Source organism: Delphinapterus leucas, chromosome 18 (genome assembly GCF_059928025.1).
Source record: "Delphinapterus leucas isolate spDelLeu-1000000601 "Yukka" chromosome 18, BTC_Dleu_Yukka2, whole genome shotgun sequence".
In the NCBI taxonomy this organism is placed as follows: domain Eukaryota; kingdom Metazoa; phylum Chordata; class Mammalia; order Artiodactyla; family Monodontidae; genus Delphinapterus; species Delphinapterus leucas.
Genome location: NC_143146.1, coordinates 74,269,429 through 74,413,262, shown reverse-complemented (window position 1 = coordinate 74,413,262; position 143,834 = coordinate 74,269,429). Strand labels below are relative to the sequence as shown.

General features: G+C 45.5%; 2 protein-coding genes, 1 long non-coding RNA gene, 2 other non-coding genes and 1 pseudogene across 7 annotated transcripts; 5 read left to right on the top strand and 1 right to left on the bottom strand.

Moving 5' to 3' along the window:
* Nucleotides 1-26,644: 26,644 nt before the first annotated feature.
* Nucleotides 26,645-31,986, top strand: RPL21 (ribosomal protein L21). 2 transcript variants are annotated; one of them, XM_022574535.3, is made up of 6 exons: nucleotides 26,645-26,702; nucleotides 29,283-29,361; nucleotides 29,674-29,735; nucleotides 30,539-30,651; nucleotides 31,400-31,550; nucleotides 31,661-31,986. In XM_022574535.3, the coding sequence occupies exons 2-6, from the start codon at nucleotides 29,295-29,297 to the stop codon at nucleotides 31,748-31,750; spliced, it is 483 nt and encodes a 160-aa protein (XP_022430243.1). In that variant the 5' UTR covers nucleotides 26,645-26,702; nucleotides 29,283-29,294; the 3' UTR covers nucleotides 31,751-31,986. The 2 variants fall into 2 exon arrangements, with proteins under 2 accessions (XP_022430243.1, XP_030618326.1); XM_030762466.2 differs by lacking the exon at nucleotides 26,645-26,702 and adding an exon at nucleotides 26,709-26,757.
* Nucleotides 30,362-30,432, top strand: LOC115803198 (small nucleolar RNA SNORD102). The gene has a single exon (XR_004023864.1). It is a non-coding gene; the product is annotated as a small nucleolar RNA SNORD102 (small nucleolar RNA).
* LOC115803203 (small nucleolar RNA SNORA27) lies at nucleotides 30,696-30,822 on the top strand. The gene has a single exon (XR_004023869.1). It is a non-coding gene; the product is annotated as a small nucleolar RNA SNORA27 (small nucleolar RNA).
* Nucleotides 31,987-43,828: 11,842 nt separating the features above from the next.
* RASL11A (RAS like family 11 member A) lies at nucleotides 43,829-46,331 on the top strand. The gene is made up of 4 exons (XM_022574414.3): nucleotides 43,829-44,070; nucleotides 44,439-44,495; nucleotides 44,594-44,673; nucleotides 45,609-46,331. The coding sequence occupies exons 1-4, from the start codon at nucleotides 43,947-43,949 to the stop codon at nucleotides 46,074-46,076; spliced, it is 729 nt and encodes a 242-aa protein (XP_022430122.1). The 5' UTR covers nucleotides 43,829-43,946; the 3' UTR covers nucleotides 46,077-46,331.
* An 11,103-nt stretch (nucleotides 46,332-57,434) lies between these two features.
* On the bottom strand, nucleotides 57,435-118,475 carry LOC149746883 (uncharacterized). 2 transcript variants are annotated; one of them, XR_016388749.1, is made up of 3 exons: nucleotides 104,251-118,475; nucleotides 71,064-71,206; nucleotides 57,435-65,670 (listed from the first exon to the last, which is right to left on the bottom strand). It is a non-coding gene; the product is annotated as an uncharacterized LOC149746883 (long non-coding RNA). The 2 variants fall into 2 exon arrangements; XR_016388750.1 differs by having other exon boundaries at nucleotides 57,435-57,797.
* LOC111175062 (large ribosomal subunit protein uL24 pseudogene) lies at nucleotides 81,565-82,160 on the top strand (annotated as a pseudogene).
* Nucleotides 118,476-143,834: the final 25,359 nt, after the last annotated feature.

The window sequence follows — 143,834 nt, the reverse complement described above, 5'->3', positions numbered from 1 at the left end:
GAAAGGGGGGCGGGGGGAAAGGGCCTGCCTTTACCCTTTAAAAATATTTGTCAGTAGTTGTATCCAACACTTCCATTAACATTCCATTGGTCAGAACTTGGTCTCAGAGTCCCATCAAGTTATGAGGGAGCCTAGGAAACAGTCTTTACTCTGCGTGGTCACGTATCCAGCCAATAACTGGGGGTGTGAGCACAAGCAAAGGAGAGAATGGACACTGGGAGGAAAACAGCCCGGCAGATAACAGGCTGGCTCAGAGCAGGAAACAGAATGATAATATTTAAGAGGAATGAGGTCAACCCCCCAACTTTATGTATTTGCTTCCTTATTTGTTAGGGCACAGTTGTCAGTGGTTTGCTTCATTGTGTTTTATGTTTTAATCCTAAGAATTATGAAAAGGATTACGGTCTCAGCCCTCCTGGAAATGCTTACCAGAAGAATATCCAATCCATTCCGACCTCAGCGCTTAGCGAGGAAAAGCGCCTAGGAAGGATTGCGAAGAAAAGCCACCAGACGACTAACCGCTCTGAATAAGACCTAGGACGGACCTTTAAGGAAGGAGCGTGAGCCAGCCAGGGAAAGAAACGGCTAGAGGGTGACTAAATAATGATCTCCTGCTACCCAATGGACTCTGCCCCAGAGGAGAGGGGAGAGGAGGAGGAGGCAGAGGAGGGCCAGCTGTTCATCTCCGCTGAGACTGGAGAGAAGGGAAGAAGCAGAAGTGATTTAGGGTGACCTGTAAGGAGAAATGTGCTGACCGGGCGGGCGGCTGTTAACACACCGCAGGTGGAGATTATACGCGGACCTCTCCGAACTCTGAGATATTTGCGTATGCTCCTCCCCGAAGGCGGGGTTGGGGGCAGGAGGGGCGGGGCACAGGTTGAGGGTGGGTGAACCACTTGAACATCAATGGTACCCTCTCCCGTGCCTCGGTTTCCCTCATGGAATAACTCTGTTCCGGAGTTCAGAAAAGGGATACTGTGTTGATCTGAAAGATAAGTTCTGGTTTTGCATGTGTATAAAAACCAATAACTACACAATGTCAGTATCTTGCAGATTAGATCCTACAAGGGGAGAGGAATGGATTTTCCATGTTTTAAGATATCATTTTAAGAATTATAGTAGTAATACAATGGCTTTCCAGTCAAGATGGTACAGCAAGGTGTATTTCATCCTCTGTGAAAACAGTAAGCAATGCCAAACGAAATATACACAGAGGAAACTTCTTTAAAAAAAGATAGAACATGGCTCAGAAATAAGACAATTACTCATGAGGACAAGAAAGAGAAAAGAAACGGTAAGAGCCGAGTGGGACCTGGGCTGTGGGTCTCAAAACAAGCAGTGGTGGCTGAGAATCTGACTCCTATGGTGATGAGGACAGAAAGTCCCACCTGAGATTAAAGACCAAAGCCATGGTCACTGCTGAAGCCAGGCTCTGGGGTACAAAACCCCCTTCCCCCCTTTCCCTTTCCCTTCTCTAGATCCCACTCTGCAGGGGGGAAGGGGTTTCCCTCCGAGCTCTCCTAAGCTCTGTAAAAGGCGGCCACCCTGTGAGGTGAGGTCACCACGGATCTGCAGGTCTCTCTGCTTCTCTCCCGTTCCCTATTTCTGTTCAAGTTTGCCATTGCTCTCACATCTTCATTCTGTCCTACAACTATAATTAAGTCTTTTGTGCTCTGTATAGAGGTTCAGTGCAAAAACAAGTGATGCGACTGAACCCACAGAAAAGTATAGTGTCATGACACCTGCGTCACGATGAAAGACTTTTCTAAATTCTCTGTATAGCTCAAAATCACGTTTTAATTAGCTTCCTGTTCAGATCATGACTAGCTTGTACAGCATTTGTTTTGTCTTCCCCAGTTTCTAGTTTCCTTTTGTGTGTATGTGTGTGTGCGTGTTCATATGTAGTTATTGAAATATCTTCACTTTGTCATTAAGTATTTCCAGGTTCCTAAATATTCAATGTGTGTAATGAAATCTATTTTCTTCCTAAAGACATCTTCTTGGAGGGCTTTTACTTCCTGTTCTAATCTGAACTGACAGCTCTCCAGGCCTGTTACACACATGACCCCCTGTGGTTCCTGGGCTTCTGGGCTTCACACCTCCCTCTTTCGTGGATTCCTTCTCCCTTTGGGAGGAGCACATCCCTTGATTAATTTTTCCAGATAGGGAATATGGAGAGATAAACTTTGTGAGTGCTTAACATTTTAATTTTATCCTCACATTTGCTTGTCTGATTGGATGTAGTTTTAAGTTTGGGGGTCATTGCTCCCCTATGTTTTAGCAAACAATGTCACTTTAGATATTCCTGATTCTAATGTATTCCTTATTTCCTATGAGGGACTTCTTTTCTTTCCTCACTGCAAAATTTAGCGGTTTTCTTTTTAAACTTGGCATTCTGGACCTTAATCAAAATACGTCTGTGTGTGTGTGTGTGTGTGTGTGTGTGTGTGTGTGTGTGTATTTAATTCCTTGTCTTTGGTACTAGTCAACTTTTTCCACCTGAACACTTAAGGTTTTTTTCAGTTCAGGGAAATTATTTTTAGTTATTTCTTTAAACACTTTCTTTTCATTCACTGTTCTCTCCTTCCAAAACTCCTATTAGATAGATATCGAATCCTCTATGTTTCTTAACTTTCCCTCATTTTTGCTCCATATTTTGGAATATCTCTCTGTCCGTATCTTCTGGATCACTGTTTGATCTTTTACTTCGCTCAGACCTTCTACTTTTGAGTTTTCACTTTAGCAATCATGTTTTTAATTTTTGAGAATTTTGAATTTTCTCAGGGCTCTTTTTTCATGGTCATCTGTTCCTATTCTTCTTTTCGATGGATAAATAGTCTATCTTTTGGAGTTTAGATTAGAAAGGTTTTTTTTTAAGTTTTGTTTCTTCTCTCCCACTCTCTGAAACGATGTGTTCTACTTGTTCAAATTGGTCTTTCACAGCATTAGTTGCTTTTAAACCTCTTACGATCTTTGATTGGCATGGCTTGGCTTAGGAATGATGGGACACACTGATTTTTACAGGCAACTTACATGCGTTTCCTTTGCAAATAGCTATAGACCCATTTACCTGAAAGGTCTCTCCCCCGCCCCGCTCTCACCCTCCATCCCCACCAGAACCAGGGGCTGGCTAAGAAGTCTTTGTAAAGGGGTCCGTCCCCTTCACAGGCAGGCTCAGAATTGTGAGAACCAACAGGAATCCCCTCTGATAGTGGAGACCTTTACCTGGGGCTCCGTATGGGGGTCCCAAGTCTTAGCCCCCACTCTGCCTCAGTCTGCTGCCCCCACCCCTTCACGTGGGATCTCTGCAGACACAGCTTTTACACTGTCGGAGTCAGGACTCCCAGGGCTGCAGCCCCAGCAAGTGGTGCTTCTCCAGATATTTCATGGAAGGGAGGGACTAACTGTCTGAGCCAGTCTACAGATGGCCCTTCAAGTCATCCCTCCTTCTCTCCCAACTTGCTGACTCCAAGTCCTGGAATTGCTCCAGGGCTCTGCCAGGAAAGACAGCCACTACTTCCATGGTGGTCTGGAGTTATCATTTTGTTCTGCTGTGATCCACTGTCTATCCACTTTCTGTCTTCTATGAATCTTCTAAAATGTCTTGGCCGAGGATGGTGCTTTCTTGTTCTCAAGGCCCCCACGTCTTTCCACTGTTTTCCTACATCCTTTCCCATTTCCCTGGGATCTACTCGGGTCTGGGCTTACAAGTGGGAAGAAGACAGACATGGTCCCTTTTCTCGTGGGGTTTATGATCTTGAGTAGCTGAACGACAACTCATGGCATTAGCACAGTGTTACAGGAGGGATTCCCTGACCAGGTGAGAAAAGGCCTGCAAAGGAAAGGGTGTTTAAGCTGAGATCTGAAGGATGATCAGGTTTTCTGTCGGCACAGGAGGAGGGGTGTGGCCAGAACAGAAAGGAAGGAGGAACCGCACTCTAGCCTGAAGGAACAGCATGTGAAAATGTGTAATCCCTGTAGGCGAGGGTGGTCAGCACCTAAGGGATCTATCTATACGTGTCCTTATGCCTCATGGGACAGGATGGGCCCAAACAAGCTGCCTCTGAGAGCTGCCTGCCTGTCCTAAGATGGTTCCTTTCCTGTGTTTTTCTTTCAAAGGACAAAGGGCATCAGGGTCTATAAAGGGCTTCTGCTGGAAATGCTTATGCATATTATCTCCCTAATTCTCTCAGTAACCCAGTGAGATAGGCATTATCAATACCAGTTTAGAAGTAAGGAAATTTTGGGTCTGAGAGGTTAAGTAACTTGTCCAAGGCTAGTAAGTGGTAATGCTGGGATTTTAATCAGTTGAGGAATCTCTAAAGTATGATTTTCTACAGCAGGTACCAATGTCTTTTTTCCCCCCAAGTTTTAAAACTGTAGTAAAATACACGACATACAATTTAACATCTTAACCATTTTTAAGTGTACAGGTCAGTGGCATTAAGTACATTCATATTCTTGTGCAACTGTTTCCTCCATCCTTCTCCAGAACTCTTTTCATCTTGCAGAACTGAAACTCTGTACCCATTAAATACTAATTCCGCATTTCCTCCCCCTAACCCATGGCAACCGCCATTCTACTTTCTGTCTCTGTGAGTTTGACTACCCTAGGTACCTCATCTCATTGGAATCATGCAGTATTTGTCTTTTTGTGACTGACTCATTTCACTTAGCATAAAGTCCTCAACGTTCATAGGTGCCAATATCTTAATACCCTGTACCTCCTGATAATCTCCAGAAGGAAGAATGTGCCCCAACTCGAGCGGAAAGCGGGAGGAATTAGGTTGTGATAAAACTCAACCTCATTAAGGAGACTGTTGAAACAGTGGTGTATCAGCAGAGGACACTAGAATTTTCAAAATCACAAATCCTGCCCTCGCTAGCATATAAGATCTCTGACTCCATTGTATATTAAATAGTCAGAAAGTGCATCCTGTCCTGGCAGTCTAACTTTAATCGGTTTGATCCAGAAAGCTTCCTGCCCAGTGGCATGACTCCTAAATTCTATTCTTGAGAAAGGACCGCTCCCTTAACATTGGAGCATCATCGAATTATTCATTCGTTTATCTGGTGTGTGCTATGTCACGTTCCAGTATGGTGGCTGGTTTCCATTTGCATCTCTGACCCAATCTCCACCTTCTCCACTCTGCCTGTGTCCCACGAGCTGACCTGTAGGATTGGCTTTCAGTTGGACTTGGGTAATTGGAGGCACCAGCAGGAGATTGGAGACCGGTTGGCAAATTTATTACCCTGGCTTTCTCTCAGCAGGGTTGCTGTGGGTTGGCTGCTCGAAAGGCAACACTTTCGGGCACCTAGTATGCACCTAATTATCTGGGAAATGCTTACCCTATGCACTTTCTCTATCAGCAAAAAAAAAATTAAAAGTAGTTTGCCTTCATGTGCCAAGGATAGCACTATATCTTAACTGTCCTGCCTTAGAGCTAAATCAAATCCTGCTATCGTAATATAATCCGGAGGGAGCTTGCTTGTCTCGCTATTCTATGGGACATGGCGCTGGTCCTTTACACTGATGGCATTATTCTAATTTGATTTGGGGAGCAGGAGGTGGCAGGCGCCTCAGGTGCGTTGGTAACACGTGGACTTCAAGAAGTTGGGAGATAACCCCCTGGGAAGTTCAGGGCTGTGACATCACTGATGGTTCCAGGGGCCCAGTGGTCTGGGGCATGTTGGGGTGTCTCCTGCTACACGGGAGAGATAGCTGCTGCATCTCGCCCCATGTACCACATAGGAGACACAACATGTAGTGAGTTTAGAGGCAAACTAAACCATATTTTTCTGTGTGCCGCTCTGACCTAATTACTGGGTATCTGACAAGGCTACTGGTTTTGAGTGGGCACAGGGTATGAAAGGGGTTCAGAAACAAATCCAGGCTGCGTTATAAGCAGTCTGAGCAGCAGACCCAGTGGCATGGAAGGACCTGAGGCAGACAGAGATGCTATCGGGGGCTCCTGGCAAGCCCAATAGGACCCAAGTAAAGTCAACTGCTGATAACTAGTTTTTCAGTTGAAAAGCAGCTCCTGGACTGTTGCAGAGCCCCATAGTGACTGAACATTTGACCCTGGGTCACAAAGGACTATGTGATTTAAGCTGCCCATCACGCCCGGGACATGCCCAGCAGCATCGTTGTAAAGTGTGAATGATACATAGAGACCAAGCTCTGCAGGTCTGGAAACCACAGATCAGTCAGTCCAGGCTCCACGGTACCTCTTCCTACTGCCTGACTGCCTCTCAACACATGCCGATGGCCTGATGGCAAGTTCCCTGCAGCCACATACAGAGGAGGAAAAGCAGGGCTGGATTTATTAATGGATGCACATGGTAGGGTGGAACCAGACAGCAGGGATGAGCCCTGAGCAGGGATGGCCTGAAAGTAGGGAGGGAGAGGCGGTCCCGCCGGTGGGCGGAACTCCAGGCATTCCTTCTGGTTTATTCTGTATGGAAGGGAAGGAGGTCTGAGGAATGCCATCCATCCAATTCATGGCCGGTGGTAACATGTTCACCACGTTGATTGCGGACTTGGAAAAAATAAATTGTCTGTTTAGTGACAGGAGAGCTTGGGGAGAGACGTGTGGCTGGACTTTTTGGAATGTGCACAGAACGTACACAGGCTGTCAGAATACAATTCCACAGACTGGGAGGCTTAAACAACAACCATTTATCTTCCCACAGTTGTGGAGGCTCAAAGTCCGAGATCAAGGTGCCATCAGGACTGGTTTCTGGTGAGGCCTCTCTTCCTGGTCTATAGAAGGTGGCCTTCTCTCCGTCCTCACCTGGCCTCTCCTCTGAGCATGCATAGAGGGCTTTTTGATGTCTCTTGGTCTTTTTTTCCCTTTGTTCCTCATTTCTGTTTATTAAAATTTTTTTCCAGCTTTACTAAGCTATAATGAACATATAATCGTCCTCTTCTTCTAAGGGCAACAGTCCTATTGGATTAGTGCTCCACCCGTATGACCTCCTTTAACTTTAATTATCTCCTTAAGGCCCTGTCTCCAAATACAGACACACGGGGGTTAGGGTTTCAACACATGGATTTAGGAGGTACAACACAGCCCAGAGCGATAATCAGGTGGTCAAGGTGATGCACCCTGTGGATGTGTGTAAGTCTCTTCCTCGCCACCCACGTGCCTGCTCCATGGGCCCATGAGCAAAGGACACATGAGGCGGGGGTGGAAGCTGTGCACAGGCCAGTAGCATACTCTCTCTCACCAGCACTGGTCTGGCTCCTGGCAAGGCTGAATGTCCAATCTGCCGGCAGGTGATCAACACTGAGACCCTAAAATGGCACCGCTCCTCAAGGGGACCAGCTGGAGACCCCTTCCATTATGGAGGGGTCAGAACCAGCCTCAGAGAGACAGATCTTTGCTCCCATCAGGGATTTTCCTTCCCTGCCCCCAGGACTTCTGCCAGCACCAACATTCCTGAACTTAGAGAATGTCTTTTCTATCACCATGGTGTTGCAACTCAGCATCTCCTCCCCAAAGAAGGTGCATTTTCAGAGGCTGTCATTTGCCAGTGGGAGCTTGGCCATGGAATTCACTGGCTTTATCACATGCTTCATTCCCTAGAAAGAGATTGCTTAACAGAGGGGCCTGCTGAAGACAGATATGGTGACGGCTGGAAGGCAAGACCCTGCAAGGTGGGTACCTGCCTAGTGGATGCAGTCAGTTCCCCAAACCAGCAGCCAGCATTTGGTGCCACTGCCCCCATAACCAGACTGCAGTGGTGTGGGAACCAAGGTGGGGGGATAGGAGTGGCCCTTCTCACTATGACACCAGATAACCACCAAAAGAAGACCTGCTTCCTGTCTGACTTCGGGCTTGTGGCCTCGGAAGGATATTTCTGCAGGGAACACATAGTTCCATTCAATTGGAAGTTGAAACAGAGTCTGACCCTCAGCTATTTGGGGCTCCTCATGCATGATAACTTTTAAGATCTACTCTCTTAGCAACTTTCAAATATACATACAGTGTTATTAACTATAGTCACTGTGATGTACAGTACATCCCAGGATTGACTGATTGATTGTGGCCCCACCGTGCAGCATACAGGATCTTAGTTCCCCAACCAGGGATCAGAACCCGTGCCCCCTGCAGTGGAAGCGTGGCGTCTTAGCCACTGGACCGCCAGGGAAGTCCCAGGATTTATCTATTCTAGACCTGGAAGTTTGCACCTTTTGACCACCTTCACCCACCCCCACACTCATTTTCAGGTTAAAGTGGGAACAGAATCGTAAAGACCTGTCCCCAGCCTCCTGATCCAAGATGTAGCAGAATAGCATGCAGGATGGAAGGCAATTCCGACTCCCCAGAGCTTCTCAAACTTTAGTACTGTTACATGTCATCTGGCGACTTTGTTAAACTGCAGAGTGATTCAGCAGGTCTGGGTGGGGTTAAGGATTCTGAATGATAACAACGGTCCAGGTGACGTCGTCCTTGGGTCTCACTTTGAAGTCATACAAGGCTGTAGCTCTGTGGTTCACAACCTGTTACAGTTTAGGCTCATCCGGGGGCTTTTAAGAAATACTAATGTCTACTCCCCTCTCCTAGAGATTCTGATTCAGTTCACCTGGGGCTTGGGTATCTTTTTTTTTAAAGTCTGCCACATGATGCTAATAGTTCCTTAGAGGAATGTTTTTAGGACCAAGTGACACAGTTGATTATTTCCAATTCATTAATGATGCATTTTGAAACAACCTTTCATTCAATCATCCATTCATTTATTCAACCTCCAACTCTATGACTGAATGTTCCATTTTAGAGACATTATGTCTATGACTTCATTTTTCAAATAATTTTTAGCATTTTCTAGAAACACCTACATTCTTTATGCTGGATTTTCATTGGGTGACTGCATAATGACATTAAACTCTGAATAGCATCCTTCCCACAGATTTCATCCTGAGCTGTTCCTTTTGGAACTGGACAATAGCAAAGGAGAACAAAATTAAAAAGCTTAGACAGCGAAGAAAAAAAATCTATCTTCAGTTTATATTTTATTAGAGGTGACTTGCCAATCTGATGATAGGTTAAAATTATCCAGAATAAAAAAAGAGTGAGTAGTTCTACAAAAATCTTCTTTGTTAATTTTTAAGCACTTCCCTAAGGAGTTATGCATATAACTAAAATTCGAGGTGACTTCACCCAGAGAGGTAGACTTTGCATCTATTCAATGCATGCAGGAAAGAAGGTAGAAATACCGTTTCAATCTTGCTATGAATGTCCTTATGGATGGCTCCTTGTGAGCGTGTGCAGAAGCGGTTGTAGGATACCTACTAGTAGAATTGCTGAGTTATAGGGAATGTGAACATTCAACTAGCAAGGTATTAATTATCAAATTGTGTCCAAGCGGTTGTGTATATTTATCATCCCACCAGCAGTGTGTAAGAGTTTCTACTGATCTTTGAGACTTGTGATTATAAGACTTAGTTTTAGCCAGTTCAGTGGGGTTTATGTGGTAGGTCATTATAGTCTCTTTTCGCATTTCCTTAATCACTAACAAGTGGAGCAACTTTTTGTATGTTTACTCACCATTTGTGTTTCTGCTTCCTGTGAAATGTGTTTTCATGTGTTTGGACCGTATTCCCATCGGCTGTTCTTTTCTGTCCGTTTTGTACGATTAATCTGAATACTACTTTCTTCTTCAACTCTGTGTGTCTGCAAATACATTCTCCCAGCTTGTAGATTGTTTCTGCACTTTCTTGCTGGCCTGCTGATGAACAGAAGTTCTTAATTTTAACACAGATTAACATAGTCAACCTTTCCAATTAGAGCTTCCTGTGTCTCGTTGAAGCACTTCTTTCTTACACAGAGGTTAAGAAAAGATAGTCTCCTGTGTCTAAGTGCTTCAAGGTCTTACCTTTCACGTTTACGTGTTGAATCCTTCTGGAATTACATTTCATAAGCCCACTCTTATGGGCTGATTCACATGTAGAAATGAGGCCCACAAATTCCCCCCAGAAAAAAATTGCCTGGTGTCTGCTCTGTGGCTTATGAAATCCTCCCCTTACACACGAGTCCGTCACTTCCTTGCAGGTCGGGATCAGGAAAAACCTGGGGAGCCTTACAGTCATAATTACTTCAGCCCAACCAGGTAGAGTGAATTAGTTCCTTAGTTCCCAATCCTAATTGATCTGATAATGGCAGTAAACGTAAAATGAAATTATAACGCTAAATACCGAGCAACACCCCCCCCGCCCCCCACCAAAGTGTACTTTTATGCCTCCGTACCCTGCATTTTGATAACCATTAAAAGGACTTTCTGTAAAAAGAAGAACACTAGTTACTCCTATATAAGTAAATTAGCCAAATAACACAAAATGACCAATTAAAGATACGGAATTTAAAAGCAACAGCCAACTCTGCAGTCAAATCCATACCTCAGCGGCAGGAACTTGACCAAGGAGGGATGCCAGAGGCCAGCACTGCTGACACATTGCTCTGTTTCCAACATGGTGGAGCACTTCAGAGGGCAGTCAGGAGAAAAGTCAAGCACTCTGCACTCCGAGATAAACCAAACATTACAGGGTCATCCTAACTGGTTCAGATCTTCCTCCAAGATACGAAAATATTGAAAATCCTATAAACCTGGATTTCCAAACAAAAGCAGTTTAAAGCCTGATTTTGTTCTGTTGATGTCTGAGAATATCTTTGGTCTTTATAATCTCATGAGGGAGTTGTCTATAGCCACCATTAACAGACTAATGTAAACTTGGGAACCTTGATAACTCTGTGGTTTATTTGGTTACATACCTGTCCAGTTCTCTGTTTGAGGAGTGAATCCCTCAGAAGTTTGACTTCCTTGTTCTTTTTGCAAGCACTTCCCTTTTAAGAACCTTCTGACTCTGAGTCCCCCTTTGCCTTGTTCAGTTGGATTCTTCGTTTGCATTTTGGTCCCCTTTCTCATTTGGTAGTCCAAGCTTTCAACAGGATAAGGTTTCTTTGTTCACGGCTCACCCACACATCTCTCGTTTTGACTGGGAGCGTTTCCACTGACGGTTTACACAGATCCTCCTGGATACTGTTCAGAAACAGGCTCTTGGTTTCCTCTGGAAGCAGCAATTCATGGGCATGTCTTCTCAGAAACATACAAGAGGAAACCTAACCACACTTGTAATGGTACCTCTTGGGTTTGTTCCGGGTCCATCCTAAGCAAAACCTACCGCTTAGAATTAATGACTTATTTTAGCAATTTCTATCCTAAGGCTTCCTTATCAGGGAGAAAAAACAAAACAAAACCCGCTCAGTATTCCCAACCTTATAAACCCCTTGCCATAACAGAAGAGCTTGGGCACACGTAAGCCAACAGTTTTCTCCCATTGGCTTTTCATTTTAGGAAGAGTTTACATGTTTTCTCGGGATGGCTGTGGCCAAATGGCAGTATTTGTAGCTCACTTGGGATGGACCTTCATGGGTTCCACATTCTCACCCTGTCCTGGGATCCTAGGACAGAAGGTTAATGCCAAGGCCCTGAGGTAAACACAGTTTTGAATGCGTATAGATGGAAACCATCAGAAGCATCCCAAAAGGAAATGGCTTTCGGGTCAAAGCCAGGAAAACGCTCGCCTTCTGAAATTTTAAGGTTCACGGGTCCTGGGTTGGGATCACGGCAACTTTTTATCCTCTTCTGAGGCTCCCAACCCAGAATTCAAGCTCTAAAGACACGGAGAATGTGCCTTGACAACAGGCGGACTCCACGCAGACGCCACCCCATGTCAACCCTCCTCCCCGTTTCCATCCAACGTGGCAGCCAGAGCTGAAGCGGAGCCCAGGACACAAGCAGCAGAGAGGAAGGAACGTCTCAGCACTCTCCGTCGGACTCAGCAGGACACACCACGGGTCGCAGAGAGTCCGAGCGAGCTGGCGGTGGCTGGGTCCGGACGGAATTTCAGCATCGTGCGGTGCGCGCTCAGCGTAGGCACAGCACTCTGATCTCAGCCGCCAGCCTCCGGGGCTGGGCTGATCTGGGTGCTCTGTGTCTGAGGCATATCGAAACACCGTGGACAACTGAAAAGCCCATCCTGATTCTCCCTTACCAAATGCCCGAGGCAGGTGAGGCGTGAGTTACGTTTGCAGGATGTCAGACAGGGGTCTTCAAAAGAGTCCAGGTAAAAGGACAGATTGATTCTTTTCTGGATCTTCTCCCAGGTCACATAAAAGTTCACCATCCCAGGGCCCGTGTCCAGTGCTGAACTTTGGAATCTGTGAAGACCTTCACCAAGTATCCCAGTGCCAGGTTTTCCTGGATTTACTTATTCCAGGAAAACTGAAAACCTTCTAGGCAGATGAAAAGCCTTTTGTCAGTCTGCACGCCCGAAGAGTGAAGGCACCTGAGGCAGAATTTGCGTCCATACCTCAAAGGTGACCCCCACACAGGGGGCCGGTCAGTGCCTTCCAACTCAGAGGACTCCCAGCCAAACCTGCAGGGATCTGGGCTGGACGCCACTCTTTTATTGGAACCAGTAATATCACACCCACCTCACCCACTCTCTCCTTTGGGCAGAAATCAGTGAAAACAGCAGAGTAGAGAACTTTGAAACTTCATCCCTCAGCAACAGCAACGAAGAAGCTGGGAAAAATTGCCACAATGAACTTCTTCAGCACTCTAGAATCTAATTCTTAACACTTACAACAACAAGGGGAAAGCTTAACGAAGAAAAAAGCTGAATTTTGGTAAGAGAGCCCTGTGGCATTTTAACGTGCCTTGTCACCACCCTGACTCCCCAACACAGCTACACACTTGAGGACAGAAGCCCACTTTCCTGGTGCAGGTTACTGGTACCAGAGAAACCAATACTGACCTTACTCTCAAAGAACTGTAGTTCTGCATTTTGACCTGTATGGTAGCTCCCTGAAAGATCTGTTTAAGGGCTTGCCCGGAGCTTCCCCAGGGTTAAGGCATCTTCCTGGGTGACATTTGCCAAAAACATTTAAAGACAAATGTGTTAGCTGCTGCCACGTGCAACAAAGGATAACAATTAGGTCAAGCAATAGAAAAACCAACATTCCTGGGAAAAAAGAGGCTTGAGAAGGGCACACTTCAGGGAATCAAGGCTTTGAAAAGTTTCCATGTATTCCAGGGCTCTGGAAGGCCACATGGAGGCCTGGTCTCGACACGTGCTCAGAAAAGACCTGAGAAGGCTCAAAACTCTCAGCTCCGGCTGAGCTACAGGCTCCTTGTGAGCAGGAAGTACATGGCCTGGGTAGCCACTGAAGGAGCACCCGACACAGAGCCAATCTGAAAAGACCGAAAAGATTCTTTAGTGCCTTGTTTTTGGTTTTTCTGGTCCCAGGCATTTAAGGAAATCTCTGCCAAACCACTATCTGACCACTAGTGGAAAAGGGACTTCAGTGGCCACACATTACAAAGAATATGCTTTAAAAATTAGTTCAGAAAAGTCATTTAAAAAACAAGCAAAAAAAAAAAAAAAAAAAACAAGCAACATTTATATATAGAATAGATAAACAACAAGGTCCTACTGTACAGCACAGAGAACTATATTCAATATCCTGTGATAAACCATAATGGAAAGAATATGAAAAAGAATGTGTATGTATATATATATGTATAGCTGAATCACTTTGCTGTACAGCAGAAATTAACACAACATTGTAAATCAACTATACTTCAACAAAAAATATTGATAAAAATAAAATAAAAAACAAGCAACAACAAATCATGGGGAGGGGGGGAAAAGCAATTCCCAGAGTTGCCACATTACAGTATTAAAAAAGTCACATTTTCAACAAAAAATTACAAGGTGTGCAAAAAAAGAAGAAAGTATGGCCCATTTACAGGAAAAAAAAATTAACCGTCCTTGAGGAAGCCTAGACATTGGACTCTGGACATTGGACACTGAGTCAGAAAAAGCTTTAAATCAGCTATCTTAAATATGTTCAAAAGGCTAAAGAAAACCATTGAAAAACAACTAAGGGAAACTAGGAGGATGATGTCTCACCAAATTGAGAATATCAATAAAGAGACAGAAATCACAAAAAAAGGAATCAATTTAAAATTCTGGAGTGGAAAAGTACAATCACTAAAATGAAAAACCAGCCTTCAGCAGTCAGAGGAAAGAAGCTGTGAATATGAGATTATCCAGTTTCAGGAGGAGAAGGAAAAAAAAATGGAAAAAATAAACAGAGCCTAACAGGTCTGTGGGACATGATCCAAAACACCAACTTACACTTAACAGAAGCCCCAGAGAAAAGGGCAGAAAGAATGTTTGAAGAAATAATGGCCAAGACAGCCCAAATTTGGTGAAAGACACGAATCTACACACCCAAGCTCAGTGAACTCCAAGTAATATAAACTCAAAGAGATTCACACTAAAACACGTATAATCAACCTGGCAAAAGCCTAAGACAAAGAGAGAACCTTGAAAGCAGCAAGAGAAAACACAACTCATCCTGTACAAATGATTCCCAGTAAAACGAACAAGTGATTTCTCATGAGAAATGATGGAGGCCAGAGGCAGTGGATTACATTTAAAAGGCAGGCAGACCTCGTTTTATTGCTCTTCACTTTATTGTGCTTGGCAGATATTGCATTTTTTTTACAAATTGAAAGTTCATGGCAACCTCCTGTTGAGCAAGTCTATTGGCGCCATTTTCCAACAGCATTCGCTCCTTTCATGTCTCTGTGTCACATTTTGGTAATTCTCACAATATTTCAAGCTTTTTCATTATTAATATATTTGTTATGGTTATCTGTGATCAGGGATCTTTGATGTACTATTGCAAAAAGATTATGACTTGCTGAAGCCTCAGATCGTGGTTAGCATTTTTTAGCAATAAAGTTTTTTTTTTAATTAAGGCATATACATTGTTTTTTAGACATAATGCTATTGCATACTTAATAGACTACAGTATAGTATAAACATAAGTTTATATGCACTGGGAAAACAAAAAATTCCTATAACTCACTTTATTGTGATATTACCTTTACTGCAGTGGTCTGGAACTGAACCCGCAATATCTCTGAGATATGCCTGCATGGAAAGAGAAAAACTATCAACCAAGAATTCTATATCTGGCAAAACCATCCTTCAAAAATGAAGTAGAAATTAAGACACTCCCAGAAAAACAAAAACTGAGGGAACTTGTCAGTAATAGAGCAGCCCTAAAAGAAATACTAAAGTGAATCCTTCAGGCTGAAGTGAAAGGACAATATATGGTAACTTGAAGCCTTACAAAGAAGTAAAGAAGAGCAGTAAAGGCAACTACATAGAAAAACACAAAAGCCAGCATTATTGTATTTTTGGTTTGTAACTCCTTGTTTTTTTTCTACATTATTTAAAAGACAAATGCATAAACAACAACTAAATATCTATGTGAATTAGCACACAATGTAGAACGATGTAATTTGTGACAATAACAACATAAAACGGGGTACATAACAACATATATGGAATTACATAGGAGCAAACTTTTGGACACAATTGAAAGTAACTTGGTGTAAATGCAAACTAGATTGTTATAAATAACAATGTTAATTGTAATACACAGGAGAAGCACTAGGAAAATAACTAAAACAAATGAGTAAAAGAAATAAGAGAATCAAAACAGTATAATAAAAAAAGTTAAAACACAAAAGGAGGTGGGAATGAAGCATTGAGGAACAAAAATTATATAAGATGTATAGAAAGCAAATGGCAAAATGACCAAAGTCCTTCCTTATCAATAATTACATTAAATGAAAATGTATTAAACTCTCTGATGAGAAGGTAGAGATTGCCATAATAGATTTTAAAACATGATCCAACTATAAACTGTCTACAAGGGACTCACTTTAGATCCAAAGGCATAAATGGGCTGAAAGTGAAAAGATGGGAAAAAATTCCATGTAAATAGTAAACAAAAGACAGCTGGGTAGCTATACTAATATAAGACAAACTAGACTTTTAGAAAATAAATTGCTACAAGAGACAAAGAAACATACTCTATATTGATAAAAGGGTCGATCCATCAAGAAGCTGTAACAATTATTTCTAATAAATGAGTTCCCAGTAAAAGAACTCCAAATATAAAACCTAATAAAAGACCTAATAAAATAGCTCCAAAGTATATGAAGCACCTAATAAAAGAGCTCCAAAATACATGAAGCTAAAATGGATGAAATTAAATGGAGAAATAAACAGTGCTACAATAACAGCTGGAGATTTTAATTTTGAGGAGCTACCAAACTGTTTTCCAAAGTGGATTCACTATTTTAGATTATCATCAGCAATGTATTTCTCCACATTTTTCCACATCCTTGTCAACACTTGTTAATATCTGACTTTTTAATTATAGCCACTACAGTAGGTATAAAGCAGTATCACATTGTGGTTTTTATTTGCACTTCCTTAGTTACTATTAAGCATCTTTTTATGTGCTTATTGGCCATTTGTATATCTTCTTTTTAGAAATGTCTATTCAAACCCTTTGCCCATTTGAAATAAATTGGGTCTTTTTATTATTGAGTTGTTACAGTTTTATATTCTAGATATGAGTCCCTTATTGAATATATGAGTTGCAAATATTTCTCCCATCCTTAGGTTTTTTCACATTCTGGAAAGTGTTTTTTGAAATGCAAATTTTTAATTTTGAAAAGTCTAATTCATTATATTTTGTTTTACCTCTGTGCTTTTGGTGTTGTATCTAGGAAATCATTGCCAAAACCAGGGTCACGAAGACCTTGTTTTGTTCTAAAGTTTACAGTTTTAGCTCTTACATTTAGGTCTGTGATCCATTGTGAGTTAACTTTTGCGTATGGTATGAGGTTGAGATATAAATTCATTTTTTTGCATATGTGGATGTTCAACTATCCCAGAACCATTTTTGAAGACTCCTTCTTCTCCATTGTGTTTTCTTGGTAGTTTTGCCAAAAATCAATTGACCATAAATGTAAGGGTTTATTTGGGGCTTCTTAATTCTATTCTATTCATCTATAGTTTATCCTTTTGCCAGTATCACACTGTCTTGATTACTGTAGCTTTGCTTCAAATTTTCAAATGGGGAAGTGTAGGTCCTCAGACTTTATTCTTCTTTTTCAAGATCACTGTGTCTATTCTGAGTCCTTTGCATTTCCATGAGAATTTTAGCTTGTCAATTTCTATCCTCCAAAAAAAGGCCAGCAAATATTTTAATAGGGTTTGCACTGAATACGTAAACCAAATATTTTTTGCCTTTTAAACAATATTAAGTCTTTCTTAATCTAAGAACATAGGATGTTTTTCCATATATTTAGGTCTTCTTTAATTACTTTCAACAATACTTTGTAAATTTAAATTTTTTAGTCTTGCACTTAAGTAGATTTATTCCAAAATATGTTAACTAGACTTATTGTGGTGATCATTTTGCAATATATACAAATATCACCTGAAACTAATATAATGTTATATGGCAATTATACCTCAATTAAAAAAATTTGTACCTTAAATTTTCCTGAAGTACTGCTCTCATTGCATCCCATAAATTTTGGTATATTTCCTTTTCATTCATCTCAAAGTATTTTCTTTTTTAAAAAAACATATTTATTTATTTATTTGGCTGCACCGGGTCTTAGTTGCAGCATGTGGGATCGTTGTTGCAGCATGTAGGATCTTTTAGTTGCAGCATGCAGGATCTAGTTCCCTGACCAGGGATCGAACCCCAGCCCTCTGCATTGGGAGCGTGGAGTCTTAACCACTGGACCACCAGAGAAATCCCTCAAAGTATTTTCTAATTTCTATTATGATTTCTTCTTTGATCCATTGGTAACTTACAGCATATCATTTAATTTTCACACATTTGTGATTTCCAAATTTTTCCCTTATGTTTCCATTGTGGTTTGAGAACATACTTTATATGATTTCAATTATTTTGAATTTTTTGAGAGTTGTTTTATGGCCTACTATATGTTCTATCCTGGAGAATGTTCCATGTGCACTTGAGATGTCTATTCTGCTATTGGTGTTTGAATATTCTATAGATGTCAGTCAGGTCTAGCTGGCTGATATAGTCTTGCTAATTTTCTGTCTGATTGTGCTATCCATTATTGAGATGGGGTATTGAAGTCTCTACCTTTTAGTTCTGAATTTTATATTTCTACCTTCAGTGACCTTCTGTTTAATCTTAACACTAACCTCAGGGTAATCTTTTATAAAAGTTAGATGTCACTCCTCTTCAAAATTCTCTAATGCCTTCCCACCTACCTCACTCAGAGTTCAAACCAAAGTACATACAACGCCTAGAGGTCCCCCACTACCTCTCACCACATTCCATGCCATCTCCCCTCCTCTTTGGTCCAGCCCATTGCCAACACCCCACCTCCAGCATTGCTTAAGCATGTCGGACACTGACATCCACAGATACTTTGTCCACAGGATCTTTGTACTTGCTGCTCTCTTTGCTTGAAACGCTCTTCTCTCAGGCATCTGCATGGCTTCCTTCGTCACTTTCTTCAGCTCTTTGCTCCTTCTCAGTGAGGTCTTCTCTGATCACCCTATTTTAAATAGTAATGTCTCACCATTCCCATTTCCTGCTTTTTTTTTCCTCCATAGCACTTGTCTACATCTGTCATAGTGTGTATATCATAACATAATCATGTAAATGGTATATTATTTATGATCTGTCTTTCACCACTAGAATGTAAACTTCAAGAGCACAGGGATTTTTGTCTGTTTTATTCCTCTGTATCTCCAGCGTTAGATCAGTGCCTGTCACATAATAGGTGCTCAGTGAATGCATGCTCCATGAATGAATGAATGCCCTGAGTACTACTGAGGAAACCAGTCAGCTGGGCAGCAGACTAAGTTGGATTCATTATCAATCTCAAGTGGACCCTAAACCCCAATTCATTCTGTTACTATAAGACTCTGCAACTGTGAACGAGTTTTCTTAAAACTCCATTAATACTATTAAAATCCAATTGCGCCATCATGTTGCTTCCATCCATTTCCATCTTTTCCATCTCTATTTCCAAATATTTTTTGAGCATTTACTACTTGCTAAGCACTGGATACGAAGTAGTATGCCTATAGTGACTGAGTCCTTACCTTTATGACGCTTACATTTAAATTTTCTGAAATCCATTGTGCCAAAGAAATCAGACCACTAACCCCAGAAATTCCTTACCCAGTTTACCTTCCAGTTTCAAATATCTTCTCCTAGATCAACTAAAATTAAATAGAATTCTAGCAAATTATTTAAATTGAGCCTTACCAATTTCATGCATGTAAATCAGCTTTCAAATACTACAGAAACCAACTTTTAAGTATCACAGATTCGTGAAAACTAGTTTGAAGAAAATAATTGGCAATGGAATTGTATTTAAACAATGTGAAAGCTTTGTGAAAATGAGCAGCATTAAAACAATGTCTGACGAAGATTATTCACGTAACACTTTTTGCTTCAGCTACAAGTCCCGGTGCTAAAACTTTTCAAAAGCATTTTGTATCAGTTACTTTGCAGAAGTATATTGATGTCATTGTGGTTCATTATAATGGTTAAAGTTATTATCATTTTTCCAAAAAAAGTCTATTTCAAAAATTCCTGGCATCTATGAAACTGTAGCCAGAGTAATTTTTCTAATGGCTAAAAAGGTTTTAGTCTTTTGTCAGCAAGTACTGTAGTCAAAATATTTCAACCACAGATTCTTCTTCATTCCATCAGAGTACAGCCAAGTACCTGAATGACAGCAGAAGGTAGAGACAGGACACTGTGCTAGTCAGCAGAAAATTCTGAATCTAATCAGAGGACAGAGGCCTAATTGCTCACCTATTTCATTTGACAGCCAGAAAGACTATTTTGAGAAAACGTCTGTGGATTTCTTTTTAAAGTGTCTCCAAGAGAAATTTTAACAAGCACAATCAAGTGTGAGTTCCATACCTATCTGATTTTCCCACAAATCTGACCTAACAAGCAGTTTCACTGGAAATATAAGGACGTGAGAGAATAACAGTGAAGCAAAATTAGTCTAATTACAGGATAAATTAAAAATCCAAGAACTTGAACTTCCATGGTGGCGCAGTGGTTAAGAATTCACCTGCCAATGCAGGGGACATGGGTTTGATCTCTGGTCCGGGGAGATCCCACGTGCCGCAGAGCAACTAAGCCCATGAATCACAACTACTGAGCCTGCGCTCTAGAGCCCACGAGCCACAACCACTGAGCCCACGAGCCACAACCACTGAGCCCACGCACCACAACTACTGAAGCCTGCGCACCTAAAGCCCATGTTCCGCAACAAGAGAAGCCACTGCAATGAGAAGCCCACGCACCGCAACGAAGAGTAGCCCCCGCTCGCTGCAACTAGAGAAAGCCCACATGGAGCAACAAAGACCCAATGCAGCCAAAAATAAATAAATAAATAAATTTATTTTTTAAAAATCCAAGAACCTCAGTTCAAGACAATTCAGCAGTTGCCATTGCAATTTTGATAGGAATTGCATTGAATCTATAGATTGCTTTAAATAGTATGGACATTTTATCAGTATTTATTTCATTCCAATCCATGAGCACAGAATATCTTTCCACTTATTTGTGTCTTCAATTTCTTTCCTTAATGTCTTACAGTTTTCAGTGTACAGGTTTTCACTTCCTTGTTTAAATTTATTCCTAAGTATTTTATTCTTTTTGATGTAATTATAAATGGGACTGTTTCCTTAATTTCTCTTTTGGATAGTTGTTACTGTATAGAAATGTAACAGATTTTTATATACTGATTTTGTATCCTGCAACTTTACTGAATTCATTTATTAGTTCCAACAGTTTTTTTGATGGATCTTTAGGGTTTTTTTTGTGCACACACACACACAGATGCACACGCACACACATATATATGTAAATATACGTATGTAGTGCAATATTACTCAGCCATAAAAAAGAAAGAGATCTTACCATCTGTGACAACATGGATGGACCTTCAGGGCATTAAGGTAAGTGAAACAAGTCAGACAGAGAAAGACAAATACTGTCTGATCTCTCTTATACATGGAATCTTAAAAAAAAAAAAAAAAAAAAAAAAAGGACCAAGGTCTTAGATACAGAGACAGACTGGTGGTTGCCAGAAGCAGGGGGAGGGGTGAAGGGTGGGAGAAATGGGTGAAGGGAGTCAAAGTGTAAAATTTTTTAAATAAATAAATAATAAGTAAAACAAATTTAAGGATAACTTAATCCACTGTGCTGATTCATTTACACTTAGCCCATCAAAATGTATTTTGTTGTAAAATAGATAGCTACTGGGAAGCAGCCTCATAGCACAGGGAGATCAGCTCGGTGCTTTGTGTCTACCTAGAGGGGTGGGATAGAGAGGGTGGGAGGGAGATGCAAGAGGGAGGGGATATGGGGATATATGTATATGTATAGCTGATTCACTTTGTTATAAAGCAGAAAGTAACACACCATTGTAAAGCAATTATACTCTAATAAAGATGTTAAAAAAAATAAAATGTATTTTGTAAGACTGTCTATTATCCAAGAAATCTTTTGAGCCTTTTTAAGACAAGTCTTTTGTCTTTGAACCAGTGAGTTCTAATTTTCCATATGAATGATGCTTGGACCTTGAAAGATAGACGATCAGTTGATTTTCAACTTAGATTCTTGAAATTTTAAGTGAAATGAAAACTTGATATTCTGTTTATTGACGGGGCACTGAATAAGGTCATTAAAAAAAAAAATTTCCCAACTCAGGTCCAGATAGTCATGTAATCAATCAAACGGTTAACAAAAGACGTGAAATTTGTCTGTCACACATTTCCAAGTTGTGCCTTACTGTCTAAACATAACTAGGTCTCCATAAATCACTGCAATGTCTTTCCCAACTCTCACTTCAATACTTTTTCTGTCTGAATACTCCTGATATTTGATTAGGTTCTTCCTCATGTTGCTCTGGCCTTAAAGTCTAGGGCAGTTGAAGATGTTTTAGAAGCTGGAGCAAGAAACAGGATTTGAGAACAGAAAAATCTGGATGCAGATAATGAGGATCTGAGTTATGGGGTTGAGATTCAGTTTGAATGTCTAATCACATGGTCACAAGCTTGTTTATGCCTGTTTTCATGTAGAGAATCAAGTTCTGGAAGGGTACAATCTTTGTCTTACTTGATTTAAAAAAAAGTTTATCTTCACTTTTTTCTGCTTCTCAAGATCTCAAATGAAAATTTTCATTGAAAAAAGATTATTTTGTGTAATTATTCTTCACCATATGTTTTTCAATTATTCATAGTATTTCTGCCTCATTACTTTGGCTATCATTACAGTGACATTTTCCTGGAGACAAAATTCTCATTATATACTTTCTGGGTTTTTTTTTTCTACAACAATTTAATTTCTGAACTCACCCAAACTTCAGCTATTTTTGCTTAGGATTGAGTCTACATGCCAAGGGTCTAATGTATTTTTTTTCTTTTTTTAACATCTTTATTGGAGTATAATTGCTTTACAATGGTGTGTTACTTTCTGCTTTATAACAAAGTGAATCAGCTATACATATACATATATCACCATATCCCCTCCCTCTTGCGTCTCCCTCCCACCCTCTCTATCTCACCCCTCTAGGTAGACACAAAGCACCGAGCTGATCTCCCTGTGCTATGCGGCTGCTTCCCATTAGCTATCTATTTTACATTTGGTAGTGTATATATGTCCATGCCACTCTCTCACTTCGTCCCAGCTTACCCTTCCCACTCCCCGTGTCCTCAAATACATTCTCTACGTCTGCATCTTTATTCCTGTCCTGCCCCTAGGTTCTTCATAACCATTTTTTTTTTAGATTCCGTATATATGTGTTAACATACGGTATTTGTTTTTCTCTTTCTGATTTACTTCACTCTGTATGACAGACTCTAGGGCCATCCACCTCACTACAAATAACTCAATTTCGTTTCTTTTTATGGCTGAGTAATATTCCATTGTATATATGTGCCACATCTTCTCATCCATTCATCTGTCGATGGACACTTAGGTTGCTTCCATGACCTGGCTATTGTAAATAGAGCTGCAATGAACATTGTGGTACATGACTCTTTTTGAATTATGGTTTTCTCAGGGTATAGGCCCAGGAGTGGGATTGCTGGGTCGTATGGTAGTTCTATTTGTAGTTTTTTAAGGAACCTCCATACTGTTCTCCATAGTGGCTGTATCAATTTGCCTTCCCACCAACTGTGCAAGAGGGTTCCCTTTTCTCCACACCCTCTCCAGCATTTATTGTTTGTAGATTTTTTGATGATGGCCATTCTGACTGGTGTGAGGTGATACCTCATTGTAGTTTTGATTTTCATTTCTCTAATGATTAGCAATGTTGAGCATTCTTTCATGTGTTTGTTGGCAATCTGTATATCTTCTGTGGACAAATGTCTTTAGGTCTTCTGCCCATTTTGGGATTGGGTTGTTTATTTTTTGCATATTGAGCTGCATGAGCTGCTTGTAAATTTTGGAGATTAATCCTTTGCCAGTTGCTTCATTTGCAAATATTTTCTCCCATTCTGAGGGTTGTCTTTTTGTCTTGTTTTCATTATATATTTTCTACACTAGAAAATCCTAACTGGTTCTTATTTGAAATTGTCCTTCTGCCAATACACCAAGACAAAGGGCAAATCCGATGGAGTTGACTGATACTCAGAGTTTCCAACTAGAGCCTCACACATAAGAGGACAGATCCATGTTTCCTCCTAGCTTAGAAAATTTGCCCCGCTGGAGTTAAAATGCCAATGTCTCCTGAAAACCAAAATAAAACAAAACGTATACTTTGTTAATCTGCTTCTACAGAGAAAAATACAAAAGTGGAAATAGAGATGTGAACTTACTTTAATGACCGAAAGTTATGGGTTTCTCTTAGTAGTTTACTCAAGCCTGGTGCAAAATCATAAATCGGCTTCATTTTAATGTCACATTCCTGTGCATTTGTTGACCTTATTTTCTAAGGCTATTGGATGGCTTTCGTTTCTCTGAGCTTTTAAAGTTGTTATCCATCTGTACGCCTTTACATATGCAAAAATACTTTCTGCCTAAAATACCCTTACTACTTGTTCTCTGGTCAAAGTGTGACTCCTTCATCAAGTTCAACCTCCTCTGTGAAGCTTCGTTTTTCATCCAGGGATTCTTCTCTCCCATGCCCTCCTCTAATCTAGGCGCAGTGGGTCATCCACAGAACACCCACACTGCTCAACTCCGTGTCGTCTGCTTTTCCACTTACAGTAGTCTAGCATCTTCTTCCACCAAGCCCTCTGTGGAGTCCTTGAGGGCAAGGAGCATGTTTTATTCATTTTTATAGTCTCATTATGCACTTCAGTACCTTATTTAATCTAGATGCTTATAAATATTGAATGAATTTTGAGTTTTCCTACTTTCTACATTTAATTTACTTCACATTTCTTTAAGTTTCAATCCTTTTCTTATTCTTTTTTATATTAATGATCTCAAACTGGAGGTAAATTGACCTTTAGACACTTAGGAAACCACTTTGGTTTTCAGATCTGTATGATAGAACTAATGACACAAACCTACTTTAAAAGCCCGTAATAAAAATAAATGCCTTACTCTCTTCAGAGGAAAATGGTAAATAAATAAAAATAGAGGTTCACTTTGGAAAACCATTTGGCAATTTTCTATGAAGTTAGAGATACCTTATGATCAAGCAATGCTCTAGGTATCACCCAGAAGAACAGAAAACATATTCACAAAAATATTTATGGCAGCTTTTTTCATAGTAGCATAAAACTGAGAGGAAAAAAACAAATTTCCATCAAGACGAGAATGTATAAATTGTGGTAAATTCATATAGTAGAATACTACTTATCAATAAAAAATAAAAACTACTGGTACAAGCAACAACATGATTGAATCTTAAAAACACTAAGCTGAAAAAAAAAGAGCCAGACAAAAAGTGTACATACTGTACAGTACCATTTATATGAAATTTAAGAATAGGCGAAACTAATCTATGGTTATAGAAATCAGAATGTTGGATTGTTCTAGTTGGGGAGGGGATCAGCTGGGACAAAGCACGGGGAATTGTTAATGGGAATGGCAATATTCTGGATCTTGATTGGGGATATTGGTTCCAAGGCTATATATTTACCTTAGTCAAAAATCATCCAAATGGGATTTCCCTGGTGGCACAGTGGTTAAGAATCCTCCTGCCAATGCAGGGGATACTGGTTCAAGCCTGGTCCAGGAAGATCCCACATGCCACGGAGCAACCAAGCCTGTGCGCCATGACTACTGAGCCTGCACTGCAGAGCCCATGAGCCACAACTACTGAGCCCGTGTGCTGCAACTACTGAAGCCCGCATGCCTACAGCCTGTGCTCTGCAACAAGAGAAGCTGCCGCAATGAAAAGCCCAAGCACAACAACGAAGAGTAGTCCCCACTCGCCGCAGCTACAGAAAACCCGTGTGCAGCGATGAAGACTCAACACAGGCAAAAATAAATTAATTAATTTAAAAAAATGTACAATATTGTGTCACTAATTGAAACTGTAGCATACTGATGTTAAGATGTTCACAATAGGGTAAACTGGGTGCCAAGTATATGGGAATTCTCTGTACCATTTTTCTAAAAAAATTTTTTGCTAAATCTAAGACTACCCTTTAAAAACTATTAATATTTATTAATACTGATTCAAAATATTTAGAAAATATTTATTAAAAAGTATAGTGATGAATAAACAATCACCTCCCATGTATTCAATAACCAGCTTAAAATTAGTCAAAATAGTTAAAGCCTCCTGTATACCCCTTTCTTTACAGTCCCCTTCCTACCAGACAAGACCACTTTTCTAAATTTGATTTTCATCCCCTTGTATTTCTTGACTACTTTCACTACATATGCATATATGCCTAAGCAATATATAGTATTGTTTTGCATGTTTCAAAATTGTACGTGTATAAATTGTCCTATTATGTTCCACATGTCCCTCTTTTTGTTTCATCACATTTGCGGGCTCAGTCTTGACTTACTGGCATATAATATTCCACCGTATGAACACCCCATAACGGGTTTATGCTCTTATTGGTGGACATTTCCAACTTTTTGCTTCTATTCCTAGTGCTGTTGTGGATATCCTTGTCTACATAGCAAAGTTCCCATAAGATAAGCAGTTAGGAGCGTAATGCTGGAATTTGGTATTTGCATATTTTCGTTTTCACTAGATTTTGCCAAATTGCTTCGCAAAGTGGTTGTAACAGGGGTACGTACCTACCAGCAAATGCGAAGAGTTTAGACGCATTGAGGGGAAAAACGTTTGAAAGACATATAAACCGTACAACATGCTTTCTTCACCATAATTTTGCTTTTGTGTCCACGTAACCATTCCCACAAACTGCAGTTCGGAGCACAGAAAAGAGCTCAGACAACATAAGACCAGACGGCTCCAACGCCCGAGGACGCAGGCACACGCCCATTTCGCGCGTGGTGTCTGACGCAAGGGCTGACGTCATCACGCTCGCGACGTCTGCGCCTGTTTGACGCCCTTGAAGGCCCCTTTCCGGGCTGTCTGGCAAGATCCAAGTGTCAGCTTGTGTCGGTCGGTTACCTCTTTTTCGCAAGAAAGGAAAATATCCTCACAGGTTCTTCTGGTTCTCAGAGACGACACCCTTACCCAGGAAAGAGTGGCTGTCGGCCGGCGTTTTCTCAGGCAGCGCCGCGGGCAGCCCGTAGGCCCTTGTAAGGCGCGCGCGCGGCACCGCCTCCTTCTTTTCGGCCGGAACCGCCATCTTTCAGGTACAGTACGCGCGTGGCTCCCGGAGCTTCTTGTCCCTCCCCCTGTTCCTCAGGCGTGAGTCCCAGCCCTGTGGCCGCTGAGGCCGTGCCTTGGAGCCCTAGGGAGATCATCTAGCCAGCCTGGGGCCCGCTGGCCTGGGCGGTGGAGCTGTGTCCGTCCACACTCGGCGCGGCGGGCGCGGGGCCGGGGACCAGGCTGCGATGCCGTGGGTTTGCGGGGGGACAGGCTCTGGAAAAACGAGGCCGAGGCACCGGGGTGAGGCGATTCTGGTCCATCGGGAAAGGAATTCGTCCTTCCCGCGCCCCCACGGCTTCAGCCCGCCTCTCCTGGGCTTTCTCGGGTCGGCTCTGGCGCCGCGTGGCCGCTTGCTTTTCCAACGCCTTCAGTGTGGCATCGTAACCCCTGTTGTAGGACCTAAACTGTAATGCCCTGGGGTAGGGGCTTCGGGGCAGTAGGAGCGGGTTGAGAACCAGGCGCCGGTTTTAATCTCTCTTGAGACCAGGGTGTGTGTGTGAGAAAGTCGGGGGTCGTGGTCGGAGAACTGCAGAGGTGCCCCTGAGTCGCCCTGGGTGAAGAAGCCCAGCCCATTCGTCGTTGACGTGGGAGATTTCCGGTTCTCTTAATTCTGGCCCGGGACCGCAATTGGAAAAAGGGAAAATACTTTGTTTGCCACGGTTATTGTTTTGTTCATGCCAGGGCAGCAAGTGTTAAGCGAAGGGATTCCTGAATTAGGCGTTTAGGGGGAAAGTTAACTGAATAACCTCTTAAGTCTTAGTTTTGCATCTGTGTCTAGTTTGTAGCAGCCAGCTACCAGAGTTGAGGAAACAGCGGGTTGCGCCCCTGTAATGGGTCCCATTTTTGGTAGTATTATAGACTTTAAATCGTCATTGCTTGGGACGTTACGTATTTTTAAAAACTCACTCGATTATATGTGTATTGGGTCCTGATGGATTTCGAACTTGGAAAAATGGGTCTAGTGGAAGGAGCGTGGGCTCTGGAGTCAGAAAGGACTTCCAGGGCTTCCCTGGTGGTGCAGTGGTTAAGAATCCGCTTACCAGTGCAGGCGACACGGGTTGGAGCTCTGGTCCGGGAAGATCCCACAGGCCGCAGAGCAAGCAGACCCGTGCACCACAACTACTGAGCCTGCCCTCTAGAGCCTACGAGCCACAACTACTGAGCCCGTGTGCCACAACTGCTGAGCCTGTGCTCTAGAACCCACGAGCCGCAACTACTGAAGCCCGCGCACCTAGAGCCCGTGCTCTGCAATGAGAAAAGCCCCCACTCGCTGCAATTAGAGAGAGCCGGTGCACGACAACGAAGACCCAACATGGCCAAAAATTTTTTAAATAAATTTATTAAAAAAGAAAAACGAAAGGACTTATATTACTGATTCTGTCACTTTGTGTCTCCGTGAAGTGAGTTGACCTGCAGAGCATATCTCCTTGTTTATGAACTTAAGGGGAGTTTACATGAACTTAATGCAAATGTAGCCATGAGAATTAAAACAGTACTCGTACTTGATAGATTCTTCTCACCATTTAAAGTGAAGTGTGCATTCGTTGTAACAGTGATTTGGCTTTGATGGGCTATTCGGTCTCCTTGCCACACAGGTTATATGAAAAAGGTACTTAGGAGTCACTTTTCTTTACGGTTAAGATGTAATAAATTGAGAGGTTGACTTACATTAGAACGTTGTCGACAACCTAAGCTGGTCTTTGGTGTATTTTGCCTTGTGGTAGGAGTAGTCAGCAATGGTAGTTCTGCCCTTGGATGATCTGAGGCAATTAAAACCATTATTTTGACCTTTTGGGAAACAAAGTGAAAGCTTCAACTCAGTAGCCTATAGGTGAGTTCTTAGGCAGTGATAAAGTACTGTTTACTAGTAAGCGCTTTGCATGTGCTAGGAATTGCTCAATGTTTTGTAGACATTACCTTAGTTGATTATAAAAGTATTAAGACTTTTACATATGAGGATCAGGGTTTAAATGTTGGTCTCGCCGCAGGTAAGTGGCAAAACCTATGTCAAAATCAGGTCAGTGATTATAAAGCCTTCTACCTCACATTTTCTGGTAAACAACTGAGTAATTAGATATATGAAGTAAGTTAGAGATTTTTGACAGTTAATAGGTGCGGTATTAGAGAAATCCGTAGGTTGATAAGAAAAGGGGTTTAATCCATTATGTATACATGCAAGACTGAGTTTTGTCGTGCTTTGCAACAATAAACTGCCTTCTAGTTGGTAATTCCAGTGTTCTTGGCAGTCTCAGCTGGGTTCTACAGATGTAGTGTGGCAGAAGTCCTGTTGTGTTGTTACATTCTAATAGGGAAAATACTGGTTTGGGTTCTAAAATCCAGTTCTGCTTCTTAGGAGTTTTAGGCAGTTTGGGCAGAAATCTTGGTAAAATTACTGTTTCTTACCATTATAAGATCTATTGATTCGTGAACCAGCTTTTTAGATAGTTGCCTAATTCTCGTGTTGCTACTGAACTTAGTGCATTTGTAATTACACATTTTTTGGTTAAAGGGGCAAATGTCAATTTTGCAGTTGTATTTGACTCTTTGATACTTTCTGGTTTCAGTAATTCGCCAAAATGACCAACACAAAGGGAAAGAGGAGGGGCACCCGCTACATGTTCTCTAGGCCTTTTAGAAAACATGGTGAGTAACTCCACCCTCCTTGGGAGCAGGCGTGGCATACATTTGTGTTTTATTACCTGTGTGTTGTCGTTCATATAAGGTGTTCTTAATAAATGGTATTAATTAATCAGCATCTACCTAACTTATTTGTAATAAATAAAAAGCATGAATTTTATATAGTGGTTCTTAAATTGTCGACTAGCAAGATTTTAAAGTACACGTAACTGCCAAAAAGTAGTGTGTGTTGAAAGCTAGTAAGCTTATATATTTCTCTTACTCTTGACTTTTTAATCTTGATATTGACTGTATTGGCGTTTTTTGGTTTTTTTGCAGGAGTTGTTCCTTTGGCCACATACATGCGAATCTACAAGAAAGGCGATATTGTAGATATCAAGGTAAATTATAAAATTGGGGAAATAACTACAGAGTAACATTAGAAGTTAGAAAAGTTGTGTTTAATATTAAAATCTGAATAGGGTGTATTGCATCTTTTTATCTTCCTAATCGGGGGAAAATCCATTTCCTGAAAAAGCTCGTGAGAGTATAGAGTAGCTATTTTATGTTACATTTTTATTTTTGTAATAAATTTATTTTTTTTTGGCTGCATTGGGTCTTTGTTGTCAAGTCTTCATTGCAGTGCGCGGGCTTCTTATTGCAGTGGCTTCTCTTGTTGCAGAGCTTGGGCTCTAGGTGGGCAGGCTTCAGTAGTTGTGGCTCACGGGCTCTAGAGTGTAGGCTCAGTAGTTGTGGCGCACGGGCTTAGTTGCTCTGTGGCATGTGGGATCTTCCTGGACCCGGGCTCGAACCCGTGTCCCCTGCATTGGCAGGCGGGTTCGTAACCACTGCACCGCCAGGGAAGTCCCTAGAATGGCTATTTTAATTTTACTTTAATAAACAAGAGTTTTAAAAGTGCTATCCTTGAGTCTAAGAATTTTCTCATTACTTGTTTTTAACAGCTAGTGGAAAAATTAAGGGGGGGAGATCCTGTGGATTTGTATTTAAACGTGTCCTGGCACTCTAGAGCTTAATGATGATTGTCTTTTTGATTGCTAAAAGCAACGTGAAAATGACATTTCACCGGCTCTGAAAGCTCTTGAGTTGCCATCTAAAGGAAAAAAAATCTTGGAATATCTTAGTTACTTTGGATTTAAATGGAGGGGGAAATTGCTGGCATAACATTTATCTCCTTTCTTAACAGGGAATGGGCACTGTTCAAAAAGGAATGCCCCACAAATGTTACCATGGCAAAACTGGGAGAGTCTACAATGTTACCCAGCATGCTGTTGGCATCATTGTAAACAAACAAGTTAAGTAAGTAATGTCATAGTTCTTTGAGCCTGCTTAGTATTCCCTCACACCCCCCTTTCACTTTGCCAGTTGGACTTATGTCTTTATTGGTCATTCAAGTGGGGCAAAGGAAATACCCTTTTAAAACTCAAGCAAACTGGGTGTTTGTCTTGTAACCTGTCAGAGGAAACAAATTGTAATAAACTTACTGGAAAGTCTTTTGAGGTTTGTTAGCTAAGCCGTTCTGGTTTTCACAGTGTAAAAAGTTTAATAAGTTGTAAATTTTATTAGTGGTCTGGTTTTGCTAAAATTATTTGGTATTTTAGAGTCTGTCACCTCATCAGAAGAGAGCTTAAAAGTGGGGGTGTTTGGGCTTCCCTGGTGGCGCAGTGGTTGGGAGTCCACCTGCCGATGCAGGGGGCGTGGGTTCATGCCCCGGTCCGGGAGGATCCCACGTGCCGCGGAGCGGCTGGGCCCGTGGGCCGTGGCCGCTGGGCTTGCGCGTCCGGAGCCTGTGCTCCTCAGCGGGAGAGGCCGCAGCGGTGAGAGGCCCGCGTACCGCAAAAAACAAACAAAAAAGTGGGGATGTTTGCCTCAAAGCCCTATTCAGTAAGGTTTAATAAATGATGATAAATTTGCCATCACCTTGTTGATTTATCCTATCTGTGGGTAAAAAAATATTCACGGTTTAATTAATAAATGAAACTGTCGAAAGAATTCTCTGAATTTTAGCTGTGTTTTTGATGCACTTAAGAGTTTCTTCTCTCTCCAGGGGCAAGATTCTTGCCAAGAGAATTAATGTGCGTATCGAACATATTAAGCACTCTAAGAGCCGGGACAGCTTCCTGAAGCGGGTGAAGGAGAATGACCAGAAAAAGAAGGAAGCCAAAGAGAAAGGGACTTGGGTTCAACTGAAGCGCCAGGTGAGTGCTTGGCAGCGTTTCTTGGTATTACGTACATTATTAGTTCTGGGAGCACTTTGAAATTGAGTTGCAGTATTTTTAATAATTTGTCCCTCACCTTTTTTTAATAGCCTGCTCCACCCAGAGAAGCACACTTCGTGAGAACCAATGGAAAGGAGCCTGAACTGTTGGAGCCCATTCCCTATGAATTCATGGCATGATGGGTGTAAAGAAAATAAAAGACCTGGACTGTGTAAATGTTTCTCTTAATTGAGTAGAAGTGTGCGACCCCCTTCCCCAAACAAATATTTAAAGCACATTTTAATTGTGTCCGAATTCAGTGGGTGACATTTTTTTACTTTTCAAATTTAGTGGTTTTTATTCCTGAAAGATATGAGGTAGTTTGTTGTGCTATACTCCATTGGTTAATAAACTGCTAGATATTACTTATAAAATATTTGTCCTAGTTTGAAAATAGTCTCAATTCCTATGAACAAAGGATTTTAAATGAATGAAAGTTATCTGTTATAATTAAGCTCAGGAAAAGTTGATGCTCATAATTGCATCATAAATTAAGTAGCTGTGTTTTGAGGATCAAGAACTTACCTTTGAAGCCTACTATTTAAATATACATGGTTTAAAGCCCCTTCCTGGTCCTTTGTGAGTTACACGTTAGTTCTGAGTTGTTCAGACCTTTCGTGCAGCAGGGCTCAGAAAAGTGTTAAAAACTGGAATACCTTTTTTATTTAAACTGGGTAAGTATTTATATAGCATCGAATATGTTATGTGGCATTCTAAGCACTTTACATAATGTACTCGTAAAAAACTTGGAATAAGTTTTGTTTTGCTCATTTTATATGAAGCTGAGGCACAAGTAACTTGCCTGAGGTTACAGGTGCATGGTGTTGGGCAAAGACTCAAACCCAGGCAATCTGGCTGCATAATCGGATTTTAGTCATCAGTTCTATATTGCTTCATATTAATAGGAATATTTTAAAGCTACTTTGTCTAGTTGGAACACCATTTTAGGTTTTGTTACTTCCTGGATATTTTTAATAGGATGTGGTAAACATCCAGTAGGGAATTGATCACATCTCATCGCCCTGCCTTCAGTATTCTGTGATAATACCTGTAGCAAGCTTATTTAAAATGAAAACCTTGGGCTTCCCTGGTGGCGCAGTGGTTACGAATCCGCCTACCAATGCAGGGGACACGGGTTCGAGCCCTGGTCCAGGAAGATCCCACATGCCACGGAGCAGCTAAGCCTGTGCGCCACAACTACTGAGCCTGCGTGCCGCAACTACTGAAGCCCACACAGTTAGAGTCTGTGCTCCGCAACAAGAGAAGCCACTGCAGTGAGAAGCCAGCACACTGCAATGAAGAGTAGCCCCCACTCACCGCAACTAGAGAAAGCCCGTGCGCAGCAAGAAAGACCCAACACAGCCATGAATAAATTAATTAATTTTTTAAAAAATGAAAACCTTGACTACTCACTCGGTATTCTGTCCCCACTATTAGACTTGAGGACAAGAACCTGTTTATAATTTTAGTAAACGCTGTGAATAGGTTGAAACCCAGTGTTAGTGGCCTTCAGTTTCATCTAGTGAAGTGTGATGGTAATAGGGCTTGGAATCCAGCAAACCCTGGCTTTGGACCTTGGATTCCTAACCTAACTCAGTAAATGGTGGTTATTAATTGCCCTCAAAAGATTCACATCTAGTGGTAGAGGGTCATGTTTAAACATGACTCTGTTGGTCAAAAGAAATTGTTTACCGGCACCACCACAGAAAACAAGGAAAACCTTATATATTGCATCAGTTGGCATCTGTGTTCTGTGTTTTTCCATCTTAAGTTACCACTTATGCACTAGGTTGAAGTCACTTTGCATATTTAAAAATTCTATTTCATGAGTATCTTTCATAGCCGTTTCTTCATTCCTGCCCCTTTAGGCACATTTTGATTTCTCCTGTAAACTATTAAAGCAGCTTCAAGGCATCATGTTTATTGAGCCTCCTGCTTTATTGCATATTGCTTAACCTGTATGTCTATAACTCATGGTTTAGTTTTTCAAGGTACGTGTAACTAGTCTGCTTCCTACTAAATTGTTTTTCTCTTTATTTCTGTTTTCCTACGTGATGGCTTTAGCTACTAGGAAAACTGTTTATGGAACTGCTCTTCATTGCCCCAGTTTTGCACACGCACTTGCCTTTGCCTGAAATACCTACACTTTGCTTTGTTCGTTTGATGGAATTTCTGCTTGTCGTTCACTCACCTTGAGTCATAGGTGAACCGTCCCTGATTAAGGCATTTTAAGGAGAGGAATGAAAGTGCTTGGAATCAGAGATTACTTCTGGTTCGGGTTGGTGGAATAAATTCCCCCACATTTTTGTGTGTTTGCTTCTCACAGTGTTTATAATTTTTAAAACCTGCCTTCCTCACTAGACCTGAGGGTAGGGACTCTGCCTTATATTTTGTACTTCTGGTGCCTGGCACATAATATACACTCAGTAAATGCTCTTTAATGAGAAAAGCACTGCTTTTTGTTTTGTTTAAGACATTTTCTGCTTTACGTTCAGTTTTATTTTCCTATGTACTTTATAAAACTATTTTCTGAATTTTGAATTTTGAGGGCTAACCAATCGTTTTGCTCAGGAGTAATTGGGATTATTAAATCCGTCACGTGGAAAAATCAAAGAGACCTCAAACATTTCTTTGTTCGTTCTCCAGCCAGTCATGTTAACCTTACTGACTGTTGCTGCTTCTGTAAAATGAGGGTGTCATCTGCAAGTAGGGATTGGACTGAATGATTCCTAGAGGTCCCTTGCGTGCTTTGAGTCTGATTCCATGTTTAACTATGACTAAGTGAAAGGAAGTATAATTGTGACTTGTCAAAAAGGAAATGGTGTAAGATATCTTAGTTCAGGAGGGCTGGTGAGGCTGGACATTGGGAAAAGGAAAGGCTGCAAACAAGACTGGCTAAGGGGAGTTATTAGGGCAGGTAGTCAGAAAATGTGAACGCTTCCATCTAGTGTGTGGTGCAGCAGTTTTCTAAAATACTATCAATGGCGATGCTATGTGAATATGCGTATAGCTCTTTTGGATTTTTAAAGATGGGTTTTCTCACATGCACAATACTGAGTTTAAAATGTGTTTTCCAGATTCTTGGTTCGTTTTGATTGCTTTCCTAAAGGGTTGTACCAGTTAGCACTCTGTGAGTGAGTGAAAATGATTGTCTTGGCACTCTCTCCAGCATTGATTATTATAATTTAGTCTTTGCTAATCTGGTGGGAGAAAATGTTGCGTTATTGAATTTGGCTTTCCTTAGCTTCTGGAACACTTAACCTGGTTTCCTTTTACCTCCACTGCAGTCTTTGCTGGACCTTACTGTCTTTCTGACCTCCAAATACTGAAGTGCCTTTATTCGCACATTCAAAGCCCTATATCATCTGCCCTCTACCTACTTTTCTGACCTAATCTTCTACCACTTCCAGCCCCAAAGTCAGATTCAGTAAGTCATGAGATATTTGGAGGTCAAACACCATTAAGGAAGTTACAATCTAGGAAGAGCAGTACAATCGGAAATCCTATTTAAATCAAGGCAAAATAAGGCTTCAAGGAGTGTAAAAGGACAGTAAAGGGGAAAGTTGATGTTTACAGGGCTCTTGTTTTCACTGATTTTTCGTGGTTTCTCTTGTTTGACCCTTGCCACGTACTGCTTCCTTGGCTTCAGCTTACAGACTAGTGAAAGCCAGCAAATTAAGCAAGCAGCTTTTCGTTTGTCTTCCTCATTTTGTAGCTTAAATTCCCAGTCTCCCACTGCAAATATGGCTTCTGCCTACACCACTCTAATGAAACTACTCCTAGAGGTTACCAAACACCTGCTAATTAAATTTAGAGACTTTCCAATTTGGCTTTATCTCCCTGGTATTTGTAAGAGCCAACACCTTTGTTTTTTGCCGTCACACTTTAGCCAGGTTCCTCTGCCTGTCCGACTCCTTCGTCCCCCTTATTCTGGATTTTCCTTAATGTTCCACATCTGTCACTCCTAAGTTCTTTCTGGGTGATCTAAGCCAGTGATTCTTCAAGTATAGTTTCCCAGCTCGCAGCATCAGCATCTGGGAACTTGTTAAAAATGCAGACCTACTGAATCAGAAATTCCGGGGAGGGGGCGTGGGCAGCACTTAACAAGCTCTCTGGGTGATGGAGATGCATGCTCCAATTTGAGAACCACTAAGTTTATGTCTAGCCATCTCTAATACACTTGAGACTCAATTTCAGAGCTCACTTTCTCTGAAGCTCTAGATGTGTATTTCCAACTCCCTCTTGGGCACCTCCATTTGGTGCAGCTATTACACAGATGAGCTTGGAAGGTTTTATTAGTGGAGAGATGAATTAAATTGAAACCCTTGAGATTTGACTAATGTGTGTTTGCTGATAAGATTACGTGCCTGCCTTGAGATGCAGGTCGTTTAATGAGTAACCATCACAAAGTGTGAATTTATAAATTAATCCCTTACTGTACAATTCCCTTTTCTCACACTTACCAATGAGAATGAAGAAAAATATTCTAACTATAAAACTTTTCACCCTGTTCTTAATAAGAACCATGGTTGGGAATGAGGCTGCGTGGCTTCTTGAACTCTCTCTTCTGATCTAGCCAGGTATCTCTTAAGGCCTGTTCATTTTCAGTTGAACCCGATCCGAAGGGCTGAATAAACTACATCACACTGAAATTTGCTTCTGAACGTTGTGGCCAAAAAGCCCCCCAGTTTCCTGTATCTTCTGTACTCCCATCAGGGTAGGTTTCCATTTTTCTCTGCACTAGGATGGGAAAGATTCTAAATATAAACACTGGCTGACATTTAGCCGTAAGCGTCGCTAAAATATAAGAAGTTACGTTTATCTTATTTTTTGAGCACAAGAGAATTTTAAGCTGAATTTGATTTGAGGTATGAGTTTATAGCATATTCATCCCAGCCCCACTTAAAGGAAAACATTGGTATTGTTCAAGCAAGAAACCTTCATAGAATCTTAGACAAATTGCTTGGTTATAAATAACAGTGAGGCAGCATGTGCAGCTGTTCCTGCTGAGGTGGAGAAAGTGTGTAGAGGCGTGAATAAGCAGTCCAAGGTTGTGTGTTGTGATTCTTTTTCAATAGCAAAGGTGAGTGGTGAGGGGCAACTGATGGGCCATCTCTCAAAGGCCCTCATGGGAAAGGCACAGAGAAGCCTCTCAAAACTTTCCTAGCAAGAGTGCAGTTTGTGGAAATCATTTGGATTGGAAAAGAAATGCCACAGGGTGCTCTTTGCTGTCTACAGAATGAGGTGATGGCTTAGCCCAAGTGAAGATGTGATTGGATTTTTGCTCCTGAGAAAGAACAGAGTTCAGATTAATTGCTCATGGCAATTAATGAGCAAGTGAACAGTTCGAAGATCCTTGAGAGCAGAGACCATCTGTCCATCTGTCCTTCGGATGCTCCTAGCTCTGGCACTTGCATATACTAGGGGCTGCCTCAAGAACAGTTGAGTGGCGTTCCATAGCCTCCAGATGATTCCTTACTGAGGCGTTCATTGCCATCCACAGTCTGCTCCCCAACCTTTGGGTCATCTACTATATACTCGCCTTTGAGACTGCTTGCCGTATGCTTCCTGCCTTCCTGCTTCTGCTCGTGCTCTTCCCTCAACTACATACGACATCTCTCTACCCTTGTGTTTCCATCTATCAAATATGCTCAGGGACCAGTCATTTCTCCCTGCAGCTTTTCCTGATTACCCACCCCCCACTTCAGATTTCTAACAAGTTTCAGGTGTGCAGCATTATAAATCAGCATTTTGTGTACACTACAAAGTGATCACCAAAGATACAGTTACCATCCATCAGCATACATTTGACTCCCTTCACCCTTTTCACCTACTTCCCAAACTTCTTCCCCTCTGGTAACTACTAGTCTTGTTCTCTGTATCCATGAGTTTTTGTTTTGTTTTATAAGGCTCCATATATGAGTGAAATTATTTGGAATTCGTCTTTCTCTGTCTGACATTTCATTTAGCATTATGCCCTTGAGGTCCATCCATGTCACAAATGGCAAGATTTCACTTTTTTTACAGCTGAGTAGTATTCTATTATACATGTCACATCTTCATCCATCAGTGGACACCTCCATATCTTGACTATTGTAAATAATGCTACAATGAATATAAGGGTGCATGTGTCTTTTCAAATTAGTGTTCTTGTTTTCTTTAGATAAATACCCAGAAGCCGAGTAGCTGGGTCATACGGTAGTTCTACTGTTTTTTTGTTTTGTTTTTTATTTTTGGCTGCGTTGGGTCTTCATTGCTGCGCGCGGGCAGCATGTGGGATCTTCCTGGACCAGGACTCGAACCCGTGTCCCCTGCGTTGGCAGGCAGACTCCCAACCACTGCACCACCAGGGAAGCCCAGTTCTACTGTTTTTTGAGGAACCTCCATACTGTTTCCATAGTGGCTGCATCAATTTACATTCCCACCAGTGCACAGGAGTTCCTTTTTCTCCACATCCTTACCAACATTTATTTATCTTTTTGATGATAGCCATTCTAACAGGTGTGAGGTGATATCGCATTGTGATTGGTTTGCATTTCCCTGATGATTACTGATGCTGAACATCTTTTCATGTGCCTGTTGGCCATCTGAATGTCTTTGGAAAAATGTTTATTCAGATCCCCTGCCCATTTTTTAATCGGATTTTTTGTCGTATGAGTTCTTTATACATTTGGATATTAGCCCCGTACTGGATATATGATTAGCAAATATCTCCTCCCATTCAGTGGGTTGCCTTTTTGTATGTGTGTATGTTTTTTTGTTTGTTTGTTTTTTTGCCGTACGCGGGCCTCTCACTGTTGTGGCCTCTCCCGTTGCGGAGCACAGGCTCCGGACACGCAGGCTCAGCGGCCATGGCTCACGGGCCCAGCCACTCCGCGGCATGTGGGATCTTCCCCGACCGGGGCACGAACCCGTGTCCCCTGCATCTGCAGGCGGACTCTCAACCACTGCGCCACCAGGGAAGCCCTGTGTGTGTGTTTTTAAGTATAGCTGATTTACAATATTAAGTGTACAGCATAGTGATTCAATATTTTTATAGATTATACTCCATTAAACGTTATTACAGGGACTTTCCTGGTGGTCCAGTGGTTAAGACTCCACGTTCCCACTACAGGGGACTCAGGTTCGATCCCTGGTCAGGGAACTAAGATCCCACATGCTGCGCGGCACAGCCAAAAGAAAAGTTATTACAAAATAATAGCTCTAATTACCTGTGCTGTACAATATGTCTTCATATACATAGTAGTTTGTATTTCTGCCTTTCTGTTTTGGTGTCTTTTGCTGTGCAGAAGCTTTGTAGTTTGATGTAGTCCCATTTGTTTATTTTTGCTTTTGTCTCCCTTGCCTTTGCACTCAGATCCACAAAAACGTTGACGTCAAGGTTATTGCCTGTGTTTTCTTCTAGGATTCTTATGGTTTCAGGTCTTACATTCAAGTCACTAATCCATTTTGAGTCAGTTTTTGTCTGGTTTCAGGTCTTACATTCAAGTCACTAATCCATTTTGAGTCAGTTTTTGTCTATGGTGTAAGATAGTGGTCTAGTTTCATTCTTTTGCATGTTGTGGCTGTCCAGTTATCCCAACACCATTTATTGACAAAACTGTCCTTTCTCCATTGTATGTTATTGGCTCCTTTGTCGTAAATTAATTGTCCATATATGTGTAGGAAAAAGAAAGACATTCAAATTGGAAAGTAAGAAGTAAAACTCATTGTTTGCAGGTGACATGGTACTATACATAGAAAACGCTAAAGACTCCATTAAAAACTGTTAGAACTAATAAATGAATTCAGTAAAGTTTCAGGATGCAAAATCAATATACAGAAATCTGTAGTGTCTTTACACTAATAACAAACTATCATAAAGAAAATTTAAGAAAATCCCATTTACAATCACATTAAAAAAAAAACAAAACTTATTCAGCCAAGGAGGTGAAAGACCCGTACACTGAAAGCTGTAAGATGTTGATCAACGAACTTGAAGAAGATGCGAATAAATGGAAAGATATTCCATACTCATGGATTGGAAGAATTAATATTGTTAAAATGTCCATACTACCCAAAGCAATCTACAGATTCAGTGCAATCCCTATCGAAATTCCAGTGGCAATTTTCACAGAATTAGAACAAATAGTTATAAAATTTATTCGGAACCACAAAAGATCCTAAATTGCAAAGCAATCTTGAGAAAGACAAAGCTGGAGGTATCATGCTCCCTGATGTCAAAGTATACTACAAAGCTATAATTATCAAAACAATATAGTATTGGTATAAAAAGACACAGAGATCAATGGAACAGAGTTGAGAACCCAGAAATAAACCCATTCAGATTAAATTCTCTCTGTTGCAGCTGTATTGGAGTTCTGAGCCCATCTGCTTTGTCATTGCATTTACATGAGCAGTGTTCTCCATCCTACTCTCCACAGTGCCAAGATTTGAAATCACGGGGGTTGAGACGCCCACTATTGAATGAGTCTATGAGTAAGTGACTAAACTCGTCCAAACCTCAGTTTAGGAGATATTTTACCCATTTCACAGGATTAAAATTACGGAAGAATTAATTGAGAATTTTTTTGGGAAACTCAGCAGTGATACATAAACGATAATTATTTTAATTAACTTCACTGTGGGGGTGTCTGTGAAGTCAGGCAAGTCTTATACGTTGTTGTCCTCTCAGTAAATGTTTGATAACAGAAAGCTGTTGTTTATGTTCTGTACCAGCGCTTAACAGCCTCGCAAAGAGTAGAGTTTCAGTCATTTGACTGCTGAATTAAAGTAGGGAGCTGGTAGAGGAGAGAGGTGTAATTTTTATACTGAGGAAAGTACTTGAAGGCATAGTCTGAGTCTCCAGCCTCAATGTTCAAGGATTCAGGATAGACAGGAAAGGTAGTTGATATTGGGTGATGGATGGTGGTAGGAGAGACATTCCTGAAGTAGGGGAGGACCCCTGGCAAAGTTTTGCCTGAGGGCTAGAAATCAAGCTTCTTTGGATGGTGAAGGGTTAATAGCTTTCCAAGCCTGACCTTATTTGCATATTACTAAATTCTACCCTTCACAGTCATTCTGAACACCCACGGATTTGTGTATTCATATCTGCCTACACATTTCTATTATCTTTTTATATATATTTTTTCTATTATCTTTTTAAAACCACTTCAGCATACCTGTGTCATACTACTTGCACCACAATTTTACATAACTGGATACAAAGAAATCCAAAATGAGATAGAGCACAAGCAGCAATTTAGGCAAGGCTGTTTATAATTCTACAGTTCAGTAACATTATCTGCATAAAGGGCCACGGATGATCTTGGGTATTTGCAAATGCAAAGAGCTTTCCAAGGAGAATGAATAACATTTTGAGTTCTGAGCAAAGGTGCACTGTACGTGCAAAATGGAACATAGCTGTCACCAGGCAGAGGACAGTCTTAGGGATCTTACTATGGGGCGACCTTAACCTAAAATGACCTTATACCTGACAGGGAATGTAAGGGAATGAGGTGAGGAGATAAGCCCACGATTCAGCCAAGAAAGGGCTCTCTTTTCCCTTGTTAAGTTCTGCATTTTAACTTCAGGAAAGTGAAGGGTGTTTGGACAGATCCCATTGACTGCTGCTCAACAAGGATCCCCTCTTCTGTTGCTGGATTTCTAACAGGGTAGCAATGTGTGTGGCCTCCAGGGAGGAACTGATCCGAGCTAGTCCTGGCAACCCTGGTATTCTCTGCTAGGTACATGAATACACTGGTTCCCAGCTTCTCAGTTCTGGCCACTGAGATGTAAGACAGTCTGCTGGGTTCTTCTGAGAATTATTTTATTTCATAATAAAAAGAGACGAAGAGGGTCCTCCCTCCCTCCCTGCTTGGATGAGTACTTGATGTTTAATGAAGCAGGAGCCATTCTGTGTTCAAGAAGGAGAGGCCAGGAGAATCTGAAAGGCAACAACCCAGGCCCCTGTCACTGAATGCTCAAGGACCCCTGGAACCTAATTGTTTCAAGGTTGTTCTGTAAATAGTAACTCTCTTTATGGTGACTTTTCCCCAGTCAGGAAAGGAGGTTCCGGGCTTCAAGTCTTTCCAGTCAAACTGAAGTTGAACAGAAGGGGACTGCCTTGTGCTGAACCAAAGGACAGTACAGATGTAATAAGGCAGTTCAGCTCAGGACGTTCCCTGGAACGCTTTCTCCTGAGAGCTGACTGCCCTCAAAACATAGGTATTGGGATAATAGTCACACACGTGACTTCCGTCTTCTCCAGTTCACACAGCGAAGACACCATTCAGAAAGTCTGTCCGTGGACTAACATTTATTAAAGACCTCACGAACCCCAGCTGCCACTATGTGCTGGGCACTAAAGACACAAGCTAGAGGCCCTGCCTTCTGGGACAGAGACATGAAATAAATATTCCACCAGAAAGTAATGACAGTTGGGATCAGTGCTGCCTTAAGGGTGCCCTGAGCGTGAGTAACTGGGATGCAGGGGTGGGGATGGCAGCAGTGACCAGAGGAGGCTCCCCTGAGCGAGGGGCAAGGGAACCAGTCACCCTCTTCCTGGTCTGCCTCAGGGTTCTTCAAGTGAGAAGCAAAGAGAGCAGGAGTGATGGAGAGGACGAGATACCAAGAAATGGAGGCAGAAGAAATGATGGAACTTGGTGATTAATCCATGTGGAAGCGAGAGGGGTTAGAGTCAAGGCCTCTCAGTGGCCGGAACCGAGAGCTGGGTACGAGGGTTCAGAGATCTGGCACACAGGTCGCTGGCTTGGGCTACCGGGTGGATGGAGGCACATTCGCACACTTATCAGTGTGGTCGACTGCAAAAACGGACCTCTTCTCCTACCCCTCTCTGCATCCCAGCCCTTTCAAATGTGGCTTTGCAGCTCTCCTCACCAAGGAGTGGAGTGCACTTCCCGCCCCTGGAATGTGGGCTGGCACCACGGCTTGCTTTGGCCAAGAGAAGGCAGCAGGGGTGATGGGTTCCTCCCCGGAGCCTAGGTCTCAGGAGGCCTGTTAACACTTCCACTCACACTCTGGAACTCTGCCCAGCCGCCATGATCCTGGCCCGCCTTCTGGGTGAGGAGAAACATGTGGCTCAGCCACTGCCCCTCCCACCACCGCAGCTGGCAGCCGGCCAGCTGCCTGAGGACACCAATCTGGAGCCACCAGCCAGCCCCCACCCCCGCCCCCATCGCCCCTAGCCCGCTGCCACCAGCTCTCTGCCGATGCATGGAAGAATGAAAGCCTGCGGCCAACATCAGCTGAGCCGGGCCTGGATTAGGATAACCACTGCACTGACCTGCAGACTGGTGAGCAACCGTGAGGGATTGCGGTTTCAAGGCAGTAAGTTTCGTGCAGTTTGTCAGGCAGCAAAAGCTAACTGATACAACCAAGATGGAGAAAGGGGTGAGTGAGGGTGGGGCTGTCTAAGAGGCAATTGGACCTGTGAGGCTGGAGCACAGGAGGCAGAAGCCTGAAGGTCTAACCTGCAAGGACAGAATCCCAAGCCTTTTTTGCCTTTTTGCCACTGTGGGCTCCCGAAACCCAAGACTGGCCGGATTTTGCTTTTGTGTCATCTTCCTCCCACTTCCACGCCCACCCTAAACTCCGCTTTACACTTAGAAATAAGTACTTGAATGATGAAGCAAAGGCGTGACTCAAGTCATAGGACGGTGTTTGATGGAGGATTAGTCCGGAGCCAGAGCTCTCAATTAGCTTGTTGAGTGTTCGCTAATGAGTCAGCTCAGCCAGCACCAGCAGCCAGGGGCTGGGTTCGGAGGCTGGGGACAATGGCTGTCCCCAAGGGGCCTTCACAAATCTGGAGCAAGGTCACAGTGTCTGCAACTCCCTTATACTGATACTAAGTCAGGGCTCTATCCTAATAATGTCACCCATCAGCACCTTTCAAAAATAAAAAGGGCACCATTCGCCAGGAATTTATCCTTCCCATTGCTGCGGAAACGTCCGACCAATTGCATTTTTCCTTTCTTTCGTCCCCCAGCTCATAATTCTGATCTCTCTCATAATTCCGGTCTCGCCTCTGCAGGATGGAGGGGGCCGCCAGGGCTACGCAGGCACAGCGGAGGCCGGATCTCCAGGGCCCGGAGGCCGGAGCAGCGTAGGACCCCAGCAGAGCGCGTCAAGCGGGTGCGCGCGCCGCGGTGACGGGGCCCTGGACTCTCCGGCTCCGCCCCCTCCGCGCCGCTGCTGGAAGGGGCGGGAAGAGGAGGAGCCGGAGGCGGCCGCGGGGCCCCCAGCGCGCCCAGCCCTTTAAAAGCCGCCGGCCGGGCTCGCTGCACCGGCCGCCGAGGTCCCCGCGCGCCGGTGTCCCCGCGCTCGACCGCGCGCTCCATGCGGCCGCCCACCATGTCCGGACACTTTCTGCTCGCGCCCATCCCCGAGTCCTCCTCCGACTACCTCCTGCCCAAGGACATCAAACTGGCCGTGCTAGGCGCCGGCCGCGTGGGCAAGAGCGGTGAGCGCCCCGGGGAAAGCGGGGGCTCCCGGCGGAGGGGAGGGCGCAGGGGGGCCCGGACGTTTCCAGGCCGCTGCCGGCCTCCCCCCGCCAGCCTGCTTTCCCGCCGCTTCCCCGGACCTTGCACTCCTGAGCCTTCGCCGGCGGGCACCTGTTCGAGAACGGGTGCCGGTGCGGCGCGTAGCGCACCCCCGGCCGCACCCGCCCCAAAACCCGCGGAGGCCGCGGCCGCACCCTCGCCCCTGCGGAGCCTGAGGATGCAGGCAGCATCCGCGGTACTGCGGCCCGTCACGCCCCCATTTCCCCGAGACGGTCCCGGTTTGACTGTCTCGTCCTAGTCCTTCAGCTGATTTTCCTTTCCTTTTCAGCAATGATTGTGCGCTTCCTGACCAAGAGATTCATTGGCGATTATGAGCCGAACACAGGTTAGGTTCGTTTCGTTCTGTTGAGGCTGCATGCTCTGATTTTCTTTTTCCTGAGGAGAGTGTGAGAATTTAAAAGTCAAGTTTCCTTCATTCTCCAGGCAAGTTGTACTCGCGGCTCGTGTGCGTGGAGGGAGACCAGCTCTCCCTGCAGATCCAGGACACTCCCGGCGGCATCCAGGTAAGGACTGCCAAGAGCAGGCGGCTCCTCCGCTTCCAGACGCCCGAGCCAGGTGTCTGGGCACGCCTGTTATGCGTTCAGATGGAGGGGTGTGCCGTCCCCAGGTGGGGCCAGTCGTTGGGGTGTTAGAAACCGTCCACGATGGGGGGCGGGGAGAGTGGATTGTTATAGAGGCCGCCTTCTCCTGTCTGCCACCTCGGAAAGGGGAAGAGATGCTTAGCTTCTCTTCGCAGCCCTGGCCGGGGCATCACTGGTTACACGGGTCTCACCACTTCTGTCAGGAGCAGCTCAGGCTTGGAACCCGGAACAAAACTATGGGGGTGGGATTCTGGAGAGGGTCTTCTCCCCTAGCAAGGTCTGCTGAAGCGCTCCTGTTTCTCGCTGTTCCTCTCAGTAATTCCAATCAGATAACCCCATGGCAAGCCGTCAGGAATGTGACTTGATTAACAAGTTACTAATTGCTCTCCCTTCTAGGGAGGAAAGGTCTTGTGGAAGAACCGAAAGAAGGAATTTGTTTCTGTAACATTCTCAAGAAGGACATGCTAAAAATATTTTTATGGGTTGGGGAATAGATATTTATCTTGGCTTATTTTCAAAGTTCTGTTTATTCTGAGTTAGTTCCCTAAAAATTGCGCCATCCTGAGTTGAAGTTCTCATTGAAATCATCACAGACTGTTTCATCACAGGCTACCTGCCAAGCAAGGGGGTTAAAAGTAATGTGTCGGTAACAGCTAATAAAATAACCCAGGAAGGGAGCTTGCCTGAGAATTGGCTCTTTCCATATCAAAAGCTTCCTTCTGCAGAAGCTGGGTAGAACCTGAAACTATATTTAGTGATTTCTTGTTCAACCGTTTTTTTCAAGGGTGGCTTTGATGTTCTTTCCAGTTTCTCCCACCGAGAGCTTCCTTGATCCGGGCTCACTTTGCTCTTTTCAGGTCCAAGACAGCCTCAGCCTGGCGGTCGACTCCCTGTCCAAGTGCGTGCAGTGGGCAGAGGGCTTCCTGCTGGTCTATTCCATCACGGACTATGACAGCTACCTGTCCATCCGCCCCCTGTACCAGCACATCCGGAAGGTCCACCCTGACTCTAAAGCCCCCGTCATCATCGTGGGCAACAAGGGGGACCTTCTGCATGCCCGACAGGTGCAGACCCGTGACGGCATCCAACTGGCCAACGAGCTGGGCAGCCTGTTCCTGGAAATTTCCACCAGTGAAAACTATGAAGATGTCTGTGATGTGTTTCAGCATCTGTGCAAAGAAGTGAGCAAGCTGCACAGCCTCGGTGGGGAGAGGAGAAGAGCCTCCATCATCCCCCGGCCACGTTCTCCCAACATGCAGGACCTGAAGAGGCGCTTCAAGCAAGCTCTTTCCTCCAAGGCCAAGGCCCCCTCCACCCTGGGGTAGACCCATCTCCACTGGATGGACTCGTCCCCTTTTTATCACGCATTCATGCAGCTGAGAAGACTGGGGGTCACCCTTTTTAATCACACATTCAGAGTTTATTTTTATACAAACTGTTAGTTTTCAAGTGTATGTTTATTTCTGAAAATTCAAACGGTGATTGCCTAGAAGTTGGATAGAGTTTTTTTTTAATAAAAGATTTTTTTAAAACTGTAACTGCCAGCCACTTTTCCATTAAAGGCAAATGGCAACATTGCTCCTTGTTTTTAAATGTCTTTTTATAGAAATCATACTTGCACCAGAGCCCAGAACTGCTCCAGGCTTACCCCCAGTCTGAACTCTGATTGGTGGCTCCTGCGGGGAGGGGTTGATGCAGAGGGAATCTGGTGTGGGAGAAAGGACAGTCTGTGGAGGAGGAAAGGGATTTGAGTAACTGCAGGATGTCTTTAATTAGGGCACTTTGCCCTGGGCATGAAACTGACACCATGTGATTTTCAGCGGAAGGGGTTCATTGTGCACAGATGCTAAAAAATTATGACATGAATAACATTATTATTTATTGGTGTAAGTGGGAGTTTATCCTCTCCACCAGTATTAAAAAAACAACCCTCCTTCCAGCATTCCCATTGTCAGTAAGTGCACCCTCCCTGGAGTTGCCCGAAAATTCTCCATCCCTCTCTGTCTCCTTTACCCTAACCAATGGCGCACCCGGTCTGTCAATTCTCTCTTCTGTTTTTCTCTAAAGCATCACTTTTCCTTAATCTAGGCTTTTACAGCTCTTGCCTGGATGGGCAAGCAAGCTTGTGGGCGAGGCTCTGGTTTCTTGGCTCTAAATCTTTCGTCACACCAGGACAACCTTACTAAAACCAACCCTGATCATCTTATTTCCATGACTGAAAAAACTCAGCTAGTTTCCCCTTATCTGCCAGATAAAATATCAATGAGGCATGGAATCAAGATTATTTGCCTCCTCTCCACAGTCATCATCCCCTCCTTCCAAAACAAATGCGCGCGGATGCGCGCGCACACACACACACACACACACACACACACACAGCCGACAATCCATTCCAACAGAACGCTCTGACTTTCTCACTCTTCACCAGGTACTATCATGCCTCCCTGCCTTCGCACGAACTACTGCCTTGAATATTTTGTCCTATTCTCCACCTAAAAGATCTTTCTAGTCCCGAGTCACATGCTACATTCAACTCCTGGGGTGCCTTCTCTGAGTCTTCCTCTATTCCTGTAGCATTTGTGTTATAACCCAACCTTTTCATGAAGCTATTTGTCACCCCCATTGGAAGGAGCACTGCTTGAGGGCAGTCGCTGCATTTTATGACTTTGTATTCCAAGCTTCTAGCCCAGTGCTTGCACATAGGCTGGTAGGTTTTCAGTAAATATTTGATGAATAAGTGAGTGACTACATTGTTTTTGGTGCCAAGGACAACCATGGCAGATTACAATGAAACAACTTGCCACTTCTGCGGAACGAGGACAGGATGTGTCCTCAGTAGTTGAAGGTTCTTTATTAGCGGTGACAGGAAATGACACATGCAGCTTCTGGCCACTGCAGACCATTACCCTTGCCTGTGTCCAGACCTGTGATGTTAACACCACCCTTTCCTATAGTTGGGGGGTGTCTAGGCAAAATGCCATAAAGGATTAATAATGTTAGATCATTCACATCTAAAGGTGTATCCAAATAAGAAAACAAGTATATTTTGGATTCCATTATCTTTTGTTGTTGTTTGGGGGGAGGGATCGTTTTGGATTCCATTGTGTTTTAAAACGTGCCTAATTCTCCTTGTTCTTTGCATACTCTCAACACAAAAGGAGTTCTTCCCATCATCAGCCATTCCTGCTTCCCACCACCCATCTTAACAGTGAGGCGTGGACATGAGAGCAACCGGCCCTCCTAACGGCTGTCACGCCCAGAGCGTGCCCAGGTGGCACCGGTGCCGGGGCTCTTCCGCCCTCAAGGAGCCGAGATCAAACATCCCATGAGGAAAAGGTCAGTCATAATGTAACAGCTACAGAACAGCACAGGAGACGCCCCGAGGCAGCCTATGATTCTGTTCCACGTGAGCGAGCTTGGGGACGGGAAGGGCCCTTGCGCTTGCCAGGATCCAGCCCAGTGTGGTCCAGTGGGGCCAAAGGATGAGTCATGGGGCAGTTCCAGAGGGAGTAGCAGCCTCAGGGGCTCGGGCAGAAAGTGGTTCTCCCGTCCTCAGCATCACAAAACACTGACTTCCAGGGCCACAGAGCTTCCTCTCTTCTCTGGTCCCCAGATCCGGCCCTGCACAGCACCTGGCCTCTGTGTCTCATGGGGACCTCAGTGTCTCTCCTGATGGCAGCGGGGTCCCTTGAGGGTCAGGTGCCTGGAGAATGCCTGTAACGGTCCTGAGATAGCAGCGCTGGACATAGAAGAGGGGAGGCTGGAGCTATCAGGAGACAGTTACGGGGGGAACGTTGTCAGATTTGTGTCGGGAGGTGGATCTGAGGATTTGGGCTTGACTGGGCCCTGAGGAAGCCCTTAGAGAGGAAGCTGGGCCCTGAGCCAGGTTCTTCCCTCCAGAACCGGGAGGACAGAGCCTTCAGAGCCCTGGGTGTCATATTGCTGACAGGGGCAGAACTCCTGAAACATTAGGCAGAACACTGAAAACGTAGGTGGCTGTGGACAGGACAGTCTATGCATTTTCATTTGGTAGGTTTGCCTTACCGCCAAGGTGTCATCATCAATGTGAGGGTCACCTCCATCCTCACAAGGGGGGAGGAGCTACAGCATCCTTGGTCTCTCTTCACCACCACCCCACCCCCGGCCATCCTCACTCTGTCTTGAAATTCCTGAGTCTCTCTCCATTGGCACCACCCATTCTCCTTCCGGTCAGGGCTCGGCTTTAATTCTGCCCTCCAACTGCAGAATGATTTAATTCATGTGCCTATGAGTGAGGTTCTAGAAGAATGGACGGGATCCAAATGGCTCAACTGTACATGCTGCAGTCATGCTGTACTTCACATGCGACCTATGAAAAGCAAACTTGAATGATGGAAAAATAAATCAATTAGAACAGAAGGAAATAAATTTGTTTTGCTCGTGTTGAGGTGAAGGGAAGTTCTGAAGTTTATTAATATCCATTTAAAGAAATGGATTAAAATAAATAGCGTGGAAGGTGGCAGTGAACAAAAGAGCAAATAGGAAAGACCAGATGACTGTTTAGTCATGAATAAAGCTCGAGTAGCTTTTTTCCCTTGTATGTGTTGCAACTTTAGCTTCTCATTATGCAAAGTTACCAATTCAAATTTGCAGTGGGAAGATACTTTGCGTGATTAATAATTTATTCTTACCATTTGATCTGTCTCCAAAAGGAGGGATATTTTGAAAGACTTTGTTAAAATTCGTCTCAAGCTACTTTGACACTCAATGAGAAAGATGTGATATAGGGGAAAAAAATCCCCAAACAATTACCTTCCAAACACCATTAAGTTAGCCAGAGCTCAAGGAGGAGTGAACTGATGTAAGTGATGATTGGGTTGTAATAGCAGACATCTCAGCATAGAGTAGAAATTTGCTGAACCCGGATGAAACATAGTCATCCCTCATGTTTGGATGCCCTCGGGTACCTCCGTCCCAGTAGAAAATTAACCTTGTTAGGGCCAGACGTGTCCTCCTCCAATTCAGCTCCATAGCACCTGTGAGACTCTCCCATACATGACAGCATCCCCCAAAACATATTCTGGGCGCCCTCTATCAAACTGTCAAAGGTGGCTCTTTTCCTCTTGGTGAATTGGAAAGAGAATGTTCTCCAGACCATGGCTACTTGAGCAAAATAGGTGTCATCCCTTTTGTAAGAAATTTATTTTATTGAAGTATAGTTGATTTACAATGTTGTGTTAATTTCTGCTGTCCAGCAAAGTGATTCAGTTATACATATATATACATTCTTTTTTGTATTCTTTTCCATTACGGTTTATCACAAGATATTGAATATAGTTCCCTGTGCTCTAGAGTACGACCTTGTTGTTTATCCGTTCTCTACATAATAGTTTGCATCTGCTAACCCCAAACTCCCAAGTATCCTCACTTTCGATTTCCCTCATCTCTTTGTGAAGAGCACCTCTGCGGTGACTCCCATGATGTCAAATTACCTGCAGGTTATTGAGAACCTGCTTCAGGCAAGGCCCTGTGCTGAAGGGTGTGGTGTCTGGATGACATTCCTTCTCTGGGAACTCAATCCGGCAAGAGGTCTGGGGGCCCCCTTGCGGGTGGGACTCTGGGGGTCTGCGAGGTGAAATAAGACGCTGACCCAGATGTGACGGTGTTGACGAAGTTAGCGGACAGTGCAGATCGCAGGGCTGAGCAGGAGAGGCAAACACCCCAGAGACCGGGAGGAAGTGGCCTTCCTTCCTTTGCAGATTGTAAAGCATGATTTCCTCTGAGCATCGTTTTATGTTCGTGAGGACCAATGCATTACACTTGTAAAACACTTACTGCCATTTCTTACCAGCATTCTCTGTTTCAATCAGAAGAACAGGGACTTCCCTGGCGATCCAGTGTTTAAGACTCTGCACTTCCACGGCAGGGGACACGGGTTCGATCCCTGGTTGGGGAACTAAGATATGTATGCCCGACTGTGTGGCCAAAAAAAAAAAAAAAAAAGGAAGAACACTGTTAACAGCAAGGCTTACTTATATAAACAGATTTTGCCTGGAAACACTCACATGGATTTGTTGGTTTTTTTTTTTTTTAATTAATTTATTTGTTTTTGGCTGCGTTGGGTCTTCGTTGCTGCGCACGGGCTTTCTCTAGTTGCGGCGAGCGGGGGCTACTCTTCGTTGCGGTGTTCACTGGCAGGAGCTCCTGAATGAGGGAAGGCTCACGTGATAGTGAAGGCTGAGAAGTTCCAAGATCTGCCATCAGCAGATTGGAGACCCGGGAGAGCTGTTGGTGTGACTCTGGTCTGAAAACTGCTGTCTCAACATTCAAGAGCAAGTATACCAGCTTGAGCCCAAGAGGCAGGAAAAGATGGATGTCCCAGCTCGAGGCAGTGCGGCCTCTTACTCAAGGAAGGGTCAGCCTTTCTAGTCTGTTCAGGCCTTCGACTGATTGGATGAGACCCACCCACATTAGGGAGGGCAATCTACTTTACTCAGTTTACTGAATCACATGTTAATCTCACGTAGAAACACCCTCCCAGACACATCCAGAATAACGTTTGGATACCCCAGGGCCCAGTCAAGTTGACACATACACTTAACCACAACGTACAGCAAGTCTTAGGTGCACTTGCTCGTTTAATCCCCCCAATGATTCTATGAAGTAGCTCATTATTATCATCACCATTCGACAGATGAGAATAATGAAGCTCAGAGAGGTTCGTTAACTTTCTTACAGCCTCTCAGCGGGCCAAGTGGCACAGTTGAGAGTTAAGTCCAAGTCTTTCTGATTTGAAAAACACTGTAGTGTCTTGCTTCCCATGCCAATCATCCCACTGCGTGCGCCCTCTGGAAGCTGCTACCATTCTCCTAATGAAGCTTCTGACCTTGAATATTGCATGGTGTATCCATCCAGGCTTTCATTTACAAGCAATAGAAAAGACTCTGGCTGATTTAGTTAAAAAAAAGAGGGGGGAGGTTTATTAAAAGGCTTTGGAGTTAACTCAGTCACTGGGTGAGCTGACTGGTGAGCTGACAGCACCGGCTGCAGCTGCACAGCTACAAGGGAGGCCAAGAAAGTAAATAGCTGGCATTTCCAGCATCTGTGGTGGTAGATGGTCCCCGTCTCCTACCCAGACCTGCAAGGCGAAGGCTCACTCCAGGCTTTGGAAGGGGGTTCTCACACCGAGCAGTGGCAAAGTCCACTACATACCTTGAATGATGATTGAGTGATGCAGAGGGGCTTCCACCTTCAAAGGTAAGCGAGACAATAGCAAAGGCAGGCCACGGCAAATCCTGGGGCTCCTTAAATACGAAACCATAAGAATCAATACATATCTGACATGGGGGAAACTGGGGCTCTAAGACAGTCAGTAAACACCCAAATTCTGTTAGTAAAGAGAGTTAGTGTTATGGGTTGAATGTGTTCCTTCGGAAAATATGTCAGGGACCTCCCTGGTGGTCCAACCCTCCACACTTCCACTGCAGTGGGCGTGGGTTCGAGCCCTGGTCAGGGAACTAAGATCCCGCATGACACGCAGCATGGCCAAACAAAAAAAAAAAAAAGAAAAGAAAAAAGATATATTGGTATCCTGAGCCCCAGAACCTCAGAATGTGACCTTATTTGGAAACAGGGTCTTTACCGAGATAATCGAGTTAAGATGAGGTCACTAGGGCACGCCCTAATCCAGTACAACTGTGTCCTTACAGACAGGGGAAATCTGGACCCGGAAGGACATGCACAGCAGGAAGGCGATGTGAAGAGAGGAGAAAGCCACGAGAAGAAGGCAGAGATTGGGGTGATGGGCCCACAAGCCGAGGAACTCCAGAAGCTGGAGAGAGGTCTGGAACAGATTCCTCCCTAGAATCTTCAGAGGCTGTTTGGCCCGGCCATCCATCAACTTGATCTCACAGTCTACCCTCCGGAACAGGGAGACAATCCATTTCTGTTGTGTAAGCCCCCTGGTTGTAGTGAGTTAGTAAATAGCTGAGCCCACATTCAAGCTGACTCTCTCTGCACCCAGAGCTGGGGCCCTAGCCCCTACAAACCTTGCTGCCAGGCATGGCAGAGCAGAAGGAACTATGACTCTGTATTCCATTCTTTTTTATATATATATAAATTTATTTATTTATTTTTGGCTGCGTTGGGTCTTCGTTGCTGCGCACGGGCTTTCTCTAGTTGCAGTGAGCGGGGGCTAGTCTTCATTGTGGTGCGCGGGTTTCTCATTGCGGCGGCTTCTCTTGTTGCCGGTCACGAGCTCTAGGCACATGGGCTTCAGTAGTTGTGGCACATGGGCTCAGTCATTGTGGCTCGCAGGCTCTAGAGCACAGGTTCAGTAATTGTGGCGCATGGGCTTAGTTGCTCCGCGGCATGTGAGATCTTCCTGGACCAGGGCTCGAACTCATGTCCCTTGCATTGACAGGTGGATTCTTAACTACTGTGCCACCAGGGAAGTGCTTGTATTCAATTCTTGAATTAGGATATGGGTTTAGCAGATGTGAAAGCCTCGAATGACAGCTGTCAAAGCCCATCCTTACTGAACACGGAATGTCTCTGCCCTCGAAAATAGAATGGCCTTGGACACAAAGAGATACCTGTGCCATTGTCCAAAGAGAAGGCTGTGTGTTCCTACCGGATGAGCCTGCTAATGTAGCATCTTTATTAAAGCACACGAGCACACAGGTGATGCCTCAAGTGATCCACGCCCCCCAGCTGAGGAGACTTAGTAAATCAATGGCTCAGATCACGAGGCTCTCTGTGAAAAACGCTGTCATTGACGTGGGGAATGATTGTCTTAATCCCTGCTTTCTCGTGCATGTGTCTGTACTGATGCTGTGATATCTCCTCCAGTGCAACCAGATCACCTCCAAAGAGACCACCTGCCTGCTAGTGAGACCCCTAGCTGACTACACAGGGCATGTTGTGGAAGAGGGGTGCATGTGAGCTTGTGAGAGCCAGTCACCGGGGGTGGAGTGTTGGAGGAGGTCGCCAAGAAGATGTGACCTCTGGTTTGCCCCGACGGCTGGACTCGGGCAGCTTGATGTCCTTCACCCTGTCCCCTGTCCTCAGAATGAATGTGCCCTCAGCTTGCCTTCCCCGCCCCCCAGGAGCTGCCCCAGGATGCAGCCTTGAGACAGTGACGTGGTGTTGAGACCATCTGGACTGTGTATGTGACTGAGCCCAGTTAAGGCCTCTGGATAAACTTTTAAGATTCCAGAGGGCGGGGTGGAGATCGACTCATCCTGCAGCCGCCCAAGACAAGCCACGTAAGTCAGTCCCCTTGCTAATTGAACTTGCTGTCTGCCAATCTGCGGTGGTCTGCCTCTTCTGATCTCACCTGGGAAGCTCCAAGGAGGTTTGTGAACCAACAGTGCAGAGGTATCTCATCATGATTTTGACAAGGGTCTAGTTAGTATCCAGTCATGTTCTTTTTTCTTTTTTTTAATTTATTTTTATTCACACATGTAATACAAAAAGATGTTCTTATTACAAAACTTCAACCAGTACAGATATAACTAAAGTTCTTCTTGATCACTATTCCCAATCCCAGGCCCTTCTCAGAGTGTGGTGGATGGCATTCCAGACATGTTTATGGAGTTTCATTTCCCCTTTTCTCACCCAGTTACTGTCTTCTTCAGGAAAAGGAAGTATTAGATTTATCTAAATTATAACAGTGGAATTTTTAGAGTCAAAAACCTTATTTATTTATTTTTATCATTTCTGTTTATTTTTTTAAATTAATTATTATTATTATTATTTTTCTTTTTTTGCAGTACGCAGGTCTCTCACTGTTGTGGCCTCTCCCGTTGCGGAGCACAGGCTCCGGACGCGCAGGCTCAGCGGCCATGGCTCACGGGCCCAGCCGCTCTGCGGCATGTGGGATCCTCCCGGACTGGGGCACGAACCCACGTCCCCTGCATCGGCAGGCGGACTCTCAACCACCGCGCCACCGGGGAAGCCCTTTTAATTAATTTTTATAGGAGTATAGTTGCTTTACAATTGTGTTAGTTTCTACTGTACAGCAAAGTGAATCAGCTCTGCGTATACATATATCCCCTCTTTTTTGGATTTCCTTGCCATTTAGGTCACCACAGAGTACCGGGTAGAGGCCAGTCATGTTCTTTATGGCATGTTTTCCCTCTGGCAGAAGATCCAGTCACATAATGCTATTCAACTATCATGTCTTGTCCGTCTCCATTAATCCAGCTCTAATATTTTTAGATTCTTCCATCCAAATCCCAGCATTTATTGGCAAAGGAACTTTTAGAAAATAATATACTTCAAGTAGCATTTCAAATTCTCAACACAACCTACCTGAACAGCTTCGCTGGATCTTTCTGAGGAGGTGGTGCCTCATCGTTACTTTGGCACAAAACAGAGCACTCTTGTTTTTCAATTTCATGCTCCAGAAGGTAAAAAAAAAATGAACACTTCGCAAGGTTCCCTTTACTGTTTTCTGGGTGCACTGAAAACACTGAGTCCCATGAACAAGCAAGAAGGAGGCGCCTGACTGACAATTTTAGACAGAAAGGCCCTGGTCACTTGAATGATCCGGCTGCACTGAACAGTTAGGACTTAGGACACTTAGAACCACATCGGTCCTCACAACTCCCCACGGAGGGGACAGTTCAGCAGCCATAGACCCCTTTCTTCATTGTCCCCATCCCCAGTGCACTTTAGGAAGCCAACGTGCTCACTTGTGATTCTGTTTTAGGAGCACTTGGGGGTGGGACGCGGGGGCTTTTGCCATAGACACTCACTTGGGTCTCAGAGACCCATCACAGGCCCCAGGGTCAGCTTCTCTTGGCTCCCAGCCATCCCAGCTTTGAGAAGAAGTATCTGTGTGAGTAATAATACTCAGCCCGTGAATGGTTTACAAGTAAAGTCATTCAAGGGGTTACAGATTTAGATGCTCAAAAATAAGCAGTCACGTTACTTTCTCACAATGACTTGCAAATCTGAACACCCACTAGAATGATGGTAAGGATCCAGGGCTACAGAACATTCCAAGCGGAGGAACACTTGAGCTAACTCTCGTCAAAGCAGCCTGTCAACGTCACTGTTTCCTCCCTCCCTCCATCGTTTCCTGGAAGGAAGGATGCTGTGCCTTCCTCCAGTCCTTCTGCGTCTTCCTTGATCTCTTGCAGGCTGACTTCAAGCTTGTTGAAGGTGAGGGGCAGGTGGCGAGGTGGGGTCCTCCCCCGTCAGGCATGGTCGAGTCTTACCTACCTATCTAGACTGGCAGCCCGAGTTTCCCGGACACGATCCTCTCTCGATTCCTAGAAGACCTTATCTACTCATCGACCCTAAACATGGTCGGTCTGTCGTTTCCTGGCCCGCATTCATGTGTTCCTTGCGCCTGGAACTCCTGCCCATCAAGCTCTTAGCCTGTCTGCAAGAGCAAACACAAATGTCACTTCCTCCAGGGAGCCTCCTCTAACATCTTCACGCCTCCACCCTGGGCGCCGAGCGCGTAGTAGGTGCTTGATGGATACTGTTAAGTGAGTGAGTAAATGAAGGAAAGAACGAAATGTTCATTGCCTCTGTTGCTCTTAGTGACACTGATTAGAGTCACAGAACATTACAGCACAAGTGGGCTGGGGGGACATCCAGGTCACAGGACAGCTGATGGCTGTGAGAGATCAAATTAAGTTAATTTGCATTTTACGTGTTCTTAGTCTGTTTGTGCTGGGAGGAGTTACATGGATATGGCTTCACGAGACCACTTGGTCCTGATGAGGATGTGATCTTGCTGATGCTGACTTTATCCGGGAACCAGAAGTCTGATGTTTGCAAACAGTCCTTTAAATGGAAGCGTTAAGGGTAAAGGTTGTTTGCATGTTCTTCCCGAAGACTGTTGAGAGCCCAAGTGTCACATGATTGTGGCAGAGGCAAAACTGAGCTTCTCAGATCCTGTGAGACCCTACCCTGCGTGGTCCATGTCACAGGAGCCGGGCCACCTCCTGCCTCCACCCCCGCCCCCTACACTTGTCGGCTGGTTGAATGTTCTCTGCTCTCCATGGGGTCTCGGATGAGGCTTGGCTGAGGTCTTGGCTGGCTTGTTCCATCCCTCCCATGTTGACCCCGGGTCGGGAGATGAAGGGAACAGGAGCCTCAAGACTGACGGAGCTGGGCTCCTGGGTCATCGACCCGCCGCCCACATGGTAGATCCCTAGAAGCAAAGGAATTTCCTATTGGTAATTGCCCTTTGCTTTGGTGTAGCTTTCTGGAGACTTTGCACATTTTTCACGGATGCTATCTCATTCAGCCATCAGAGGAGCCCTGTGAATTAGGCAGTGAAGCTGTTATTTCCACTTTTAGGAGGAAACTGAGGCTCAGAGAGATTACGTGCTTTGCCTACATAACCTGGATGTGGTAGCACGGGGACAGGAGCCTTGTTTTACTCACCGCTCCTGCGCTCTCTCTACTCCACAGGCTAGCTTGTGCAAACGTTAAGAGCTTTGTGCCATCAGCTGTCCCGTCACCAGCATTCAGTCGGCTCATCTGGTGATATAATATGATGATAATAGTATATCATAGCATATGTAGTATATTTATATGTGTACTTATATGCTGTATAGAACTAGGCACGGTTTTCAGTAACGCTTTATGTGCACTGTTACCGACCCTTTCAAGTCAGGTCCCGGCAAGGGTCCTCCTGCTTGGTGTCACTTGTGCCAATAGAACAAGACCGAATTTAGGGCAGAAGCGAAGGAAAACTTTATTCTTTGATTAAAGAACAGGGAGTTGCGACCCCCACTCTAGAGCGTATGCTCTCCGAGCTCTCCCAAAACGTCCATGGGCGGGGCTGCTTTGTAGGGTCTGGCGTTGGGGGAAGGGGGCGGGGTTCTTCTCGGGCGCAGGCGCAGCTGTGCCGCTTCTGCTCCAGTGCCCTTGCGGCCTCTCTGCGCACGGCCCGCCGCCGCCATCTTGGATTGAGTGTCACGTGAGGTGTCAGCACACAGCCGGGAGCTGAGCTGTCGGCGTAGCCGTTACGCATCGGGGACTCCGGAGTGCGGGGCCGGGTGCGAGGCCTCTGCACGTGGCCCACCTGTGAGCCAGTGACACTAGACTCAGCACAGAGGAAAAGAAAAAAAAAGGTTAGACTTTATTTTATTATCCAGATTCTATCTTTATTTCTCCGGAATTGTGAATGGGCTTTGCCGGTGACATTAACACCTCACACCCTTCTGAGGTAAATCCTGTGCCCATCACCCCCACTTTACAGATGAGAAGACTGAGGTACAGGGAAGTTCAATAGCTTGCCCCAGTTTGCCTGACTGGTAAGAGGCAGACTCGGAAGTCAGGCCTAGGCCGTCGGGCTGCAGACTGGACTGTCTTAGCCGCGAAGCCATGCCGCCCCTCGTGCGCCGTGTCTGCGGAGGGAACACGCAGGCTGGGAGGCTGGCTGCTTGCCGCCCTGTCCACTTGTTGGAGGGGAGAGCGCGGGGGCCCCGGGGAAGCAGCAAGGGCTCCGTGTCCAGACTCGGGCGCCGGCTGGAGCTCCTGGGCTGCCGGCCTTCCCGCCGGCATCGGGCTCCTGGGTCCCTCGTCCCCAGCACAGTGGACACGGTGGCCCGAGCTGCCAGCTTCCTCTGGCTCCCGGGAAGGCTGGCCCTGGGCTGAGGACAGACTCTTCTGATGCTGCTGGAAGGCTCAGCTGACAAGGACGGTGATTCAGGCCGGTTTCCTTGAGGTTTAGAACAGGCCACGTGCATCTTAACGTTCCGCCCGCTCCTTCTTTTTGTGCGTCAGACACTGTCTGTGTGTTGAAGAGGTTTTGTCAGGCTCGCGGGAACAGTTGCCGATGGGTCTCTGGTTGTCCTCCGCACAGATTGGCACTCACTGGAGGGGACGGGTCTCCGCGTGGCTGGGGACCTGGAGTGTGAAAAGCAGCTTGGATGTTGAGTTAAGCAGGCACGTTCCATGCTGTGCGTCCTCACCAGCCATGGACCCCGGGCAGTAGGGATAGCACTAGTGTTCCTGGACCACTGGGTGTGGGGATGGTTACCAGGTACAAGCTGCTGGAGGTACAGGATGGAAGGGGACACAGGTTCCATCCTTAATCCAACCCAGCACAGCGCCCCACAGAGGGCTTCCTCCGTGAGGCCCCCGGAGTCTTCCCTTGGCTTTTAGATGCGTCGGGAGGTGTGAACGTTGAAACTGAGAGGCCTGCAGGGTGTATGAGCCGATATCCTGGGGCACTTGGATGCACCTTTTGAAGCTTGGGAAGAGATTGGGGAGTGAATGCGTTTGTCCAAAATGAGGTGCGCATTGGGGCGACCAGAGGGAGGGTAACCGAGAATGGCATCAGGGTCCGTGGCAGAGCTGGGGGAACCAGGGGTGGGTGAAGGGGAGCAGCCCATGGCAGGGCCGAGGAGGAACGTCAGAGGCATAGGGGGAGCCAGGGGAGCACACTGTCCTGGAAGTCAAGGACGGCTAGAGTGCCAGGGCAGGGGCGGTGTGAACAGCAGCGCCTGCCAGCCACAGTTCGGCTCTTCTTTAGCAACGGGTTGCTTTTGTTTTGCTAGCAGACTTACCTCCTCCTGTTTCTTTTGAAATCAAGTTTGTATCAGGTTTCCCTTGGATACAAGGTGGAAGGTAAATCTCTCTCCTAGCTCTAAGTCTCTAGCCACTCCCCTGAAGCCAACCCTCTTTTACCCGTTCCTTGTATATCGTTCCAGAGATATTATCTCCCGTTACTGTTTTTGAAAAGCAGAATTGTCAACATATGCACCAGTTCACCTCCCTGATGCAATTGTGTTCAAGTCCCGTCAACACACACACACAAAAACCCAAATTCTAGTTTTTGTGATTTTTGTATCATTCTCCACATACTCTTTTAAATATTGCAAGTTTTGTGTTATTTTCAATGTAGAGTAGGGTTGGTAGTTTGAAGCAGTATGTTCCTTTCTCCACTGGGAACTGCCACCAGGTTCCTGTTCATGTTCTTGAGGACCACCCTAGTTTGTAGTCCATTTGCAGAATGAGAAGATGGACACATGTGAAAACCAATGAACGACTGAGGTAGTAGCTGAGCCACTTCCTAATGTTCACAAGCATCATTCATTCGGATTCCTTTTCCAGGAGAGTCTCCTTTATATGATGGCAGGTTTCAACATTAAACAAAGTTTAAACACATGAACACTTTAACAGGCATGACTGCCATATAAGAACACAGGGCATAGTTTTGCTGACCTCACATCACAGCAGGTGCTGGTTTCTGCCATTTGCACCTCAGGGACACCTCTTCCCGGGTCCTCCATCCAGCTTCAGGGTCTTACTCTCCCTCCCTCACTGGGACCCTTTACAGAACTTTCTGCGTGGATGGATAGAGCCAATATACCTGAGGTAGCAGAGTTTTCCAGTTTTTATTTTTTGGAATAGGTATATTTTCCTAAGGTTCAGAATTTTTTTTAACCTGTGGAAAGGCATAAAGTGAAAATCTTCACTTCGTTCGGTCCCTATTCACGTAGTTTGCATCCCCTCTACACGCAAAGGTAACTAACCCCTTGCACTACTTTCCAGTTATTTCAAATATGTTTCATTCAGACCAAGCTTGATTTGAGTCTTTTCCCCCTGGAGTATGGATTCATTTGACAATGTCAAGTAGTTTAGCAAGAAAAACAAAGCTATTGAGGCTAAATTTTGACTTTGAATTCAAACCAAAGATCTTATTGTAAGCCCTGTGGGTAGTATTTTTTGTACAGTTATAGAATTGGGTTCTTATTTTTACTTTGCTGGGTAAGCAGTTCCAAAATGTTCAAGTGTTAGCAGTGTTCAAACAGCCTTTTGAACAAACTAAATTCACCCAAGGAATAGTCATACCTCTTGACTCAGTCCCTTGTCCTCAATAGACAGTCTTCCCATTGGATTGCCAAGGGGCATTCAGTGGCCCACATTAGGATTCAGTAAAGTGCATGAAACGAAATGTTGTGTACGAGCTCCCAGCTGGTTTGGATGAGGGTGTCACTGTTCCGGTACAAACTGACAAGACACACAGTGATACATGGGCACAACATCTTCTTCAGCCCCAGATCAGTGCCTGCGGGAGGAGCACCTCCAGTAATTTAATTTTGGCTATTTAGTTTCACAAAGGAGGAATTTCAACAGTGCTAAAAGTGTCTGGGAAAAGAGCAGCAAAACATGTCACACAAAGGGAAGTATTACACAAAATGTACCACGAACATAGCTGAAAATGAATTGTAATTGGCGCTGAGGTCCAGTGAAGGCTGTGGGTCGCAGCAGAGTTGAAAACCATGTTGAAGGGCAGCAAAAGCAGCTGATGGACACCAAGGCATCAGCACAGCACAGAAGAAGGAACTCCAAAGGGCGTGAGTGTGTGTGTGCGCACGTGTGTGCTCTCCTACCTCGTCTGCCGCTGTTTCCCACCGCAGACAGTGGGGGTATGGACAGACCCCACCCTGGAGGCTGATGAGCTGAACCTATGCAGGCTGACCCGAGAGAGGGTCAAGGCAGAGAGAGCATCTTTTTTTTTTTTAATGGATTTATTTATTTTATTTATCTTTGGCTGCATTGGGTCTTCGTTGCTGCGGGCGGGCTTTCTCTAGTTGCAGCGAGCAGGGGCTACTCTTCGTTGCAGTGTGCGGGCTTCTCACTACGGTGGCTTCTCTTGTTGCAGAGCACGGGCTCTAGGCACGCGGGCTTCAGTAGTTGTGGCATGTGGGCTCAGTAGTTGTGGCATGCGGGCTCAGTAGTTGTGGTGCACGGGCTTAGCTGCTCCGCGGCATGTGGGATCTTCCCGGACCAGGGTTCGAACCCGTGTCCCCTGCATTGGCAGGCAGGTTCTTAACCACTGCGCCACCAGGGAAGCCCAAAAATCAGTCATTTTTTGCCCTGCTTGTGATTTAGTGAAGCCCTTGCCCCAGGAGAGGTAAGCAGAACCTGCTGTTTCATCACGGGATTTTTGCGAAGTCCCCTCCCCACAAACCTCCCTCCCTATAAGTTTCTATTGACCTGGGATTCTGAGTTTATCGATTTCCTCCCTCCTCCCCCAGGCAGAACTGGGGCAGCAGAAGACACAGCACACCAGGGGGAGGACCCAGCTGGGAGGATAGAGGCTCAGTTGGCCTGGTTGACCGTCTTTCTTGAAGGGAAGCATGTCAGTTAGGAGTACTTTCGGCTACAGGTAATAGAAACTCCAAAATGGCAGTGGCTTAAATAAAAAAGAAGTTTCCTCTCATATTAAAGAAATCCCCAAACTTGGAAGCAACCCAATATCTTCAAGTAGGTAAATGGATAAATAAACTGTGGTACATCCAGACAATGGAATATTATTCAGCAATAAAAAGAAATGAGCTTTCAAGCCACAAAAAAAGGCACAGAGGAAACTCGTACACATATAGCCAAGTGAAAGAAGCCAGTCTGAAAAGGCTCCATACTGTATGATACTAAGCATATGGCATTCTGGAAAAGGCAAAACTATGGAGACAGTAAAAAGATCAGTGGTTGTCAGGGATACCAGGGAGTGGGGGAGGGAGGGATAAATAGGTAGAGCACAGGGAATTTTTAGGATGGTGAAACCATTGTGTATGATGCTGTAATGGTGGATACCTGTCATTATCATTTGTCAAAACTTATAGTATGTACAACATAAAGAATGAATCCTGATGTAAACTATGGACTTTAGTTAATAATAATGTTATCAGTATCTGTTCATTGATGGTGACAAATATACCACACCAATGCAAGGTGTTAATAGCAAAGGAAACCATTGGGGATGTGGCTCTCTGAACTTTCCTCTCAGTTTTTCTGTAAACGTAAAACTGTTCAAAAACAGAGTCTGTTAATTAAAAAAAAAAAAAAGTCCAGGGTACGCTACCTTGGGCTGGAACGGTAGTTCCATGGCCATCTGAGACCGAGGAACCTGTTACCTCTCTGCCCTTCTAGCTAGTGTGTAGCTCTCATCCTCAGGGTCCTCCTTGTGGTCTGGGATGACTGCTGGAGCACCAGCTATCTAAGTTACAGGGAGCAGGAAGGAGCGTCTCAGATGACCTAGCTTTCATTTATTAATCTTCCCAGAGTCTTACCCAGTACTTGCATTTGTATCTCACTACTCACATGGATACACGTAGCTAGAAGGGAAGCTGGGAAATGTAGTCTTTTTCTGGGTGTCTTTGGCACCCCTAGTGATACTGCACTTCTGTCACTAAGGAAAAATAGAAGGGGTATTGGGCGGCAGCTAGCTGTCTCTACCTCAGGAAGGCACAACCTTTTTTTTTTTTTTCCTGCACCTCGAAGCACGTGGGATCTTAGTTCCCCAACCAGGGATCGAACCTGTGCCCCCTGCAGTGGAAGCACGGAGTCCTAACCACTGGACCTCCAGGGAAGTCCCAGGAAGGCACAGCCATTCTTGGGAGCTTAGGGTTTGGCCTTTTAAAGAAGCCCTGTAGTTTCTCAGCAACCCTGCTTGGGGGACACTGCTGGGTCTTGTCTCAGCCTGGAGGGATTCCAGAAGGAATCTGTGACTGATGGGGAGGAGTGTGAGGACTGCTTGACTGGGAGGGGCTGAGAAGGAACGCTGCCCACCCCTCACCCCTTCCGAGGAGGGCTCACTGGGCTGCAGGCGGACATCACTTTTTCTGCCCTCATATTGGAGGGAGAAGCGGGATGGACCAAATGATGACTCGGGTAGTAACACGAGTGCAGTGGTGAAGCCCTGGGCCTCCTCTTCTAGGGAAGGGAAGGCCTGCCTGTGTGCCAGGCGGGGTCTGGGGGCTAGGGCAGCGGGGCACGGCCACTATTTTCTGTGCAACGGGAAGCGGAGCCAACACACGAACTCCCAGATCCTTAAGGCAGGCTGGGCATCCTCCCTAATGAATCACAAGCCCTCCCAGTAGAGCGGGAGCTGCTGGCAGCGCTGATGGGGCTTCTGGCTGACAACACTCACTGTGATCTTCCGGGTGCGTCAGATGCCCTGCTAATCGCTTTTAATGACGGCACAGCACCGGAGGGCAGAGCAGCAGGCGAGGCTGTGACAGGGGAAGAGAGCAGGGTAGTCATCTGTGGAGACACTGGGTCAGAGCAGACCTGTGATGGGCGTGATGCATCTTTCCTCCAGCCTGTTAACGGGGCTAAAACCCTGTAACTGCCCACTGGTAGCTGCCAGTGTCGGAGCCGGGGTGGTCGCGGGGGACCCACTGGCCCTCCAGCCACATATCGTGGGGCGGGGGTGGAGGGGGGTTTTCTCTGCTCCATCCCCCTCTGCTGACCAGACCCTGGGACCTGGAGCCCCGATAATTAAGGTAGAACGTCTTTTTCTCTTCGTGTGCTCAGAAAACACTTGGTTTTAAAACCATTATATAATACATCTGCTTAAATATGACGTTACTTTACAGGATAGGGCCAGAGCCTCTTAGAAAATGGTTTTAGCCACAGCGCAGGATCTTAAAACTGCAGAACAGAGGAAATTACTAAGTGGTCCAGTTTGTATTTATTAGTAGAGATTTTGTGTTTGTGTATCAGATGAGACAAAGAAGTTTAAGGTAATTTGGTAGAAAAGTGTCCATTATAAAAACTCACTGTGGCAGAGTTTCTCTTTCTTTAGTCATTCAAAACATACCTTTGAATATTATCTGCGTGTCAGGCATTGTGTGGTTTTGCCGACAGGGACGGGAAGAGAAAAGGGAGTTGAGGGCTTGGGGTCACCTGATCACCGATGACCCGTCCTTGCTGGTTACTGCTAAGATGGTCATTATTGTGGACAGCCTGGCCGGCCAGGCCTCTGGAGCGTCTGGCCAGGCTGGAGAGTGCACCTTCCCGAAGATGCCCTGGCCTTTCCCCTCCGGGTCTGCAGCCGGGCTCCCCTCTACCCTCTTCCAGCCAGAGAGACTCTCACTCTGACCTAGGAGTAAAGGAAAGCCCGATTTTCACCACTTCCCAACTTCTGCAAAAGATCTTTTGCGCACCCCAAATCCTCTCCGCATTATAAAGATACAAAATGCATGCTTCTGACGACAGCATTATGTCTGTCTATGGAATCCTCTAGAAGCCTTTAAGGGCCTGGGCTTCTGCAATACTAAGCCAAGAGACTTGTAGGAAGTCTCTGACTTCTGTCCTGTTGCATCCCTCATGGGGCAGATGCCGTTGTTGGCTACCAAACACCCATTTCAACCTCCTTCTTGCAGGGCTTACAAGGGCGCTGCTGTAAGAGCACAAAGTGGGAGGCCACTAAAGTGTTTTTTTAGATCATTTGTGCATTTCCAGTAATTTTGGCTGCAGTGTGATCACTGAGTCAGGATATTAACCAGAGCTGGGGCAAGCTTTGGCCCCTGCGGGGTGGTAGGTGAGTCAGAAAGATGTGTTCTATTCGTTCATCAGGGGAAAACCAGGTTTAGGCAAAGAAAATACAGATGATTGTTGGAATTTATTATCCAAGTATTTGTGAGATTTTTGTTACAATTAACTCTAAATCCTAAATAACTTTAAAAGACATATCAAAAGTATCAGTGCTTGGCAGGTTGATGACAAGATTATAATTGTTTTAAAAAGTCATTTTGGATAGAAAGGATGCTTCTCTTTTGTCTCCTGGTTAACAATGCTTACTGAATCTCATGTGGCCATCGGGCATGGGTAACACGTTAGCTGATGTTTATCTGGACTTAGTTAGCATTTATTCAAAGGTCCAGCTTGGGGAAATGCCAGGGAAGTGAGTAATAGATTCAAACCTCAAATCTATACACTGGTGGCCAGTGTTAGGCCCCCTCTCTGCATTTTCTTTCTCTGGTAACTTCAGGTATGTGGCTGTACCTCTTTGGAGCTTACTGAGCCTGGGTCTGGTCCCTGAATGATGTTTGTCTTTCCAGAGATAACGAAGACAGACACAGATGACAATGGGATGAATCTCAAAGAGACACAAGTAGCATTACGCTTGAATTATTTAAAAGCCTTTTTGTTGCTATTGGAACACTTTTAAACATCCTGCAGAGAGAGAGAGAGAGAAAAAAAAAGACAGAAGGGAAAGAAATTTAGAAACGAATGAGAACTGAATTGCATAGCAATAGTTCTAGCTGTCAGATCTGCCACTGCACCCAAGATCTTCCTTAAGAAGATGATTTCCCTTTTTATCACTCCACGTTATCATTTTTTATCATTCATTGTTCATCTTAAACACAGGCTGGGCAGGAAGTTCTGTCTCTTCCCATTTATCACTCACAAAAAGCTGTAGTCTATAGTGTCTTTTTGGAGGTTTACAAGAGGATGACACCAATTTAAGGCAATTTTCCAAGTCAATCTTGGGATAAGGATAAATCATTGTGTATGATTTAAACAAATGAAGTTTTACAGACTCATACTTGGACAGTTTTACAGGCTCATCTACTATAACGTTTATTTTTAGAGCAGTTATAGGTTCACGGCAAAGTTGAGCAGAAAGTACAGAGAGTTCCCATGTGCTTCCTGCCTCCACCTCCAACCCACAGAGCCTGTCCAGGATCACATCTTGCGCTGAGTGGTACATTTGTTATGATGATGATGACGTTACATGTCCCCGTTATCAACCAAAGCCCATTACATTAGGGTTCACTCTTGGTGTTGTACATTCTGTGGGTATTTTAAAAAGTATAATGACACATATCCATCATTATAGTATCAAACAGAATAGTTTCAGTTTAAAAGTCTCCATGGGGGCTTCCCTGGTGGCGCAGTGGTTGAGAGTCCGCCTGTCGATGCAGGGGACACGGGTTCGTGCCCCGGTCCGGGAGGATCCCACATGCCGTGGAGCGGCTGGGCCCGTGAGCCATGGCCGCTGAGCCTGCGCATCCGGAGCCTGTGCTCCGCAACGGGAGAGGCCACAGCAGTGAGAGGCCCGCGTACCGCAAAAAAAAAAAAAAAAAAAGTCTCCATGCTCTGCTTGTTTGTTCGTCACTCTCCCTCCTAACCCTGGGAACACTGTTTCTAGAGTTTTGCCTTTTCCAGAGTGTCACATAGTTGGATTCATACAGTATGTAGCCTTTTGGATTAGCTTCTTTTACTTAACAATATGCATTTAAGGTTCCTCCATATCTTTTCATGGCTGATAGCCCATTTCTTTTTATTGCTGAATAAATGTCATGATGGACCACAGTTTATTCATTCACCTACTGAGGGGCATCTTGGTTGCTTCCAAGTTTTGGCAATTATGAATAAAGCTGCTATAAGCATCTGTGTGCAGGTTTTTGTGTGGACATAGTTTTCAACTCCTTCGAGTAAATACCAAAGGGTGAAATCGCTGGATCTTGTAGTAGAGTATGTTTAGTTTTATAGGAAACCGCCAGACTGTCTTCCAAAGTTGCTGTTAGCATTTTGCATTCTCATCGGCAATGAGTGAGAGTTCCTGTTGCTCCACATCCTTGTCAGCATTTGGTGTTGTCAGTGGTTTAGGTTTTAGGCATTCTAATAGTATGCAGTGATATTTCATTGTTGTTTTAATTTGCAAGTTCCTAATGGCTGTGATGTTGATCATATTTTCGTATGTTTATTTGCCATCTATATATCTTCTTTGGTGAGGTGTCCGTGCAGATCTTTTGCTCAATTTTTTTTGGCCAGCCGTGTGGCTTGTGGGATAGTTCCCCCACCAGGGATCAAACCCGGACCCCTGGCAGCAGAAGTGCCAAGTGGTAATCACTGGACCTCCAGGGAATTCCCTTTTGCTCAATTTAAATTCAGGTTTTTTGTTTTCTTATCATTTAGTTTTAAGAGTTCTTTGCATACATTGGATATCAGTTCTTTATTAGACATGTGTTTTGCAATTATTTCCTCCAAGTTTATGGCTTATCCTCTCATCTTTCATAGAGCAGAAGTTTTAAATTTTAATGAAGTTCAACTTACCAATTCTTTTCTTTCATGGATTATGCGTTTGGTGTTGTATCTGTTATAAGTCACTGCCAAACCCAAGGTCATCTAGATTCTCTCCTTTGCTATCTTCTAGGAGTTTCATAGTTTTGCATTTTACATTTAGGTATATGATCCATTTTGAGATAATTTTTGTGAAGGGTATAAGGTCTGGGTTTAGATTCTTTGTTTGTTTGTTTTACATGTGGATGTCCAGTTGTTCCAGCACCATTTGTTGAAAAGACTATCTTTTCTGCATTGAATTGCCTTTGCTCCTTTTTCAAAGGTCAGTTGACTGTAGTTGTGGGGGTCTCTGGGCTCTCCATTTTGTTCCATTGATCTGTTTGTCTAGTCTTTCACCAATAGCACAGTATTTTGATTACTGTAGCTTTGTAGTAAGTCTTAAAGCTGGATCGTGTCAATCCTCCAATTTTGTTGTTCTCCTTGAACATCGTGTCGGCTATTCTAGGTCTTTTGCCTCTCCATATAAACTTTAGAATTGGTTTGTTGATATCCACAAAATAACCTTCTGGCACTTTGATTAAGATTGCATTGAAAGTAATAAGTTTACATTTTTGTTGATTCTCTACCTAGTAGTAGAATTGCTGGATTGTAGAGTAAACATATGTTAAGGTTTCATTCAGTTTATGTTCAGTTTTCCAAAATGGTTTTGCAAATTTACAGCCCCACCAGAAGTATGTGGGAGGCTGAGTTGCGCTATATCCTTGCAATATTTAGTGTTTTTCATTTTAGCTGTTTTAGCTGTTTTGTTAGGTGTATTATGGCATCACATTAGCATTTTAGTTTGCATTTCCCTGGTGACTAACGAAGTTGAGTACTTTTCAGATGTTTATTGGCCATTTGGATACCCCCTTTTGTCAAGTTTGTTCAAGTCTTTTGTTCATTATTTCTACTGAATATTCTTTTTCTTATCAATTTGAAGGAGTTTTTTGTTTTTTTTTCCTATTCAAAATGTGAGTCCTTTGTTGAGCATGTATTGCAAATGCTTCTTCCAATATGCAGGTTCTGTTTTTACTCTGCTGATAATGTCTTTTGATGAATAGGTGTCTTCATTTTACTACTTTCCAGCTCCTTTATTATCAAAGTTTTTGTGTTTTGTTTAAGAAATCTTTGCCTCCTTCAAAAATTGATGTTCAGAGCAAAATTCAGTCATCAGAATGGGGCTGTGTGTAATGGTAAATTTATTTATTCACATATCCGTTCACTCCATAAATATTTATTTCCTGGTATATTTATATAATGGAATACTCTACAGTAATTTAAAATAAGTGAACTACAGCTGCATGTATTAATAAGAATGTATCTCAAAAGCATAATGCTGAATGACAACAGTAAGTCACAGCCCAGAGATAAACCCACACGCATATGGTCACCTTATCTTTGATAAAGGAGGCAGGAATGTACAGTGGAGAAAGGACAGCCCCTTCAATAAGTGGTGCTGGGAAAACTGGACAGCTACATATAAAAGTATGAGATTAGATCACTCCCTAACACCATACACAAAAATAAGATCAAAATGGATTAAAGACCTAAATGTAAGGCCAGAAACTATCAAACTCGTAGAGGAAAACATAGGCAGAACACTCTATGACATAAATCACAGCAAGATCCTTTTTGACCCACCTCCTAGAGAAATGGAAATAAAAACAAAAATAAACAAATGGGACCTAATGAAACTTCAAAGCTTTTGCACAGCAAAGGAAACCATAAACAAGACCAAAAGACAACCCTCAGAATGGGAGAAAATATTTGCAAGTGAAGCAACTGACAAAGGATTAATCTCCAAAATTTACAAGCAGCTCAATAAGAAAAAAACAAACAACCCAATCCAAAAATGGGCAGAAGACCTAAATAGACATTTCTCCAAAGAAGATATACAGATTTCCAACAAACACATGAAAGAATGCTCAACATCATTAATCATTAGAGAAATGCAAATCAAAACTACAATGAGATATCATCTCACACCAGTCAGAATGGCCATCATCAAAAAACCTAGAAACAATAAATGCTGGAGAGGGTGTGGAGAAAAGGGAACACTCTTGCACTGCTGGTGGGAATGTGAATTGGTACAGCCACTATGGAGAACAGTATGGAGGTTCCTTAAAAAACTACAAATAGAACTACCATATGACCCAGCAATGCCACTACTGGGCATATACCCTGAGAAAACCATAATTCAAAAAGAGTCATGTACCAAAATGTTCATTGCAGCTCTATTTACAGTAGCCCAGAGATGGAAACAACCTAAGTGTCCATCATCAGATGAATGGATAAAGAAGATGTGGCACATATATACAATGGAATATTACTCAGCCATAAAAAGAAATGTAATTGAGTCATTTGTAGTGAGGTGGATGCACCTAGAGTCTGTCATACAGAGTGAAGTAAGTCAGAAAGAGAAAAACAAATACCTTATGCTAACACATATATATGGAATTTAAGAAAAAAAATGTCATGAAGAACCTAGGGGTAAGACAGGAATAAAGACACAGACCTACTAGAGAATGGACTTGAGGATAGGGGGAGGGGGAAGGGTGAGCTGTGACAGGGCGAGAGAGAGGCATGGACATATATACACTACCAAACGTAAGGTAGATAGCTAGTGGGAAGCAGCCGCATAGCACAGGGAGATCAGCTCGGTGCTTTGTGACCACCTAGAGGGGTGGGATAGGGAGGGTGGGAGGGAGGGAGACGCAAGAGGGAAGAGATATGGTAACATATGTATATGTATAACTGATTCACTTTGTTATAAAGCAGAAACTAACACACCATTGTAAAGCAATTATACTCTAATAAAGATGTAAAAAACAAAACAAAACAGTAAGTCACAGAAGTACAGAGAATATATGATTCTAGTAATATAGAGTAGAATAACAGGCAAAATTAAACAACATGTTGGGTAGAAACTCATACAATTGTGGTAGACCCTTCAAGAAAAACAAGGGAATTATTGATATAAAAGTTACGTGTACGGGCACCTCTTGGAGGGAGGAAGGGAGTGTGGTCAGGGGAGGGCACACAAGGGCTTCTGAGACATTGGTGAAACTCTGTCTCCTAAGTTTGTTGGTGGATCCACAGGTGTTTATTTTACTGCGCTTACATCTGTATGTGTACAGTCCATGCACTCCTTTGAATGTAGGGTAGAGTCACAGTAATAAAAAGAAAAACAAAAGATGAGCATTTAGATTGAAGGGACACACCGAGTCTTAAGCAGAATAGATACGAATATGTCCTCACACAGACACAGCAGAACAGAACGACAACATCAGCAGCCTAGAGAAAATCTTCAAAACCAGTAGAAAGTCATGTGCCTAAAAAGCATTGATACTTTGACAGCGGACTTAGCAGTAACGGATGACAGCAGCTACCTGAATGACACCTCCAAACTGCTGAGGGAAAAGAATTCCTTACCCACAAATTATACCCAAGATCTAAGGTGCAATAAAAACATTTTAGTCATAGAGACCACGAGAGCTTACCTCTCACAAAACCTCAGTGGAAGAGCGACTGAAGGATGTTTTTCAGCAGAAGAAAACAGGACCGGAAGGAATGAGTTGGAGACCATAAGTGAAGACAGGCAAAGAAACTAGTCAGCATGTTGGAAAATCCAAAGTAGTGCTAGCTGTAAAACACAAGAAAGCAAATTCAAGGAGTTTTAATAAGTTGGAATTAAATAATACACATCATTGGCTTCCCTGGTGGCCCAGCGGTTACGAATCCGCCTGCCAATGCAGGGGACACGGGTTTGAGCCCTGGTCCAGGAAGATCTCACATGCCGCGAAGCAACTAAGCCCATGTGCCACAACTACTGAGCCTGTGTTCTAGAGCCCACGAACCACAACTATGGAGCCTGCGTGCCACAACTACTGAAGCCCGCACTCCTAGAGCCTGCGCACCACAACAAAGAGTAGCCCCCGCTCGCCACAACTAGAGAAAGCCCACGCGCAGCAACGAAGACCCCAATGCAGCCAAAAATAAATAAATAAATAAAATTAAAAAAAAACACATTAATAGCATGACTGGTGGTGTATAGCATGCAAGGATTATGAGAGTCTTGCTTTGTTCTCTGGGAAGAGTAATATATTAACTCCAGGTTTTTGTTGAGTACACACAGTTTAGAGTTTTAATGGTAACCTCTAAGATAATAAAGTGTATAATTTTCAAACTAAAAGAAGAAACTAAGAGAATAAAAAAATATACAGCAGGTAGGAAATGAGCAAAAAGAAGCATGAAAAATGCACGATAAATAGAAAACTAAGATTTATCTGGTAGAAATAACTCCCTGTAATGAGCTATTGCAATAAATGTGGGCGGTTAAACCATATATTAAATTATATGCTAATGAGCAGATTAACAAATTAATACTAATAAGAAATTAATAGAATCTGGCTCTGTGCTATTTTCAAAGAAGAAAGGTCGAAAGTGAAAAGACAGTAAAGGATGTTCAGGCAAAACAGAAAGGGGACATAGGAGGGGTTGCATGGGGTGGAAATACCCCAGGCTGATGGCCACCAGAGGGGTGTGGGTCAGGGGAGGCGGGGGAGGGGGCCTAATGAGGAAGTGATGTGAGATCTGAGGTACAAATAACGGGTGAGCGGCCACGTGCAGACCTTTAGGCAGAACATTCCAAGGGTCTTAAGGGAGGAAGAAGCTTAGCATGTTTGAGGAGCAGAAAGGTCAGTGAACTGCTGTAAGAGTGGTGTACAAACTACATCAGGAAGCGTCTTGCAGGATATTTGCATTTTATTTTTAGTGCAGTGAGGGTCAGTTGGAGAGCTGCTAGTAGGCGAGTTACACGATCTGTCTTTTAAAAGATCTTTCTGGCTACTGTGTACAGATTGCATTCTGGAGAGTTACAGAGAAGCAAGAGGGAAGCAGGAAGGTCACTTAGTAGCCAGGAAAGTTATTCAAGAGAGAGAAGAGTATGGCTTGATCCAGAGGGGATCCAGAGGGGCTTGATCCAGAGGGGATCCAGAGGGGCTTGATCCAGAGGGGCTTGACCCAGAGGGGATGTAGTGGACAGATGGAGACACACACAGGTTGGAAATATGTTGATTGATTGGGTACACAGTCCAGGACAGGGAGGAGTCAAGGCTGACTCTCAGCTCAGGGCTTGAACACCTGGGTTGATATCGGTGTCTCTCACTGAGACGAGGAAGACAGAGTGGCTTAAGACTGGGTGGGCGGGTAGAGGTTGCAATCAACAATTCTGTTTAGGTTGAGATGACTATGAGTTTATGAAAGCGGAATTATCAAGTGGGCAGCTAGATGTCTCAGTGTGAGCTTAGTGCAGAGTTGTGAATTGCAAATATAAATTTGAGAGTTGTCAGGATGTGGACTGGACTGGATAAACTCACTTAAGTAGTGAGTGTAGATAGAGGAGGATCTAGGGTGGAGACCGGAGGTTACGGTTACTAGATTTAGCAAATAAAATAGAAGATGCCCAGTTAAATTTGAATTTCAGATAAACAATAAATACTTTCTTTTAGGGTATGTTCCATGAAAAATTTGGGACATACTTATAATTTTAAAAATCATTTGCTGTTTATCTGAAATTCAGATTTTATTGGACATCCTGTAACTTATTTGGTAATCCTACCCGAGGTACTCCTGTTTTTAGATGAAGTAGAGAAGGATGAGAAGTAGAGAAGAAAATGTTCCACTTAGTGTGGCTGTGTATCCTATTTCCCCATAAAACAACTATTTATTACGCTCACAGATTCTGTGGGTCAGGAATTTGGACAGGGAATAGTGGGCATGTGTGGGGTCTCAGCTGAAAGACAAAGGCTAGATCATCTCAAGGCTCACTTATACACATGTCTGGTGGTTGATGCTGGCTGTTGACTGGCGTTTCGGCTACGGCCATCTGCTGGAGACTGTACTTGTGGCCTCTCTGTGTGGCCTGAGATTCTTGCCAATATGATGGCTGAGTTCCAAGGGTGAAGAGAAAATGAGAAGAGGCAGAGACAGAGAGAGATTTTGTCACTCAAATCTCGTGATTCCAGGTAAATTGGTACATTCAACAAGGAAACTTTAAAGGGGAAACTCTTCCATGCCTTGCCTTGTGCGCTGGACCATAGTAGGGATGGGAAGAAAGTGATTGCTCACTTGTCAAATATTTATGGACCAGGCCCTCTGCAGGGCACTGGAAATGGCCTCTGCCATGGCCTTAGCCATGGCCTCTGCCCTCAAAGCACTCACAGTATGGATGGATATGTGAGGTGGGAACAGATATGTTGGGAGAATCAGGGCTGGGTATCCCAATCAAACCCAGTCCTGGCTTTGGGGGGAGAGGATGCAAACGTGCAAAAGCTATTTAGATAATCTACTGGGTGACTAAGGATTCACAGGGTGAGACAGAGGACAATCTGGGAGAGGGGGCAATTGGCATAGGTTGCGTTAGCTTAGAAAGACTGTGCAGGAGAAACAATTTGAGCTAGACTTTCTGGGAGGAGGAGAATTTAGATAGTGATCACTTTCCTTAGCCAAAGTAACATCATAAACATCACCATCGTAAACAGGTAGAAACCTAGTAATCACATAGTTTAGTTGAAGTTTTAGAAGAACTCACACCTTCAAGTACATATTACATATATTCCCATTCAACTTTAAATAAGTACTAAAAGCTCCTTAACCTATGTTTTTCTATCCTCTCCTCTCTCATGAAGAAACTCCAGGAGTGAATTTATCTTTTCTTTTTAGTCTTATTGAAATATTTATTTAAATAATAACATAACCATTCACCCATATTTTCCCAGCAATAATGTGACCCAGTAGGAGGAGACCCAAGTCTTTCCAGGTCACAGAATCCTCCATAAAAGGCTCCCTGGGGAGCCTTCAGGAGAAGCAATGGAAATGGGGTGACTTCTTGATATGAAAAACATCTCACCAAGCAGCCAAAATTTCTGAAGACTGACTGCAAACCACAGGGGCCATCACCACTCAGATGGCATTTGCCATTCCCCACATTTTCATAATTTAAAATGTCAAAAGTACAGAATCGTTGAAAGACTAGTACAATGACTGTCAACGAACTTCCACTACCAAATTCAACTATTGATAACTTTTTGCTATATTTGATTTATCATTCCACATATCCACATATATCTTTGAGTATAGAAATTAAGTTACAGGCAGGTCACTTCTATGCATTTCAACAATCATCTTCTAATCATGAGAATATTGTCCTACACAACCATAAGAAATTTTCAGAAGTCTTCAATACGGTCTAGTAGCCAGTCCATGTTTAAATTCCCCTAGTTATTCCCAAAGTGTCTTGGTTTTTCTTTCTTTTTTTTTCCAAGCCCAGATTTACCAAGTTTCTCTTATTGTATCTGGTTAAAATGGCTCTTTAGTCTATTTAAATATGGACCAGTTGTCTCACTTTTTTGTGTGACACTGATATTTTGCTTTTGTTTTTAAAATCAACTGTATTGAGGTATAATTTAAATTTAGTAAATTGCAGTCATTTCAAGTGTATGTTCATACATTTTGACAGATGCATCAATGTAACCAGCACCCCAATGAAGATACAGATTTCTATCATCCTGAAAAACTCCTTTGTGCCCCGCTGCAGCCATTCCCCTTCTGCCCCTGGTCCCAGGCAACCATTGATCTGCTTTCCACTATCATAAGGATTTTCTGAAGAGACGAGGCTGTTTGTCTTGTAGAACGTCCCGCATGCCTAATTGCCTCCTTGTCATGTCATTACCTTGATGCCCTAGCTATTGAATTTTCTGTGCATTGAAATTAGGACTAGAGACTTCGTTAAGTGCAGGTTAAACACTCTGTAGGTGGAGAAAATACTCCATAGGTGATATGGAGTACTTCCTGTTGCATCATATCAGGAGGCTCAATGCCAGGTGTACCATTGTTAGGGATGCCAAGTTTGCTCCCTTGGTTGAGCTGTTGAGCACAAGGGCTTTTCTTGGTAAAAGTAAAAATTGGCAAGTCAGGTATGGGGTGGTACTTTGGTCATGACCAAAGATTCTTCCATCTCCCCACAACTTTACCCAGTGGTTGTAGCATTCATTGATGGTTCTTGCCTGAATGAGTTATTTCATAGGGAGTTGCAAAATGATGATTTCCTAATTCTATCATTTCTTCTACTTTTGTTATCTGGTATTCTTTGGTAAAGAAGAACTTTCTTTCATGAACTGGGGAGGAACTTCAGCTCCTAAAAAGGCAGAGTAAATGCTGATTCCTTTACCCTTAGTTACAATTAGGGAAAATTTGAGCATTGAAAAAGGAAAGAAAACAAACCATAATTGAAAGTAAAATACTGAACAACTAAAACTCTGATTTAATTTTATTTTTGCCTGTGTAATACAAGCATTAAAGATGGTTTATTGCAGAGCATTGTGAATTGTACTGGTAACTCTTACTAGGCTGCCTGTTAGTTAAACCTTCATTTAACATGCAGGTTTAAGGCTGGCACACTCACTGCATTTCCCCCTTTAGTGACTTGAGCTGATAGAGGGGAGGGATGTGGTCTTTGGAATCAAATGCATCTGGGCTGAATCCTGGCTCTGCCACGTACTTCCTGGATGGCTTTAGGAAAGCGTTTGACCTCTCTCAGCCTTACTGCTTCCCTCTGGAGGTAGAGCAGTGCTGAGAATGAACGCAGGTGCCATAAGCAAAATGTCTGGCTCAGGTGAGCAAATAATCATCTTGGATCCTTTCGTTTCCCTTGAAGGAGAAGTAGGGACATGAAAGAGGAGCTGCCTTAGCTTCAGAACCAACAGAGAAGTGGGGCTGATCAGACACATAAAATTGTGGCCACAAAGGCAAAGTCATGATTAGCTGTTGGCTTACTCTTCCTTCCTTTACTTATCTGGTGCTTATTGAGTGATGTCTTTATTCTAAGAAGAGAAGGGGGCCACCACATGTGTGTTGCTGCCGTGGTCCTGACCCGTCCTTGGGTGTGGGGATTTCTCCTGGGACACTGATGCTGATTCCCATCCAGCCTCTCCCAGGATTTGTGAAGCCAGAAAGGGAAACCACTGCAGGGTGGGAAGGGAGGGATGGGCTGGATGCTGATGGACAGTGGCTTCTAGAAAGGCAGAGCCTCTGAGAGAACCAGGAGGAAAAGGGAAAACCTGTGTTTTAGCACAAGTTTCCATAAGCAGTTACTATGCAAGAAACCACTCCAACCATGAATAGAGTATCAAATGAATGAAAAAAGCAGGAAATATATGTATTAAATGATGCAAATCATGTGCAGGAGTTGATATGAACAAACACACTTGTGTGGCCGGGTGAGGGGACGCCAGCTGGTGGAGGTGGCTCAGAAGATGCCGCCCTAAGAGGAGATGTGCCAAAGGGAGCCATGGTTTTCTCTCAAGTTTAGTTTCCGTCTTGAGGAAAAGTTTGCAACTTTCGCGCGGTTACAGAGGAAATACTCCACGTGGCTGATTTAATGTAGTTTTCCTCCAGAATACTGAGATTTAAGACCACTATTTTTCCTATGTTTGGAATTGTAAACTCATAAAAATATACGTGCTCCTAAATAATGTAAAAGGCAGATACTGTTCCAAATAATTGGGGAGTTTCTTGATTTTAAAATACATAAGCTCATACATTTTAGAGGTTCAGCAAGTGATATGATTTCACAAAATCTGTTGTGATACTGTGACCTGATGGGAATTTTTAAAAAAACAATAGCACCCTAAGGGACTTCCCTGGTGGTCCAGTGGCTAAGACTCCGAGCTCTCAATGCAGGGGCCCGGGTTCGATCTCTGGTTGGGGAACTGCATCCCACATGCCACAACTAAGGATTCCGCATGCCGCAACTAAAGATGCTGCAACTAAAGATCCTGCACGTGACGACTAAGACCCGGCGCAGCCAAATAAGTAAATAACTGTTAAAAAAAAAAGCAATAGAACCCTAAGAAGATTTGAAAATGGAGCAATATTACAAGCATCAAGTGCCAATTAAATAAAGACACAAGGTAACTTGAGAGTGTTATATAAATTATTTTAAAAAGTGCCTCATGAATATATTAGCAGGGATATTTATAATGGAATTATAATCCACTCATACACCAGACATTCTGCCCCTGAAATCTTGTCGTCAGGAGACTGACAGCTAGACAATTAATGTAACCACATGGCTGCTCAGAGCACTGTATCAAGTATGGATAATTCCAGGTGTGCTACCCAATAAAAATGGACCCTCTGCCCTCATGTTAACTCCTTTTAACAGGCCTGGTGGGCCAAGGATCAATAACATTTAAAGCTACAGAGTTTTAGATGTGGCCGCCAAAGCCAGCAGCACCAGCTGTGCTGGGGGAAGAAGAGGCCTTTGGCACCACATGCAAGACAAAACCCAAAATATTTCAGAAGAATTTCAAATTTTCAAAGTTCTCTTTTCATGAGTATGTGTTAATGAGTTCCAAGGAAAAGCCGGGCACGATTAGGAAATGTCTCAGGAAAAATGGGATGCAGTCATGAGGAGGACGAGGGTCCTTCCAAGGTGGCCTTCTGCTCAATGGAGATTTAGAGATTCATTTTACAATCTTCTTCTTGCTGACATCAACAAAGGGCACAGCTGGTTGAGGGCTTTCACTTTCCCCTACTGGGCTATGACCTGGCCAAAGAAGCGCTGCCCCAAATTCAGGGACGGGCTAGAAACCCAGCACAGGGTGTGTGTGTGTGTGTGTGTGTGTGTGTGTGTGTGTGTGTGTGCGCGCGCACACGCGTGTGTGTATACACAAAAAGATGCATATCCAAGCGGTCAGCTGACCCTGAGGGCATCTGTATAAGTGTGATGCTCTCTGTTGGTTACTGTGAATCTGTGTGCTTTAGACGGTTCTAACATGTTAGTCAGTTCCTGGTTGTTATGATTTTTTTCTCCCTCTGAGAATATTGGAGGGTCCAGATCTCTTCATTATATCAACGTAAGTCACTAACTTAGGTGCTTTGAGGACAAAACCAGACACAGACCCTACCCTTGAGGGGTTTACAGAGGAAGGCAGTAGTTCTCAACTTTGGTCTTGCACTGAAATTACCCCGGGAGCCTTGTAAAATGCTGGAGCCGGTCTCACTCGAAGAGATCCTGACTTAACTGGCCCAGAATGTGGCCTGGCTCCTGAGTGATGCTAATCTGCATTCAAAGCGGGAGTCATTGCAGTACAGGAGAGACAAAGGCTCCCGAAGTCCATCAGCTGAAGAGGAGGAACAGTTTCCAGCCTCCGAGAGTGGTACTACCACTATATGAGCACTATGGGAGTGAAATAAATTTGAAGTTACTGTTCTCCTTTATGTACATACATACTTACTCGTGCATGTTTGTATGTACGTGCACACATATATATTACAGATGTGATATACTCTTCTTGTGATAGATCCGGTGACAAAGAAGTAATCCAGGAAACATACCTCCCCCTAACTCCACACTCCCACTCCCTAGTGTGTGCCACCCACAGTAAGTGCTCCCTGTGCAATTCCCCAGGCTCCTTTCTGTGCATTTTGAGCACCTACACATACACATGTACTTCTATGCCTACAAAAGTGAGATCAGGTTACGTAATTTGATTTTTTAAAAAATTTAACAATTTTCATGGCTACACTTTTTTTTTTTTTTTTTAAGAGGGCATGGTGGTCATGTGTTGTTTTGCTGTTTTGGTATCACCCTGAATCCGGTGACAGCATCGCCAATTTGCTTTGGAGGAGCTACGTTTCCCCTAACAGATGCAGTCTGGTGGAGCCGTCAATCAAGATGCCTGGATCTCCTCCACTCAAAGGATGTCCACCTAGGTGCCCCCAGTTTCTGCACCCTATGCATGTTGTGATCCCTTGGTCCTTTCCTGTCCTTTTTTTTTTTTTTAAAGAAGATGTTCGGGGTAGGAGTTTATTAATTTATTATTTAGTTTTGCTGTGTTGCGTCTTCGTTTCTGCATGAGGGCTTTCTCTAGTTGTGGCAAGTGGGGGCCACTCTTCACCGCGGTGCGTGGGCCTCTCACCATGGCGGCCTCTCTTGTTGCGGAGCACAGGCTCCAGATGCGCAGGCTCAGTAATTGTGGCTCACAGACCCAGTTGCTCCGCAGCATGTGGGACCTTCCCAGACCAGGGCTCGAACCCGTGTCCCCTGCATTAGCAGGCAAATTCTCAACCACTGCGCCACCAGGGAAGCCCCATGGCTACACTTTTTAATAGCTATTCAGTGTTCTTGGCTGTTTGGTATGGATCATTCTCTTGTTTACTTAGCCTCTCCCCTATATGGACATCCTTTTCTGGTTACTTTTGTTTTAATTGATGTAAAAACTCTTAGAGCAGTAACACCAATAGTTCAACAAGCAAAATTAAAACTATGACTCAGAATCTCATTCCGATTTAGTGAAGAACTTAGTCATTGTTGTCTTATGAAAGTCACAAACCTTTGTTTATGAATCTGGAACCATTTCTGACTTAATGCTTGTGCTTTAGGGCAAAGAAAAAATGGAGAAATGTTCTGGAAAATAAGTATGGTTTCTACTGGAAACCATGAAGGGAACATGAGTGTGATCATTTTTGTGTGGGAGGAAAAGAATTAACAATAGCTCAATAGACTAAAAGAAAAAGGAAGCAGAAGGGGTGCAGCGGCAAGCAGACACCCCCTCACTACATTTCTGATTCCCTCCCTTATTTCGAGATGAGGCTGGTTATGCATGTGTACATCACTTGGGGTGACTAAGCTGAAGGTGGTGTGGAAGGCAACAACTGTCTCTCCTCCGTCACTGGCGTTATGAGCAAGAGATGCTGAAGGGGGAATCAAATCAGGAGCCACCTTCAGCTTCACTTTGAATTTCATGAAATCGCCACTGCTCTTGTGGAGAGCGTCACCTGCTTCTGAGAACTCTCAGCTGGTGGTGAAACCAGCAGGTAGATTTTCCAGGCTGGAATGCAATTGTGCAAGCATTCAATTAGACGTTCATTCCATCTGAAATAAAAATCATACCGTGCCCTGGCCCACAGTTTACCAGCTGCCTCCAGCATGGCGTGGAAGGGATTGATTGTTTAGAGCCTGATAAAAGTGCTGAGTTACCCTAGAGGTAACAGCAGATGTCTCGATTCAAGAGGTCCTGAGAGAAATTCTCTGGTGCTTGAGCCTGGCACTTTGCCTGACCCTAGCTAGTCAGAGTTAATACTATCATTTATCAGGCTTATTATACTGGATGTGCTTATTTAGAAACATAGCTGCTTGGGGTTTAGAAATGGATTATTTTGCCTAAGAAACAGATGAGAGGAAAGAAAAACAATCAGCATTCCTAGCCAGGCAGTTTAATTTCCCTAGAATTTTTTCTCTTCTAGTAAATAATTGTATCACGATATTTTGGGAGATATGTCTGGGAAAACACCCAACATACATCATACGCTAATCCTAACGGAGCCAGGAGTTCCGGAGGCTTCTGGGGCCAAGGAACGATGCATCCATAGGGCTGGGGCCCAGCAGAGGGCTTGGGTTCCAGCCGCGTGGGAGGGAACATGACAGTGGCCTTTCTCAGGGGAACAAAGTATGGTGCCAGGCAGTGGGAGCTCAGGAATCAGATATTCAGAGGAGTGTTGGCCCCTGGACAAGCTGGGGAACCCCCACCCCCATCCAACAGGAAGTTGAGAACGATGCAGCACCTCACATGGGGAGAGGTGGAGCCTGATCAGGACACCCACCAAACACCCTGACTGCTGGTGTCCACACCACCTTCACTAAGCACCTACCACGTGCCAGACAAAAGCCAGGTGCTCTACATGTGCTAGCTCTTATCGTCACTACAGCCTTGGAGACGGATATAATTATTCCCATTTTACAGATGAGGAAAATGAGGCTCCAGGGAAATTAAGCTACTTGTCCAAGGTTAGCTGGCTTGCAAGTGGCAGAGCCAGGATTCAAACCCAGGTTGTGCTCTTTGCTCTGTGTTGCTGTGTCCTAACGAAATGTAGTAAATATGGTAAGAAATGTGTACCAACCCTTTTGTGGCCATCGCTGAAGCGCCGGAGGCCAAAATGAAATTCATTCCCTTTGTGACTTCTGACTGAAGTGAGAACCGGAAAAGGCATTTCAATGTGCCTTCCCACATTCGCAGGAAGATTATGTCTTCCCCTCTTTCTGAAGAGCTGAAACAGAAGTACCGTGTCCAATCCATGCCCATCTGAAAGTATGGTGAAGTTCCAGTTGTATGAGGGCACTACACAGGGCAGCAAATTGGCAAAATAGTCCAGGTTTACAGGAAGAAATATGTCACCTACATTGAACGAGTGCAGTGGGAGAAGGCTAATGGCACGGCTGTCCATGTGGGCATTCACCAGACTAAAGCTGGACAAAGACCACACAAAGATCCTCAAAGGTAAAGCCGATCTCGCCAGGTAGGAGAGGAAAAGGGCAGATATAAGGGAGAAACAATTGGGAAGATCAGGAATAAAGTATTCTTATATACAACTTTCATTAAAAACTTAAAATGAAAAAAAAAAGTGGGTACCAAAGAAAATACAATTCACATAACGCTCTTAATGATCCATATATGGATCAAACTATGTCTTCAAGATGGACTTCCTGGGGCTTCCCTGGTGGCACAGTGGTTAAGAATCCGCCTGCCAAGGCAGGGGACACGGGTTCGAGCCCTGGTCCAGGAAGATCCCACATGCCACGGAGCAGCTAAGCCCGTGCGCCACAACTACTGAGCCTGTGCTCTAGAGCCCATGAGCCACAACTACTGAGCCTGTGCTCTAGAGCCCATGAGCCACAACTACTGAGCCCATGAGCCACGACTGCTGAGCCCGTGTGCCTAGAGCCCCTGCTCCACAGCAAGAGAAGCCACCACAATGAGAAGCCTGTGCACCACAGCGAAGAGTAGCCCCCACTCGCCACAACTAGAGAAAGCCCGCGCACAGCAACAAAGACCCAACGCAGCCAAAAGTAAATAAATAAAAAAATTTTTAAAAAAGATGGACTTCCTTCCTCCAGCCTTGACATGAACAATGATGGCAGCCTCTGTTGCTAGTGGCCAAAGAGTGGCACTGCAGACACTGGAGGATCCCAGTGCTCTCAGAAGTCAAGGCTTTGCTTTGGTTTTGGAAAGACCTTATAAAAATTTGAGAATGTGGAGGTGGTGTGTGTGTGTGTGTGTGTGTGTGTGTGTGTGTGTGTGTGTTGGGGAGGGATTCCCAGAATTGGGACCAGAGTGAGCGGTGAATGGACTTGACTACTTTTGGGCTTGAGGTCCCTCCCAATCCAAGGGTCACCCCAGAAAATCCAGGGCCAAACAGATGGCCTTAAATACTTTGAAATGAAGAAGAGCAGCCAAGACATAAGGAGAAATCATCAGAAGCTCCTAACCCATCTCTCTGGTTCTTTGAGACACTCACAGCTGGTAGTTATCCACGGTGTGACCTCTGAGCTCCACCACAATCCAGGGATGCAAGCAGAGGTTCAGTGACCTCCAAAAGCTAAGCCTGTGGGCTTCAGCCAGATGGGGCACCTCGCACGCCCCCCACAGGAGACTCTGCTCTAGGGGAGCAGGGGCAGGAGCAGGGGCAGGAGGTCCAGGCTCCTCTCAGCCACAGTTTGCTCTTCCTGCAGCCCCCGAGCTCCAGCAGCATGAGAACGAGAAACAGAGCTGTGTGCTGCTGGTACAGGGACTTTGTGTCAGGTCCCTGGGAAAAGAAGATGGGCCTCAGTGTAGCAGGGTGATCTGTCATCATTTTCTGGGAGCTAATCATAAGCCAGAAACCAGAACTTCACCAATTTTGGACTCTCCTCCGAGGACAGCAGGCAGCTGACAAAGGCTGCTTTCAGTTTAACTTTGGGCAAATGGTCCAACATGCTGTGACCTAGATTTCTCGGCTGTAAATAAGATCAAACAACTTGTCTGAAACTGGGCCACAACAACATCGTGAAAGGTGCTGTATAAGCCAGGGGCTGCGGAATCATGGCGTCTCAGAAGCCTGACAAGATCATTTGGTTCATCCCCTACCTTCACACAGGCACATGCTTACGGAGTCTGCACAGAGGAGGGGCTGTTCTCATTTTATCATCCTTCTGAGCAGATTTCACACCGTTGTCAGGCAATTTTGATAGTTGACAGCTTGTTAAGAAATCCCCCACTTGTCCTAATTCCCACGTTTTGCATCCCCTGCACCACCCCTTCCATCGTCCTTGGCATCCCTGGTACTCGCTGTGCTGACGATGACCCTCCCGTTGCTGCCCCAGGTAAGGGCCATGCCTCTGAGGCAGAAGTCAACATCTCTGGAGAAAAGAGACAATCTGAAGATCTCTGCCAGGAAAGAAGAACATGGAGGGACAGGAGGTAATCCTTCAGGACCAACATGAGCTTAGAGGATGCCCATGGGGTAGGGGTTATAAAAGGCTTCTGTCTCACGGAGGGAGTGCAGGAGCTGGACCAACAGTTGTCCATGGGAAGGACCTCAGGACGAACATGTGACAGCTGTGTGCATAACTGTTGGTTGCACATGGCTGAATGTGCTTTCTTGTCCCCTTGGCTACACTCCAGATCCCCCCACGATAAGCATTGCCTCCACCCTTCCCTCGGGAGGGAACTTTGATGGAAATTTTCAGCGGTACTGGATCATAGCATTTGCTTTGTGAGAATATTTGCTGTTGTCCCTATTCATCTTGCTGGCCAGATGTTTCCTGGTCCTTCTCTAATTGCTTCATTCATTCCACAGACATTTATGGAGCACCTACCATGTGCTACGTGTGGAGGACTAGCTATGAGCACCGTATGCCTGGTGCCTGTCCTCAGGGAGTGTCCGGTCTACAGAGAGGGGCTCTCCTGTTCGTGAGCCTGGGCTCCTGCCTTTCCCTTGATGTCCCCATCGCAGGCTCTGCCCGGACACCAGCCTGCTGCCCAGGTGGAACACCCCTCCCGGGCTGTCTCCCTGTTGTGTACCAGCAGTACCTTCTTTTTATTTTATTTTTTTAAACATCTTTATTGGAGTATAATTGCTTTACAACGGTGTGTTAGTTTCTGCTGTATAACAAACTGAATCGGCTATACGTATACACGTATCCCCATATCCCCTCCCTCTTGCGTTTCCCTCCCTCCCACCCTCCCTATCGCACCCCTCTAGGTAGACACAAAGCACCAAGCTGATCTCCCTGTGCTATGCAACTGTTTCCCACTAGCTGTTTTACATTTGGTAGTGTATATATGTCCATGCCACTCTCTCACTTCGTCCCAGCTTACCCTTCCCCCTCCCCGTGTCCTCAAATCCATTCTCTACGTATGCGTCTTTATTCCTGTCCTGCCCCTAGGTTCTTAAGAACCTTTTTTTTTTTTAGATTCTGTATATATGTGTTAGTATACGGTGTTTGTTTTTCTCTTTCTGACTTACTTCACTCTGTATGACAGACTCTGGGTCCATCCACCTCACTACAAACAATGCAATTTTGTTTCTTTTTATGGCTGAGTAATATTCCATTGTATATATGTGCCACATCTTCTTTATCCATTCATCTGTCGATGGACACTTAGGTTGCTTCCATGCCCTGGCTATTGTAAATAGCCACCAGCACCTTCTCAATGTGTGTGCGCTCTCTGAAGGAGGACTCCCAGCCAGACAATCCTGTGCTCTGCCTAGGAGGTGATGTTAGGAAGGTACGTGGTCCAGGGGGTTCCAAAGGGGTCGGTGGTGTTGTGTGGATGCTGGGCTACTTCTGAGCCGGGGGTCACTCATTTCAAGACTGTACTGTTTCAGAACAGTCATAACTGACAAGGAAAGTCCACTAGGCTGCTATTAAAGGAGCCAGATGCTCACTCACATGTCCTCAACAATGAGTCACAGTTCATCCCCAGACTTAATGACATAACAAAGCTTGATGAAGCCCCTGGTACCGGAACATGAGTGATAAGTTAAGGGGCCTTGGTAATAGGACTGGACGTTCTGGCACAGGACCAAACCCTCACCAGCCAGTTTCAAGCCACCAGTGTGGAGAGATCACAACCATCTTGCTGTCATTCCAACCCCTTGGCTTGGCATCGTCCGGCAGAGACAGGGTGAGAGTTAAACAGACGACACAGGATGAAACAAGGCAGTGGTATTTTAGAGGCAGGTAATGTGCAGGTTACCCACACAGGCGTTTTGCCTCTCGATCAGCTCTCCCTCCTAACTACTTTAGAGTGTTTTCTAGAAGCGAGGAAGGAGAAATTTTAACGTTCTGTGGGCACTCTTATGAAGTGTTTAGAAAAAGATGCAACTTAAAACCTGCCTGAAACGAGGGTTTGGAATGACCTCTTAATGCTCACATCCACATTTTCCCAGCTGAGTTCCTCTGTAGGCTTTGGCCACAGCCCTCAGGGTGAATGTAGCACTGAGCAGAGGGGAGGAGTGCCCAGGCAGAAGCCTCGGGAACTCCTGGCTCTGTTAGGATTAGCATATGATGTATGTTGGGTGTTTTCCCACACATATCTCCCCAAATATCGTGATACAATTATTTATATTTATTATGGAAGAGAAAAAATGCTGGGGAAATTAAACTGCCTGACTAGGAATGCTGGTTGTTTTTCTTTCATCTGTTTCTTAGGAAAAATAGGCCTTTCTCTGAAGGGGGCAGGAGAACGGAGACCCATGAAATCTAGCTCCCTCTTCTGCCTGTGAATCCAACATACCCCACCTGAGGTGTAACTGGGCTTGCTGGTCTTTGCCTATGGCAGGTAGTGTGGAGTCTGGGTACTTGTAGCACTATTAGTAATAGTAGTAGCATCTAATTACTTCTGAGGATATGGAAACTATAACTGCATATCTTCATATGGAATTGATATCTGCCTTTAAAAGTGAATTGGGAAGTGAATTTTGGAGTGTCACATCTTATTTTTCCATTGACTTGCATTATTAAATAGGAATGTATTCCTTTAGAAGAAAAAAAGAAAAGGATTTTAATAAAACTCCATGAAGGAATACATCACATACACAGAATACAAAAGTTTTTGTATAAAATCCTAGTAAGGATACCGAAAATCAGTTACAAAATGTAAACAGGAACCTTTGAGTGTTAATTTTCATGACAATTGCCTAACGTTCTATAACAGGAGCAACAATGACAGCCCAGCTGCCGAGAACATTCTGGACAGGAAGTCAATTTTCATGAACTCTTTTCTAAAATCATATAGCAGCATAAAGTGCTGTTTTTTCCCCTCTGTTGATCAGATCCTGTATCCTAGAACCTTGAGAGTCTAATCTGTGGCATGATTACCTTAAAGCTTTGGGTTTGATTGGATCTGAAAGGAGAAACAAAACTATAGATGTCATCAGGAGCACTGTATCAGTCACGATAGGCTAGGTTTTGCTGTGACGACAAACAGCCCCAACCAGAGTTTATTTCTTGTTCCTACCATGCGTCCATTGAAAACTGACAGGGAGCTGTACTCACTGGAGCCACTCAGGGACCCGGGCTGGCAGGGCAGCTTCCACCATACGTGCTGCTAAGAGGGAAATGGAGGTCTCTGAGGGCTCACACCAGCAGTGAAATGCTCAGCCCACAAGAAACACAGACTGTCTACTATCACTCATTGCTAGAACTAACCACACGGCCCCACCCCTCCAGAAAAATCCAGACACGCCCTGTCCTGTGCCTGGGTGGGGAAGAGGTATCCAGGAACAGTGCTAATGTCCACCTACGGCGTTTGCTGATACACTTTCAACCATGAAAGAGGAGGAAGCAAAGCTGGTTCTCACCCCCGGGGAAGGCAAAGGAAGGGAAAGAGTCTCCAGGAAACGTACGTGGAACCAGCTTCCTAGTCTGTGAGGGGAAGAGAGTCCTTTTCCAGACAGACAAAATATGAGAAAGGTCATCACCAAAATAGCTTCAACGAAGAAAATTCAGAAGGATTTACCTTAGACAGAAGGAAAATGAGCTCAGATGGAAGCTCTGAGATTAGAGATATGGGGAATGTGGGGTATATTGGTTTCCCGATGCTGCTGTAAGAAAGTTCTACAAGTGTCAGGCGTAAAACAACACAGATCTATTCTCTGGCAGTTCTGGAAGTCAGAAGTCCAAAATTAGTTTTCTTGGGCTACCGTCAAGGTGTCGGCAGGGCTGGTTCCTCTGGAGGGTTTGTGGGAGAATTCGTTTCCTTGCCTTTTTCAGCTTTTAGTGCCGCCTGCATTCCTTAGCCCATGGCCCCTTCCTCCCTCTCAAAGTGCATCACCGTGGTCTCTGCTTCCAGCACCACACTGCCCTCTCTATTCCAGCTCCCTCTCGTTCTCACCATTGTGAATACACTGGGCCCACCCAGATAATGCAGAATAATCTCCCATTTCAAAGTCCCCGTTTCCATGTAAGGCACCAGAGTCACAGGTTCCAGGGATTAGATGCGGACATCTCTGGGGGAGAGGGTGTCATTATTCTGCTTACCACGCCAGGTAAATATCTACCAAAACAAGGTTGGTGTAGCTGTATCAGACAAAATGGACATTAGGGCAAAAGTCATTCCTAACGATAAAGCAGTACACTGATTATTTTACCATCATACATTGGTAAAATAATCAGTGCACCAGGAAGACACAATAATTTGTAACATGTATACCCATCGTAGAACTTGTCAACATCCTTCAGCCACAGGCCACTAGGAACACACTTGTAGACTTAAGCATCGCGTGCAACCAGGCAATTTCATGTAGAAGTCAAGAGAGCACAACCCGAAGAGAGTAAGCCCCTGTGCATGGTGGGTGCTTCATCAGGTCCAGCCGACTGGAAGACACTGTCAGGAAACAGCATTTCCAGGCCACTGCTTTACGGGAAGCCCTGCCCTGCTTTGTCTGAATGGCTAATGCCTCGTGTGAGCCTTGGTTCTGCATCAGAGCTTCTGGACTCTTTGGGGAGGGGGGGGCTGGCCTCCATGGCCCTGCCTCTTCCCCCTGGTCTTTCACCTTCTGTGGTCACCTGTGGAGGGGGATGCACTGAGGCCACTGGCTGTTTCCCTGTAGACCCCCCTTTCTCTTCGATGACAGTAAGGTCCCCTCTGGCCCATCCTCCGGAACCCAAAGCCGCCCTACTGAAGCCCTCCTACACTCAGGACTGAGCATACCACTCCCGGCAGAGGCTGCTCCTCTTTCTGCCGGGCCTGGCTCAGCACCACTGGCCCGCCCTTCCTCCTTCCACCCTCAGCCTTTCATGCCGTCCACGTGTTCTGGATGAGGGTCACAGGGTCTCTTCTGTTGCTCTCCCTCATCCCTCCAAGCAGGGGTCTGTTTTGATGCCCACACTTCTGAGTGAGCATCACACAGCCCTTCACCATTACTGGATCCTCACCACACCTGGGGGACGCTTTTATGCTCCTTTTAAAGCCAAGGAACAAATCTTCAGTGGTTGAATTTCCCACTTTAGTGAGCTGACGGGCATGGGCATTCCCAGCGCCTCTGACACTTCATCTCTCTCTAGGGCACATTCACTTATTCATCCACTTACAAGTAGTTTGGGTGGTGATACATGTGATGTAAACCACGCCAAGTCAGAGGACAGAGAGTGGCCACCTTGGAGGATTAGGGGGCGGTCAGGAAAGGCTTCTTTGGGGAACCGATGAGGGTGCCTGTTGAGCAGAGCCATGGGAAGGCTCGGAGAGCAGTTTCTGCAGAGAGAACAGCAATGCAAAGGCCCTGTGGTGGAAACCAGCTTGGCGGGTGTAGGGGACCTCACGGTCTGTCGGGGTGAGGAGAGCAGAGCGAGTGCAGGGGAGGAGGGAGCCGCATGGGCTGAGCCTAGACCAGGCAGGGCTTTCTGCTAGTGGAAAGGAGTGGGGATTTTAGCATAAGTAGGAGGGAAATTCATGAAGATTTGTGTCTGGCACTAATCAGTCAGGATAGGCTAGGTTTTGCTGTGACAACAAACAGCCCCAACCAGAGTTTATTTCTTGTTCTTACCATGCGTCCAAGGCAGCTAATAGGGCTTGAAGAAGAACTGAAAGACATAGCGCACACACACACACACATACACACACACACACACACACAGACACACACACACACACACACACCCCACTCAGCAATATTTACAAAGCAAGCCAGGCACGAGTTCATATTCCTGTTATTGGGGGTTGAGTGTGAGTATAAAGAATGTCATGTTCCTCAATTTGTAAACTCAACACTTCCATGTCCATTATTAGAAAATATAATCCTTTGCAGATAATTCTTTTCATGAGCAGTGATATGAACCCGTGGACCAGGGGAAGGGCTATCACAGGCTGAGCCTCGCCAGCAAGGCCTCTCCTCTTCAAGGGCAGGCCTGGAGCCCACGGATCGCTCAGATCTGAGTCGAGAGTGTGGGTGCCCTGGCCCATCTGGACGATGCATCTTCTTTTTTTTTTTTATATTTTATTTATTTATTTTTGGCTGCGTCGGGCCTTAGTTGCATCACGTGGGCTCTTTGTTGCGACACGCAGGCTTCTCTCTAGTTGCGGCACATGGGCTTAGTTGCCTGGCGGCATGTGGGATCTTAGTTCCCTGACCAGGGATCAAACCCACGTCCCCTGCATTGGAAGGCAGATTTTTAACCACTGGACCACCAGGGAAGTCCCTGGAAGATGCATCTTCTCCCTTCCTTCCTGCTCCTCTGGCCTCCTGCCAGGTGATCTGTCCCCGTCTCTGCTCCAGAGAAGGGGATGCTGTCACTAAGAACCATCTCCACACCCATTCAGTCTCCATCTGTGCCCCAGTAGGTGGTGGGCTCCCGCACGTCAGCACTGAGGCCACTGAGAGCCCGGCCAAGACTGGAGGGCGTGGGGAGGAGAGAGGATGAGGGTGGGCCCTCTCCCAGGGTGGGCAGCGGGCAGGGCGGGGTGCCGCGGACCCTGCCGGGAAGTCTGATGGCTCTTCGGAACACCCACCTCTGAGTGGGGAAGGGCACAGCCCTGACCTTTAGCCTAGAGCGAGCAGAGGGCAGCTTTGGGGACCTGCTGTCCTTTTATGATTAGCCTGGACAACAGCTTTGAAGTGCCCTCACCAGGTGTAACAGTGTTGCTATTGGGAATGTGACCAGATAATCATCTAGTCAAAATGCAATTGTAAAATACCAGAGCAGGGAGCTTGGAGGGGCTGATGTGGGCCTGGGGAGAACCAGCATTACCACTTTTGAGGGTTAACAGGCCTCCAGAGCTGGTCCTTGAACTCGCTGGAGTTATCTGCAGCCTAAGCCGGTTTGGTCCATCAGGTGCCGGGAGACCCACCTCTGCCGCCATCCACAGGAGGCCTAACCATGGGGGGATTGTGAGACTCAGGTGATGGTTCTGTGGCGTCTGACGTGGCCTCCTGGCCCAGCTGGGCCTGCTTCTCAGGCCCCAAAGTCCTGTGGCACTGACTGAAAGAGGGAGGGCGTGTACAGCCTCCTCCCCAGGCTGTGCTGTCAGCATGGAGGTACTTTCAGCTGGAAAGAAAGACCCCTTCATGGGGCAGCAGGTTTCTCTGGAAGCTTGTCCATGGCCTGTGGCCGACCTTCCACTGCTTTTCTGCTGCCAGGCCTCGCATGCCCACCTCCTCCACCCGGTGTCTGTTTCCCATTCCTTTAGCAGCAGCAGTGTAGGCTCTGGGGCCCCCCATCTCCTGCAGACAGGCCCTCTGGGGGTTCAGCCCTGTCTCCTGGCCGGTGGGGGGGTTGGGCTCCCTGCTGCTGCTGGTTCTGGTCGCCCCACTGCCCTCTACTTGGTTTCTTAGCTCTTCCACCCTCTGTGGCGAATTCCCGCCCTAAATCATGGGGAGGGGATCCTATTTTCACGGTTGAATGCTAAATTGTACACTTAGAGATTTCTACCCACTCGGGTGTCTGATGAAGACCCAGACTGGACCAAATCGTCTCACTGAAAAGGGAAACTGAAGAAAGAGACAGAGAGACAAGCAGTTTTTGAAGGAACGGCTCCCAGGGAAGCTGGTATAGCATGAGGGGAGGAGGTGAGAAAGGGTGTGATCTCAAGAGAAAGTCCCCAGAGCCTGGCTGGCCCCTCCCACTAGGCTCTGGGTGTGAGTTCCCCTTAGAGGCATCTGGACTGAAGCTGCGCCCAGCAGTCACTTAACCAGAAGTGGGGGGAGGGGGGTGAGTTCCCAGGCCCCCTGAGTGGCTCCAGTGGTCTGGGAGCCGCAGTGCAGAGGAAGACCCAGATACGGAAAGAACACCAGAGGGTCGGGGAGCACAGAGCAGAGTCCAAAGAAGGCAGGTAAGGGAGGGGCTCCAGGGGAGAAAGTAGAGAAGGTGTGGGCTCTTGCTGTGCTCGGAGGAGAAATCTCTGTAATTTGGCAGTGAAAGAATACTTGTAGCTTACCCCAGGCTGTAAGGGGACCCTGGGAGCAGGACAGCGTCCCCAGGACCCCTCTCAGTGCAGACCCAGAGGAGGGCTCAGAAAACCCCTGCTGCACCTGGTGGCCACTCTCCCCACCATCAGGGCTCCCTCTCGCCAGGTCAGGGGATGGCTAACCCCCACCAACACCAGGATGTTTCCTCTCAGGTTGTTTGAACAGAGAACCTGAAATTGCTGTGTGAACACCTGTTCATAAATGAACACACTTTTGGTGATGCTGTTCACAAAGCAGTGTAGGTTCTGCAGATAAATTAAGGGCTTCTGGATCCAAGATCAACATAAAAGCAACTGCATTTTGGTATAACAGCAACAAACAGAAGATGACACAGAAATATGAAAAACTTGGGGAAAAATAACTAAATATTTACAAGACTTCTGTGGTTTGTATTGAGCATAAAAGACCCAGAGGAACATACACAATATACATGGACTAAAGACTCAGTGGGTTAAGGACATCAACCCTCCTCTAATTAATCTAGAGAGTCAGTGCAGCCTCAAAAAACCCAACTGGGTTTGTCTTGTGGGACTCCAGAATCTGATTCTAGAATGCATGTAGAAATGTGAAAGCCCACGCAGGGTCGGGATCATGGCTCACTGTCGGGGAGAGGCAGGAGGGTGGACAAGGGGGAGGGGACTGCACGGGCCCCTCTAAGGAAAGGACAGCGTTCTCTCTCTTCATCTGGGTGGTGGTGACTCTGGTGTTTATTGTCTAATCTGTAGCTGATCTATTCCACATTAAAAAACATAGTGAAAAATAAAAGCAGCAGTAGAGAGGGTGTCTGGGAAGGAGCTGGACTGAGGATCCAGGCAAGAAGTGCTGAGGGTGTGAACCAAGTGCTGGCCGGGAGAATGGAGAGGCAAGGATGGCGTCATAAAGCCTCCAGGTGGTGGCCCCCAGCGTTAGACCCCAGGGGGGTGGACCCCAGGGCGTCAGTAACTGATGCTTCACTGAATAAGGGCAAGGGAATTGTCTAGAACACCCAGTAACTCCCAGGTTTCCATCTAGGAGACTGGATGATCCGTGGTGGGTAGGGTAGCAGGGGAGTGGGTTGGAAGGGATGATACATTCTGTTTAGGGCAAGTTGAATTTGGGGTACTTGTGGGAACACCCGAGCAGATTGTTTAGTAGTCAGATGTAAGGATTGTAGCTCCGCAGAGCCAGTAGCCAGCTGCCTTTGAACAATGTCCAGCCGCTAAAGATTGCTCCATGGGGTTCCTTCCTCTTTCTACTTGTCAGGAGAGGCCAGAAACCCCCCCAGGCGCTGGTAATTTTGTAGCCTCAGTCACTGAATGGCCTCTCTCTCGTGGGTCATCTTTCTTTACCTAAGCACAGAGTTTAATGATCTTTCAGGCTCCTTTTCCCTCAGTTATATTGTGGAACTGCTCATTATGGTACTTAAGAAGCTCATTTCCCACATAAACCTTACTAGAAATCGAATTCCTTCCCTATAAAAGGGCAGCGCAGTGACCTCAGCTTCCCAGGCTAAGTGGAGGAGAGAGGCACCGAAAGCTACAAGTAAACAGGAAAGGCAGAGGGAGTGAAGGAAAACGTAATCCTTATTCTAGGCCCTGGGGAGCTTGAGGGGAGGCTCCGTCTGCTCTGGACCCAGATCTGGGACTCTGCCGCAATGTCTGGGCCAGGAGCACCATGGGATCACCTGGAGAGAGGTGACCTTCCATCACCTATCTAGCCCAGGCAGGTAGAGTGACCTGCTAAGGGGACGTGGCTGGAGGGACAGTCAGGGCTGGGGCTGGGGGCAGAGAGGTGCCAATGCCCATGGCTTGAGAAGAACTCAGCCTTTCATGAGCCTGGGAGTGACTGTTTCCTTAAGATTTTGCACCCAAGGCACTTCTCTTGCCTTGACTAGCCCTGGCCCCAGGGTCGCAGACCCAGGACAAAAACTCAGACCTTGCTATGCCTCGTTCACTGTTCTTTCTGCTGTACCAGCCTCTTTGGGATCATCTCTCACAATTCAGCTCGCCAGGCACCTCAGGGCCCCTCTCTCTTCTCCCTGGCACTCTGCTCGTGCTTATCTTAGAGTGCTGATCATTGTAAGCCGTTTCCATCACTGGGAGGGGAGGCTCCCCGACCCTCTCTTCCAGGAGTGCCCCAGGCAGTGCTGGACACCGCAGGTGCCGAACAAGGAAGCACGTGAAGAAGCACCATTCCTTGAGGTGTCCCCCTAACCAGAGAGAGCAGGGAGGTTTGGGGAAGTCCTAGTACTCACTCCTTTGCCTCACAGCTTGTCTCTGTTGAGTTAGAGGTTTTGACTGTTAATTAGACCTTCTATTAATCACATGCCCAGGGACAGCCAGTCTCAAGCTTCTCAAAATAGCCCCTAAGAAGCAACACCTAAGGTGAGACATGTAACTAAGTCCCCTAACTGTGCAGCCTGCCTCGTGAGACCCCAGCTGGACTGCATTCTGTTGGGTGGTCTTCCTGGTACCTGCTTTTTAGAAACTGCCCCACCCCCATTGCATCCATCCTTCCGTCCATGGAGACTGCCATGTTTTTAACAATGCACCCCGGTTTCCCCACTGTATTCGACTGGCCCAAGGGTGGGCAAACTGTAAACTCTGAGCCACTTCCTCGTATAGGAGTTTAGAATTGGGCCTGGTAGAAAAATCAGTCTCTCCCTAGGGGCTAAATTGTGATGTGGAAGTCTATGGCCACTTCTGTTTGCAGTCTGAGAAAGAGAAGGTAGACCTGAAAGGGAGAGAAATGAAGCAGAGGTGAGGGCCAGAGAGGTAGAGGGCCGGCTTCCCTGTGATTCCAGCTGCGGTTCCTGAGCCCAGGGTCCAGGAACCCATGAGCTGCCCTGCCCTAGGTCACGAGGGGTTCTGCTGCTTGTAACCAGAAAAGCCCTGGTGAACTCAGGACTCAGCACAAGGGCGCTTGATGACCCCTCTGCCCGATGTCGGGGCCCAGCCTTGTAGCAGGGATCGGGACCCTGTTCTGGGTAAGGCCTGGCGTCCTGGATGCTCTCAGCTGGACCTTTGCTTTTCTCACCCTATACTTGCAGCTGAGTCCTGCCTCCTCTGACTGGCTTCCTTGAGGGTGACCACTGGTTCTTTCCCTGCCTGGGGCCTCTACTGCTGGACTCAGCTTCTAGGTTCTGCCCACCTGTGGGGACACCCAGCTCTTTGGCTGGCCCCACATCATCTACTGCTATGTCCCGTGAGCCTCTTGCTTTACTGCCTTTGAGCCTACTCCCAGCATCTCTTTGGGGTCAGTCTCCCCAGATGCTCCTTTCCTGAGCCTCTCCCTGCCTTCCTGACGATGGAGTGAATCCTGGGGGCAAAGCCTCGCTGAATCCTAAGATACACAGTCTGCTTGTTTGTGTTTTATGTTTCCTTACAAATTGAGGAAGGGGACTTCCCTGGTGGTGCAGTGGTTAAGACTCCGCACTCCCAGTGCAGGCAGCCGAGTTCCATCCCTGGTCAGGGAACTAGATCCCACATGCATGCCACAACTAAGGAGCCCACGTGCTGCAACCAAGACCCGGTGCAACCAAATAAGTAAATAAATACTTTGTAGAAATTGAGGAAGATTGTCCCTCAAGCTCCTGAAAAAGGTAATAGAAGGTCACGATTAGTGCCAGAGTCTACACAAGTCAAAAAAATGGGTGGAAACACTGCATCTTGCCCCACTCGTACCTGTGGTGCCGAGTTGGGGTGGACATAAAAACCATCAAACAGGCAACCTCAAAAACACCCCCATCATACCAATAAACTACTTACATATTCACCACCCATATAGACAGACATCCCCGTAGATTCGTTAGCCGCTTTATCAAAAATTTAATACTAGGGCTTCCCTGGTGGCGCAGTGGTTGGGAGTCCGCCTGCCGATGCAGGGGACACAGGTTCGTGCCCTGGTCCGGGAGGATCCCATATGCCGCGAAGCGGCTGGGCCCGTAAGCCATGGCCGCTGAGCCTGCGCGTCCGGAGCCTGTGCTCCGCAACGGGAGAGGCCACAGCAGTAAGAGGCCCACGTACCGCAAAAAAAAAAAAAAATTTAATACTAAATCCGACACAAGCCGCATAACACAGCGATATAAATATCACTTGTACACAACAAGTTGATGTAGCGTAAACCTCTAAAGCAAGGCACTGAAAACACCTAGATGGGCTTGCTAGTTCCATAAACACACAGGTTTGGTCTCAGCCTTTCTTTTAATTTTTAATAGAATTACACATGCATGTATCCACATTCTGGTGAGAATGCCCTCTAAATCACTATGGTTAAAAGGAGCAGGTATCAAGCACTCTGTACCAGTAGCTCACAGCACCTTGCTCAGATACACTCCTGCAGGAGACAGCAGTGATAAAAATTAAGCCATAAACGAAAGTTCGACTAAGCCATATTAATTAGGGCTGGTAAATTTCGGGCCAGCCACAGGGTCATACGATCAACCCAAGTTAATAGAAATATGGCATAAAGCGTGTTAAAGAGTAATGCAAAATAAAGTTAAATTTTAATTAAGCTGTAAAAAGCCATAATTAAAGTAAAAATAGGCTGCAAAAGTGACTTTAGCACATCCTGATAACACGACAGCTAAGACCCAAACTGGGATTAGATAGCCCGCTATGCTTAGCCCTAAACCCAAATAATTACAAGAACTAGATTACTCGCCAGAGTACTACTAGCAACAGCTTAAAACTCAAAAGACTTGGCGGTGCTTCACACCCCTCTAGAGGAGGCTGTCTATAATCGATGAACCCTGATAAACCTCACCAGCCCTTGCTAATTCAGCCTATATACCGCCATCTTCAGCAAACCCTAAAAAGGAGTAAAAGTAAGCACAACTAGAGCACATAAAAACGTTAGGTCAAGGTGTAACCCATGGGGTGGGAAGACATGCGCTACATTTTCTACACCCAGAACATTCTCTTATCTACACGAAAGTTTATGAAACCGAAAAACCAAAGGAGGATTTAGTAGTAAATTAAGAGTACAGTGCTTAGTTGAATAAGGCCATGAAGCATACACACACCACCCATCACCCTCCTCGAGTATTATGACAAAAATCACAACCTGTTGGCAGATACTAGTGGATTGTATGAGAGGAGATAAGTGGTAACAAGGTAAGCATACTGGAAGGTGTGTTTGGATAAATCAAAGCATAGCTTAAATAAAGCACCTAGTTTACACCTAGAAGATTTCATAACCTCTGAAGTCTTGAACTAAATCTAGCCCACACCCCTCTCCATTATAATAGCATGAACCAATCAAATAAAACATTCACCTAACATTTAAAGTATAGGAGACAGAAATTTAAATACTAATGGTGCTATAGAGAAAATACTGTAAGGGAATGATGAAAGAAACATTAAAAGTAACAAAAAGCAAAGCTTATCCCTTGTACCTTTTGCATAATGATTTAACTAGCAAAATTTTAACAAAGAGAACTTAAGTTAAACCATCTGAAACCAAGCGAGCTACTTATGAACAGTTACTAGAACACACTCATCTATGTGGCGAAATAGTGAGAAGATTCGTTAGTAGAGGTGACAAGCCTAATGAGCCTGGTTGTCCAGAAAAAGAATTTCAGTTCAACGTTAAATAATACCAAGAACCCCTTATAAGTTTCAATGTGTATTTAAACATTAGTCGAAAAATGTACAGCTTTTTAGAGATGGGTACAACCTTAACTAGAGAGTAAAAACAAAACACCACCATAGTTAGCTTAAAAGCAGCCATCAATTAAGAAAGCATTCAAGCTCAACAATAAATATATCTTAATGTCAGTATTAAATTAACACCTAGTCTTATTACCGGACTAATCTATAAAATTATAGAAGCACTACTGTTAATATAAGTAACAAGACACATTTCTCCTTGCACAAGTTTACATCAGCAACTAATAATATACTGGTAATTAACAGTAAATAAATATAGCCCAACACTAAACTATTTATTAAATATGCCGTTAATCCAACACAGGTGTGCACCCAAGGAAAGATTTTAAAAAGTAAAAGGAACTCAGCAAACACAAACCCTGTCTCTTTACCAAAAACATCACCTCTAGCATCACTAGTATTAGAGGCACCGCCTGCCCAGTGACAACTGTTAAATGGCCGCGGTATCCTGACCGTGCAAAGGTAGCATAATAATTTGTTCTCTAAATAAGGACTTGTATGAATGGCACACGAGGGTTTTACTGTCTCTTACTTTTAATCAGTGAAATTGACCTCCCCGTGTAAAGGCGGGGATAACAAAATAAGACGAGAAGACCCTATGGAGCTTCAATTAGTTAATCCAAAAAAAACATGATTAAACCACCAAGGGATAGCAGAATTTCACATGGATTGACAATTTTGGTTGGGGTGACCTCAGAGCACAAAAATACCTCTGAGTGATTAAACCTTAGATCACTAGTCAAAGCACAGCATCACTTATTGATCCAAAAAATTGATCAACGGAACAAGTTACCCTAGGGATAACAGCACAATCCTATTCTAGAGTCCATATCGACAATAGGGTTTACGACCTCGATGTTGGATCAGGACACCCCAATCGTGTAACTGCTATTAAAGGTTTGTTTGTTCAACGATTAAAGTCCTACGTGATCTGAGTTCAGACCTGAGCAATCCAGGTCGGTTTCTATCTATTATGTATTTCTCCCAGTACAAAACGACAAGAGAAATAAGGCCCACTTTAAACAAGTGCCTTTAAAACAATTAATGATATAATCTCAACTTAATAAGCAAACACAAAACAATCACCCGAGACCAAGGTTTTAGTTAGGGTGGCAGAGCCTGGTAATTGCATAAACTTAAACCTTTATACCCAAAGCTTCAAACTGTCTCCCTAACAAAATGTTTATAATCAATATCCTAATGCTTGTTATTCCTATTCTTTTAGCCGTAGCATTGTTAACATTAGGAGAATAAAAAATCCTAGGCTACATACAACTCCGAAAAGGACCAAACATTGTAGGACCACATGACCTACTTCAACCCATTGCCGATGCAATCAAACTATTCATTAAAGAACCACTACAACCAGCTACATCTTCCACCTCCATATTCATCATCGCATCAGTCCTAGCCCTGACTGTAGCCCTAACAATATGAATTCCCCTACCCATGCCATATCCACTCATTAACATAAACCTAGGGGTGCTATTTATACTAGCCATATCAAGTCCAGCCGTGTACTCTATCTTACGGTCCGGATGAGCCTCCAACTCAAAGTACGCACTAATCGGGGCTCTACAAGCAATGGCACAAGCCATCTCATGCGAGGTACCACTATCAATTATTCTCTTATCTGTACTTGTAATAAATGGGTCTTTCACCCTATCAACCCTCACCACAACACAGGCGCAACTATAGCTGATCTTCCCATCATGGCCACTGGCCATAATATGATTTATTTCTGCCCTAGCAGAGACCAACCGAGCCCCGCTGGATCTAACAGAAGGAGAGTGCGAGCTCGCATCTGGCTTTAATGTAGAATACTCAGCAGGCCCTTTCGCTATGTTTTTCCTAGCAGAATATGCTAACATCATTATAATAAATATATTTACAACAATCCTGTTCCTGGGAGCATTTCACAACCCACATACACCAGAGCTATATACAGTCAACTTCATCGTCGAAACACTGTTGTTAACAGTGTCCTTCCTATGAATTCGAGTGTCCTACTCGCAATTCCGACATGACCAGTTAATACACCTACTCTAAAAAAAGTTCCTGCCTTTAACACTAGCCCTGTGCATATGACACATATCACTACCCATAATGGCAAGCATCCCCCCACAAACATAAGGAATATGTCTGATAAAAGAGTTACTTTGATAGAGTAAATAATAGAGTTCCAAGTCTTATTTCTAGAGCTATAGGAGCTGAGCCTACCCTTGAGAATTCAGAATTTTCCATGCTACCATATTCCACCACATTCTATCTATAGTAAGGTCAGCTAAATAAGCTATCGGGCCCATACCCTGTAAATATTGGTTTGTATCCTTCCTGTAAACCCCATTACTTCTATCATTATTTTAACAACTGTTGTTTTAGTGACTGTGGTTGTAATAACCAGCTTCCACTGATTACTAGTCTGAATTGGACTTGAAATAAATATGCTAGCCATTATCTCCGTTATAATAAAAAATTTCAACCCATGAGCCATAGAAGCCTTCACTAAATATTTCTTAACACAAGCCACCGCATCAGTATTACTTATATTAGCAGTCATCATCAATTTACTCTATTCCAGCCAATGAACCATTACAAAAATATTCAATCCAGCAGCATCAAACAGTAATAAAGCTAGGACTACCCCCCTTTCACTTCTGAGTGCCGAAAGTAACACAGGGCATCCCATTAATGGCAGGTCTAATCCTGTTGACATGACAAAAACTTGCACCCCTATCAGTTGTTTACCAAATCTCGCCATCAGTCAACCTAAGCCTAATACTATCTGTATCCATGTTGTCCATTCTTTTTTTTTTTTTTTTTTTTTTTTGCGGTACGCGGGCCTCTCACTGTTGTGGCCCCTCCCGTTGTGGAGCACAGGCTCCGGACGCGCAGGCTCAGCGGCCATGGCTCACGGGCCCAGCCGCTCCGCGGCATGTGGGATCTTCCCAGACCAGGGCACGAACCCGTGTCCCCTGCATTGGCAGGCGGACTCCGAACCACTGCGCCACCAGGGAAGCCCCATGTTGTCCATTCTAATTGGAGGGTGAGGTGGGTTAAATCAAATCCAACTCCGAAAAATCGTGGCCTACTCGTCAATCGCCCACATAGGATGAATAACAGCCATCTTACTATATAACCCAACTGTAACAACCCTAAACCTGGTAACCTACGTTATAATAACTTTCACTATATTCATATTATTCATTCACAGCTCAGCTACCACTACGTTACCACCATCTCACCCATGAAACAGTATACCTTTTATCACAGCCCTTACCCTATAGCCGCCCTGCTATCGATAGGAGGACTCCCGCCACTGTCAGGATTCATACCCAGATGAATAGTTATCCAAGAAATGACAAAAAACAGTAACATTATTTTACCCACACTAATATCCATCACAGCACTACTTAACTTGTATTTCTACATGCAACTCACTCCACAGCTCTGACCACGTTCCCCTCCACAAACCACATAAAAATAAAATGGCAATTTGACTCTACAAAGCAAGTAATCCTACCAACCGTGATCATAATATCCACAATACTCCTTCCTCTCACACCAATAGTATCAGTGTTGGAATAGGAGTTTAGGTTAAACCAGACCAAGGGCCTTCAAAGCCCTGAGCAAGTATAATTTACTTAATTCCTGCCTAATAAGGGTTGCAAGACTATATCCTACATGAATTGAATGCAAATCAAACACTTTAATTAAGCTAAATCCTCACTAGATTGGAGGGATACATCTCCCACGAATTTTTAGTTAACAGCTAAATACCCTAGTCAACTGGCTTCAATCTTCTCCTGCTAAAGCCGGGAGAAGCCCCGGCAGAATTGAAGCTGCTTCTTTGAATTTGCAATTCAATATGAACAATTCACCACAGGGCCTGGTAAAAAGAGGACTTAACCCCTGTCTTTAGATTTACAGTCTAATGCTTACTCAGCCACTTCACCTGTGTTCATAAACCGCAGATTATTCTCAACCAACCACAAAGACATCGGTACTTTATACTTGCTATTTGGTGCCTGAGCCAGAATAGAAGATGCCGGCCTGAGCCTACCTAATTCGTGTTGAACTAGGCCAGCCTGGAACACTACTCAGAGACAGCCAAATCTACGAGGTAGTAGTAGCAGCCCATGCGTTTGTAATAACTTATAGTCATGCCCATCATAATTGGTGGCTTCAGAAATTGACTGGTGCCTCTAACGATCAGAGCATCTGATATGGCTTTCCCCTGTGTAAATACCATGAGTTTTTGACTACTCCCCCCTTCTTTGCTGGCATCATCAGTAGTTGAAGCCGGTGCAGGTACGGGCTGAACTGTGTACCTGCCCTTGGATGGAACCTTAGCACATGCAGGGGCTTCAGTTGACCTTACTATATTTTCCCTACATTTAGCTGGTATGTCCTCAATTCTAGGGGCTATTAATTTTATTACCACTATTATCAATATAAAGCCACCTGCTATGTCCCAATATCAGGCACCACTCTTTGTATGATCAATATTAATCACAGCAGTGTTACTTCTGTTATCATTACCTGTACTAGCAGCCGGGATCACTCTACGACTAACTGACCGAAACTTAAACACAACCGTTTCTGACCTGCTGGAGGAGGGGATCCAATCTGATATCAGCATCTGTTCTGATTCTTCGGACACCCTGAAGTATCTATTTTAATCCTACCTGGGTTTGGGATAATTTCACACATTATAACCTATTACTCAGGAAAAAAAGAGCCTTTCGGACATATGGGCATGGTGTGAACTATAATATCAATCGGATCCTTAGGGTTCATTGTACGAGCCCACCACATGTTCACAGTAGGTATAGGCGTTGACGCAGAAGCATATTTTACATCAGCCACTATAATTATTGCTATCGCAACAGGGGTAAAAGTGTTTAGTTGACTAGCAACGCTCCATGGGGGTAATATTAAATGGTCCCAACCATGATGGGGGCCCTAGGTTTCATCTTCCTTTTCACAGTCGGTGGGTTAACAGGTATTGTCCTAGCTAACTCCTCATTAGATATTGTCCTTCATGATACCAACTACGTAGTTGCACATTTTCACTATGTACTCTCAGTAGGAGCTGTCTTCGCTCTCATAGGAGGGTCTGTGCACTGATTCCCACTATTCCCAGGATATACACTCAACATGAGCAAAAATCCACTTCGTAATCATACTTGTAGGCGTCAACATAACCTTCTTCCCACAACATTTCTTAGGTCTGTCAGGCCTGCCTCGACGATACTCCGACTACCCAGATGCCTACAGAGCATGAAATACTATTTCATCAATAGGCTCATTCATCTCCCTAACAGCTGTCATGTTGATAATTTTCATTATCTGAGAGGCATTCGCATCCAAACGAGAAGTCCTAGCAGTAGAACTTACTACCACAAATTTAGAGTGGTTCAGTGGATGTCCTCCACCATATCACACATTTGAGGAACGACTTAACATCAATCTAAAATAATCAGGAAAGGAAGGAATCGAACCCTCTTTTATCGGTTTCAAGCCAACACCATAACCATCAACCTGCCACGTCTTCTGTCACAAAGGGAGCGAGGACCAAGGGCCCAGGACAGTTTTGGGCGTCTGAAGCATCTCACCTTCAGACAGAGGGCAGGAGCAGTGAATAAACCCAGACGTTGCTCAGCAAAGCGCTAGTGGGAAATAAAGGGAGAGTCATCCTGGGCTCTGCCTTGGGGTGTCCGCAGCTGCTGTCCCACTGCAATCCAGAGACTCAGAGCTGGCCCAGCCCCGGGGAGGTAGGCATCTGAATTTTGCCAAAAACTAAAACATGAGGGCAAAGAAAAGTCATTTAACTTTTTATTTGGATGTAATTTCAAATTTACAGAAAAACTTCAAAAATAAGAATAGTAAAAGGAACATTAATAAACCCTTCACCTAGATTCACCTGTTGTTAACATTTTAATCCATCTGCTTTACTGCTTTATCATTCTCTCTCTCTCCCCTTACCTCAATTTTTTTCTGAACCATTTGGGAGTAAGTTACATATACCAAGAACCTTTCCCCCTAAAAACTTCAGTGAGTATTTTCTAAGAACAGGGATATCCTTTTACATAACCAAAGTCATCAACTTCATGAATTTTCATAGATAATTTCTTTCTTTTTTTTTTTTTTGTGGTACGCGGGCCTCTCACTGTTGTGGCCTCTCCCGTTGTGGAGCACAGGCTCCAGATGCACAGGCTCAGCGGCCATGGCTCATGGGCCCAGCTGCTCCGCGGCATGTGGGATCTTCCCAGACCGGGGCACGAACCCGTGTACCCTGCATCGGCAGGTGGACTCTCAACCACTGTGCCGCCAGGGAAGCCCATAGATTGATAATTTTAACTTAATCTACTCTTCTTTTTCAAATTTTGTCAATTGGCCAATAACGAGCTTTCTAGCATTTCTCCAGGACAGGAGCTAGTCCAGGGTCGGATATTGCATTTAGTTGTTATGTCTATTTTGCCTCTTTAATCTAGAGGTTTCTTCTTTGCAATGACCTTGGAGGTCTTCAGATCCTGCATGGTCAGGGTTGACTTGCAGAAGGACAGAAATCACTAAATTTTTCAACCTGTGAATGTACGTGAAGCCATACCACAAACTATCAACGACAGATAAGAGGGATTATTGTTATTATTGACTTTGAACTTTTTATACCTCCACTTAACACCAGATATACTGTAAGTGGGCCATAAATATTAAATATGATAATGACGTGGCGCATGCTTACGAAGGAGTGTTGCTTGGTGCATCCGCTGCCCCTCCTTCTGTTGTAGGGACACGGCCACACTTAGGAGCACGCCGTCAAGATTCACCGCCACTGAAGATTCTGGAAGGGCAAGCTCAGTCACTGCCGACAGCCTCACCACTTCCAGTTCTCATCCAGGGAAAACTAGTCATGCAGCAATTATTTTCAAGATGGGAAGAGAGAAAGGAAATGAATAATTAGGAGGAACTGAAAAGATGCAAATTTCCCTTTGCTCAGAGCTGGTGGATCAAGATGCCTCTTTTCATCCCATTTAATTTGCGTTACTTTCAAGTGGTAAAGTATGGAGAGGGTGTTGGAGAACAGGAGAAGAGAGAGGCGAACAAGAGAGACAAGAGGAAAAGAAAAGCAAACTTCCTGATACAGGGAAGGCAAGTTATTGCTATTCTATCAGAAAAATAAAACTGCAAGAAATTACCGTAGGCAAGGAAGGATCCTAATTCTTTATGGGAATCCCGGTGGCCACAAGGGGAGTGTGCCTGCCCATCCCCGGGTCCCTGTCCTGTGGCCCTTCTCACTCCACGTCTGTCTCCCCTGCCCCCCAGCTCTCCTGCGTGGACTGTTGGTGAGCAAATGACTAATAGTCTCATCACACAGCCCCTTATCTTCGGCTGAAAGTCCATTAAGTGAGAACAGTTTCCCCCTTTGCTGACTGGCTCTGGGGCAGGCACCACGCTGGGCACTTTGCATGGGGGTCAGGCTTCCCGGGTGGAACCTCCACAGGGTGCCCAGGAGGAGGGCTGCTGGCCTGCCTGCAGGACCCGTGGAGCCCCTGCGAGCAGTCTCTTTGTGGGCCCTCTGGGGAGGGGGCTCTCTGAAGGGTATGAGAGCTACTCCTCAAGTTTGGTGCCAGGGCAGCGAGACTCTGGGGAGCCTTCCCAGATTCTGGGGGTGCCCATCCATCATCCTAAAACAGAGCGCCCCATGCTCCCTATCAAGGCACTTACCGTGCCCGGTTACAGCCATCCCCCGCTAGCCTGTGAGCCCCACGAGGCCAGGCCCTGCTTTTCTTTTGTTCACCACTGAATGCCCAGTGCAGAGCGCAAGGGTAAGTAGTAGGTACTGAAGATGTACCAGTTGCACAAGTGATTGAAGGGGTTGGGGTGGGAGGGGACAGGCATTCTAAGAACTACCAGGACCTGTCCCCTCCCATCCTGATGCTTACCCTGCACGTGGCCTCGTGCAAGAGGGCACAGGGAAGTGGCCAATGGGAATGGAGAGACAAGCCACCTACGATCTAGAGGACGGCTCAGCAGACGCCCTGGAAGCTAGCAACTTGAGCAGCCACCGGAGATGCCACCAGTGTCCTCAACGGCGTTGGGTGTTTGGGTTTTTTTCCACAGCTTCAGTATTGTGGGTCCTGCAGGCTTTGGGACAAAGCACCAAGTGTCTCATCTTCCCATCCCACCGAAGTAGGCCAAGGTACGGGGCTCGGCGGGGGTGGAGTGGCCGACCCCAGGGCATGGCTGGGCACTGCTCCTGAGGACAGGAGAGTCCGGCCAGGGCCAACTGGAAAGGAATTGGGTGGAGAGAGAAGGCCCACGCAGCCCAGGCTTCAGGAATGCCAAAATGAGGTCTAGTTGGCGTGGCCTGAGGAAACCCAGAAGCAACGTAACTGCCCCCGCCAGGCAGGTTCTCTTTACCCCCCCTGCTGATGAGAGTGGCTGGGCTGCAAGGCTGCTGCCTATCCGGCTGCCTCTTTCAGGATGCTGGTGCCCCAGCCCGGGCTCAGCTTGACCTTGAGGCCCCGAAAGAAGACCCGACATCGGGGAGACTTAGGGAAATTGGAAGAGCCGGCCCAGGAGGCAACCATACCAGCTGGTGGACGGATGCATCCTGGGAAAGGAGCTCCAGCCCCACCGGGTGGTGGGATGTGTCCTGACGAAGCAGACACTGCGGCGTGCCCTGGTGGTGTGTCCTGTGGCCACAGTCTTGGTCAGAGGAAAGAACTTTGCAGCCAGGAAGGCAAGATAGGGCATCGATCTCACATGGCAATGAAGGTGTGTGCCAGGCTCCTCCCACGTGTGGAAATGGGAAAGCGAAGGAATGATTTGAGTAACAAACACATGGCTTCGGGCATCGCACACAGAGGCAGTAAAATAGATGCTCGGGTGAGTTGTCAGGGGGCAAAAAGGCAAAAACCCAACTTAGGATATTCTGCCAACTGGAATAAATCCAAAGCAATTGGGTTGCTAAGCATTACCCACCACAAAGGGAACCATAACATATCTTGGTTAAAAAACATACGGAAGATAAACACAAGCTGACTTACTCACTGGGGAAATCATGATTATTTTTCCACAGAGGGCCACAGTCAAGGGCTGTGCCTTCCGTGTAAAGCGTTCAGTAAATATTTACCGAGTCCTTGCGTTTTGTGTGTCCCTGGTGGTCTAGAGTGGCGGCTGCTGCTTTGGACTCAGACGCCACATGGCTGGTTGACATCCTGTCTTCATATTGTTCTGTCTGAACCCCCAAAAAAGGCCATTGGAGTTTAGAAGGATAGACGTCTTTCTGGGAAGATGTGGATTTGGGAGGCGCAACTCCACCCTTTGAAGGACAATGTCTCGTGCCCCTACAGAGCCTGGGAGGCTGGAGGAAGGCAGGATTGGCCCAGACGTGGTGATTCATGCTTGACAATCGTCAGAGAAACCACTTGCAGACCTGCTGAAAACCTCATTGTGTCCCACTTAAGAGGCTGTGTTCTGGGTTGATGGAGACCTGGTAACACACAGTTCCGTTCAGTCCTCATTCTGCAGTATCCAGAACGGCCTCATCCCAGCTGTGGACCAAGCTTTCAGAGGCAGGGCCAGAGGGGCCGGCTCCCAGGGAGATTAGGACAGCGCACGTCTGCAGTGCTTGCCCGTGCTGTCTCTGTGTAGGTGTGACACTGACTTAGTCCGACAGATGGCAATGCTGAGGCTCAGAGAGGTTAAGTAAGTTGCCCGAGGTGACATAGCCAACGATTAGCAGAGGTGGGATATAACACTTGACCACTCTGCCATCTGACCTCTCCCAAACGGGGAGGCTTCAGAGCTGGGTCACTGGGGAAACCGCCATAGGTTTGTGTTTGTTAAGGCCACATCCAATTCTGGAGTTTCTCCTTTTTGGTGTTCTGCTTCTTCCCAGAGAAGGAAATGATGCAGATGTCAACTGTAATTTCCAGGGCTCAAGGAGCGTTCCTTGGACAAAGCATAGATACCAGCAGATGCAGACTGGTGTCACTGGCGGAGAACGTTCAGGCGTGTGACAAGCCAGTAACACAAATGTAAAAGTGACACAGTGTCTCAGTGAGGGTTCATACAGAAGCACAGTTGATACAGTGTACAAATGGTGATTTATATTTGTCTCCTAGAAAATAATCATTAGTCCAGAGGTGGAAAACTCACGTGGCCTGTGGCCCTGGCAGGTGGCACAAAGTGATACAAAAGAGCCAGCTTAATCAAAGTGCACTTGCAGCTCTGGGTCCTGCGGAGAAAGTGGCTTCGCAGGCAGCTGCAACCACCGGGCGGGTTAGACATTCTGCTCACTCATAGCTACAGTGTCCCTGCCCACGAAACCCATCTGCACAGAGAAGGGCTCCAGCGTGGTTGGGAGGCTCGTCAGACAGGGAGAGGGGTGCTCCTTATGCTGCCCACTCCTTTCCCTAACATCCAGTATCACTCTGCTCGGGGTTGTCACCAAGGCATTCATTCATTCATTCATCCAGCCCTCACTGTTCATCCCTCATCATTCATTCAGCGTCACAGTCTGTCATGCTGAGCTGAACGCTGGTTATAAAAATGGAGAAAACACAACCCCTGTCTTCAAGTTGCTAGCTGTTCAGGAAGCAGATAGACCTGTTAAACAAGTGCAGTACTGTGGGTTACGCACTTGTTATGTGGGTTATGCACACTTGGAGATGCCATGCCTGAGAGCTGGGCTGGGGCTTTTCCAAAGAGAAGAGCCTACAGCTGGATCATAAGGATGAATGGGAGTGTCCCCAGGTGGAGGGCAATGAGGCGGGCAGGAAGGGACATCTCTGTCTGTGGAAGCAGTGCAGACAAGAAATCGCAGTTGGTTGGCTAATCAAATAATCCTTCTGGCCACCCTAGCTTTCAGTTGCTGATCAATCCTAAATCCGACACTGGTTTATCTTTCTGAAAACCTAGTTTTCACCATGTCAGTCCCCTGTGCCAACCCTTTCATGGCTTAGGACGGAAACCCCAGTGTCCTTTTTTTAAAAGTATAGTTGATCTACAATATTGTGTTAGTTTCAGGTGTAGAGCAAAGTGAATCAGTTATATATGTATTTTTTCAGATTATTTTCCATTATAGTTTATTATAGGATATTGAATATAGTTCCCTGTGTTTTACAGTAAATCCTTGTTGCTTATCTATTTTATGTATAGTAGTTTGTATCTGTGAATCCCATAGTTCTGTTTATCCCTCCCCCGCCCCCCTTTTCCCCTTTGGTAACCATAAGTTTGCTTTCTGTCTGTGAGTCTGTTTCTAAAACCCCAGTGTCTTGATTGGTGCCCAAGGCCCTCCACTGTCTGAGACCCACCCACTGCTGGGCAGATGTCCTGCCCCCTGTGCCCAGCTAGCCTCTCCTTTAACAGGTGCAGGTCTCTGAAATCTCCAGCCCTGGGGGGAAACTCAAAGCCTCAGAGGCCACAGATCCCATAAGAGTGGGAGGTGGCAGAGCAGATGACAGTAGGACACCTGTGACAGCAGACTGTCGGCCATTGGCGTTTCCCCGCCAGGTCTCCTGATGGCCATGCTGGGTAGGGCCTTGCAGGGCTGTCCTGGAGGCTGTTCCAGGCTCAGTCCTGCCTCCAGGCCCCGGTCCAGGCTGGGCCCTCTCCTGCCATGCCCTGCTCTCCTGTGCATCTCCTGTCCTTTCCTCAGCACTTAACCTCCCATGAAACTTCCTAAAATAACTCCAGGAAACAAAAGCTTGCCTCCTGCTGTACCCAAAACAAATCTGTCCAAAACCGGATTCATCTTCCTTTTCCGAACTAGAGGAGTGCAGTAGCTGATTTAACAGCATCCTCACTTGTACTCATCTGGAAAGTGCCGTTGGTCCTTGATTCACAGGGAGTAAATCTCCTGGCTGTGCAGTCAGTGTCTGGGTTCAAATCTGTGACTTGGGTGACTGACTTAACCTTTCTGAGCCTCAGATTCCTTATCTACATCAGGGCCAATAACAGGCCTTCCTCTAGGAGTTGGTGACGTTGGCCCAGCTGGCACCACGCTGGGCTTGCTAAGGACTCAGATGATCCCTGCTTGTCCTCCATCTCCTGAATTATCCCTACGGAGAAGTGCTTTTCTGTCATGGAGTTTGTGCCTGAGCCTCACACCTCGGACAAGCAGGCTCCTATTAGGAATATTATTAGGGCCGATTTCCCTGAACATCCCATCCTTCCCCTCCTCCCCATGGGGGTGCACTGGCCCAGTGACCGGCTGCTGGGGCGGAAGAGACCTCCAGACACAAGATGATATGAAAGGGGGAAGAGAAAGAGTTCATGTTCTTGGAAAACAAAGCAAAGAAATGTCTGTGTTGATATTTGAGATGGCCGGCAGCTCCCCTTCCCTCTGGGGAAAGAAAAGCCGGGCCGAGGCTCCCTTTCCAGGCGGGTTGGGCCAGGCCCCACTTTCGAGGCCACAGCCCCACCTGGTGGCACTGTCACCACATGGTCACCTCTCTTGCTGGGGCCTGACTGTCACTGTCCTCCTACTGACAAGAGTCTGCCCATGATCTCACCGCCAAACACAGTATCTGATTTACTTCCTCTACAATAAACCGCTGCAACTGGGAAAGTTCTGTTCATTCCTGTCCCAACGAGACTTCCATCTTGGGCAAAACATTCTTTCCTAAAGGGGAAATGCCATTTCGGCAACATAAATCTGACACACCTCATACTCGCCTGGATTGTAGGGAAGCGCCCATTTCTCTAGGATAAAAAAGTCACCTTCCAGGCTGATACCTGCACAGGTAGCCTGCCTCCCCCTACGCATCTCCTGCTTTCTCCTGTGCCCCCGCTGCGCCCCCTCAGCATCCTGCTACGGGTCTGGGCACCTGGCAGCCCCTCCTGGGAACGGTCTTCCCCTTCCTGGCTGGTTCGTCAGGTTCATTCTGAGCTGCACCCAAATGCCACCTGTCTAAGGGAGGCCTTCACTCTGTGCCCTCAACGATAAAATCATGATCGTGTGTCCTCTCCCTTACGACATTGGGAAGTGTCTTTGTCCCTTATTTATTATCTGTTTCTCTCCCACCTACAACGTGAGCATCCTTCATGTTTCACGTTTGTGTTACTGGTCCTGTTCTCTGTTTTCCTGGCAGCAGTGCCTGGACTATAGACACACTCCATAACCATTTGTTGAATGAACTCATTAATTTATCTTTCAAAACTGGGCTTCTCTGACAGCTCAGCAGCCCTTGCCTGTTCCAGGGCAAGGACCGGGGAACGAGAGGAATGACAGTGATTTTGCAGGAAGCAGTGAGATAGATCACTGAGTGTGTGGATTGGCCTGTCTCGGAAGAGATCACTGACTTCCTCGTTAACTCACTGAGCAGGTCGCCTGGACCAGTGCGGCTGGGTCTCCCCTGTGCTGGGAAAAGACTCGCATCCCTTTTCAGTAACCTTTCCAAGTGCTTCAGCTGTCACTGGGCCCTCCCTTCTTGTCTCTAACATGGAGGGGTGGGTGTGTGTGTGTGTGTGTGTGTGTGTGCGCGCGCGCGCGCGCACGAGCCGTGACTCTCACGCCCTCTGTGCAGGGTGAGGGGAGGAAGGGTATTTTGTTGTGGACACTCCTGAGGCTATTTTTGCTGCTTCGGAGACTAAAAGTGCCCCAAAGAGGGCGGAGGAGCAGCGGGTAAACCCTCGCTGTTGTGCTTGCGCCGCTCTCCCGCAGAGCTCTCAGGTAAGGGATAAAGGGGCCATATAATTTCTGAGCACTGGCGCCTAGTAACTGTGACTGTCAGCAGGTGTCACTGTCCCACAAGACGTGAAGTGCAGGGACGGACCCATCAATCGGGGTGGTGGGAGGAGAACCGGAAGAGGCTGGTGCTCAAGAAAGGGGTGAGCAGCGACGTCTCTGGGGTCATTCACATGCTGGTTTACGGGGCAAAGTAGCACGTGTATGGTCTCCTAACCTCCCTTGAGCCAGGGTGAACCTTTTAGTTAGTTCAGTTAGCTTATTTTCTTTTGTGGGGATGTGTTTGTCATTTGTTTCTTTTGCAATGCCGTCCGCTTTCTCTATTGGACGCAGACTTGGGAGCCGTGGGGGGCTGGGACTTTCCCGAGCCCGCCCAGAGAAGCTGCATGGTCCCCAGCCCTTCTCTGCCTGTCCATCTGTCCTGGAGCTTTGAGGTTAGACTCTCCCCTCTCCCCGTCCCTGCTCTTTGGGAGCATGGACTCCCCTCTGCTGACAAAGGTGGCCTTGTCACAATCACTTATGGCGTCTTCCTCCAAGAACTGCTTCCTGCCTCTAATGGAGCCATTCCTTCCTCGGGGCAGGTTCATTGGAAACTCAGGAAAGCTGACTGGGGAGAGCAAGGCCTTGCTTCTGTCCAGACCCTCAGGTTTTGACAGTTGGTCCTCCGTGTCTAACAATTTCTGAAATATGCATATCGCTGACAAGATGCCCCAGGGAGACCTAGGCCTGGGTGTTGGCGCTGCAGCCCTGTCCCAGGTACTGTCCCTGGGCGGGGGACGGAGAGCTGGTCTGCCCCACGTGTGTCCCCAACAGCCCCTGTTAAACCATCTGATGATCCCCCGCCCAAGTCAGAGGAGCCCCGAGGTTTCTGGGCCCCCGACTCTTGCCTGGTCCTGGGAGGCCAGATCTCCATTTCCCTGATAAAGTGCACACAGGGTGGGTGGTGATTGCATTTACCGATGTTCTGCCCTGGGGTCAGCAGCACCAGGGTGGCCTCACTGGAGGCATTGGGCCAGGTGTGCCAGGGAGGTGGCCAGGGGGCAGCCCCGGCTCTCCGGCCCTGTCCACTCTGCTGTGTGTGAAGTGGGTGGGAGCAGACCTGAGAAGAACTGCGCTCTACCCCACACTCCCACCGCCAGGAAACAAAGAGATGCAGGGGAGGCATTTCCTAGGAGGCATTCACTACATCCTGGCCCCTTTGAGAGTTCCTGTTTCTAGCTTATAATGCTTCTTGGGGTTAGCTTTCAAATAAAACAAAACAAAAAAGACAATACACTGTGATTGTCTACAACTCCCAAAGGCAGGACAATGAAAGTTTAAGACACCACCACATCTGCTCTGGAACATAGAATTATCAATATGTAAGAATGGACCAGATTTCTTACGCCTCCTGATAGAGCATATGGTAAATTTGAGCCCGAGGAAAGTGATCATTCCTGCCTTGGTCTCCTTTCAAATGATCTCTCAGGGGCAGAGACGTTGAGAGGGTCCTTGAACGACGGGGCAGTAGAATTAGGGAACTATCTTGTGAACGAACGCCCTTGTGGGACACCCCAGCGGCTGTGTTCCTTGCTCTTGACTGGGTTTTCCCATGGCTTCCTCTCCCGTGCGTTCTAGCCCTGTCCCCGTCGCCGTCCACAGGTCCAGTCATCTGGATTGCTTGAGGGTACCTTGAGGCTCACCGCAAGGGCACAGACACGTTCTGGAAGACCTTTACAGAGGGAACACCTGTATTCCTGACTCACTCACGATATATGCCCCTAACGAGAGAAATGAGTTTGGCTTGGTACAAATAAATGTTTGATGGACAGAGGGGAAGAGGAAGGAGGGAGGGAGGGAGGGATGAGAGTTGATTCCCTGCTCACTGTCTTCCAGATTAGAATGCCGCACTTGGCAGGGAGGTCCTGTTCATTTTATACTGAATTCTAGAATTTTAAGACTCAGGGGGCCACTTAAATAACCTAGTACAGAAAAGGAAACTGAATTCTGAGGGAAGAAGGGACATCCAAAGTCACACCCGTTACTTGGAAATTGATCACATAAATGAACCTGTTGATATTTTGTATTGTTAGCAAAAAGTAAAGTTGAAGTTGGGATGTTTTAAACCATTTGGGCCAATAGAGTTAACAGTATGTAACAAGTTGTAGGAAGTATTTCATTTCTAAAACCTAGAGGTTACTCTTACTGTTGTAAAATCAAAATGTAACAAGTATTTTAAAGTGTAATGGAAGCGTGAGGTCCATTCCATTCCATCCTCCAGGGTAGTGGGATTGCTCTTCACCAGATGCAATCACATACCCTCAGAGGTCCTTCCTGTGACCAAGGTGCCCATCCCGGCCTCCCCACATGCCCCAGGTGGCCCTGCTCAGATGTGCACAAGCTCAGTGATGGTTTGATCTTGGAATTTTGTGCTTTCATTGTGTAAAATTGCTTTTGTTACTATGCATGAAATTGTTCTTTTGGCAAATACGAGTTAGATGTGGACCCCGTGCCAGGCCTGGGTGGTCTGTGGGTGTGGTCCCTGCCCTCAGCCAGGGGTTTTGCCCTCGAGAGCCCACAGCAGGGAATCAGGAAACACAAGAGGGTGGCATTGATGGGAAGCTTGGTCAAGGAGGTGACGCTCAGGTCTCCCAATTCTGAAATTACGTTGTTGGGGCCTGAACGGAGGGCTTGACATTCTCCCCTGTTCACTTTCACCTGAGCTTTCAGCTGGTCCTCCTGCTCTTCAGGGCCACCTGGCTTCCGGTCACTCGACCGCGTCAGCTGCTTCTGTGAGATGGAACATTTAGTGAGTGTGTCTCTGTGTCTTTCAGGGTTTGGCCAACATAAATGACAATGATAGCAGGCTGCAGTGTGCAGAGTGCAGGAAACTGCATTCTTCCTCTCCAGGTCTGTACTGTCAGGATTCCTGACGGGCCCGGAAACAACCTGAAACCGTCGGGGACTCCTGACCTGGGGTGGGAGGCGGCACACCCAGGCGAGAGACACAGCTTTTCTCCTGGCTCCACTTCCAGCTTCAGCGCCTTCTGGTCACGGTTACCCTATCCCCGCTCCTTTGAGCTCGTGCTTTCCATGAAAAGAGAAAAAGAAGCGAAACAGCCGAGTAGCTGAGAGGCTGTCTGCCTCCTTTCTGGAGTTTGTTAACATTTTCAGCATTTCCCGAAGTCTTCATCTTCTTTACCCATGAAGCTGAAAAATGTTCCCTAGGAACTCTCTTCCTTGTAGTTTTTTTGCAGGGTAAAACCACAAGATGTATTAAACCTGTGCTGTTTCTGGCTAATTGACAGCACTTTTGTAAACTGCTTCGGGCAACTGCCAGTGGGTTTGGGCTCAGCTGGACCAAACTGGGGTGCTTTCAGTCAGAGCAGGTGACTGGCACCTTCTCGGGGTTTCCTCAGACCCCCTTCTGGTCTCCAGGTCTCGGCTTCCCTCCTTCCCTGCTCCCCATCCTGTGGCCCTGATTTATTTCAATATTTTGAGCTAATCAAGAAGTATAGAAATAGTAAAGTTATTGAGAGGAAAAAGTCTAAATTGCCCCCTCTGTGTAACACCACCAGTCTCTCAGTTCTCGAAGGGAATCTGCTTCTGTGAAGAGCCAGAGATGTTTGCTCTCCCAGGGTGAAGCCGTTCAAAGCAGAAACAGTTAAAATGATTACTGTGGGTGGTTAATATGGGCAGATTTCACCACACCGTCCTGAGCGTTCTTTCACTTAGAAGGCTGAGATACCTGAAACAGCAGGGTTTATTTTTGAAAATGAAATACTAAGTACAATAACAAAAATATAAAAACAAGTTATATTTTTGTTTTGTTTTTTCAACTTTAACATGAGTATTAAAACATGTACTTTTTTTAAAGTTCTGAGTTGTTCCATTAATGTGTTTTAAATTGACTAGTTTTAAATTCACTTTTTGTTTCTATACAAGTTGCTTTCATTAAAAATTAACTTTCTTCCCGTTGGCCCTCAATGAAGCCCTTCTCTCAACATGGGTGGCCCCTCATGTCAGTCTGTATAGGACCCACTCGCCAGCAAGTGGCTTTGTTCTATTTTTTAAAATTTATTTTATTGAAGTATAGTTGATTTACAGTGTGTTAATTTCTGCTGTACAGCAAAGTTATTCAGTTATACATATACATGTATATACATATATACATGTATACATATATACGTTCTTTTTCCTATTCTTTTCCATTACGGTTTATCACGGGATGTTGAATGTGGTTCCCTGTGCTATACAGTCGGACCTTGTTGTTTATCCATCCTGTATACACTGGTTTGCATCTGCTAATCCCAAACTCCCACTCCTTCCCTCCCCTCCCCTCCTCCCACTTGGCAACCACAAGTCTGTTCTCTATGTCTGTGAGTCTGCTTCTGTTTCGTAAATAAGTTTATTTGTGTCATGTTTTAGATTCCACAGATAAGTGATACCATATGGTATTTGTCTGACTTACTTCACTTAGTATGATAATCTCTAGGTCCATCCATGTTGCTGCAAATGGCATTATTTCATTCTTTTGATGGCTGAGTAATATTCCATTGTGTATATTTACCACATCTTCTTTATCCATTCCTCTGTCGATGGACATTTAGGCTGTTTTCCATGTCTTGGCTATTGTGAATAGTGCTGCTATGAACATAGGGGTGCATGTGTCTTTTTAAATTATAGTTTTGTCCAGATATACGCCCAGGAATGGGATTGCAGGATCCTATGGCAACTCTATTCTTAGTTTTTTGTTTGTTTGTTTGTTTTTTGCGGTACGCGGGCCTCTCACTGCCGTGGCCTCTCCCGTTGCGGAGCACAGGCTCCAGACGTGCAGGCTCAGCGGCCATGGCTCACGGGCCCAGCCGCTCCGTGGCACGTGGGATCCTCCCGGACCGGGGCACGAACCCGTGTCCCCTGCATTGGCAGGCGGACTCTCAACCACTGTGCCACCAGGGAAGCCCTATTCTTAGTTTTTTGAGGAACCTCCATACTGTTTTCCATAGTGGCTGTACCAATCTACATTCCGAATGGCTTTGTTCTAAATATGGGCTTTAACAAACACACTACAGAAATTACATACACTCTCGTTGAGTGGAACTCTGGAGGCAACTGAGAAAATATCCAGCCCAAGTTAAAAATGATCTTTGAATCGACTGGAAAACGTTAATATGGTTCATGTTAATCGCAGATATCTCTGGTAGCACGTTTCTTCCCAGTCTTTCTCATTCTGCAGGATCCTTGTAATTTTAACTCTACCTTGGCACACCTGGAGAAGGGGGTGTCTCAGAATCCAGTGTGACAACTAGAATATGAGATAAGACTCCTGGTGGAGAGGAGGCGTTTGCGCAGGACACCTCAGGGAGAGGAGGGCAGCAGTGACCATCCAATCCCAATAGCCCCGAGAGGAGCCCCAGGTAGACCCCAGGGGAGGGACAACATGGGCAGAGTGACCTGCAGACAGGAGCAGCCTCGGTGAGCCTCCCTCGGTGACACTGTGGCCGATGACTCTTGAATTAATGGACCAGGCAGGCTGTGCCCTGGCGTCTTGACACGTCTCGGGACGCATGGCTCTCTTCTTGCCTGCGTGTGTCCTTTTTTGTTCCTTAATATTTATTATTTTTTTGGCTGTGCCAGGTCTTACTTGCAGCATGCAGGATCTTGGTTGTCGTGCGCGGGATCTTTTTAGTTGCAGCATGTGGGATCTTTAGTTGCGGCATGCAAACTCTTAGTTGCGGCATGTGGGATCTAGTTCCCCGACCAGGGATCAGGGCCCCTGCCCTGAGAGCATGGAGTCTTAGCCACTGGACCACAAGGGAAGTCTCCCGTGTGTGTCCTTTGATGGTGGCATGCAAAGCTCTGATGGTGGGCCAGCTTATGGAGCTGCCGAATCAGGACATTATAGAGACCTTGGCTCTGACGGCCTCCACGTTTAGAATCTGAGTTCTTAAATGGGTAAGGCCCAGAGAACATACTTTTTCTGAAATAAGAAATTTATGATGAAATCCTCAGTTCACAGTGACTATAATAGAGATGAATTTGCTCCAGGTTATACCCCAGCGGGCTGGGGTATAAATCCGTGTTTTCCGGCCACGATGGTTGGGCTCACTACTGGCCACCTCTCGTGTGTGTGTCCCCTACAGCTAACCTTGTGTAACTTTTCTCAGGATCTTGGATCTGATAGTTTTGGAAGGCAGCGCCGTGGCGAGAGAGGTTTCAGAGTGCGTGGTTTGCTTCTTCGAGTATTTGTTTGTGACGCCTCCTCTCTCTCCAGCGCTGCTACAGGACCACCGATTCACGCAGACTGGCAAGCAAACGGCAGTGCCACAGTGTTCAAGCTCGGACTCCACTGGATCAGTGCCAGCGGAGGCAAAGATCTCACACGTTGGTGCCAACCCCTCCGGGGCTTTCATCTCTGTTCCAAGGAATTTGACATTTTCAAAAATCCGAAATCAATTGGAATGGAGCCGGCTTTGTCCAGCAGGTTATTAATGGCCCTGGAGCTGACTGATCATATTTGCACAACCTTTCAATAAACAGCTTCAACAACAACTAGGGTGGAAAAGAAAGCACACACCCCATCCAATCGGGACAAACTCGAAGTATTGATTGCACCACCTCCTTCCCCAACCCCCCTCTTTCAAAACAAATTTCGGGTCTTACCTCAGGGCAGTTGATCATTGCCAAACTCCCGTGTCACCAGGTCCCGACTGTGTTTTGCTGGCATAGCACGTTGCCTCCTTTAACTGAACTAACTTCCAAGATTTCCTGAGGCCAGGGCTATAAACCGCTGAATCCTGGGGAAGGCAGACATGAAAGGAACATCTGGGTGGGCCCAGGAACTCCAGGTAGCTCTTCCTGACTGATCACTTCTCAGCTCGTTGGACAGATGCTGCCATAACCCGCAGTCGGAGGGTCTGGTCCTCCCAGAGCCTGTAAGCAGAAGGCACTCCTGCCGGGAAGGCGATGAGCGGGCCCACAGAACCTCTCCACCCGGGGAGGCTTTGAAGTCTTTATTAGGCTTCTTTCTGTTTAGACCCTGTCCTGTTGGTGAGAAAAGGAAGGACAACCATGGGAGAGATTTCCGAGAGCCCGGTCTTCTGGTCTACACCCCCGTCCGTGCTGCCCTGCTGACCTGACAGCCTTCTTGGTCCTCACCCATGGTGGCAGCGACAATGACAGCCTGGTGACAGGCAGACATGGATTTTCTCCTATCTCTTAATTGTTCCAAAATGTGATGTGTCAATACAAGTTAATTGCTTAACTGTGCAACACCCTTCCCACTCCTTCAGTTTCGTCGGCTTTAATGATTCATTAAACCTGTTTTGCTTATTCTTTTTCTCTTTCAGGTGTTTTTAGCTCCTATCTGACTACACTGTCACCCTGTTTGGGAGTGAGGATAATCTCTAAGGTCTTTGTGACACCTTCCAAATAATGACTATAGATACGGTCAAGGGGCAAGTGTATGGATGCTGTAGACAGATGGATATGAGTTCGTTTATTCATTCAGCAGACGCTAAACACTTTTAGGCCCTGTGCTGCCTAAATGTTAGCTGTGCCATGCACCCTGATTCAGCCAGGGGGTGAGTTTGGGCCAGTTCTTTAGGACCCTGAGCCACAGCTGCCTCAACTGTAACCATGCAGATATGATGTCTCTGGGTTTCCATGAGGATTCAAGGGGATAATGGGCAGGGCTGGCGTTGGCAGGACTCAATAATTTTTTGTTTCCTTTTTTTCCTTTGGGCCAAACACAAGGGAGGCAGTTTTGGTGGATAATTTGATCCACAAAACCTCAATTTGTTAGTCAAATGAACCCGTGGAGACATGGCCACTCTTCTATACTTATCACTGTGTAAAAAGCAAGGCCTCTGACCCCACTCCATATCTTTAAAAAGTTGACTTTACCTGGGCAAACACTAGGTATCAAAGAAACAAATAAAAGCAACACAAAAGTTCAGTTATTCCAGGTGGGAGTTAATTAGACTTACCCAGTCATCAAATGGCATCTGGACTGTCAAGTTTTAGGATAACGCAGTCTTGATGAGGGACCAGGAGGCCTGGTTCTGACCCCAGCCAGGGCCACTGCTTACCTAACTAAAGCATGTGACTTTGGACTTAACCTCTCTGTCTTGGGCCAAACTTCCCCTTATCTGACCAAGGAGGGGCTAGGTACTGGGTGGTCTGGGAACCCTTCTCCTTTCTCCCCTGGCTTCCTTCCCTCATCCCTGGGGCCCCTCCAGTGCTGAACAGGCATCAGAGGACTGCCCTGCCCTGCTGGAGCCCTCGGGGCTGTGGGAAGACAGGGTCTCTTTTCTATTCTGGTTGTAACAAGTGACGTGCCCAGACGACATTGATGTTCTGTGCGCTCAAGCTAGAAATGGTTGTTGGTATTCTTCTTATCGTTGGCATTCTTCTTATTGCTTTCCGCGCAATTCTAGAGGTGGATGAGGAGGAGAGATGTAGCTCGCCAGAAAGGTGATGAATCATCCCAGACGCAGTCCTGAAGCTCGGGTTCTCAGAACTCACCAGGCGGATGCTGTTGCCAGGAGAGGGAATCAGCACCACCTACAGACATATGGTCTGGCTTACCTGGTTATCTTTTTTTTTTTTTTAACATCTTTATTGGAGTATAATTGCTTTACAACAGTGTGTTAGCTTCTGCTGTGTAACAAAGTGAATCAGCTATACATACACATATATCCCCATATCCCCTCCCTCTTGCGTCTCCCTCCCACCCTCCCTATCCCACCCCGCTAGGTGGTCACAAAGCACCGAGCTGATCTCCCACTAGCCATGCAGCTGCTTCCCACTAGCTATCTATTTTACGTTTGGTAGTGTATATATGTCCATGCCACTCTCTCACTTCGACCCAGTTTACCCTTCCCCCTCCCCGTGTCCTCAAGTCCATTCTCTACGTCTGCGTCTTTATTCCTGTCCTGTCCCTAGGTTCTTCAGAACCTTTTTTTTTTTTTTTTTTAGATTCCATATATATGTGTTAGCATATGGTATTTGTTTTTCTCTTTCTGACTTACTTCACTCTGTATGACAGACTCTAGGTCCACCCACCTCACTACAAACAGCTCAGTTTCGTTTCTTTTTATGGCTGACCTGGTTATCTTGTCATCTGCTTTCTGGTACTAAATGATGTTTTATAGATTTTGTCTCAGGTAACTTCTTAATCTTACACCATAAGACGCAACATCACTCAGTGCCCTGAGTTTAGATTTAGACAATAGCCTTCCTTCCTCTTTTTTTTCTTTATTTTTATTGTGGTAAAAAACCACGTAACATAAAGTTTACCATTTGAACCGCTTTTAAGTATCCAGCTCAGTGTCGCTACCACATTCACTGTGTTGTGCAGCCGTCACCACCGTCCATCTCCAGAACTTCTCCATCTTCCCCAACTGAAAAATCTGTCCCCTCTCCCTAGCCCCGGGCATCCACCATTCTACTCTCTACGGATGTGACTGCTCCACGTACAACCTTATTCTTTCCACCGTGGGTGGGAAGGAGGGTGCAGGTTCACCCTGGACAAAGCTCTTCACGGGGAAGAGCTCAAGAATCTCAGTACATGAGGTTGTGGGCACCTGCGTTGTCCTGCCAGCATAATCCTGAAGACAGCCTCAGGGGCTGCAGTCCGTGTTACCATGGCGATTCTGCCCCGCGCTCGCCCCAGCGGTCCACAGAAGGAAAGGATTGGGGTCACTTTGGAGCCAGTCAATCCTCTCCTTGGTCACTGGCCTTTCGAGGGGCCCCTGCAAATCCTCAGACTCACCACACTCTCGCTGAGCCTTGAAGGTGACCTTCTCTCTGCCGCGCACTCCCTGTGCCTGGCGGATGCCGCCTGGGTCAGGTGCCTCTTCCTCCTGAGAGCCTTTTCCTGCATCAGGGACCCATCCTATGATCTCTCACGCCACCCCAGCCTTACAGCTATGGAATTCCTTCCTGTAATTAATTGTCCCTTTGCTGGTTACTCTCCCTCACTCCTGTATCGCCTGAGCCTGGCAATAGCAGAGGTGGAGGTCTGAGACGTGCAAACAACTAAGGAAGGACATGCTCTCAGGGAAATGATCCACAAGGAGTGAGGGGCGTCAAGCAGGGGGAGACACTGAGCCAACATGTAGCCTCAGCCTGCTCCCCGGAGAGTTCTGGAACATGAACAGCACCTTAGAGCCGTCCCACGTGGGATAAGGGGGGCAGGCTTTTGTACCTACACCAGTCAGTAGGCGTAACCTTCCAGACATTTTCAGGGATGTGGTGTCCTGAGGAGGGCAGCTCTCTGGAGAAGGTGCAGCTGTGTTAACAGCCAACACCCTCACCTGGGGCGCGTGGGGCCCTACACGCTGTGTGTTTGTTGAATGAAAACTTGTTGAAATTAACGAGGAATGTGCCATCTAGCGAACATTCACCACGTGCCAGGCACTGTGCCCTGCCTTTTACCTGCACCATCTCGGTCTGTCTCTAAGCAGCCGTATGAGGCAGGTGCCGATTGCTCAAGTGGAGGTGGACATCCAGCAAAGCTAGGCGACGTGTCCAGGATGCACAGATAGGGGTGGCTGCATGGAGGCCTAGATCCACTTACCTGCTCCAACGTGATGCACACGCGCAGTAACGTTTGAGATGCGCCAGCCTAGACAATGCACTGACACCTCTCTCTCTGCCTCTTTATTTAATTTTTATTCAGAATAGGAAATATCGTGTTATTTCCTTTCCCCATTTTGCTTTTCTGAGATCGGGCCTGGGCAAACCTGCAGGGTTGCTAAGCTGGTAGGAACATTTAAGCGACAAACCTGGCCAGACCCCTCCTCTCCGAGGTAGCCTTCCCCTCCCCTTGGCCACACCCCCGGTGAATGGGAAAGGTGTCCGTGGCTTTGGATTGGTTTCTGTTCTTGCCCTGGGGAACTCGGGTTGGGGGTGGGGGAGACCCCGCATTCCTGGCCACTCCATTTCCCACTCAGCCTGTGGGAACACCCGTGTCAACAGTCGTCGTTGCTTTGCCTGTCCCAGGACCCGGTCCATGGCAGTATTTGTCCGAATTAGAGTCTGTTGACTCTGCAAACCACGCTGGCTCTTCCGTCGACCCTGAGCAGCTGTTGGCCTTGTTTGCCCCGCGTGGTCAGCAAGCAGACAGCCATCCTGGACAAGCCCCAGCAGCTTCCGGCCGGAGGGAGCAGCTGGCACCCCCAGGCTCCCCGGCTTCACCGGGACAGATGGCGGCCTCAGCTCGGCATTCCAGAATTGTACCCAAGAAATAAAGCATTCATGCAAAAGTGTAAAGAGCCCTGATACGCCCGCCAAGGGACAGCCTCTGAGCCCTGGCTCCATCCGACCCCCTCATTCTGAGCGGGAAGAAGCTTAGCTGGTGCTTAACTGAGGCGGTCCTCGCCGCAAGATCGCTGGGTTTATATCCTGGTTCCCTCGAAAGGGGTTTAACCTCTCTGCCGCTCAGTTTCCTCCCGTGTAATATGGGGCTGAGAATCCTGTTGGGAGGATGGTATAAGCAAATAACATATGGTACTTAGAAGAGGGCCCTGTACACGGTACATTCTCAATATAAAAATTAACATTTATTTGTCTGTCTTCTGGCTAAAAGAGTGCTGAGTGGTGAGGTTTTGGTGTTGGTAGTGGTGTGTTATTTCCAGCGTTAAGGATCCTTCCAGACAGGAAATTGGCAGCACGGAATGCTTGTCAGTACTTAACAGAGCAGAGTTCAGTTGCAATCAGTAACGAATGATGGCAGCTGGATGCCCAGAGTTCTAGTTCAGGTCCCATCCCTGTTGCATTATCCGTGATAAGCATCCGGCCCTGCCATCTCCCATTCCCACTACCCCTGGGACTCTTCTGGTCTCCTGAATAGACTCACTGTGGGGATGTCATACTTCCCGGACCAGTAAGACACTGTGTGTGTATCTATCCCACTGTTCTTACAGTGGGCGTAGCTCTTGGAGGATTACAAGGGGTTTCCTTACACTTTCGTTTCTTCCATCTTGAAAGTACTAGACAGATATTTAAAATTTAGTGCTGAACTGAGTCTTCTTGGGCCCTCCAGTGTCGATTGCCAGTGGTCTTGCCGTGTGAACATCAGGCAAGGCCTTCTACAGCTTCATAGCTTTAACCAGCAGCAAAATAAAATGGAACTCCTTGAACACGGCCCACAAGGATGGTGAGCTCCTTCTTAGGCTTCGTTGTCTTCAGTGCCAGTGAGCCGCACCCTGCAGGCTCCTCCTGAGTCAGACCAAGCATGTCTTTCCCTGGCCATGGAGGTCTCTGTGAGCTTCCACGCCCGTCACAGGGAGTGCCCTGCAAAGTCCTGACCTCAGTGAGGGCCAGGCAAGGGAGGGGGCTTTGGATAATCCCAGGTGATCCTTCTTTGGAAAGGAGTGGAAGATGCGGATCTGTCAGTGAGCCATAGGCTGTGCCCGAGCCTAGCCCTAGACACTCTGGTGCCTCGCAGTGCCATTTCCTGGCAAAGGTGAAGAGAGGGTTAGTTTCTGCCTGCCCTTCCTGATTCAATCAGCTCTCGACCCAGTGAGCAAACACACGCCAGTCTCTCGGGCTGTCTCCCTGACTCCCAGGCCAGACCTGCTCTGGTGGAGTCAACATCTCGCATTTTATTTGGTGGCTTCCAGTCAGTAGGAATTTACAGACACAGCCAATCCTTCCAGGTATTATTATGCTCATAAGGTGCAGAAAAAAATCGTTCAGCCACACCCTCATCTCTATTTCTCTTAAGCTCAGGAATCTGCCAGTTTTCGTCATGATTATGCTCCAGGTTTTCTGTGTTCTTGGAATGACCGGGAGGGGGCACTGTGTAACCACACAGCATCTCCCTGACAGCTCCGTGGACTGGTTTCCCCAGGTCCTCTAAGACCTGGCCATCCCTCTACCTGCAGAGAGTGGCGCCAGGCTCCATCGACTCTGGAAGTCTAACCTACCTCTTACCTGGACCAGAACACCTGGGTGAAACTGCTGTGTAACAACACCATCTTCGCAAGGTCAGAGCAGTACCTTTAGCAGTATCCTTTCTGATTGAAATGATGGATATCTCGTTCTTTGGTGCTGCAGTGACAGTGAATTTATTGATTTGGGTTGAATCATGAAATGATATTGACACCAACTCTTTACACTCCTGCATTTTGGCAATTAACTTGAAAATTGGTCTGTTTTCCCCAAGTAAGTTCAGAGCATAAAGCTCTAACTGCATGTGTGATTTTAGGTACTGTTAAGAATTAGGAGGAAAGTATTGTGTAAAAACAAAATACCTTATGAGTATTTTTTAAAACCCAGATTTACTGAAGAATAACAGAAAACAATATTTAGCACTTTTGTGTCTAGTTTTTACATTGGCCTAACATGGAATAGGAGAAATTTTTGTGTTAATAACTATTTTGGCACCAACAACAAAACCAAAAAGCTTTAAAAAAAAAAGTGCATCAAAAGAGAAGTGATGCACCCAGTGATGTACAAAACAAACATTAGTAGAAATAGAATGAGGTATGTGGGAAAGGGCTTTGCAAACCTCTAAACTGCCAAAGTAGGGCCATGAGAGGGGAGTGAAACAACACTTCCCTTTTGGCTGCGTTGGGTCTTTGTTGGCGGCAAGCGGGGGGGGGGGGCTCCTCTTCGTTGCGGTGCGCAGGCTTCTCATTGCGGTGGCTTCTCTTGTTGCGGAGCAAGGGCTCTAGATGCGCGGGCTTCAGTAGTTGTGGCTTGCGGGCTCTAACGCGCAGGCTCAGCAGTTGTGGGCACAGGCTTAGTTGCTCCGCGACATGTGGGATCTTTGCGGACCAGGTCTCGAACCCGTGTCCCCTGTATTGGCAGGCGGGTTTTTAACCACTGCGCCACCAGGGAAGCGCACAACACCACTTTCTAAGATAAAGGATAGCCCTGAATTATCAGTTCTCTGCTGTTCCCAGGGAGCATTTTGTCAGAATCCACCAATGGGTGTTGGCTGCCCCCGAGAGCTCCTACCCCTTCTCCCCACCAGGGGGCTCCAGTCCTCTCTTCTGCTACATTTTCTTTCCTAGACCCCTTCCCTTCCTTTCACCTGTAGATTCCCCATCCTTCCCAATTATCCTCCCACAAAGGGTTTCCCTTCCTTGTTCCCCACTCAGTCTGTGATAAGGCCATTAAGGCTTTTGGGAGCAACAGATGAAATAAAGCAGAGCCCACCAGCCCCACTGTATTGAGACTGTTTCTGTGTCTGTTGCCCCACTAAGGGGAAAGCGTATGATTTATTTGTGTGTGTGTCTATCCCAATGCCCAGCACAGTGGGGTAAGCCAGAGGCATTCAGCAAACTTTATGAATCTCAGCTAAACTGAAACCTCCAAAAAATGTGATCAAGGCTGCACGGAAGCAATACTTCAAGAATTCACTGCTGATAGATTTGGATAATTTAGAAATCACAAAATAGGGGGCTCAGCTATCAGCTTTGACAGCGTTTGCTTTTAGCTTATAGCTCTCCTTCCTCTTTATCATGGCACAAAGGAGTACTTGGCAATAAATCATGCTTCTCTTAAAACTATTTAAATCTATTTTATATTTTTTTATTTTGTGTATTTTACTTAACATATATTTATCCTATATATTAACTCATTCAATGTTGTTACTAACTCTATAAGTTATACATTATTGGCCCCATTTTCAGAAAAGGAAACTAAATTTCATGTCAATACTAAATGACATTGAAAACTGTGAGTTATAGAAGTATGTTTTAGAATAAGAAATCACAAAATTTTGAAAGCTGACAAGTACCATAAACACTTCAAAATCCAGGAAAATACACAATAATACCTGACATACCTCTACAAGACTTTTTCCTTCATTAAAAAATTTGTAAAATATACTAAGATAACCATTTTTAAGGGTACAGTTCTGTGGCATTAAGTACATTTACATTGTTGTGCAACCATCACCACCATCCATCCCAAGAACTTTTTCACCTTCCCAAACTGAAACCCTGTCCTCATTAAACACTGACTCCCCATTTCCCCTCCCTCACACTCTGGCAACCATCATTCTACTTTGTGTTTCTGAATTTGACCATTACAGGTCCCCCTCATGTAAGTAGAATCATACAGTATTTATCTTTTTTCGACTGTCTTATTTGGATTACTACAATGCCTTTAAGTTTCATCTATGTTGTAGCGTGTGTCAGAATTTCCTTCCTGAATAATAAAGGCTGAATAATATTCCATTGTGTGATTGTTTATCCATTCATCCATCGATGGACTTTTGGGTTGCTTCCACCTTTTGGCTCTTGTGAACAATGCTGCTGTGAACTTGGGTGTACAAATATCTGTTCCAGTCCCTGCTTTCACTTCTTTTAGGTATATACCCCAAAGTGTAATTGCTGGATTATATGGTAATTCTATGGTTAATATTTTGAAGAATTGCCATACCATTTTCCACAGTGGCTGCACCATTTTACATTCCCACCAACGATGCACAAATTGTCCAATTTTTCCACACCTTCACCAACACTTGTTATTTTGCTTTTTTGATAACAGCCATCCTAATGGATGTGATGTGGTTCCTTCATTTTTCGACTTCATACTTTCTGATCTCTTCTTCCTGTGTCAATGATTTTGTATTATCATTTGCTATAGGAAGACAGTTCAGTCTTTTTTCTTGCATGGTGTTTGGGATTCATTAACTATGTGACTTCACACACACATGGTCACCGTGCGTAATACTGCTACAGACTTGTGTCTCTCAAAAACAGAAGTCCTGATATAACACTTGATTTTCATAAAAAATAAAAATACATGTGTTGAATTCAAGTAACAGTCTGCATGGCTGAGTATACTCCTGAGAGGAGAAAACTTCTGTTTGTCTCAGTGTCATTGAAAACCAACTTCTCCATTGAAAGTTGTACGTGCCTGGTAGTTAGAAGAATGTTTCACCTCTGTGTCCGGATGCTGGGAGCATCAGTGCAGTGGGAGGTGAACATATTCCTAGAAGCCGTTCTTCCACCAGGACAGCCAGCAGTAACTTACCTGTACACAGAAGGAACTGAGAACCTACTATATACATCTCATGAAACCAACTTAAATATATCCCTACTCAACTTCTCCTAAGCAGGATCCCCCAAATGCCTGTTTCTATTCCCATGCCACCCAACACTCGGGGCAACGTGAGTGGTCTTTTTTCTACTCATCTGTGGGAATCCTTTATTATCCCAGATACAAGTCCTTTATCTATTACATGTTTCACAAGCATGGTCTTGTACTCTTTGCTGGCTCGCATTTTCACTTTCTTAATAATGTTTTTGATGAACTGAAGCTCTTAATGTTAATATAACTCAACTTGTCTATTTCCTTTATGGTTAATGATTTTGGTGTCGTGTTTAAGAAAAGTGTCCTGAGCTCAAGATCAAGAAGTTATTTTCCTGTTTCCTCCTAGAAACTTTGTTGTATCTTTCACATTTAGACCATCAATCCATCTAGAACTGGCGTATGGTGTGTGTGTGGGCAAGATTTGTTTACACACACACAGAGACACACACACACGCATATGCTCACACAGACACACAACCCACCCACACACCCACCCACACCTACACACACGCACACAGACACCCACACACAGACACACACCCCCCACACGCACACATGCACACCAACATGCACACGTGCACACACACACGCACCCCCCCACACATGCACATACAGGTACACAACAAATATATATAAACACCAGTTTCCATAACACCAATTATTTTGAAGACCATCCCCCCTCCAGTCCTCTGCACTGGAGCTTTCGAAGTAAATCCAGCGTCTATGTATGTGTGGATTTGTTTCTGGACTCTTTCTTCTGTTCCACTGGCTGTTTTCCTATCTTTGCATCCATACCACAGTGTTTTAATTACTATATGTTTATAGTAAGCCTTGATATCTGGTACTGTAGAAGCTCCAGTTTTGTTCTTTTGTTATTCTTGGGCCTTGGTATTTCTCCATGAATTTTGGAAGTAGATTGTCAATTTCTAAAACAAAATAAACTGCTTGTTTTCTAATAGATCAGTCTGTGGAGTGCGTCGCTTAACTTTTCTATGTTTTAGATCCCTCTTCTGAAAAGACCAAAATACTCACTGAGCAGTCATGAGTAAGACGTGAGCAATAGGTTTGCAGACTAAAAAAAATCACCATAGAAATGCTGATTTTTTTTTCCTTTTTTAATGAGAAGGAACACGTGTAAGGATTGGGGCACACCCTTCCTACAACGGGTTGTAAAAAGGTTGCAGCAACTCTGGGATCTGGTCTCTGCATCTCCTTTTTCCTTCACTGGCTTGGAACTCAGAGGCTGGAGTTCAGGGAGGAGGAAGGAAGGGCGAGGTTTCCTGCCTGGGCTCCCCCTGTACCCACAGCCCCAGCGCTTCCTTGTGATGACTGTCTGTGTGTTTGTCTTCTCAGGTCGTTCACTTTGCAGCCTGGAAACTGAGGATGGAATCAAGTTATGATTTATTTTTCAAACACACCTGCCGAGTGCCAGGTCCAGTTCTGGGTAGCTCTGCCTTTCAGGTGTTCTGTGTAGAGCGCCCACCTGGAGAGGGGATGACCAGGCACCCCCGATGTGGAAAGGGCTTTTCCCTTGTGGCAGTCCCTCTTCTGGAGCATGCTCTGAGTCGAGCTGAGGCCTTTCGTGTGTGGCTGGGTGCCTAGGGCAGGAACTAGAGGCAGTCTTCTTTCCCTCCCAGTCAGGCTGTTTGCTAAACACTCCCCACTCAGCCCTGGGGGCTTCCTTCAAAGGCTTTCCTCAGAATCCCCTGGACAGACACCTTCTGCCAAGGAGGAATCCCCAGGCTGAGGCAGAGGCAGGGCTCCACGGCACCTTCTCTTCATGGGTCCTTCTCTTTGCTTCCAACTGTGGAGCCCCGGAGGGCGACCACATCTGCACCGCGGGCAGTGCCCCGAGGGGCCACAGTACCCTCCCCACCCCCCGCAGTGCTGCCCGAGCCCCAGGGCACCCGCGGGCATTCCTCTTCTCGGGCCCTGCAGGCTCCCTCCGTGCTTCTGCCCTTTCCAGCTCCCCAGGGGAGGCCCGGGAGCCGGAATTTGCAGGACCCGAGGAAGCAGCAAGCCAGTTACAGACTGGAAGGCCGCCAGCTTGGGGCCAGCGTTCCCCTGCCTGGGGAGCCGCCCAGAGAGGGCAGCGGGCAGGCCCGGGGCTGCTGCGGGGTCCCGGCCCCTTCAAGGCCCGGGCCGACTCCGGGCAGCTGAGCGGAGGGCGGGCTCGGCCAGGACGCCTGAAGGTACAGAAGGGCCGAGGTGCTGGGCGGACGCTCAGGCTCCCGGTCGCTTGACTCCCCGCCCCCGGTCAGAGCCGCCCGGGCTGAGGGGATCCAGACGTGGGCAGAGCCGCTGCCGGCAGGCCTCCTGGTCACCGGGTACCTGGCGGGGGGGGGGAGACAGCGAGAGAAAAGGGACAAAGGGAGCCCACCATAAAACCAGCCGCAGGTCTGTGATCGTCAGAGTCTTTGTTTAGAGCTGGTTTAAACAAGCTGGGAACCTTTGGGAGGGGAGGCCATAAACTGAAGCGAAAATAAAAGTGTTTACAGCGAGGGACAGCGAGGTGCTGGGACCAGCGGGGCAGCCGTGGAGGAGCGCCGCGCACAGGCTGCCTCCCTCGGCCTGCTGGCGGGTCCGCACATCACGCGCTCCACGCAGACGGAGGGACGGGTTGGGGGGGAGGGGGAGGGGTGCCGCCCGCCCGCCCACCGGGGAGCCCGCCCACCGGCCCGCATTCCAGGCGGGGGGCGGTGGGAGAGGAGGGCAGGGTGCCAGTTCCCTGTGACATCTAGAGATTCATCGCCGGGGGCTGGGAGATCTCAGAGTCAGCTTTTCCACTCCTCTAGGAATTCCTTCATAATGGACTTGAGGGGTTACACTAATAAGAGGGTTGAAGGGCAGTTGTTTCTGGAAGAAATGCCTCTCAGGCCCAACTTATCAGCCTGGAAAAGGTGTTGGGAGGCAGGTTTCACCGGAGGGAACAACATTCCTCAGGGGAGCTCCATGCAACTGTGGGTGGTGAGGTGCAGGTGTTTGTGAAGGTGAGGCGCAAGGCGGATGTGCCTGACCGTCCGGAGGACCTCAGCCCTGACATGTTTTTGTGGACCCTCCATTCACTCAACACATGTAACCGGCACCTGTCGTAGGCCGGGCAACCAGGCAGGGGCTCGCCAGGAAATTGTGTACATTTATACACTCCTGCTTTTTAAAAGATTAATTCTCCCCAAGGATCCACGTAACGGGATACTTTTGGAAAATGGCAGTACCAAAGAAAGCTAAGGCGATTCTTGGAAGTATACTGGGCTGAGGTCAGAAGGCATCATTTGTTGTCTGTGCTCAGAGGGAAAGACTGACAGACTGTTTTTGCAAAAAGTCACACTGAGGTCACCTTCCTACTAATAAGGAAAATGAGTAATCAGAGGCACCTGGGCAATGCGTCAGGTTTTTTTTTTTTTTTTCCCCCCCGTAAAATTTCGTGCTGACTCTGGCTGGCAACATGTGTGGAAGTGGTGCTAAGCTGGGTCCTCCAAATGCAACGCCCAGATGGAGAGAGCTCTCAGATGGAGACTGGGGTTCGGGGGTGGATGCCACCACCAAGAAAATGTGAAGGCAGTCACCTCTCCCACTCAGGAGAGCTTAAGAAAAGTGAGTCCGTGGGGATCCTGTGCCCTCGGTCCTGAAAAACCAGTGCTTTGGGCAGGGGGAAAACAAGGCAGGGAAAGGGTGTGGGCTGGTTTTTTTTTTTTTCTTTTTTGCGGTAGGGCCTCCCACTGTTGCGGCCTCTCCCGTTGCGGAGCACAGGCTCCGGACGCGCAGGCTCAGCGGCCATGGCTCACGGGCCCAGCCGCTCCGCGGCATGTGGGATCTTCCCGGACCGGGGCACGAACCCGTGTCCCCTGCATCGGCAGGCGGACTCCCAACCACTGTGCCACCAGGGAAGCCCAGACAGTTGGTTTTTGAACCCCACCTCCTCAATGTAGTAATTGGACAAATGGCAACATCTCCAAGCCTCTGTTTTCTCATCTGTAAAATGAGGATAATAATATCCCCCCCTCCGCCCAGGGACTTGGTATGAGGATTACGTGAGATGGCATAGGTGGAGCTCCTGGGGTCACTTCTCCTTCCCTCCCTCCCTTCCCTCTTCCCAGTGAAGCAAAATTTAGTATTGCCCCCCCCCAAATTCTGAAAAATTATAATAACAGAAGTACCAAAAAAAAAATAGATGAGTTCTCCTTGTTCGAAACATCTCGAATTCCTTCACCAGTGACACGCACTTTCACTGTCCATATATCCTGAACGACATTGGTTTAGGACTTTCAGTTCATTCATGTAGTACCTACCGTGGGCGAGGACCGGACTAGGCAATGGAGATACAGAAATGAATGGCATGGTCCTTAGCCACAAGACAAATAACACAGGAGCAGATCATTTCAAAGGCACAAAGGACTGGGGGGAAATACAGCAGAGCCCTGCTTTGCCTTGCTTGGGGGTGGGGTTGGGAAGAATGTGGTTCCTGGTTAGGTAAATCTGGAGAAAGTGATAATTTCTCTAGAAAATAAATCTCTAAAATTTCAAGATATGTCAACCAAAGATCAACAAAAGTAATTGAGAAATAATTAGTGGTAGATGCAATGATTATTTCAATAAGAATTATTTGAATAAGAAGTTCTCCTGACAGACATTCATGGGGTGTCTATTTGCAAAACTGCACAGATATGAAGATACAATGCATGAGAAAGAGCAACAAGAAGCTGGAGTTCTAACAAGTAAAAAACCGACTCTAATCAAAGCAGCTGATGCTATGCTGGGAGCACATCGAAAGCACGATGAGAATGCGTGGCTTTTCATTTCCAAAGCACCAGTTTTTGAGCCACTAAATTATCTTAGAGACCATCCTCTCCACAGGTCAGTGTTCCTTTCCTGACCACTTTCCTGACCACCTTCATGGTCCCAGCTCTGGGGCCTCCGAGTCAGCGCCGTCACCCCCATCATTCAGTGTGCCTTAAGCATCACGGGACACACACATCAACAGGGATCAAATGTGGAAAGTGACTTAAGTGCTGAATGATGTGAGAAGCACAGAAATTTCAGGGGATTTGGAGAAGGAGAGCTCGGGAATCACAAGGGCACGGAGAGTGAGGTGGTGGTCTGGGGTGTAGTGTGTGGGAGGGACAGGAGAGAGGCAGGCAGGCTGCAGTGGGGAAAGGACTGTTTGCGGAGGATGAATGGCTACTGGCAAATGGGGAAGCTGGGCCTGGAGTCTGGATTCGATGAGGGGGGCAGTGGGGAGCCACAGCTGCTGTAGGAGTAGCAGAGGGTCCGCAGCACGACTCTGGAACAAATAGCCAAATGCGAACCTTGCTTCGGCCACTTCCTGGCTGTGTGATCTTGGGGTGCTACGTGGCCTTGCCGTGTCTTAGTTTCTCCATCCATAACATGGTCCCTAAGGGGCAGCTCTGGTGAGACCAGTGAGTGCTCAGCACTCTGTAACCGGTATGCGGTTATGAAAGTGCTGGTGGGAGAACAACACAGGGACCAGAGGCAGGAAGTGCCAGGAGTCTAAGACTTTTAAAGTTCAGTCTAAATTATATGACATGCCATTTGCTTGCTTCATATCAACTTTTAAGTCATGCGTAGCTGGTAACTGTATGTCTGCTCAGCTGCTGTAACAAAGTACTGTGGACTGGGTGGCCTAAACCACAGACATATATCTTCTCACAGTTCTGGAGCTTGGAATGCTGAGATTAAAGTATCAGCAATTCTGTTCTCAGAAGGCCTCTCTCCTTGGCGTGTAGACGGCCGTCTTCCTGCTGCATCTCACATGGCCTTTTCTCTGTTCCTGTCTGTGTCCTAATCTACTCTTCTTACAAGGGCACCGATCACATGGGATTAGGGCCCAGGCCCTAATGTTAATTTTTTATTGTTGCTGTTGTTTTCACTCTCTCTGGAGTTTCTTTTTTCTTTTTAAACATCTTTATTGGAGGATAATTTCTTTACATTGTTGTGTTAGCATAATGTTAACTTAATCACCTCTTTTTTTTTTTTTTTTTTTTTTTGCGGTACGCGGGCCTCTCACTGTTGCAGTCTCTCCCGTTGCGGAAAACAGGCTCCGGACGCGCAGGTTTAGCGGCCATGGCTCACGGGCCCAGCCTCTCCGCGTCATGTGGGATCTTCCCGGACCGGGGCACGAACCCGCGTCCCCTGCATCGGCAGGCAGACTTTCAACCATTGCGCCACCAGGGAAGCCCCTTAATCACCTCTTTAGAGAACTTGTCTCCAAAGACCGTCTCATTCTGAGATACTGGGGTTAGGGCTTCAACGTATGAATTTGGGGGGGGACACAACTCAGCCCCATAATTCAGAAACCATAAGCTCTTCTAGGTGCATCCACTGGTGTGTGGAGATCTGGGGGCTGGGGGAGTGCACTGCGGGGGACTTGCCAGCCCTGTCCCTCTGCCTGGCCCGGACGCTCCCCTCTGCTGGACAGTTGCCGCCCGGTGGGCTGCTCCAACTCCAGTTCAAGTCCTGAAGCTCCCCAGGGCAGCTTTTCTGAATCTGCTTTTCTGAAAAGTTGTAACATGCACATCCCAGCTGCAGTCACACCAGCAGCCTCAAAAAAAAGAAAGAAAAAAGAAAAGGGAGAGAAGGAAAAAGAAAAGAGGGAAGTGATTGGGGTTCCTTGGTCTGTTACAGCGCAATATAAGTTTGCAGAGATGCTGGAGCCTTTATCAAACCATCCTGAGTAGGAGAAAAGTTGTTTCTTTTCGTTTTGGGTTCTTGAACCATTCTAGGAGACAGATACGAAAACATGGGAACAGAGCAAAGACTATAGCCCCTCAGGTTTGTGAAACAGACGCTTGAGCAGCTGGCCCAGGTGCGGGAGGAGCTACGGGAAGGGGCACAGGACATGCCCTCGCAGGGGGAAGCAGTGCGAACACAGGGGAAGGTTCAGGGCCAGAGAAAGACACGGATGCTGGCAGGGGAGGGGAGCGGAGGTGGATGGAGAAGATGGGGGAGGAGAGAGGGAATGGGGATGGGAGGGGAGTGGGAGGGAGTGAGGGGAGGAGGTGGCAGGCCCAGCTGGGAGCAGAGGGAGAAAGTTCAGTTTCTAGCAGATAAAAGCGAAACTGAATTTCTGACATCTTCTATTCTTAAGGCAACTTTGACCTACTTTGCCTCATCTGTAATCTGCTCCTGGTATCTAAGTAATGCATCTCAGCGCTGAGCTGAGATTGTTATCCAGGTATTTGAGATCTGTTATCTTGTGATTGGAAGATACTAGATGGGTTTCCTGTTCTCTTACCCACCTCTCCCTCCGCGCCGAATAGTGCTTGGTCATCCTGTTCGGGTCAGGCTCCATGCAGGGTCCCACATGCCATGCTGGGCTCGGAAGGTGGCTTCCCACAGGGAAGCACATGGACCACCCTGCTGTCCTGTCTAAACTCCCAGGGTTTTATAAAGAGGTCTTCCTCATTCATTTGTACGGCTGCATAGCTTAAAAGTACCACGTTTTATTCAACCACTCCTCTCCTGGTGGTCATTTGGGTTCTTTTTAGAGTTTTGTTACTGCAAGTAATGCATATATTTTTTCCTGTTTTTGCCAGTGTACATTTGGGCGATCCCTTCATAGAAGAGTTGCTGGGTGAAAGAGTAAGGGCATAGGTAACTTTTCTAGACATCGCCCAGGTCCCCTCCCACTATAAACGTATGAGAGGCATTTCCTCACAGCCTGGCTAACATTGTATATTGTCAAACGACTGCATTTTTGCCAACCTGCCAGCAGAAAAACTGTACATCAGTGTGATTTTACTTTGGGTTTCTCTCGATACGAATGACATGGAGGACTTTGTCACGACTGAGGGCCCCTTACAGTTCTTGTCTTGTGAACCACGTTCTAGTTTCTCATCCATTTTTCCATAGGTTTCTTGACATTTAAAACCCTCTGTGATGTGATGCAAATGTTTTTCCTAATTTGTCTTTTGTCTTTTTACTTTGTAACAGGGCTCTATGCCATGTATAAAATATTTCCTTGTTGTTCTTTTATTTAAGCAAATTTATTAACTCCTTCTCAATTCTGATTTTGAAAACATAGTTAGGGAACTTTCCCCCATTTCTGGTTTATGGATTTGAGCTGTCTCCTTTATTGTATACTAAATTCTCATGTGCATTTGGGTCAACTTCTGGACTTTCTTTTCTGGTCCATCTGTCTGCCTGTCCTTGGGCCAAAATTAAACTGTTTTAATTATAGAAGCTTTGTAATACCCTCTCGTGTGTGGTAAGGCTTGCCTTTCTTCTCTCCATCATTTCTCTTTTCCAGGGTTTTCCTAGTTCTTGCTAGTGCACAAACCATATTTTAAAAATTTTAAGGCGAATTTACACAATTACAATACATAGATGTTGTTTAGATCCTCATTCAAACAAAAAATTATTTTAAAAATGGCTTGTATCAAAACCAAGGCAATACCCATACTATGTATTTGATGAAATTAAGGAATTATTGTAAATTTATGTGTGTGTGTGTGTGTGTGTGTGTGTGTGTGTAATGGTATTGAGGGTTTTTTTTTTTTGAGTCCTTATCCTTTAGAGAAATATAGTGAAGTATCACACATTAAATCATAATTTATATTTTCTTCAAAGTAATCCTGGTGGTGGCTGGAGGAGATAAAGATGAAACAAGATGACCATAAATTGATAATTATTGAAGCTGGGTAATGGGTGCTTGAGGTTCATTTTACTACTCTATTTACTTTTATATATGTTTGAAATTTCCCATAATAAAAAGTTCAAAAAATGGAAAGGGATTTCAAGTTCTAAAGGTTTTTGAAATGTGGAGCAATATGAAACTTTTTTGAAAAATACGTTTTAGAAAAGAGTGGGTACTTTGCATTAAGGAAATTTGCAGTCAGAAGCCAGTAGTGCAGAGGACAGAAGTGGGGAGAAAATGTTTGCTGTGGTTACAGGACTGACTTGGCCCCGGGCCAGGTGCATGAGCTAATCATTTTCTCCATTAAACATTTACCTGTAACTGAACTATATCCTTTTCTGGAATTAAAGGTCCAATATAGGTAGGTGTGCCCTGATTTACACACCAAATGAGGTGTGTAATTTTTGTTCAGGGTTTAAGACTAGCACTCAATCCTGCGGCTTGATCCCCCTCCCTTGACTGAGTATCTTAAGACTGCTCTCCAGAAGTTAGCACTTTTGCAGTCCTTTTTAAAACTTAAGAGACTGTGAGAAAAAATACAGATAGAACTGGGTTGTTGAGGTGTGAAGGAGGAGGAAAACAAATACATACCCTTTATTTTTTAAAAATTCAGTACTGGCTACATATATTTCCTGTTAAACTACTTGGGGGACTTCCCTGGTGGCACAGTGGTTAAGAATCCACCTGCCAGTGCAGAGGACACGGGTTCGAGCCCTGGTCCGGGAAGATCCCACATGCCACAGAGCAACTAAGCCCATACGCCACAGCTACTGAGCTTGAGCTCTAGAGCCCGAGAGCCACAACTACTGAAGCCCGTGTGCCACAACTCCTGAGCCTGTGCTCTAGAGCGCATGAGCCACAACTACTGAAGCCCGTGCACCTAGAGCCCGTGCTCCGCAACAAGAGAAGCCACCGCAATGAGAAGCCTGTGCACCGCAATGAAGAGTAGCCCCCGCTCGTCGCAACTCGAGAAAGCCCGAGCGCAGCAACGAAGAACCAACCCAGCCATAAATAAATAAATAAATGTATAAAAAAAGAAAAAATAACTGCTTGGAAAAACAGTTCTTCTCTGACTGAAGGTAAAGAGAAATGACCCAGATATCAAGCTCCTAAAATACCCTTCAGAGAAATGCATGTGCCCCTGGACACAAGTACAAAAGAATGTGTCAACGAGACTGTTCCTAACAGTCAAATATTGGAAACAATACAAGTGTTTAGCAGCAGCTGGACAGATAAATACGTAGTTGAGTACTGATGCATTGGATAATCATACAGCAACAAAGAGGAATTATCCATGGCTACATTCAGTAACATGGATGAATATTACAAAGGCATGCAACAAAAAGACAAACAAGAATACATACACATTGTTTATAAACTGTGTTGCTAAAGGATGCATACATAAATGTTAAAACAGAGAAAACAACAATAGGAAGAGTGACAAATATAAGTATGTTAAACTCAACAGTCGGTGGATCATCACAGAACTCAGGATAGTGGTTATCTTGGTGGGAAGGAGAAATAAATGAGAAGGGACACGTAGGAACATCTGGGGTTCTGGAAATGTCCTATTTATCAGCCTGATTGGTGAACACACAGGTACAGAATGTAAACTTATTTATTAAACCAGACATTTATTTATATGCTTTGCTGGATAGGTTTTATATTTCTCAATTAAAAAGTTTAAAATAAAGTTAATTAAAGGGCTTTTAAACATTTATGGGAGGGATTTCCCTGGTGGTCCAGTGGTAGAGAATCCACCTTCCAATGCAGGGGACGGGGGTTTGATCCCTGGTCAGGGAACTAGTATACCAAATGCCGCAGGGCAAGTAAGCTCACGCGCCGCAACTACTGAGCTCGTGCTCCCCAACAGGGAGCCCGCGTGCGTCAAACTACAGAACCCACGTGCCACAACTAGAGAGAGGAAACTCGCACACCACAACTAGAGAGAAGGCCTCGCAGCCGCAACGAAAGATCCCTCATGCCTCAACGAAGATCCCGCCCTTGCAACTAAGACCTGATGTGGCCAAAAATAAATAAATAAATAAAATATTTAAATTAAATATTAAAAAAATAAACATTTATGGGAAACATAATTTCCTTTGTATTGTCTATAAATATATATATCACTCATAAAACAGCCATTGTGTGCATAATTGTCTGTAATGTCACTAAATTTCTGAATCATATAACTCATACTTATGTAGAGAATGTTGGAGAAACTTGAGATATATAAGGGAATAAAACATCTAAATATGTCATTAGCAGTGATTTTTCACTGAATTAACAGTTTGGAAATACACATCCGTGAGTCCACGTTAAATAATGATTTATAAAGGGAAAACATAAAATGGAGAAAATAGTAGCTCACAGGGGGAGATTGAGATGGTTTAAAAAACAGCAAACCTGAAGTATATTGATTTTTTTTCTACTTAGAATAAAAGACCTCTGTTACACACTTTGGTATGTGCTTGTAGGGCAAGGAAGAGGGGACTCTTTTGAGTAATGAGGGGAAGTGAATTTAATATTGCAAGTGCAGCCTCTGGAGGCCCTTACGGATTTGCCATGCGGTAGGCAGCCAGCAGAGCCCTTTCAAGAATCAGATTTTCACAGCTATCAGACAGTCAGAAACTCAGTTTAGGATGCCTTTCTAGATTTTAACATTGGTTAATATAGTACGTGCATATTCCCTGCATTGTGGATTGTTACAAAAGAGCTATATTGTACTTCACGTGGTACTGAGTTTGAGACGCGAGACCCAGTTGCAGAAATACAACAAACAATTCCATGTTATCAGCATAAGTGACAATCACTCTGAGCAAAGAGAAACGAGGAGGGAGCACCCGATCTTTATTGCACATCTGGTACTGTGCCAGTCGCTTTTACACGTAATCTCACGCAATCTTACTGGCGGTGCTTCCTGCAAAGCAGGTACACACTCCAGAGGATGGACTGTTCTTCCCCATTTCACAGATGAGGAAACTGGGATTCAGAGTGGTAAACCAACCTGCGCAACATAAGCGGCAGCGCCTGGGGAAAGTGTGAATTTCAATAAAAAACTTAAATTGTGATAACAGACAAGATATCAAGAAAATGTAGATGCTTTGTCTAATACATTTATTATATATGAAGACTAAGCACTCAGCTTAAGTAAGTAAATATTCAAAATGTGACCCATTGCAGTCTTTCTGACTTCAAGACATATTATACAGTTATAGTAATCAAGAGAGTGTGGGACTTCCCTGGTGGCACAGTGGTTAAGAATCCACCTGCCAATGCAGGGGACACGGGTTTGAGCCCTGGTCCGGGAAGATCCCACATGCTGCAGAGCAACTAAGCCTGTGCGCCACAACTACTGAGCCTGTGCTCTAGAGCTCGAGAGCCACAACTACTGAGCCCATGCTCCGCAATAAGAGAAGCCACCGCAATGAGAGCCCGCACACTGCAAGAAAGAGTAGCCCCTGCTTGTCACAGCAAGAGAAGGCTGCACACAGAAATGAAGACCCAATACAGCCAAAAATAAGTAAATAAATAAATAATTTATTTTTTTTAAAAAGAGTGTGGTATTGGTGGAGGGATAGCTATGTAGATCAATGGAATAAAATAGGGAACACAGATATAGACCTGTACAAATGCAGCCAACTAATTTTTGAAAAAGTTGTAAAAGTAATTTAATGGAGGAAGAATAGGTTTTACAAAATATGGTGCTGGAGCAATTGCACGTGCATAAGCAAAAAAAGGGATCTTGACCTCGTTCTCACACCTTATACAAAAATAAACTTCAAATGGATAATAGTTATAAATGTACAATGTAAAACTATGAAACTTTTAGAAGAAACACGGGAGAAAATCTTCAGGATCTAGGACTAGGCAAAGTCCTTAGACTTGACACCAAAAGCATGATCCATAAAAGGACAAACTGATAAATTTGACTTCAAAATTTAAAACTTTTGCTCAGCGAAAGACCCTATAAAGAGGATGAAAAGACAAGCTACAGAGTGGGAGAAAATATTTACAAACCATATATACAACAAAAAACTACTATCTAGAATATAAAGAACTCCTAAAACTCAACAGTAAAAAAAAAAAAGGCAAATATCTAATTAAAATACGGGCAAAAACCATTTCACTGAAGAAGATATACATATGTGAAATAAGCCCAAGAAGATGTGTTCAACATCGTTAGCCATCAGGGAAACGCAAATAAAACCACAGTGAGATCACACTCCACGCTTACCAGGATGGCAAAAATAAAAGGCAGTGCCAACACCAGGCGCTGGTGAAGTTGCAGAGAAACTCAATCACACATACATTGCGTACATAAACGTACCACACGACCCAGAAACTGCACTCCTGGACATTTATCCCAGAGCAATAAAGACCTGACATTCACACAAAAACCTGTACACAAATGTTCATTTGTAACAGCCCTAAACTGCCACCAACTTCAGTGTCCTTCGGTGAGTGAAGAGTGAAACAAACTGGGGCCCATCCACACCATGAAACATTCCTCCACAATGAAAAGGAACGAAATGCTGATGGATTTTGGATGGATCTCCAGAGACTCACCTTCTTGGGTAAATGACTTATCTTCCGTCTTTGCCATTTCCCTGGAACCACTGGACTTCTACAGTTCTTCATGCTTTGTACATCACGTGTCTTCAATCAAAGGCTGATTTAAGGCTTTGGCCTTAGAGTGTTTCATGAACAGTTTGAGGAAAATCCCTATTGTCGTCCAAACGTTCAAGTTAGCCTGCAGTCTTCAAAATTAAGGCTTAGAACAATGAGCAATGTTTACAATTAAATATTTTTGTTCGTTTGTTTGTGTTTGGGGTTTTTTTTTTGCGGTACGCGGGCCTCTCACCACTGTGGCCTCTCCCGTTGCGGAGCACAGGCTCCGGACGCGCAGGCTCGGCGGCCATGGCTCACGGGCCCAGGTGCTCCGCGGCATGTGGGATCTTCCCGGACTGGGGCACGAACCCGCGTCCCCCCGCATCGGCAGGCGGACTCTCAACCACTGCGCCACCAGGGAAGCCCTACAATTAGATATTTTCATGTCTTTCTAGTGCAGCAGTTCTGAAACTTTTGGATCTCAGGACCTCTTTACATTCCTGAAAGTTATTGAGGACCCCAAAGAGCTTTTGTTTATGTGGGTTATATCTACCCATATTTACTCTATTTGAAACAAACACCCAGAAATTAAAAAAAAAAATTTATTAATTCACTTAAAATAACAGTAATAAATCCTTTATCTGTTAACATAAATATTTTATTTAAAAGAATTATATTTTCTGAAGCAACAAAACAGTGAGAATGGTACCGCTGTTTTCCATTTTTGCAAATCCCTTTAACGGCTGGGTTCCTATGTTTGCTTCAATCTGTTGTAATCTGTTGGTTGAGGTGAAGCATAGAAGAAAGCCCAGCCTCCTGCAGATACGCAGTTGAAAAAGGGGAACCCGGGAGACCCCCTGGAAATGTCTTGGGCCCCCCAGGGATCTGTAGACCCACTTTGGGAATTACTGATCTAGTGGATTTCCTCAGATTTCATTTAGGTTCTTTCTTCAAGGTTTCAGAAGACATGCAAAGCTTGACTTTTTGTTCAAGTCTTTGGAGGACTTAGTCCTTGTAGACAATTCAGGGAATAGTAAACTGAAAACAGGATAATGAAGGAAAACAGAGTCTCCAGAAGGCTTTTGGAGGGGAGGGGCAATGAGGTCTGTTTTTTCTTAAGAAGTCAAGGTCTCAGTGAGGGCCAGCTTTTGGGGGCCTGAACAAAGCTTCTGACCCAGCCCCAGGGCCCACGATGCACAGGTGACCCAGTCCTGGGAAAATGGGGCGTTTCCAGCAGCTCTGGAAAAGCAGCGTCTCTCTTAGCTTTCCTTTTAATGAGATTAGTCTTGCTTTTCCCCTCGTCTTTATTTCACTGTCTACGGGCCACCTCTTGGCTCTCATGGTAATGTGATTAGCTGGCCTGTGGCCCACACGGAGGCCACTGTCACAAAGATCTCTGCTTACTTGAGTGCACCTCTTTCCTGAAAGCGCATCTCGTGTTTATAATCACAGGGGTATTGTGAACACTCGGGTTCCAATAGAACAGGATATTTACGACACCCTCCTACCTCCCCCACCCCCATAAAAGTTGATTCAGGGAGACAGGGAAGGAATAGACAGAAGACAGATGTGTTTCCTTCCCAGATGCTGAGGAGCTCCAATTGCTCTGCGTATGTAATGGCTTTTTATTGCTCCCTGCAAATGCCTCTTTTGACTTTTAAAAAGGTGCCAAAGCCAAATATAGGTAGTTTTAGTAATCTCACCGGATGCTCCAGCTGGCTAGAAATCCTCTATCAGAGGACACACAAAAAGCATACACCCCTTTCCCATTTTTACAGATGTAGGTGTGATTTCTTAGTATTTATGTGTAAGACTGTTCAGGTACATACAAGAAGCGATAGTGTCTTATTTGGACAACAAATATCTTTCATAAACATTTAATGATTCAATAATTGTTTTAAAGTCAATTTATGTAATTATAACAAAAAGAAAATGAAATTAATGGAGAATGTGGACCCTCGTATGAAATTTTTTACAAATATTTTATTACTACATTTCTGATTTTGTATAGCACTTTGCAATTTACAAAACTTTTTGATGTACAGTTAGCTCATTTGATCTTTACAACCACATTGTTTTCAAGAAACTTCTTTTTAAAATTTTAAAATTATTTTTATAACTGAAGTATAGTTGCTGTACAATATTATTGTTACAGGCATACAAAATAGTGATTCACGATTTTTAAAGGTTATACTCCATTTATAGTTATTATATATTGGCTATATTCCCTGTGTTGTGCAATATATCCGTGTAGCTTATTTTATACCTAATTGTTCATACCTCTTACTCCCCTACCCCTATATTGCCCCTGAAACTTCTTTTCTTTTAATGCAAATCAATACATATGATAATCTCTGAAGGACAAGATTTGTTTTGGTGATTTTGATACTTTAGGTTGAGCTGAACAGGAAAACATCCAGGATTGGGGACTTCTGTCTGTGGTGCTGCATCTGATCAGCTTCTTGCTGTGCTCCTCTCACTTTAAAGACGGTCTGCTCAGAGATTTGATCCCAGCGCACAAGTTCATCACTGTCACGTCCGGTGTGATTTCAGAGGGATGTGCAGAAGGGTACTGGGTGCCTCACAGGTCTGCTCCCACTGTCATTTCTCCTCCAAGGCCTGGAGCTGAGAAACAAATCCCTGACTGACAGAAAAAAATGGCAAAAGAGAGCAGAGCCCATGAGGAGAGGCTTCCCAGACACAGACATTCTTCTGCCTGAGAATCCCAGTTCAAATATCTTCTCATCTGTGGAATTCCTTGGTACGCTCCATCCCAAAATGCTCTTTTCGGGGTTCTCATCTCAGGCGTGCCTAGTGGTCTGCTGGTAAAGTTTAACAGCCGGCCCTTTGGGGAGGGAAAATGAGCCTGATTTGCAGTGTTTGTGATGCCCTGGCGTAAACACTCCCACCCTCGCTGACTTCCAGCCACCGCCATGACGTCGCTGCCGCTGGAGCTGAGAAGAGACGCATCCGACAGGCTCTTGCCCACCGCTGCCCCAGCTCCTGCACCTCTGCACGCACTTCTGCTGCTTCTGCTTAATTATGCGTTAGGTGCGCACAGGTTTGTCTCTCCAGGGAAATCATAAGCGTGGTGAAGGCAAAGAGAGTGTCCTGTAGGTTTTTACATCAGCTGCAGGCCCTGGCTCAGTGTCCCACAATAGCAAGTCCCCCGTAAGTTGTCACCAAATTGCAGCATTATTACTAGTTTTTTAAATTGAAGTGTAGTTGATTTCCCCTCCCCAACTCCCCTCATTATTACTATTTTTATTGTTGCTGTTGTTATTGTTAGTTAATACATTTTTAATAATTAATTAATTAATTAATTTTG

Excerpts from the sequence above, each read along its gene's own strand:
- RASL11A (XM_022574414.3), top strand. The coding sequence starts at position 43,947 with ATGCGGCCGCCCACCATGTCCGGACACTTTCTGCTCGCGCCCATCCCC. Across the intron at positions 44,071-44,438 it reads CGGCCGCGTGGGCAAGAGCG|CAATGATTGTGCGCTTCCTG; the intron begins GTGAGCGCCCCG and ends TTTCCTTTTCAG. Across the intron at positions 44,496-44,593 it reads CGATTATGAGCCGAACACAG|GCAAGTTGTACTCGCGGCTC; the intron begins GTTAGGTTCGTT and ends TTCATTCTCCAG.
- RPL21 (XM_022574535.3), top strand. The coding sequence starts at position 29,295 with ATGACCAACACAAAGGGAAAGAGGAGGGGCACCCGCTACATGTTCTCT. Across the intron at positions 30,652-31,399 it reads ATTGTAAACAAACAAGTTAA|GGGCAAGATTCTTGCCAAGA; the intron begins GTAAGTAATGTC and ends TTCTCTCTCCAG. Across the intron at positions 31,551-31,660 it reads GGGTTCAACTGAAGCGCCAG|CCTGCTCCACCCAGAGAAGC; the intron begins GTGAGTGCTTGG and ends TTTTTTTAATAG.